Source organism: Mobula hypostoma, chromosome X1 (assembly GCF_963921235.1).
Source record: "Mobula hypostoma chromosome X1, sMobHyp1.1, whole genome shotgun sequence".
NCBI classification, from domain to species: Eukaryota; Metazoa; Chordata; class Chondrichthyes; order Myliobatiformes; family Myliobatidae; genus Mobula; species Mobula hypostoma.
The window spans coordinates 36,793,844-36,929,750 of record NC_086128.1 but is presented as its reverse complement, the minus strand read 5'-3'; the positions used below and the strand labels follow the sequence as shown (position 1 = coordinate 36,929,750).

Here is a 135,907-nt window from a genome sequence, read left to right as displayed (position 1 = left end):
TATGTTCTCCCCATAACCATGTGGATTTCCTCTGGGTGCTACGGTTTCCTCCCACAATTCAAAGATGTACCGGTTGGTGGGTTAATTGGTAATTGTAAATTGTCCCATGATTACGCTAAGGTTAAAACAGTGGATTGCTGGGTGACGTAGCCAGAAGGGCCTGTTCTGCGCTGCATCTCAATAAATAAGTGGCATTTTTTGAACAGGTCTGTACAGTGGTCTGTTGGAGCTTTGTACATCTGCAGTATATGCAGGGAGTAGGATGGTGGAATGATTTTGGAGACCCTAGCTAATGCCATTGGGGCAAGTGAGTTGGAAGGGGCCATCAAAATCCTGCACTGGTGGGTGTGGACGGTAGGAACTGCACCAGTAATAATGATATTGGAGGGCAGTCTTGTTGGGGGGAGGGAGGAGGCCGCAAGAGTGCAAAAATAAGTGTAGAACAAATGTAGAGGAGAGTTTGTTCTTTAAGTTGGATACTCACTTGATAAGCAACTTGTGTATGTATTGTATACTATAAGGAAATTGAACATAAACTAAAGTAAATCTCCATTTGTGCACTCAGATCTAAAAAATTAATACAGAGCACTTAGTGTAATTCAATCATGTTAATTTTCCACATCAAATAACATAAGACAATTTTTAATAAAATAAAATGTTTTCAAATTAATTGCATGTCTCAAATGTGCAATGGTGAGTTCATATCATCACTATACTAGCAAAATGCAATATAAGCTATGAACGTACATATTCCGAATGGTTTGTAAAAATATGTTGTAATATTATTTGAGAAAACTCCAAGATACTCTCTTCTGATACACCGCTAATTGAGGCAAGTTGCTGTACAACCTTAAAAACAAAAACACAAATTGGGATATTTGAAACAATTCATTGCTTTTACTGTTGCAATTACAGTAATTACTGCAAGATATGAGACTAAAGAACAAAATTCACTGATTTCTAGCATAATAGTATTTTTATATTTGTATTGTTTACTACCTTGCACCACGGTGAATAGTTCAGCATAAATGCACTTGTTCCAATAACCCCAACGGCTAAAAGCATGCAATCTTCCTTTACCGATAAAAATTTTGCTCTATGATGAAGTTGAAATGTTATTTGTCATTTGCATATGATAAATTTTGAAACAACTAAAACATAAAACTCAAAAAAAAAGAAAATTAGAGGTGCACTTAACATAAAATGATTGGCTGTTTGCACTTTAAATTAGTTAGCTGGACTTCCTTGGAGAAAGACTCATTCCTCACAATTGAGGATGGCTTGCTTCTACTCCAGCATTTAAGGAGTGCAAGATGATAGCTTAATGTGAAGAGGTCTTTGCACACTAGTTACTGTGTGTCATAAAAGAATAAGGTCTTGGTCCAATGACAAGAAAGCTTAAGATGATTGGACACTGTTAACCTACACCCACACAACTCTGATCATGTACTCAGGTGGACACAAACATGCATGCTTTCTCCCACATCCTCTTCCTTCGCTTTCTTCCTAACTTTTAACCCCAATCCACTTCCCTCTACAGTATCTCCTTTCCCTCGGATGCCCCATCCTTTTATCCCCCTTCCATGATCCCTCCATTTTGGCACTTTCACACTTTATCATTCCCCTTCCATCTGTCACTGTAACCCACCACCACCCCTCCCTAGCCCTGCCTTCCAAACTATTCTTGCCCAGTCAGTCTCTTACTTCAATCGCTAGCTGCTTGCTGCTGGTTGAGGCTGTCCCCAACTGCTGCTGTTTCCCAGACTGCAAATTCTCCACCTGGCTCCTGTTTCACCTTGCGTTTGTGATCTTTCATTTTATCTTGCACTTGTTTCCCTTGCTGAGTATTTATTAACTCTGAAATAAGTCGTGGATAAAGTACAGGATTCAATGATGATCTGAAAGCCTCCTTGAAGAAATCCCCACCCACTCTTGCAAATCTCTGTTCAAATTAGAGAATGAGCTTTCAGGATGATTACTGCAAACTTTGAGGCAGTGCATCAGAAGCATAAAGAAAAGTCCTGTGTGATGGTGGAGCAACAGGTCACCTCACAGATCACTAATCTGTGACTGCACAGATTGTCTTTGAAAGAACTTGGAGCTTCCCCCAATGGCCACAAACCTGTAGTAGTAGTCATCTTCCCCAATCCCAAGGGATCTAATGAAAAGAGAGTAAACGTATCTTCTTGCATTGGTTGGGAGGTGGTTGTGAGGAATAAGTGATCTGAGCTATGAGCAAATTGGCATAGGGTTAATAAGATCTCAAAGATTGGTGTGAGAGACACACATAAAAGTTGCTGGTGAATGCAGCAGGCCAGGCAGCACTTATAGGAAGAGGTATAGTCGACGTTTCATGCCGAGACCCTTGATGAAGGGTCTTGGCCTGAAACATCGACTACCTCTTCCTATAGATGCTGCCTGGCCTGCTGCGTTCCCCAGCAACTTTTATGTGTGTTGCTTGAAATTCCAGCATCTGCAGATTTCCTCGTGTTTGGTGTGAGAGAAGTGGTTTTGAGTTTGCGGGACACTGGCACCAGTATTAGGGGAGGAGGGAGATGTTCCGATGGGATGGGCACACCTGAACTATGTTGGGACCAGGATTCTGGCAAATCACTAACTAGGGATATGGATAGGGCTTCAAAATAGTAGGAGGATGCTATGGAAAATCTATGGATAAAGTAAAAGGGAAGGAGAGTCTAGAAAATGTTACAGGAGTCTCCAGAATAAAGCATTAGACAAAGTTTAGAAAGGGATAAGAATTTAACTTCAGGTAATATGGAGATAAAATTGAGAAGGGTAGTGAATAGAGGACTGAAGTTGCTATTTGAATACATGAGGTAACTGGGCTTATAACACAGTTAGAAATTGGCTGGTATGATGTTGTGGGCATCACTAGAACCATGGTTGAAACATCTTCCAAGGATACACATTCTATCGAAAATAGAGGCAGGTGCACAGAGGGGGTGGGGTGCCTCTTGGCAAAAAATGAAATCAAATCCTTAGAAGTGTTACAGGATCAGAAAAGGTAGAATCTTTGTGGGTAGAGTTAAGAAACTGCAAGGGTAAAAAGACCCTTGGGGGGAGTTATAATGGGGAGGGGGGAAGGATTTCAATATACAGGTTGATTGGGGAAAATCAAGTCAGTTTTAGATCCCAAGAGCGGGAATTTGTGGAATGCCTAGGAGATGGCATTTTAGAGCAGCTTATTGTCAAGACCACTATGGAAAAGGCAATTCTGGATGTCGTGGCCAGTGCGATCATGTTTGCTGGGGCAGCAGGCTGAGGGTAGCAGACACCAACAGAATCAACAAACTCATTTGTAAGGCCAGTGATGTCGTGGGAATGGAACTGGACTCTGACGATGGTGTCCAAAAAGAAGATGCTGTCCAAGTTGCATGCCATCTTGGACAATGTCTCCCATCCACTACATAACGTACTGGGTGGGCACAGGAGTACATTCAGCCAGAGGCTCATTCCACCAAAATACAACACAGAGCGTCATAGGAAGTCATTCCTGCCTGTGGCCATCAAACTTTACAACTCCTCCCTTGGAGGGTCAGACACCCTGAGCCAATAGACTGGTCCTGGACTTATTTCCCAGCATAATTTACATATTACTATTTAACTATTTATGGTTTTATTACTATTTAATTATTTATGGTGCAACTGTAACGAAAACCAATTTTCCCTGGGATCAATAAAGTATGACTATGACTATGTGGTGTTGTGCAATTAACCAGATTTGATTAGGGAGCTTAAAGTAAAGGAACCCTTAGGAGGTAGTAATCATAATATTATCCAATTTGTCCTGCAGGTTAAGAAGAAGATAAAGTCAGATGTATCAGTATCACAGTTGTGTAAAGATAACTACAGAGGCATGAGAGAGGAGCTGGCCAAAGCTGACCGGAAGGCAATACTAGCAGGGAATCACAGAGGAGTAGCAATGGCTGGAGTTTCTAGGAGTAATTTGGAAGATGCAGCATTCGTTCGTCCTAAAAAAGATCAGGCAAGTTAAGTCAAAGACATAGAAGCAAAAGAAACGGCATACAATAAAGCAAAAATTAGTGGGGAAGCTAGAGAGTTAGGAGCATTTTAAAAACCTACAGAAGACAATTGAAAAAGCAAAAAGAGATGAAAATACGAAGGTAAGCTGACCAATAATATGTCTTTCATTTTCAGATTTGTGACAATAAAGACTTCCTTCACGGAAATACTCTCAAATGGCAACGGAGACATTTCTTTTATACCAAGCAATTATTGGACTGAATTATGCTCCATACAGCCTAACCTCTGTGGTTTTGCTTCAGATGCACCTACAACTTGCAAATCCATTGATCAACTGGTAGTTGGGGATTCTGTGGCTGTCTTGGAATGGCACTGAAGGCTACAAGCAATGACTCATAAAATGTTATTTATTAAGCAAAATTAGCGACCACATCTAAATAAATGGGATTCTGTTATTTATACCACTTGGCTCCGTGTGTTGGTGCTCTGTTGCTGAATTTTAATGTGAGTTTAATAGATGAGTGGGAAAACAAAAGCAGTAGCATCTAATATTCAGCTGATCTCTAATTTCCATATTTCTAATCACAAGCCTGGAAGTTGGTGACCAGTTGTCCCAAAAGGAGATTGCTGCTGGCCAGGGCTAAGTATGTTTATGCTCATTAAAATAATACCAGTATTTATCTTCCTACCCAACAGGGGGGAGAAAAGCAAAATTTCTCAAAAAAATATATAAAAGCAACAAAATAACATTTAAGTGAACACTGTGTATTAGATTTGCAATATACAGCCTTTTTGAATAAATGATTATCATAGTCAACTGAGGGGTTTGTTTGCATCGTCTAGAATACCTTGCTTATGAATTTTTAAAAATACAAATGTAACCAATTTTAAGCAAAATTACTGACTAATGTACAAAGAAAAGTACTTGCCTCTGGAGTTCAGTGGGCATGGAATTTTGAATAATATTTTTTAATAAACTTTCATAGATAGTGTTTCTCCTTAGATAAACATATGTCAGCACCTTCAGAGAGATACTGTGCAGACGTTTAACTGGAACAGATGGATTATTATACCCTAAAAAGGTAATGTTAAATTATGCTCAAACCAATTAAGTAATTGTAAAGAATAGTCTAAAATAGTTTTAAGTTATTTGTGCTGACTTTTCACAATCAAGTAATGGCACACAAAATCAATTCTACTATAAAGTAACATTTCTGTAACACTTGGTCATTTAAACATAATTAACAAAACTTTATATTATTGAAAACAATGCTGATTTGATTTTGTTACTGCCCAAGTGAAAAAGATTGTTTCAAATTGATTTACCTTTTATATTATGTGAATGTATGAGTCTTAGTGTAGCAGAGGTTTTTTATTTCAGTTGGCATTATGGTAAAGGATTGGATGTTGGAGTATATTGAATAAGGTGAAAGGAAAACTTGGTTGCAAACCAAGAAGTCATTTCAGTTGACAACTTATGGTATAGAAAGCACAAATTAAAAATGAAACTGAGAAAAAACTCAAGAGAAACTCAAACATATATATATATTAAGGGCAAAGAGATATTAAAAGGTTTGTTGAAGATAAAAATAGGTAAATGTTAAAGATGGCTATGATCAAAATTGATTTTTTGTTAGAAAAAGAGACAACACAGTAGCTATTATTAATTGTGGAATACTGGATATAATAGAAGGAGGAGAAAACAATGAACACATCTAAGGCAGGGTAGGGAACAGTGGAGGTTCTAGCCAAAAATCAGTGAAACGTTGACAATAGAAATATAGAAGAAATTTTGAGAAAGAATGCTGCTTAAGCAGTATTATCAGTCTAGATTATATGCATCTTAAATTACCTTTTTAAGGAGGTAGTGTGGAGGATCGTCAAGGGATATGCTATCCACAAATTTTAGCAATGCATATGACAAGGTTCCGTATGCAGACTGATCAGAAAAAGAAACTTAGGGAATCAAGACTGAAAAAAATCATTTAAAATTAGCTCAATGATAGTGATCAGGGAGGTGTTTGCAGAGGGAGCCCACTGGGCATTGCATAGCACATATCAATTACTTATATGACACATAACAATTATGAACAAATGGGAGAAAATTGTGAATGTAAAAATTGCCAGGCTAGTTAAAAAGCTGTAAACTGCAGGGAAATGGGATATTTGGGAAAGTGACAAATGGAATCCATAGAAACGCGAGTAGTGCACTTGCACAGAGTGAACAAGTCAAGAGATTACATAATAAGTAGTAGGATTTTGATAAAAGCAGAGCTTGTCTCCAGATTCTTAAGGGTGGGAGTAAAAGTGGGTAAAGAAACATTGATTAAGTATACTGTACAATGACAGGGAAGCCTTGAGAAAAAACTGTAAAAGGAAAAGGGAAATCTATACCTGTCCTTAAATTAAAATCTTACATTGCTATGGCACCTTTTGCTCAGGAAATTCTAAAGAGCTCTGCAGCCTAATGAGTGCATTTTGAAATATATCCTATGTGGTAGCATTAAAAATGAGGCAACTAATACGGGCTCAGAAAATTCCACAAACAACACTGTGACCATGACCTGATCATCTAATTTTATGTTATTGTTTGAGTGATGATCACTGGACCAAAGGAATAATTTCTCTTCTCTAAATTTGCATTCTTAATCAATTCCTTCCCAGAGATTAAACATTTGATTAAAATACACCTTATATTTAATAAATATTAATTACAATTTTTGGACTCACCCATGATTACTATTAGTAGTTCAGTGTGTGTGAAAGGGGAAGGAACATTGACTTGAAAATTCAGAGTTTTGAGAACAAGGAGCTCTGAATCCAGGAGATCTTCACTTTTGTATAAGTAGCCATGAGAACGAAGGAATTTAAGGGCCATGGTATTATTAACACTCTGAAAGAAGAGGTAAGTTTAAAAAAAAAATCACATTTTGTATTCTGGTAAAACATCAAGACAGAACTTGTATTGAATATCCTGATGACATTATACAGGTATGTTCTAAAAATATTACTTGGTAATAGAATGAAATCTTGCTTGCTATTTGAACACAAGACATGATTCGTAGCACAAAATGTTCTTGGATTGTAGTCTGCGCCAGTATCCAGTCAGAGTTTTCTGTATCATTGTTTGAATCTGAGCACGTAGATGAATACAGTTTATCAATGTATTGAATCATAAACCTGCAAAATAAAGCAAATATCAAATGTTGTTATAGTTGGTGTTGTCATATTTTTTCAAATCTTATAAATTCTTAAGAAGTCATTATGAAATTTTCTCAAGTTGTGCGAACTCTTAACTTTTCAATTTTTCTTTTCTTTTCCCTCTCTGCTGGACTTCGGGACGAAAGGTCTCGAGTTCAAATCCAGCCAGCTCCCCTGCACGCTTTCCATCCATGCTGGGTTACGAGCTGGTGATCTCTTTGGAGACTCACCCGACAGAAGGCAATGGTAAACCACCGCAGTAACTTGCCTCATACGCAGTTCCCCACTACGTCAGAGAGGCATAGAGGGAAATCGTCCACTAACCGGAGGAACTCCGGATGTAACGTACCTTTCCTTTTTTACATTATCATTAATGCGTACTCGCAGAAACTCCTTTATTATCCATGATGCCTTGGTGTACTTTAAACACATTTTTAAGAGTCTGCCATTGAAGTCTGATATCAGGCTTTATTTCCTCTCAGTTGCTCCTCCTCTATTGCTATTCAAAATAATCCTGTTTTATTTAGTTTAGCTTAATTTAGTTCATAACTTATAGGTTGTTCATACTCTAGTGGATATTACTTTCCCCTAAGATGAACTCTTATCCAGGTGGATATTATTTCCTTACAAATTGCATCATACTTCTACTAAATTTACTCTTTTCTTTTAAAAAAATTACTGCTACTGGATGCAAACAATCTAATATAACTCTTGTTTTTATAGTGAAGTAATGAAACAATGAATTTAAAACTTCATAAATGATTCAGGTTTCATGGTGACTTTAAAATGAATGCAAAACATTTTGCAAAGTTATCATATCTCACCCAAGGGTACAGGAGCTGAAATGCCAGTTTTATTTTTAAAGGGCTGAGTTACTGAGTGTTCAATGGTTATGACATTGGGGCCCATATAAAATTTCCAGTTCAAACTCTATTCCACAGCTGTGAAACCTGGATCATTTTCAAGAATCATTTGATAAACCAGTAACTTTTGCTGGTGCTACTTCCAAAAGAATGATGATTGAAAGTGGATGGAACATCACATGACTGCCAACTTCTTTTCTAATGCCAATGTCACCAAAGTAATGATCATCCAACATAAGCTGTGGTAGACAGGACATCATCAAGTCTGACATAGACATCAGAAATTAGACTTGATTAGTTCAGGACTAACGTACAAACATCATCTTGTGAGACAGGACATATCACACTTTGGAGACAAATTAACAATGGAAAAGGTAAAAAAAAAAGACCAGTCTGATCCTCCTACTGGCTATCGTCTATGAAATACCAGGAAGCTGATGGTACAGGGCAGGACTTTTCAGCAATAACGTATAGCTCAAATGTCGAAATTACTCAACAGAGGATCATCGCTGAAAATGGTGTTTTTATCCAAGAACATTTTCTTCACTGTCATTTGGATTGGGTGTTTATTCATAATATTGGACTTTTAGCTACCCCTTTTGTTTCCATTACTCCACTAAGAACTTGTGAATTATGGTGTTCTGTGGGCAATTCATATGAGCTTCAGTTTGACGCACCTCAACTGCTTTAATTTTTTTTTCATTTTTATTAAGTATAGGAAGGATATGATTAAGCTATAGAGGGTGTAGAACAGATTCATAAGGATGTTGCCTGCAGTGAAGGAGTTATGTTTAAAGGAAGATTTGATAGACTGAGACTGTGTTCCCTGGAGCAAAGAAGGCTGAAGGGTGACCTTATAGAAGTGTATAAAATTATGAGGGGCATGAATAGATTAGTGTCAAAGGCTTTTTCCAAGAGTAAGGGGCAGATTTTAAGGTGCGAGGGGAACGAATTCAAACTAAAAGGGATCTGAAGGGCACACAGAGAGTGGTGGGTATATGGAACAAATTGCCAGAGGTGGTAGAAGCAGTTACAAATACAATGTTTAAAACATCCTTGGGACTAATTTGGGGACAGAAGATGGTAAAGGATATAGTCCAAACGTAGACAATGGGATTAGTTTTGATTCGTATCTAAGTAAGTGTGGGCTAGTTGGTCCAAAGGGTCTGTGTCCGTGCTGCATAACTATTCAAAGTTTAGTAACATTATTATCAAAGTACATCTATGTCACCATATACAGCCTTGAGATTCATTTTCTTGTGAGCATACTCAGTAAATCTAAGAACACAACAGAATCAATGAAAGACCGCACCCAAGAGGACAAACACCCAATGTGCAAAAGACAATAAACTGCAAATACAAAATAATAAATAAGCAATAAATTTGAGAATATGAGATGAAGTGTCCTTGAAAGTGAGTCCATAGATTGTGGGAACAGTTCAGTGATGGCATGAGTGAAGTTATCCCCTCTGGTTCAAGAGCCTAATGGTTGAGGGGTAATAACTTCCTGAACCTGGTGGTATGGGTTCTGAGGCTTCCGTACCTTCTTCCTGATGGCAGCAGCAAGAAGAGAGCATGGCCTGGGTTGTGGGGACCTGCAACAGCGCTCTGTGTAGATGTACTCAACGATGGGAAGAGTTTTACCTGTGATGGACTGAACCATATCCACTACTTTTAGGATTTTCTGTTCAAGGGCAATGGTATTTCCATACCAGGTCATGATGCAACCAGTCAATATACTCTCCACCACATATCTACAGAAGTTTGTCAAAGTTTTAGACATCATATAAAATCTTTGCAAACTTCTAAGGAAGTAGAGGCGCTGCCTTGCTTTCTTTGTGGTAAGCCCAAGGCAGATCCAGAACACCGAGGAAATTGTTGCTGACCCTTTCCACCTCTGATCCCCCGATAAGGACCAACTGTTTCCTCTTCATGAAGTCAGTAATCAGCTCTTTGGCCTTGCTGACATTCAGTGAGAGGTTGTTGTCGTGGCACCACTCAACCAGATTTTCAATCTCCCTCCTTTTTACTGATTCATTACCACCTTTGATGTCAGTAAACTTGAATATGGTATTGGAACTGTGCTTAGACTCAACAGTCGTATGTATAAAAGTGAGTAGAGCAGGGAGCTACGCGCACATTGTTGTGATATACCTGGGCTGATGGAGATTGTGGAGGAGAAGTTGTTGCCAATCCGAACTGACTAGGGTCTGTAAGTGAGAGAGTCAAGGATCCAAAGGGGGTACTGAGGCCAAGGACTTGGAGATTATAGGTTAGTTTAGAGGGGATGATGGTACTGAATGTCAATAAAGAGCATCCTGATATATGCGTCTTTGCTGACCTGATGTTCCAGGTTTGAGTGAAGAGCCAATGAAATGGCATCTGCTGTGGACCTGCTGCTCCAGTAGGCAAATTGAAGCAGAACCTGGTCATCATTTGAAAAGTAAGAGTGGAATGAATTTATTTTAATAATTGTTTTCTACATTATAATTCAAGGTGGGGTCTGAAATAGTATTTTTCAACACCATGCAGCATATTCCTCAGTCGTCAAACTTAAAATGTCACCAAGAATTCACTAGCTAATAGCAATGCTCATTACCTATCTAGTAGTTCCACTGCTTGGTATCTGATTAGCTGATGAAGCCCCAATCGATCACAGAGAAGGAAAATAAATTCTATGATGAGAGAGATAGAGAGAAGGAGAGAAGTTACTTGTGAGTGAAAAGTACACAGAGCTGCTTCTGAACTCGATAGGCAGACGCCTGGCCTCACCTATTAATCGTAACTTTTTGAAAGATCCCGCGTGCTGGGACGGTTTCAACAGGTTATTTTCATTCTTTTTTGTCACATCCACCAGAAACTCCTCCAGCATATCTCTTGCGATGAACGCCAGTGCAGGGGGCGGTTGGGAACAGCCCTGACTCTGGCCCGCCTTCACGACCACCGCCTTCTTCATCTTCCTTCAACTCCGAACCGAGGCCCAAAACCGTGTGTGGTCTGCTCGCGTCAACACACGCGCCTAACGTTCTTGATCAACCGAGAGGTGTGAGAAAAATTCAAACTGGCAAAATTCCTACATGGTCTACCCGACTCCGGGAAGGCGCGAAGCAAATGGCGACACACTCCTCACACGCTGGCAGTCACGTGGCACCAGACCACGCAAGTGGACGGCGCAGACGGAGTGTCGGCAGTTCCCGCTTGTTTCGCGCCCAGTGTCATCGGCATCAAAGGCCAAAGTGAAACTCAAGAGGTCTACTCAAGCCATCATTTTAACTTAGAATGAATGTGGAAGGGCAGGTAACTTGTCAGGATCTCCCAGAGCACTTCGTAGCTGATGAAGTGTTTCCAGAGCGTACTTTCACGTATTTTACAAAGACTCTATTTAGATTAAGGAAAGCAGAAGGAACGCTTGGAACAAAGGGCAGATTGCTGGAAGTAACTCATCGGTAGTTCATCAGAGGAGTCTCCACTTCTGGTCATTTTCAACTGATCATCAATGATCTTCATGTCAGAAGGGAGAATGTTTGATGATCAATTCCATTCACGACGTTTTGAGAACTGAAGCAGTCCCTGCCTGCATGCAGCAACGTTCAGAAATAGGGAAGTAATATTCACAGATCCCCTTCCAAAATTATATCATGTTATTTATTCACTCCCATTCCCTATTAATCTGGACAACTCGGCCTTGCTCATTACCAATAATGCTGCTATCCTGTTTAACACAGTGGAGATGACTGACAACATTCAGGCAGCAGTTTTGCTCCCTAACACTAATTCATTGTTAAAAACTCATAGGTTAGCTGTCAGGCCTGCTCCCGCTGATATGTCCCTGCCTACACATGCAGGCACCTTCCAGTCTCCTCCCAGGTAATAGGATTCACCTGCCACCTGTTCCAGACCTGCAGCCTATTTAACCCCAGTTCTCATCCACAGTCTTTGTGTCATGGTGTACTCACGAAGACAGAAACAAGAGGTTTGACATCGGAACACCAACAGAGTCTCGGAGGAGTGACTGAGCAACACCTCAAGCCATTTCATTCTCTCTGACACAATGACCCCCCCCCCAAGAGTAATCATGGAAAGCGAGAAACATGCTAGCTACTATTAATTTAACAAGATTAAACTGAAAACACAAGGGCTTATCAACTCTAGTTAAGATATTGAATAGTAAACACAGATGCTCAAAAACCCTAGAACCTCACTCTATGGCAAGATGCAGGGCTCATGACAGTACCTCCCCCTATAAGTCTGGCACGTGACAGCCCAGGGAGCTCTCAAGCCGGATCTGAAAAACACAAGGCAGATCTGGAGCTCGAGGCAGCGCTGGAAAAATCTGGAACAATTCTGATGGTCCCATGGCAGGTCTGAAAAAACACAAGGCTTGGGGGCAGTGCTGGAAAATCTAGAACAGATCATATAGCTCAGAAACATTGCACTTGACTCAGAAACAGCGCATGACTGGAAAAGATTGCATATAACTTGGAAACATTGCATACAACTCAGAAACTTAGCTTATAGCTTGGAAACATAGCATTTGACTCAGAAGCATAGCATATAGCTCTGAAAAAGAAGGCATAACATGGGAGATCTTATAAACCTTGTTGACCCAGAGAACCTTGGAAAAATTCTTGAACATAGACCAGAGAAGCCAAGAACCTCCACTGGGTCCGTAGGGTGATGGGGAAGGGGGTCACTCTGTCATGGTGCGCTCTTGAAAGTCTGGACTCAGGTTCAGAGAACAGCAGGACCCCCAAGAAGAGACAGAAACAAGGTTTGACATTGGAATACCAACAGGGCCTCAGAGGAGTGACTGAGCGACACCACAAGACAATTCATTCTCTCTGACACAGTGACCGTGACCGTGAATGTGACCCCTCCCCCAAGGCCCTGAATGAGAGTCCTCTTTAAATAATCATAGAATGCAGGAAATGTGCCAGCAGCAATTAACTTGACAAGATTGAACCAAAAACACAAGGGCTTATCAACTCTAGTTAAGATATTGATTAGTAAATACAGGTACTCAAAAACCCTAGAACCTCAATGCTCCATGGCAAGCCGCAGGGCTCATGACACCTGATTCACTCATTAAACCAACTGGTCTTGACCAGTTTCTTTCAGTCTCCCTGCCTAAAGTTCACCTTGTTGTCTGTTGTACAGTATTTAGTTTCTGTTCTCTATTGTTTTGTGGCTCCCTGTGGCTTGTTATTTTGTGGTCTATTATTAAAGTTGTCATGGAGTCAAAGAAAAGTACAGCACAGAAACAGGCCATTCAGCCCATCTAGTCTTTGGTGAGCCATTTAAACTGCCTACTCCCATTGACCTGCACTGGGACCATAGCTCTCCATAACCCTTACCATCCACGTACCTATCCAAACTTATCTTGAATGTTGAAATCAAGCTTGCATGTACTTGCACTGTCAACGCGTTCCACACTCTTGTGACTCTCTGAGTGGAAAAGTTGTCCCTCATATTCCCCTTAAACTTCTCACCTTTTACCCTTAACCTTGACTTCTAGTTGTAGCTCCACCCAAGTTCAGTGGAAAAAACCTGCTTGCATTTACCCTATCTATACCCTCATAATTTTGTATATCACTATCAAATCTCCTCTCAATCTTCTACGTTCCAAGGAATAAAGTCCTATCTTATTCAATCTCTCCATATAACTCAGGTCCTCCCGACACCGCAACATACTTGAAAAATTTTGTATTCTTTCAACCTTATTTACATCTTTCCTGTAGGTAGGTGACTAAAACTGCACGCAGTACTCCAAAGTAGGTTTCACCAATGTCTTGTACATCTTCAACATAACATCACATCTCCTGTACTCCATACTTTGATTTATGGAGGCCAATGTGCCAAAAGCTTCCTTTATAAACCTATCAACCTGCGACACCACTTTCAATGAATTATGGACCTGTATTCCCAGATCCCTTTGCTCTACCACACTCCTCAGTGTGTTAATATTCAATGTGTAAGACCTACCCTGGTTGATTCTAGGGAAATGCAACACCTCACACTTGTCTGCATTAAATTCCATCCGCCATTTTTCAGCCCATTTTTCTAGCTGGTCCAGATCCCCTTGCAAGCCATGATAGTCTTTCTTGCTGTCTGCTACATGTCAAATCTTGGTGTCATTTGCAAATTTTCTGATCCAGTTAACCACATTATCATCCAGACCACTGATATAGATGACAAACAACAACAGACCCAGCACCAATCCCTGTGGCAATCCATTAGTCACAGGCCTCCAGTCAGAGAGGCAACCATTTCTGGCTTCACCAAAAAACCAATATCTAATTCAATTTACAACCTCATGTTGAATACTGAGCGACTGAACCTTCTTGACCGACCACCCCCCCGCCTCCCATACAGGACCTTGTCAAAGATCTTGTTGAAATCCATGTAGACAACATCTGATACCTTACTTTCATCAACTTTCCTGGTAACTTTCTCAAAAAACTCTATAAGATTGGTTAGACACGGCCTACCACGCACAAAGCCATGCTGACTATCCTTAATCAGTCCATGTCTATCCAAATACTTATATATCCGGTCCCTTAGAATGCCTTCCAATAACTTTCCCACAACTGATGTCAGACTCATCAGCCTATAATTTCCTGGAACAACATTGGCATCAATCCTCTGGCATCTCACCTGTCGCTAAGGATAATTTAAATATCTCTCTATACCCATGACTGTGTGGCTAGGCACAGCTCAAATGCCATCTATAAATTTGCTGATGATATATCCATTGTTGACAGAATCTCAGATAGAGATGAGAGGGCATACAGGAGTGAGATGTACCAGCTGGTTGAGTGGTGTCGCATCAACAACCCTGCACTCAACGTCAGTAAGACCAAAGAACTAATGGTGGGCTTCAGGGAGGGTAAGATGAGGGAACACACACTAGACACCAGACTTCATAGAGGGATCAGAAGTGGAGAGAGTAAGCAAACTCAGGTTCCTGGGTGTTAATGTCTCTGACGATCCAACCTGATCCTAACATATCGATGCAGCTATAAAGAAGACAAGACAGCAGCTATACTTCATTAGGAGTTTGAGGAAATTTGTTATGTCAACTAAAACACCAGCACCTTTGTCATTTTAATTTAAGATTCAATTGTTATTGATACAATGTTATTTCAGTTTCAGTGTTGATTTATTTTTAAGTATATACTGTACACTTTTCCTGCCTTAATACCATTAAGATTTTAGTAGAGAACCTGGGGTTTTATGTTGAAAGTGTTGTCAATTATAGCACATGATAAAACACACCAGACAATGGCTTTGCCTGATAACCAGTATTCTTTATTAATCACAATTAGTTTAAACAACTGAAATAATCAATTTGTAGTTTCAAACAAAACTCATTAATGTTTTAGTTACACAACTCCTGGGTTAGTTTCACAACTTTCAAAGCATAGTACTTGTACTTATATAGTGTATTACTCGCTCCAGATGAACCTGGCCATGATTCAGTCTGAGCAGTTTATTTTGGTTAGAGATACAGCATGGTAACAGGCCCTTCTGGCCCAATGAGCCCGCAATGCCCCATTACACACGTGACTAGTTAACTTACTTAACCATATGTCTTTAGAATATGGGAGGAAACCTGAGCACCCAGAGGAAACCCACACAGTCATGGAGAGAACATACAAATTTCTTGCAGACAGCGGCAGAACTGAACCCGGGTCACTGGCGTTCTAATTTTGCTATGCTGCAGTGTCACCTTGATTCTTCTTTGAGTGCCTGACTTGGGGTCTTCTACACTGGATATTAACAAGATTTGGCAATCTCGATCATCCTGTGAGGCACCTATGTATATCTTATATGCATATCTTCTGGACATTGCCTTGATTTACAGCCAATTGCATATCTGTGAGTCCATCACTTTCCTTATATCTCATATTCCTACTGCCTTCCATAATCACCTTAGCAACCTGATCTTCAATAACCTTGTACAATTAACCAGTCTGTCTGTGGTACACAGTATCCTAATATATTTATGCACATCAGAATACCCATATCAGTTTTCCTCAGTGTCCAGGTTTAGTGGGGATGTTCTCAGGGGCAATCTCAACTGAAAAGCTGTCTCAGCTGTACTCCTGCACTGACACTAACCAGATGTCCAAATACCAGTGTGATCCCACTGCACAAAGATCCATTTTGTACTGACCAAGCCTATTTGTTTCCACTTCTTCAACTTAACTATTTCTCTTCCTCTTGACTGCTCTGCAAAAATAATGAGAAATGCTGTTTTGATTTCTGAAATTTTACTTAATTAAACATATTATTGGAATTGAAAAATATTTGTATTTGAAAAATGTTGCTCAATAGCTGGAAAATCAGACTCCCTTGAGTTTAGAAGAATGAGAGATTATTTCATTGAAGTATACAAAGTTCCATGGGGCTTGACACAGAAATAATGACTCTCTTGGCTAAGTTTAAGAATAAGGGGTAGACAATTTAGAACAGAGTTGAGGAAAAACTTTTTCACACAGAGGGTTGTGATTCTGTGGAATGCTCTGCCCCAGAAGGCAGTAGAGGCCAATTCTCCGGATTCTTTCAAGAAAGAGTTCGATGGAGCTCTTAAAGATAGCGGAGTGAAGGGATATGGGGAGAAGGCAGGAACAGGGTACTGATTGTGGATGATCAGCCATGATCACAGTGAATGGTGGTGCTGGCTCGAAGGGCTGAATGGCCTACTCCCGCACCTATTGTCTATTGTTATTCACAATCAGGGTCCTCAGTCTCAAGATAAGATATCAGCCATTCAGGAGAGTGTTAGAAAGAATTTCTTCCCAAGGAGATGTGAATCTTTGGAATTTACTACCCAAGAGGGCCATAGAGTCTCTTACTAAGTCTATTCAAAACAAGGATTAATAATTCATTTGTTATGAAGTGAACCTCCTTTTTTACAGTCCTGTAGTGCCACCCAGTGCTCAGAAATGGAAGCTTGCTCAACAGCTTTAAAAAAACTTATTTTTGCAGCATCCTTGATGACTTCAGGATTTCCTAAAGCACTTTATGTTAGTGAAGTACTTTTGCCAAAGTGACTGTTGTAGCTGCTATGTTTTGTAACTCGAAAATGTAAAACTAATCAAAAGAAAAACATGGAGCCAGGGATAAAAGTGTCTATTTCATTCTTACTTAAGTGAGGCACGCACTTATGATGTGGTGTGGTGGTGTAATGACGTATGCCATTCACATACAGTACTTTTACATAAAACCTGGCATGAAATATGAAACAACAAAGAATTCTTAATCAAACAATATATTTACAATATTAGTCAAAAGGTATTGAAATATTAAATACACAACTTCCTTCCCTGCTTAGCTATAAACTCCAACTCAATATAGAATGCATCTCAACTTATATACACACACATATTTTATATATATATATATAAAATACAACTACTATATAGACATCCACAGCATAGTAAATTTTTAATTCTCCCATTCAGGCCTAAAGATTTAATCGCCGTGGAGGATTTCTTACTCTTATGGGATAATGTCTTCCCTGACAAGGGGCCAGTGAGACTTGTGGCTGTGAAACAATCTCAGGCTCTGGGGCCTCCTCTGTGGTGGTTGTAGGAGTTGACTTTGGGACTGCAGGATGTGGTTCTTTAAGCTCTGTCACCTTTCTTCACTAACAATTGACTCTGCTCTCCTCTACTGAACAATGTATCGTCTCCAGATGACATCAGACGCAATTTCCACAGGGCCAGTTCTGTCCTTAATCTTTCTGAGTATCCACATTTGATCATCTCTGTAGACCCTCACCAGGACTGCTTGTCCAGGAGTGAAACATTGAACCTCCTTGTTTGAGGAGACTTCAATTTGTCTCAGCTGCTTGTCCTGCATACTCCTTCTGAGACTGAATTTGAAGAGATCCAAGTGTGAGCACAAGGGACGACCCAGGAACAGCTTAGCTGGTGAATTGTTGGAACAGCATAGACTCATTCTTCTTGGCTACTGGGACCACTGGCATTGCCTATGGGCTCCACTCAACCTTGGGAAGGATTCCTTCAGCCTCCATGCAATCTAGCTCACTGGCTACATTATTACAGATAATATAAGGAACCAGACGGGCTTTGTAAAACTTGATCTACAACTACAATCAAGTTGTTGTTGTCTCAGCCAATCACATTCCCACAATGCTGACCCCCCCCTGTTTTTACCACATACAAGCCCAATGTGGCTTATTGGTTGTTACATTTCACTGTTCTGAATGTCATTCTCCAGTAAAAAAGATCTTATTTGGATATCTGTAGGTTTCAGTTTAGTATCTTTGAAATGCTGTTCAAACTCATTTTGTGGACTGACTGAAACAGCCGAGCTAGTGTCCAATTCCATTTTCATTAATTTGCTGTTCACTTCTGGTGTAAGCCATATTGCTTGTTTCCTGATAGTTTTCACATTGTAAATCCTATGTCAATTTCATCATTATCAGATTTTTCCATCAACAGCATGCAGATTAGTGCTCTTTTTGAAACTGCAGCTTGACTTTTTTTAAATCTTTTTCTCTTCTACCTGCATTTCATTTATTTTTGTCTGCCCAGCCTGCTCTTTGTATGTATCCTACTTTGCTGTATTTTCTGCATATTGCCTTTAAACCTGCAGTGATCTGGTGTATGTATGCCCCTGCCACAATGGTGACACAATTTTTCAGCCAGGCAGGTTTCTGTTTAGGCATTGCAATTTTGTTCATGCTCACTTTTATTCCTGATGGCAACTCAATCTCGTCTCTAGCTGCTGTTTCCATTGCTACAGTGATTTCAACTGCTGTTTTACATCTGAGTTGTACTTCAGTTCATCATCATCATCAGGAGCTGTGCCCAGTTTGAGCTTTGACTGCCATGGCCCACACACTCCTGTTTCGGGTCAAGTGGATCAATTCATTGGTATTCATTTCCAGTTCTCTGGCTGCTGTCTCCATCATCATTTGTCTTTGTCTTCCTCTTTCTTTCTTCCCTTCAGTCTTTCCCATAATTACCGTGCATTCTAACTCCTCTTTCCTAATCACATGTCCAATGAAGTTACGTTTCCTTTTCATGATCTCATACATTATTTCTCTTTTTGTGTTTGCTCTGTTCATGACATCCTCGTTAGATATTCGTTTCGTCCATGATATTCTTTGCATCCTCCTCAAAAATCACATCTCTGCTGCTACAATTCATTTCCTCATGTTACTAGATATTGTCCAACATTCTGAGCCATATAACATAACTGGATAAACATAACATTTCAGTACTCTGAGGCGGGTTGTCATGCCTAGTTTAGTATTGGTCAGTGTACTCTTCATTCTTGTAAAGGTGTCTTTTGCCATCCCTATTCTTCTTTTGATGTCCAAGTCGCACCTGCCATCTGATGTCACCCAGCTTCCTAAGTAGCAAAAGTTCTGTACTTGTTTTATGTCTTCCCTGTTTATTCTCAGCCTGCAGATAGGATTCTCCTTCTTTTTGGATATCACCATACATTCTGTCTTTTTGCAATTGATAGATAGACCCATTTTTGCACTTTCTTCAACAATTATATCAATTAAGTTTTGTAGTTCTTCCTCCATACTTGCAATTAACACAGTGTCATCCGCATATCTGAAATTATTGATGTTTTCACCGCCAACTTTGATTCCCAAGATGTCTCTTATTTTTTGTAATACTGTTTCACTGTACACATTAAATAAATCAGGGGGGAAAACACACCCTTATCTAATGCCTCTCTTGATTTTCGTAAACTGACTCACTTCTCCATCTATTCTTACAGCGGCAGTTTGTTCCCAGTAGAGATTTCTGATTAGGCAGAGGTGTTTCGAATCTAGATCTAGAGTTTTCTGTAATATTTCAAATAACTTATTGTGCTTCACTTTATCAAATGCTTTTTTGTAGTCGATAAAACAAACAAATCTTTTTGCACTTGAATAGCTCGTTCTGATAGTATCCTCAACATCAATATTGCGTTTCTTGTACCTTTGTCTTTCACAAAACCACATTGTTCTTTGCCTATTTCAGCTTGTATCTTACTTTCAGCTCCTGTCATCAAAATTCTTAGAAGTATCTTGGTGATATGACTCATTAAACTTATGGTCCTATGTAATTCACATTCTATTGCTCCAGCTTTCTTAGGAAGAGTGATAAATACTGAATTTTTCATCTCTTCTGGTATTATTCCAGTCTCATAAATGTCATTGATTAAATCTGTAAGGTTTTCAATTCCATAATCTTCAAGGGCAATAATTTGTTCTGTTACTAATTCATCAGGACCTGCTGCCTTTCCTTTCTTCATCTTATTTATTGCATTACGAACTTCAGATTTTAAAATACTCGGACCTTCAATGTTTTTCTTAATTTCCGGTTTTTCGCCTCGATCGTCTTCAAACAATTCCTGAATATACTCAGTCCGCCTGTTCATAATCTCATCTTTTTCCATGATAATGGTACCGTCCTTTGCTTTCAAACATCCACCTGAAGAACAGAGGAGCTTTTTACCAGTGATATTCTTGATTTGTTGATGTAACCTTTTTTGGATCAGTAATAGGGATTCTTTCTATTTGCTCACATTCCTGGTTTAACCACTCTTCTTTGGCTTTTTGACATAAGCTTTTAACTTTTTTTAATCTAAGGATTTATATTCTATAGGATCTGTTTTCTTCCGTCTCCTTTCTTCCATTAGATTTTTGGTTTCATCTGTCATCCATTTATTCTTTGTGCTTTCTTTCTTTTTGAAGAATCACAGACTTTGCTGATTCTACCAAGGCATCCTTTAGAGAGTTAAATTTCATTTCTACATGATTGCTATCATCTTCAACAGATTCTATTTCTAGACTTTGAAATCTATTCCTTACTTCAATTGTAAATTTTTGTCTTAAGTTTTCTTCTTTAATTAATTGTAAGTAATCAAGGGATTGTTCAGGTTTTTGCTTCTTTAGTTTTTTCAGTTTTACTTTTACATGACATACTATTGGGTTATGGTCACAATTACAGTCTGCACCTGGATATGTTTTGCATTGAGTCACTGAGTTTCTAAATCTTTGGTCTATAGTAATAAAGTCAATTTGATTTCTAGTGTTATCACCTGGACTTTTCCAGGTCCACTAGCATTCAGTTAGGAACTGTTTTTGACTGCTTTCTTGCAAGATTCTACAAACTGAATGATCTCTCAGTGCATCATTAAGCTCATCTCTGATCTGAGAATCACATAAGCCGAAATGGACTCTCCTTTCTTTTGATTCTGCTTATGAAACCCAGAGCATTCTGCAATGGTTTAGGTTCTAAAAGTTCCTGCATTACTTTCATGATATCAGCAAAGCTCATCTGGCTGTGTTGGTTGGTGCAGTTAAACTTCTAAGCAAACTGTATGCTCTTCCACCAATGGCACTCAGCAAAACTGGCACTCGTTTCTTATCAGCTATTCCATTTGCCTTAAAATACTGCTCAATTCATTCAGTATACATCATCCAGTTATCTGTTGTGCAACCGAACACATCTGTCTTTTCAATGTAGCCACCCATTTCTGTTTTTTTAAAACTTAGACCCATGAACTATGTCCATTTTTTTGCCTTTTTAATAAACTGTACCATCTTGCTGCGCTTCCAAAAAAATTGTGGCTTTTTATTTAACTTGTCTGTCTCTCTATCCCCCTTGTAATGTAAAAAAATGTGCTGTGCTTCAACAGGTAGATGGTCATCTCAGGTTCATTTTAAAACTTACTTGTTACTTCTGTAACGCTTTGTAACTCCAAACCATAAAACTAATTGAAAGAAAAACACAGATAAGCGTGTCTACTTTATTCCTACCTTAGTGAGGTGCGCACTTATGAAGTGGCGGCATAATGACCTATGCCATTCACATACTTCTACATATAAACTGTAATGAATTATGTAACAACAAAGAATGCTTAAACAAACAATATATTTACGATATTACTGAAATTCTAAATACACAACAGTGGTAAAGGACACAATTAATACATCAGAAATGTCCCAGCCCTTTGCAGAACCTAACGAGCAATCTAGATTTTGGCGCAAGTTTCTGATGCAGTTTCAACCCAAAGTGTGGACAATTCCTTTCCTCCCACAGATGCTGCTCGAACCGCTGAGTTCCTGTAGTTTGTTGCTTCAGATTGCAGGATTTGCATTCTTTTGTGTCTCCTCTAACCAAAAGGAGAATGTCTCAAAAGTAGCTAGAGAAGCAGCGTTTATTTTTGCAATATATTTATGACCTTTCTATACTATTGATATTTGACATTTGTATTAATTAAACAGCATAAATCTAAAGTAAAGGAGAAAATTGTTGTAAATATTCAGCGCATCAGACAGTTTTAAGTGGAAAGTAAAAGTTATTATCTCACATCAGTAACCGTTGATTAACCAGAAACGCTAATCCTATTTCCCTCCACACAGTTAAAATTTTCTTTCATTATGTTCTATTCCACAGTTACCGAAAGCTGGGAGTGTAATGCTTTGGATTTTGTGTTCACTTCACACCTAAAACGGAATACACGCTGTTCTTTCTTTAGACATTGCGAAAAATGTGGACCGGGAAGAAATCGCGTTGCTGTTTTGACGTCCGCTCTTCAACTTTCCGTACTTGACCTTCCGCATACGCATTTCGTTGGTGATTTAGAAACATGGCGGAAGGAAATTCACCGGGTGACGCGAAATTTGCTAAGCGTATCGACCCGAAGAAAGATAACTTGACTCAAGAACAACTAGAGTTTATGCGAAAAGTAGAGCTGGCTCAATGGCAGAAAAATCTTCAGAAGCGGCGCGGAAGGAATGTGATCACGGGCTTAGCTATTGGAGCCATCGTCTTGGGCATCTGTATCCTTATAATTTGTTTGATTATGTGTCGCATTAGCAAGAATGTAGTTAGCCTGGGTTTCACACAGTTGTTGTTGCCTAACACCTTTGTATGAAAGACTAAATCAAATTGTGCGGTTTGTCATAAGAATGAGAAAGTGAAATTAAAGCACGTGTCCGTGAGCTGGTTTTTTGCGTAAAGGTCATTCGGCCACCGAGCCACTTCCATTGTACACTGAGGTTAGCCCATGACTACAAAGTGCCGATGATCTTAGGTTTAAACTCATAACTTTATACCTTTTCACAAGTTAACGATGAATTCAATCGTTTCAGATAATCAGTTATTTCCACTCTTGCAACTCCCTTCTCCAGTATTCAATTTTCGGTTGTCTCTTCTCTCAGGGTATTTAAAATCCTCCAATTTACATCGCTTTCCTTTTCTTTACAGCTATTCTGGGTTTACTTTGTTGATCGCCTTTCAGCTGGCATCACCACCTCTTGTGTCATTCAAACTCACCAGAATTAGTGTTTTCTCTGTCTTTGCAATTTAAAGCTGATACAAGGTTGAAACATGTTTTAAAGATGTTTGTAAAGAGAAAGATGTCTTATAAATATCAAAAGGATGTGAGGGAGTTCAGGGAAGGAATTAGAGTTTAGAGTCTCTGGCTGTTACATGAACATTAATTGTGTAGATGTTGCCTAACCTGCTGAGTATTTCCAGTATTGTTTGATTGATAACTATTTTGGTGTTTTTAACTAGGAATAAGTATTAGCTAGGGCACTGATGATAATGCCTGTGCTACTTTCCAAAGTAGTGCTGAGAGATATTTTAGGCCCATCTGAGTGGGAAATATCCAAAGAGACCAACACTAACCATGCAGTTCCACTTGAACCCACAATATTCTCATTACAGGATGAGAGTGTGACCCATTGAGCCACAGCTGTGATTAGTTTGCTAGGAACATAACAAGTGATGTAGGTAGGGTGCATAGGTTAGGGAACAAGAAGAAATGACTAAAATGGTGAAGCATATAGGAAAAGGTATAACAGGAATTGATTAAAAAATTGCTTTGTAGACGAGCTTAAAATGAGTTTTATGCATTTAAAACTGATGAGCTGGAGGCACAAATTTCTTTGGAGCAGAATGAACATAATGGGCTTTGTAATTAAATACACTTAATTACAAAACATTTAGGAGCAATTTTCATTATTAATGGAAGATAACTTTACCAGCCTGTAGTTAGGTAGATAATAGGGCTCATTTTGTTGCTGCACTTGCTGGCAGAGATAATAACAGACAATGTCAGGATTATAGTGTGACAGTTGTACAGCTCAGAAATGGGCCCTTCTGCCCACCAACCATGGAAATGCAAACTTCTTTACCCTTGTACACCAATCCCATATGCCCACATTAGGTCATATCTCCTATGCTGTGCCTTTTCAAGTGCCTGTTAAAACGTGGTAATTGTGTCCTGGCATAATTTACATATTACTATTTAATTATTTATGGTGCAACTGTAACGAAAACCACTTGCCCCTGGGATCAATAAAGTATGACTTTGACTATCTGATTCCACCTCTGCCACTGGTAGGTAGTAAATCCCAGATGTCAACTATTCTCTATGTAATAAAATCTTTCCCCTCAAATTCTGTGAAACCACGGGGAAAATTTCTGAATATTTACCCTCTCTATGCCGCTTAAGATTTCTTGTACAGAAATTATTCCCAAATAATGAATGGTTTCCATTTTGGTTATCAGTCAGAAAATACAGAAAAATAGTAATGAATGCCATCAATTAAGAACAATTACTAGAAGTGGAGAGAGAGGAGGGGGATCTGCTTCTGTTCATAAAAACAAATGTATGTATGTATGTTGGACTTCTGAATTTAATATTGTTATGGAAGCTGTTTCATCTGTATGAGTGTTGATATCAGCTGTTTGAAACTCTTGGCCTCTGCTGAGGTCACTTGACTAGCCTATTCCCATCTTTCCCCATAATCAAAATGAGAATCTCTGTATCTTTTGTACAATGTGGTAACCAGAACTGCACACAACACTCTGAATGTAGTCTAACCGGTTTTTTGTTAAGTTGCAACACAATATGCCAATCTTTAATATTCCATGCCCCGATCTATAAAGACAAGTGTATGTTGTTAGAATTGTGCTGTTTTCCAAATTGTTTATTTTAATGATTGTTTATATATTTCAGTTTTGTTTATTTAAAAAAGATGAAACACAGAAAACTTGAACATTTTGTGAGTTTCCACCATTGTCTAGGATAAGGGACAGGGTCTTTGTTCCTGGTAGATATTTTTACACAAATCAATAGGAATGTGTGTTTCAGAATTTGTGTTGAAGGCGGGATATTGTTGTTGAAAACTTGCTTGACAAAGGGAATAAAGTAAAGTCTATTTAAATTGTACAGGAAATTGGTTGCAGTAAAGTAGGAGAGCCAGTATAAATAAAGACAGAGTTAATGGTGCAACAGAACAAAAGGAATATTGGGGTGGTGTTCGGGGATTCGTGAATTGTTGAGTGTGGGTCTTCAGGCTCCTGTACCTCCTCCCTGTGGAAAGGTGAAGTATTTAAGGGGAACTTGAGGAGGAACTTCTTGACTCAGAGGGTGCTGCAAGTGTGGAACAAACTATTTGGGTTCCCAACCTGTTTTAAGTCATGGACCAACGCCATTAAGCAAGGGGCCCATGGACCCCAAGTTGGGAACCCCTGTGCTAGTGCCAGTGGAAGTGGTGGGTGTAGGTTTGATTGCAACATTTAAGAGAAGTTTAGATAAGGACATGGGTAGGGTTGGCATGGAGAGCTATGATCCAGGTGCAGGTCGATGGTACTATGCCAAGTAACAGTTTAGCATTGACTAGATGGGCCGAAGGGCCTGTTTCTGTGCTGTAGTACTCTGACTGAGCATGATTAGGAAATTAATAATAGAATGGACAGCAGCATGGTGCTTAATGAAACTTTGTTCATCAGAAGCTTGTTTTAGGACTGTTCACATCTGGACATAATTTCATAATAAGCAAAACAAGGGAAAATCTTAACTGAAACAAACTGTATATCATCAAGGTTCATATTTAGATTAAGTAGTCTTTAAATTTTAATGAACAAAAATGTAAATTGGTTTGTTTTGAGAAAGATAAGCAAATTTAGACAGTAAATAGTAAAGCCATGTGATAATGGGGTTAGTTATACAATTCTTCAATATTGAGAAGTCATATTAATAAATAAATAAGTTCTGTCGTTTAAAAGATTCATAGAAAGAGTGCAGATTTAATTAGCTCTATACCAGTAATGTGAAGTTGCTTCAATGATTTATTTCTTTTGTATACATTACAGGCCGGTTTTGTAATTACATAATTTTTTAATTTTTCTATCTCTTGTTAGCCAATGAAATAGATTTTTTATACCACTAATTAATTTTTGAATGCATCATACATAGGATTTTTTAGCCACAGATTTGGATTGTGAACATACCTTCAGATGTATCTACAGTATATTTCCTTAATCTCTCTAGATGGATACACTTTTTATTCTGTATCTCAGGAACGATTTTTGGATGACTTGGAAGAAGAGGCAAAAGGCGTTCGAGCAAGAAATGCTTCCAGGACTTCAGCAAACTGAAACAATTAGTTTATGGAATGCGTGTACAGTTTTTCCTCTGGATTTGTGGAAGACCAAACTGAGCAAATACACATCTAGCAAGGAATTTAAAATATTAAATACGCCGATCATGATGCACATTTTTCAAAATGCATTGTTTGGCTGTTTTTGACCTTGATCTGGGAATAATATTTTGTCAGTGCAGCTGAAAGATCCACTTGTCTATAATAATGTGGTGAAAATGTGGTAAAGTGGAATGTAAACATTTGTGATATCAATAAACTGGGAACATTGATTATAAATTACTCTTTGCCAAACTGTACCCAAGATTTTACAAGTTCTTTGTATGTTCTATGTTTCTTTGTATTTTAAGGTCCCATGAATTAGAATCAGAATCAAATTTAATATCACCAACATATGTCATAAACTTTGTTAACTTCACAGCAGCAGTACAATGAAATACATGATAAATAAGTATAGAGAAAAAAACAGAGTTACATGTAGTGTATATATATCTGATAAATAGTTGAGTTAAAATAAGTTGTGCAAAATAACAGAAATAAAAAAAGTAGTGAGGTAGTGTCCATGGTTTCAATCTCCATTTAGGAATCAGATGGCAGAGGGGAAGTAGTTGTTTCCATCTTGCTGAGTTTGTGCCTTTAGGCTTCTGTACCTCCTTCTCAGTGGTAACAATTCCTTAATGTTTAAAATAAATATTCACATAGTAAAATCAATCTTCATTGAAATTGTGAAACCAAACTACGTAGGGATATATTGCAAGCAGTCTGTGATAAATACGTTTGTATCTTTCAAATATCGTACAGATATTGAAATAGAGGAAGAAGAAACTTCAAAAATAGTAATGATTAATAATCTTCATATTTAGTGATTTAAGCAAAATTTAATCATTCCATTTCATTTTAATTGAAGTTTAAGAAGTTAAAGTTTTTAGCTTTAGGTTAAAGGAAGCTATAGTTATATTCAGATCTTTTTCATGAAAGCTCATTGACCTGAAGTGATCAGTTTGTTTCAGTTGCCACAGATTGTTCCACACCCATTGCCTTTTTTAAATTAAAAAAAAACAAAATATAGACCCAATTTTGGGTTCTATATCTGTTTCCAGTTTATCAGAAGTGAAGATATTAATATATTTGAGGTGGAAATAAAAGTGTGATCTCATATCAGAAAAGGATGGAACAGTATTTTTTTCAACTTAAAGAGTTAAAGATTTCCCTCGTAAGGGTGCTAAGCAGGCTCAGGTGAAAGGCATAGTTAAAAATAGCATCAGGAGGAACTGCTGTATGCAGTTTTAATTATTGCATGTTATGGCCTTTAAAATAAGGTAACTGGAACACCTATACACACTTAAGAACTGGCTGCTGATTGGATATTTATGTTTGTGAATTACTGCTCTGAAAAATACTATTCTTTCATTTGCATATTATAAAATATGTAACACTTAAAATTGCATAGTTATATTTGTTGCTAAAGATTGCCTGTGCCTTTTAAATACAAACTTATAAATGGATTAATAAATATTTGAGATGAGTTTTTTTTTAGGTATTAATACATAATAATAAAACAGAATGCTGGAAAATGTGTAGCAAGTTAGACATCACCTTAGGAGAGGGAAATAGATTTTAATAATTCAAGTCAATTAGATTGCATTGGAACTAGCCAAAAATACATTTTAAAATGTAGAGAAAAGGGAAAGGGTGAAAAGAGGAGACAATTGAGAATCTAAGTTGGTTGGCAAGGAATGCCATGATGGGCAAATAAATCTTGGTGAGAATTAGGACATGGACATCAGAAATCTGTATAACTCTCAACCTCTAGCCAGCTCAGAAACAGGCCCTTCAGCCTATCTAATCAGTGTCAAATAGTTATTCTGCCTGTTCCCATCAACTTGCAGCTGGACCTTAGCTCTCTATCCCTCTTATCCATGTATTAATCCAACATTCTCTTGAATTTCACAATCAAACCCGCATTCACCATATCAGCATGAGAGTGAAATTATGCTATTCCTTTTTATATTTTGATGCAAAATAGTCATAAAGAGCTTTTGGCACATGGCCTTCATAAATCAGAGCATTGAATACAGGAATTGGGATGTTATATTGAACTGCATAAGATATAGGTGAGGCTAAAGTTAGAGTATTGTGTGCAGTTCTGTACATGTACCTACAAGAAAGATAAGCTTGAACGAGCACAAAGAATGTTGCTGGGAATTGAGGACCCGAGTTCTAGACAATGGTTGAATAAGTTAGGACTTTATCCCTAGACTACAGGCAATGAGGAGAGATTTTATAGAGGTATACAGTGGAATGCAGAAGATTGGGCACCCCTGGTCAAAATTTCTGTTACTGTGAATAGCTAAGCGAGTAAAAGATGACCTGATTTCCAAAAGGCATCAAGTTAAAGATGACACATTTCTTTAATATTTTAAGCAAGATTACTTTTTTATTTCAATCTTTTATAGTTTCAAAATTAACAAACAAGGAAAAGTGCCCAAAGCAAAAGTTTGGGCACCCTGCATGGTCAGTACTTAGTAACACCCTGTTTGACAAGTATCACAGCTTGTAAACGTTTTCTATAGCCAGCTAGGAGTCTTTCAATTCTTGTTTGGGGGATTTTTGCCCATTCTTCCTTGCAAAAGGCTTCTAGTTCTGTGAGATTCTTGGGCCATCTTGCATGCACTGCTCCTTTGAGGTCTATGCACAGATTCTCAATGATGTTTAGGTCGGGGGACTGTGAGGGCCATGGCAAAACCTTCAGCTTGCGCCTCTTGAGGTAGTCCATTGTGGATTTTGAGGTGTGTTCAGGATCATTATCCTGTTGTAGAAGCCATCTTCTTTTCAGCGTCAGCTTTTTCACAGACGGTGTGATGTTTGCTTCCAGAATTTGCTGGTATTTAATTGAATTCATTCTTCCCTCTACCAGTGAAACGTTCCCCGTGCCACTGGCTGCAACACAAGCCCAAAGCATGATCGATCCACCCCCTTGCTTAACAGTTGGAGAGGTGTTCTTTTCATGAAATTCTGCACCCTTTTTTCCCCAAACATACCTTTGCTCATTGCGGCCAAAAAGTTCTGTTTTAACTTAATCAGTCCACAGGACTTGTTTCCAAAATTCATCAGGCTTGTTCGGATGTTCCTCTGCAAACTTCTGACGCTGAATTTTGGCCACAATGAGCAAAAGGGTTTAAGCTAATTTATATTTTAACTCATACACTCATGATATTGTTAATCTAATGATACAATGATATTGTTGAACTAATTATCAATTTAGAAAAATATAACATTATTAGCCTTGACTGGAACTTTTTTTTTAAATTTGAGAAGAACTTTTGTGGAAATTTGAAACCAAATGTAAGATAAAGCACCTTAAAGAAATGGAAGAAAAATAATCCTTTGATTTCATCATTTAATATTGGGACTTCTGGGATTAGGGAGATTTCCTTTCAACTGTTGTAGCAGTAACATACGTGTATTTATAAAGAGTTTTGCAATTTTGCTACGTTCTATGGAGGAGGGAAGTTCCTGATGCACAAACCTATCTCCACTACGCAGTTCAGTTTCATCCTCCACCACTCTGTGGTGCGAATCTGCAATGTTCGTATCTCATACAAGTATTATTTAGGAGAACTAGCTATACCAGGCTGCTGTTTTAGAGGAAGCCAAACGTCATGTTTAAATGCTTTTTGGAAATCAACAGTGTAATGAATTCTTATTATTTTACATCACCAGTCCAAGTTTGCAAGGAGTTTTGAGCCATTCTTGTATTCCAAATGCCACAAATGTTCTGATTTAAAGATTTTGGTATAAAAACATGTTAACATTTCCAATTTGTATGACCTTCCTAATTTAGAGATGTTAACATGAGTTTGATCTAAATAAAGCCATACACTCAGTGGCTACTTTATTAGGTACACCTATACACCTGCTTGTAAATGCAAATATCTAATCATGTGGCAGCAACTCAATGCATAAGAGCATGCAGGCATGGTCAAGAGGTTCATTTTATTGCTCAGATCAAACATCAGAATGGGGAAGAAATGTCATCGAAGTGACTTTGACCGTGGAACGATTGTTGGTATCAGACTGGGTGGGTTGAGTATCTCAGAAACTGCTGATCTCCCAGGCATTTCACGCACAACAATTAGTATCTATAGTTTACACAGAATGGTGTGAAAAATAAAAACATCCAGTACTGACAGTTCAATGGGCAAAAATGCCTTGTTAATGAGAGAGTTCAGAGGAGAATGGCTCAGACTGGTCCAGCTGACAGCAAGGCGACTAACTCAAATAACCACATGTTACAACAGTGGTGTGCAGAAGAGCATCTCTGAATGCACAACATGTCGAACCTTGAAGTGGATGGGTTATAGCAGCAGAAGACCACGAACATACACTCAGTGGTCACTTTATTAGGTGCAGGAGGCACCACTGAGGTGGACCAGGTGAGGTGGACACTGAGTGTAGTTTGACTTCAATGCTCTATGGATTCCAATTTCAATGTTATGCAGGTTTGTGAAAATGATTTTATAATCCAAAATACATCACAACACAATTTATATGAAGTTTTATTTCCATCATGACGTGTGAAATAATTTATCTAGCATCTATGTATATCTATGGATATACATAGTTAATGATTTAAATCATAAAAAAAATGTAAGATCAACTTTGAGATAACAAATAAATGTCAACAAATACAGAATCTCTATTCCATGCAGATGCACATTTATACCAAAATCAACTCAAACAGTGCACCATATTTTACAAAATGAGAAATCTCACGTGAAATGACACCCTTGTGTTTCAAATAGGCAAATATAAAGTTTATTGGAAAGAAAAGGAATAATAAATGCATCTAAATCTTCCATTTGGGAAAGTTACTTGTATAGTTTATTTTAAAATAAGAGATCTAATTATCAATATAATATTGGTATAATTTACTGCATAACATTTACATTTTCTATATACATATATACAGAGAAACAAAATCAATAAATTCAGTCCTTACAGTTCGTGACAATGGAAAAACATACTTTAATACAAAAATATAAACATGATTTATAATGGCTGCTTAATATCAAGCATTCTTATTGTCTTGTAATTGCCGGAGTTATCAAATTTCCTCTAAAATTAAGGCAAAACTTATTATCTAGTCTATGTTAGGGCATATTTTGGATTTATGGTATATAGCAAATACTAATCTTTACAGTAGCCAATCTCCAGATCTGAACATTGATTGTAGATTGAATTTAAACTCCAGCTCTGAACAAAGATCTTCCTGGAGCAGCATTTTGGGGGTTGATTGCAAACAAAGAATCACTCCATTTGATCGCAGAAGCCTGTATATGCATGAATGTGGCCCAGAGTCGGTGGGAATTAACATTCACCTGGGGTGTCTGGAGTGTGGTTGTGAAGACGAAGGTGTTTAAACATGATATATAATTCAAAGGAACCAATGTAAATACATTGGAACTGTAAAATTGTCCTGCTGTTAACTTTTATCTTTAGCATATAAAACTGAATTGGGTCAGGCAGGCCTCTTCTCCCAAGAGTGTCTCAAATGCTGCATAAAGGCTTCTATATCCACTAGCTTCAGTGTCTCTCCACTGACATTGTGCACACTCACAATATTTGGGGGCTCATCCGGAATATAAACCCATTGTGTGAGCAGTGACCGCAGCAGTCTAAGTGGGTGAGTATATTTTTTAAAAAAGATTAGAACTCACACTTAGATCTGTTCAGGTCAGTGACTGTGGGATTATGAAGTATCACGAACATGGTAGGGACCTCATCTAGTAGCTATAAAAGTAGTGCGGGGGGTGGGTGGGTGTGCGTGTGGAAATGTGCATATGTGCAAATGCCTAGAGACTAGGCATTTCTGTGTTAATTTGGTGAGACAGGGGCACCAGTTGTGAAGGGTGGTTACTGACTGTTTGGGACACCAATGGGTTCATGTATACTCATTCAGGGACCAGTATAGTAGCAGATGTGTTTGTGTGGTTTAAGAAAAAGCCTGTAACCTTGATGTAAGAGTTTTAAATGCGAAGGGAATACAACAGGCATTATGAGTTCAGATGTACAGAAGTGGCGGACTGCAAAGTATATACTCTGTGGTTTTAAGTATGTATTGTTTAATTTTTATCCATCATTTATATTTTGTGTAGTGTGGGAATTATGGAGTGTGGTGATATTTGAGGGAGAGGTTATACCCAGATATATCTGTCAGAATGGATCTTTTTGGGTTTAAGCAACATCAAGTCAGGGACCCTGATGACCCGAAGCAGCTCTTGACCATTCACAAGCCCTTCACCCTCGGGGAAAAGCAGAGTATTTTGTCAGGGTTGCCCTCATTTAGGGTCCCCTGCTAAAATACAGGATTCTGGGGCATGCTCGAGAAAATGGTTAAAATTCACCAGATGTACCCTAAAGATATACACGTGTTGGTAAAAGTGAAGTGCCTGAGGAATATATGGGGACAGTATGGCTCAGGGAGTGCAGGATGGTACGTGGGCAACTACTGGGAATGTTGACAATGAAGAGAGATCATTCCGTTTGATCACAGAAGCCTGCATATGCACGAACGCAGCGCAGAATTGGTGGGAAGTAACGTTCATTTGGGTTGTTTGGAGTGTGGGTGTGAAGACAAAGGTGTTTAAACATTATATGTAATTCAAAGGATGCATTCTAGATACATTAGAATTGTAAAATTGTCCTGCTGTTATCTTTGATATTTAGCATATAAAAATGTCATGTAATATTGGGTCAGGCAGGCCTCTTCTTCGAAGAGTGTCTCAAATGCTGAATAAAGGCTTCTATATCCACTAGCTTTAGTGTCTCTCCACTGACATTGTTCACACTCACAACAGTCTATTATATTTGCTTTTAAATCTGATTTAATCAGATATCCTTTGAGATATTACCAGAAATGGTATATTTTAATGAAAAAAATTCTGTAGCAAGGATTATTTTATGATTAAACATTGTTGAAATACTGTTATACGAGATAAAGTAATTTGACTTAAACAATGCTGAGTCCTTAGTGTTTCTAAAATCATATTAGTGCTTAGAAGCTAAAATGTCATAAGCAATCTATTTTAAGATCTGTTCTGACAATGGAAAAGGATTTCTGACTGGGGTCATCGTGTTCTTTTCTAAACAACTGTTTCAGGTTCCTATGTTATATATAAATCAAAAGGCCTTTTATATAAGAAAGCTGACTGTTAACTACTTGCATCATATAACAGTCCATGTCCAAATTAATAATAGCTGAAACTGTACTCAAATCTACTGACAAATGGTGTTTTGTACAGTTTAAAACACTTAAAAGTACTATAGTGCCAGATATTTGTTGTAGTCAGAACCAGAATGATTTTATTGACCCTTTTCCTTTAAATTTATTGTGCAAAGCCTTAGCTTCTAAAGACTCTAACAACCTATCAGCTATGAGAAGCCATTAGGAAAAGTAACCCCCACCAATGCTGGACTGTGTTTGCCATTGATCTTGTACACTGCAGATGCCAGTTAAGGAATTCCTTCTGCCAAAGCCTGCAGGGATCCAATATGAACATAAGGTTATAATTGGAAAAACGTTATTGTATATATAGCATGATATTTTCAACAACTGCACTTCGACCACCGTAATAACACTAAACAGCTATGAAAGGGAAAATATTACATTTACTTCCAAAGTAATATAAAATATGGCCAAACCAAAAACTATTTAACTAGAATTAAGAGAGCATTACCAAACCCCTAGAATCTTGTTTTTTATATAAGGATCGCTCATAAATGCCATTTAGTATATAATGTATCAGATCATGACAGCAATCATCTCCCACTCTTATCAGCGGCCATCAAAAAACTGTCATCTTGGCATAGGTTTGCTACCCCTGCTATACGATTTGTTGCCCAAGTCTATTTCCTTTGAATGAATTCATAATCTACTTTTTGGACTAAGGTTTCAATCACTCTTCCTGTAAACTTTGCCTAGTATTCAATACTTCATAGTTTTGAAATGTACTTTATCTGCTTTAAAAAAGGTAGCATTTTGCAAATATGACCTTCTGAATCTGCATCAATCACGTGATCTTACAGATATACTTCATATTACCCCTATAAGATCACTGATCATTTTTAAGCTTTCTAAATAAAGTTACATGCAATTGTGTTTCCAGTAAAATTTATGACAATATTACCTTTCAGTGTAAACTATAGAGTCATCGAACAATATAGCACAGAAACAGGCCTTTTGGCCCATCTAGTTCGTTCTGAACTATTAATCTGCCTACTCCTATTGACCTGCATCCAGACCATAGCCCTCCATGTCTCTCCCATCCATGTATCTATCCAAATTTCTCTTAAATGTTGAAATCGAACCCACATCCATCACGTTCTCTGGCAGCTCATTCCACACTCTCACCACCTTGAGTGAAGAAGTTTCCCCTTAAACATTTCACCTTTCACCCTTATCCATAACCTCTAGTTCTAGAGGAAAGGTAAAATTCTAGTGTCAAAATGTCACTGTTCACTGTTAGGGAGCTTGTTACACATACCTGGTTGTTGTAAAGGTTCAAGTCTTTGTAGGCTGTTACGACGGGATTGGTTGAAATTGCCCTTAGACAAACGCCTCTGTCTTCCATTCAGGATTGCAGCTGGTGATACTATTCCAGCAGGGGGCACCTTACCCATCTTTTCGTACAGCTGCTCAATCTCCTTCTTCTGCATTGCCTGCAATCTCTGAACCTCTGCCAAGTGCCTGTTGGATTAATGCAAGTACTTCAGCCACTGAGACTAAAAGAAAAAATACTGCAAACGCAGGAAATCTGAAATGAGAACTATAACATTCTAGAAATATCCAGGAGTTCAGGAAGCATTTGATATCCATAGAGATTTTAAAAACTTAATATTGAAGTAAATAAAATAATGTAAAAATGAAAAGTTAACTAAAGGACTAACATACATAAATAATTTAAACACTAAAATAAAAGCAAACAAACCTGGCTTTACATGCAAACCTTAAAGGTAAAGTATAAATTCGGTTCATCTAGTCCAACAAAATCATACATCACTAGACAAACTCTAGCTATAATTTTAAAAAAACAGAAAGGGCTGGAAATACTCATCAGGACAGGCAACATCTGCAGACAGAAAACAGGAACTCTGTTCCTCTTTTCACATGTTTCCAGACTTGTTGAGTACTTCAAGTATTTTCTGCATTTATTTCTGCTTTGCAACATCTGTACATTTTTTTGATTTTCAAATTCAAAGCATAACCTCCAAGCTTACTTTTCTCTCAGAGTTTGCAACTCTTCAAATATTTCATCGTCATCAGTTTCAGAATCATCGCTGCTGACGTAGATTGAAGTTCGTGGATGCTGAATCCGTCCAGGCACTGAGACTGAATAGTTGTGCACATCTGATAACATGGAATCGCTGTTTTGTTTCTCATCTCCTGAACTGGCCACTACTTTGTTACTTTCTGGAGCATGACTGTCTGCAGCAGCAACAGAATTGACAAAGGAAGGTTTCATCAAATGGATGGGTGAAACTGGGTTGCTGCTATTGCTATCTTGATGGGTTCCTAATGTAGCATCCAACTTTGAGTCCTTGGACATCATCATTGAATGCAAAGTGGTACAGTTGCCTGGAACCAATTGATCTTTTACTTTAGGATCACCTTCTTTTGTTAGTTGAGAATCCTTTTTATTTAGATCCTGAGTTTTCAAAAACTCAAAGTCTCCCACTGGAAAGGGCTGATATGATATAGATTGTTCAAAACTTTTAAACTCTGTAGATATTAAAAAAAATACTTGTTAAAGCCATCCAGAATCAAATATTTCTTACAATTGCACAAACATGACATAATTTTCTAAGCAATTTATTCCCCCAACCTTCCTTGATCACATCAAATTATAAAATCAGTAAATTCCAAGCACAACATTCATAGACAATTGGAATGTGATAAAGAGACATGCACTAAAATAAATTCAGTTGTTATATATTCTTAATTATTAATTTCTTCTTTATGAGTTGCATTTTATTTTTAAACAAGGCAGTTTAAATACGAAGCTAACTACATTTCTGTTCATATCATGTTCTCATTTTAAAGAAATATTTTACTTAGAAAGATGGTAAAACTGATCTTTTAGGAATATGGATCTGTAGAGCAGAACTACAACTATCTCTCATACATTGCAGCCCACTTTCTAACTTGTTCAGCTCCTGCCAGTACAAGCTGCCTCCTCCATAGTCTGGAATTAAATTGATATCCTTCCTCCTGCTCTTCTAGCTCCCTCAACAAAGCACATAACCACCGACAAATTGGGTCTTAAACTTTTTTTTCAGCAAAGTGAATCACCCTTCATCTTGCTACTCACCTCATCAAAGAATTATCACTGCACAGAAAGAGGTTATGGGGATAGGGCAGGAACTGGATACTGATTGTGGATGATCAGCCATGATCACAGTGAATGGTGGTGCTGGCTTGAAGGGCCGAATGGCCTACTCCTGCACCTATTGTCTATTGTCTATTATCAGTGGGCCCAGTGAGTCCTTGTCCACTCCTCATACAGTATCCCAGTCAGTACCATTCATTTGCTCTTGATCAGGACCTCCAAATTAATTACCTCTACTGCCTTTTGAGCATCTTGTTTCCACCATCTCATTGTTAGAATTAACAAGTTTCAAGTCACAGTTATTCTGTATTCATGTGTAAATATATTCTTCTATCCATGGCAAAATCTTTCTAGGAACTAAAATAAAAACAGAAAATGCTAGAAGCATCCAGCGGGTCTTTGATCTGAATTGTTAAATCTGTGCCTCCTTCCACAAATGTTGCCTCTCTTGCTGAGTGTTTCCAGCATTTTCTGTTTCTATTTCAGATTTCTAAAATCTGCTTCTTATTAATTTTCATGAAATTCAAAACTTGTCAGAGTCACTAAATTCATAAGTTACTTAATTTTTTTCACACCATCTTAAGAATTAACGTAATAATTGCTGTTGAAAAGGATTCCGGTAGAATATGGGTCTCCTCAGCCTGAGTCACAACCCTCATAAAAAGGGGCATTAATTGATCCTTAAATTCTCTATAGAATTCAGGGGGAAAACCATCATCTCCCGGCGATTTATTAGCTTGTAATAAGCCTAGGGCTCTTTCAATTTCATCCCTAGAAAAAGGGGCATTCAATTCTTCCTGATCTTGTTGACTTAATTTGGGAAGCTGTAAATTAGACAAGAAATCATCAATTTTCAGTGAGTCACCCACTGATTCTGATTTATATGGCTCCGAATAGAACTGCTTAGCGGTAACATGGAAATCCGATTCCCTTGTACATATTGATCGTTGGAATAAAGAAATGCAAAGTTATATACCCCTTGAGAAAATTACTTATACCCTTAGGAATGGATACACTATGTTCATTGAGATTTCGCAACCATATTTGAATTACTTAAATGCCCAGATTGTTTAATTTATTTATTTTAATTTTGTAAAATTAATATGTCCCTTATTATAAGCTAGTTTCTTTAATTTGTATTTTAAACTGACTCTGAGAGCTGGATGCTTACTCTACTTTTTCTTTTATTCTCTTTTCTTTTTTCTTCTCTCCTTTCTTTCCTCTGTCTTTTAAGTTTTTTTCCCTCCTTTTTTCTAATGAGGGGAGATGGTGTTGGGATAGGTGTTAAAAAAAATTATTTCACACCATTGTTTATTTCTAATCTCAGCTGTTAGATCACACGTTTGTTAAAGATTAATTGTAAGTAAAGCATTTTCACTCACCTAGACATCTGCAAAGAAAGTAAATTGTGAAGGATGAAGTTAATGGCTTCATCCCTGAAGTCAATCGGGATGGAGGTACACACACTCAGCAATTCAAGAACAGCTTCTTCCCCTCTGGACATTGAACCTATGAACACTACCTCACTAATTTGTTTTTTTTTTGGCACTACTTTAATAGACTCAAATTGAAAAAGCCCCATACAACACACTTCTATAGCGGTTTACAATTGTAGCGGTTACTTACCCTCACATATAGAAGGCAATGGTGACTTTCCTGACTGTGATGTTAAGGTTTCAGTCACAAATATTGTTGAGGTGTTTTTGTTACTTATATCCAACAGCTGTTAAATGTAAATCAATAATCAGATACATTTTTTTCATATTTTAACTCAATAATTAAGAGGTACATCAAATAACTCTTAAAGCCATCTATTTACTTTGAATGTCTAACAGAAAAAAGAGATAGTAAGAGTAACAGAGTCCTGCCAAAGGGTCTCGACCCGAAACATTGACTGTATTTCTTCCTATAGATGCTGCCTGGCCTGCTGCTTTCCACCAGCATTTTGTATGTGTTGCTTAAATTCCAGTGAATTAGTCTGGAGAATGAACTTTTCAAGTTATGATTTTCTTAAGTTCTGATGAAATGCTATGGAACAAGATGTTGGAGGGAATCAACCAGTCTGTTGGTATTTTGGTCAAGACCCTTCATCTGGACTAATTCCATCATCTGCAATCTCTTGTGTCTATAAAATGCTATGAAAATGCTTGTTACTTTCCCCAAAGATCTTCCCCACCCTGCTATTTCTGCTCTTATTTCAGATTTTCAGCAAATAGAAGTATTTGCTTTTGTGCTATGGAGAGTACTTAATTTTAATTGCACAGTTCAGAATTTTTAATAGAATTTTAAATTAAGTGTTCTTAACCTATAAGCCAACTTACCGAGAACTGTCTGTCCTTAAGATCTGTAGTTGAGTCTGTAACAGGTGTTTGAGACATAACGGGTGAATTTGATGCCCTGCCTTGGAAACCAGTGCTCCCATAATTTCCTGGGTTACCATTCTGCTGTGGTGAGAGTGGAGCTGCAAGGTTAAATGTAGGACTGAGATATGAATGCAATGGAGAATTTGCTGGTGAGACATAGTTCCTGTAAGAAGCTGGTATTGGAATTGTCATAGTCGTCTGGAAATTTGTAGGAGCAGTTATTTTCTGATGTGGGATATCCAGGTAAATTAGACTCAGGTCACCTTCATTACTTGAGGGCATGTGATTGAATTTGGAGGGTGACATTCCTGGCAAATAGCTGACATTTCCCAGAGCCTCACGAGACCTATTGCATTCAGATCCAAGTTGCTCGCTTAAACTTCTGATGCCATTATTTGGCTGAGGTTCGGCATTTGGTTCTGGAGACAAAAGGTGAGATGAGCAGGAGATGTCAACTGGGGAGATGAGAGGCGAGCTCGGGGAAGAGTTGTTGCTGCAGGGGGATATCAGTGGTGATTGTGAAGAATTGCTAGGTATGATTGAATGGGCCAGATGACTCACGCACATCAACGACAATACGTCAGCCAGAACAGACAAAGGCTGGGTAGTTGGTGGCTGCATTTCTTTGTAAACATTCTCTGTTGCTTTTGTTGGAAGCCCTCTTTGGGCTGTATGTTGCCCACTTCCCTGCTGATTCACTGTTGAGTTTAGGTGAACATTTGCAGTACATGCAGCAGCAAGGAGAGATGTCGTAGGCAAATTAGTGTCAGTTCCACTGGGTGCATTTTCAGAGGCTGGGACAGGGTCACGATTGGAGAGTGCCACTACGTTATACGTTTCAACTGCTGTACGGCCAGTTAAAATTGGTTGAGATGTTGCTCTGGCTTGGCAGGTCAAACTTGATGAAGCTGTTGGAAGATAAATTAATAGCAATTTAATCAATGCACAGAATCATATTTAAATGCTAAATTAAAGTACTTTCCTCTTCCTGCATTAAAAACACATTACTGACTACTGGGAAAAATCAATGGGATGGCTTCAAGCAAGAGTGATAACAACAATTAGACAAACATTAACAATAACTGTGGGGCATAATAATAATTATGAGGAATTAATAATATTGTGGGGTTAGCATAATGCAATTACAGCACCAGCGGCCCTGGTTCAATTCTGCCACTGTCTATAAGGGTCTGGCATTGAAATAATCATTCTCCCCATGACTGCTTGGGTTTTGTAGTGAAAATAGCATAGTGAAGACAGATTTATATACTGTACCTGGCATGACATTTACTCAAATATCGCATTAGTGCCCTTCATTCAATTTGAACAACAATAAAAAACATCAAGGTGGAAGCTACTTGTTACACAATCATCCCTGTTCTATTTGTGTTGTTTGCATTAACAACCAGCACACCTGAAACTATGCTGGGGGCAGCCCACAAGTGCACTATCCCACAATGAAGTATTTGATCTTAAGCCCACTCAGTGTAATAGGCTTCTTGGGATTTAAATGACACACAAAGGTGGCTGGGAATGTGAAGAATATTAAAGGGTCAGTTGCAGTGAAACAGTCACTCTCGGCCTCTGAAGGTTGTACATTTAAGTCTGTCTCAGAGAACTGAACAAAAAACTATGATGGAGTTTCCAGTCCGAGGGAGCAGTGGACTGCTGGAAATGCTCTATTTTGGATGAGACACTCAGTGAGACAGTATCTGATCCTGAAGATGAGTATGTTTTGAGGAAGAGCAGAAGATTTATCCCTGGCTATCTGGTCAATCTTTGTCCCTTACTGAAAATTAATGAAACAGATTATCTGATCATTATCACATTGTGTACATTAAGGTCCTACCAACATGACTGCCACATTTCCTACAATGCAAGAGTGACTATTCTTCAAAAATACTTTACTGGCCACAAGAATTTTAGGATATCAGAATCAGGTTTATTATCACCAGCATGTGATGTGAAATTTGTTAACAGCAGCAGCAGTTCAATGCAATACATAATCTAGCAGAGAGAGAAAAAATAATAAACATAATAATAAATAAATCAATTATGTATATTGAATTATGTATATTACGTACATAATTTCAGATATGCAGATGACACTGTGTTAATTGCAAGTGCGGAGGAAGAACTACAAAACTTAATTGATATAATTGTTGAAGAAAGTGCAAAAATGGGTCTATCTATCAATTGCAAATAGACAGAATGTATGGTGATATCCAAAAAGAAGGAGAAACCTATCTGCAGGCTGAGAATAAACAGGGAAGACATAAAACAAGTAAAGAACTTTTGCTACTTAGGAAGCTGGGTGACATCAGATGGCAGGTGCGACTTGGACATCAAAAGAAGAATAGAGATGGCAAAAGACACCTTCACGAGAATGAAGAGTATACTGACCAATACTAAACTAGGCATGACAATCCGCCTCAGAATACTGAAAAGTTACGTTTATCCAGTTATGCTATATGACTCAGAATGTTGGACAATATCTAGTAACATGAGGAAACCAATTGTAGCAGCAGAGATGTGGTTTTTGAGGAGGATGCAAAGAATATCATGGATGAAACGAACATCTGATGAGGATGTCATGAACAGAGCAAGCACAAAAAGAGAAATAATGTATGAGATCATGAAAAGGCAACGTAACTTCATTGGACATGTGATTAGGAAAGAGGAGTTAGAATGCACAGTAACTATGGGAAAGATTGAAGGGAAGAAAGCAAGAGGAAGGCAAAGACAAATGATGATGGAGACAGCAGCCAGAGAACTGGAAATGAATACCAATGAATTGATCCACTTGACCCGAAACAGGAGTGTGTGGGCCATGGCAGTCAAAGCTCAAACTGGGCACAGCACCTGATGATGATGATGATGATGATTTTGAATAGATATAAAAAATGTGCAAAGACAGAAATACTGTATATTAATAAAAAAAATGAGGTAGTGTCCAAAGATTCAATGTCCATTTAGGAATCTTTTGCCTGCTACTACCATTTGATCTGAGTTAATTAAGGTGGTCCCCTTCTGATTCTTGTGTAATTGGTTTTGGTTGGCGGATTGATGATTTTCTTTTATGGAAGCTTGTATGGCGTATAGCTCTGGGGTTGTGCTCCCAAAGGGTTTTTTTTTGGTTAGTAGGGTTTTTTTTTGTTGTTGTTTTAGTTAGTAGGGGTTCTTTTTTCCTTCTTTTTTTGAAAAAAATAATAGTTTTAACATTTTGTCTTTTCTTATTATTATTGGTATACTGTTTAGCTCGGTTAATCAGTTATTTGACAGTTTAACTCATTGTATATATTGATAAGTTGATTTGACCACTCTAATGTATTTTTGTTGATTTTCAATAATAATTAATAAAAAGATTTAAAAAGCAAGAAAGATAATGAGGGTAGTAATCTACAACTTCAGAGTGATATTGATGAGTTGGGAAAATGGGCAGATTTATTGTCGAAATTAATTCCAAAGTGGCGTATTTTGGATGGACTAATAAGGCTAGGAGGTGCACAATGAAGACAGGATCCTACAAAGTACTGGTACAGAGCAATATTAATCGACATGTCTAACAATGCCCGAAGATGTTAGAACAGATAGATGAGATGATTAAGAAGACTTATCTGATATTTGCTTTCATTAACTGAGGTGCATGATATGAGAGGTTATGGTATATCTATGTAAATCTTTCCTTAGCCTACAAACGAAGCACCATGAGCAATTCTGGTTACTCAGCTAAAGGAAGGATGTGGGGCTGAGGAGGGGGAGAAAGGATCAGCCACGAGTGAACGGCTGAGAAGACTCGATGGGTCAAACAGCCTAATTTCTGCTCCTATGTCTTATGGCCTTATGGACTGCACAGGAGAGGACGCAGAGGAGACTTTCCCAGATAGAGTGTTTCAGCTATGAGGAGAGATGGAATAGACTGGGAATCCCTCAAAAGGGGATCACTGATTGAGGCGCACAAAATTATGAGAGACAGAGATAGATATTGAGAAATTCTTTCTGTTAACAGAGATATCTATAACTAGAGAGCACAGGTTAGGCAAAGCAGGGGAGATTTAGAGGGGATTTGAGGAAGAATTTTTTTATCCGGAGGGAAGTTGAAATTTGACAAATACTGCCCAAGTGTGCATCAGCTGTAAATATTCTCATGATATTTCAAAGAGCAAAGAGCATTGGAAATACCTCTTACCACCCTGTCTCCTGTAAAAAATGCTATTTCCTTTTCCCTTTTCCTTCATCTCCATCGCATCTGTCCCCAGGACGAGGCTTTCCTTTCCAGGACATCAGAGACGTCCTCCTTCTTCAAAGAATGGAGTTCCCTTCCTCCGCCATTGATGCTACCCTCACTTGCAACTCCTCCATTTCCCAGACAATCTGTGCTCATCCCATCTTCCTTTCACCTGAACAGGGATAGAGTTCCTTGTATCCTCACCTACCACCCCATGAGCCTCCGCATCCAACACAATGCTGCACCTTTCACCATCTTCAACGGGATTCTATCTTCAAACACATCCTTAATTCCTTCCTACTACTTCCCGCTTTTTGCAGGGATCCATGATTCTCTCGTCCATTTATCCCTCCCCACAAATCTGCCTCACCTACATTCAGAGCCTCAAATAGTCCTTCCAGGTGAGGCAACACTTCACCTATGAATCTGTTGGGTCGTCTATTGTACCTAGTGCTCCCAGTGCTGCCTCCTCCACATTGGAGAGACCCAACGTAAATTGGTGGACTACTTTGTCATGCATCTTTGCTCCATCTGCCAAAAATGGACTTTCTAAGTGGCCAAACATTTTAATTCCAATTTTCATTCCCATTCTGACATGTTGGTCTATGGCCTCCTCTTGGCCATGCCGAGATGACCCTCAGGGTGGAGGAGCAACAATATATATTCCACTTAGGTAGTGTCCAACCTGATGGCATGAACATTGATTTCTCCTTCCAGTAATTTTTTCCCTTTATTTCTTCTTTTCCTCTCACTCTTCCGTTCCCCACTCTGGCCCCTGACCTCTTCTCCTCACCTACCTATCACCTCCCCCTGGTCCCCCTCCTTCTTCCCCTTCTCCCATAGTCCACTCTTCTCTCCTATCAGATTCCTTCTTCTCCTGCCCTTTACCTTTCCCACCCAACTGACTTCACCTATCACCTTCTAGCTCTCCTCCTTCCTCTCTTCCACCTTTTTATTCTGGTGTCTTCCCCTTTCCTTCCCAGTCCCAATGAAGGGTCTTGGCCTAAAACCTCAACTGTTTATTCATTTCCATAGATGCTGCCTGACCTGCTGAGTTCTTCCAGCATTTTGTGTGTGTCGCTTTGGAAATACAAGTTGTAAAAGACTTTGACCACATGCTGGAAGATAGAATTAGCATAGATATGAAATTGATGGCTGTAATGGAAGGGCCTGGTTTTATGGATGTAAAACTTGAAATTGACCTCTGTTCCAAAAAGAAAAAAATACACCTTACAAATGACCTAGTACTAGTATTATACCCGATACTAGTTATTGTAAAGCTATCATACCTATAGGTGGGAATAAGATAAAAGAATCAGTTCACGCGGAAGCTTACTTTCAGGAACATGGCTGACCAAAAATTTTCTTCTTGGAGACTCGACCACGTGACTGTATGAGGTACCCTCTCCTAGCAGGGAATAAACAGGATGTACATGAATTCATTAACGTAAAAAAGGCACCAAGGTACGCTGTCATAGTTATCTGACTAATGTCATTGGTCTGTTTTAAGCAAATATTGATCTGTACTTCATACTTAATTTAGGTCCAAGTAAGCAATTATATGTATACAAAAAAGAATACAGCCTCATCATGCTCTATAATAATGGAGACTAAAGAGTCAATAATTATTATTGAATTAGGTAGGATAAATTTAAACCATACTCGTGTTTCCTTTCTTTCAGTCTGTGAATCTATTTCCTTTACTATTGATTCTTTCATTGTTCCAATTAACTAAATGTGCTCTTTTGCTTCTCCTGTTGAAAGACTACAGATCTAAATTGATTTTACCTGAAATTTGTCGTTAGCTGATAAATTCACAATAATGGTTACACTCAATATTCCATTTCCAAAATCTGTTTCACTGAATTCAATGGAATCAAACTTCAATCATAGCATGCACTACCAAGATGTATTATCAACCAAGACGGCATTTCTCTACTTTCTCTCCACAGTCGCTGTCTCACTTGCTGTGAGTTTTGAGCATTATCTGTTTATGTTTATCTGGTAATAGTGCTAAGGTTTTAAAAAATAAGTTAACACTACTGAATGTATTGACTATGAATGTAAAAACTTCGCATGGCTTTGCATGGTTTCTTCGTCTGTATTTATTTATTAGGTATAAAGATTATTTTTGAAATAAAGAACAAAAAAATCTCTTTTACCTGGAGCTCTTCAGCATTGCATGTGGTCAGTATAATTTCAATGTAGTTAGATGTTAAACGTAACCACATTTTATAGACAAGTCTCAGGGAATTTCTACAGCACAATACAGGCCCTTGAGCCCACAAAGCTGTGCCGAACATGTCCTTACCTTAAAAATTACCTAGGGTTACCAATAGCCCTCTGTTTTTCTGAGCTCCAGGATAGGTTCCAGGAGTCTCTTAAACGACCCTATTGTATCTGCCTCCACCACCGTCGCCGGCAACCCCTTCCACACACTCACCACTCTCTGCATAAAAAACTTACCCCTGACATCTCCTCTGTACCTACTCCCCAGCACCTTAAAACTATGCCCTCTCACGCAAGCCATTTCAGCCCTGGGAAAAAGCCTCTGACTATCCACACGATCAATGCCTCTCATCAACTTGTGCACCTCTATCAGGTCACCTCTCATCTTCCGTCACTCCAAGGAGAAAAGGACAAGTTCACTCAACCTATTCTCATAAGGCATGCTCCCCAATCCAGGCAACATTCTTGTAAATCTCCTCTGTTTTCTATGGTTTCCACATCCTTCCTGTAGTGAGGCGACCAGAACTGAGCACAGTACTCCAAGTGGGGTCTGACCAGGATCCTATAATAGCTGCAACATTACCTCTCAGCTCCTAAACTCAATCCCACGATTGATGAAGGCCAATGCATAGTATGCTTTCTTAACCACAGAGACAACCTACGCAGCAGCTTTGAGTGTTCAATGGACTCGGACCCCTAGATCCCTCTGATCCTCCACATTGCCAAGAGTCTTATCATTAATGCTATATTCTGCCATCATATTTGACCTTACACTTACCTGGGTTGAACTCCATCTGCCACTTCTCAGCCCAGTTTTGCATCCTATCTATGTTCCACTGTAACCTCTGACAGCCCTCCACACTATCCACAATATCCCCAACCTTTGTGTCATCAGCAAATTTATTAACCTATCCCTCCACTTCCTCATCAAGGTCATTTATAAAAATCACAAAGAGTAGGGGTCCCAGAACAGATCCCTGAGGCTTACCACTGATCACCAACCTCCATTCAGAATATGACCTGTCTACCACTCTTTGCCTTCTGTGGGTAAGCCAGTTCTGGATCCACAAAGCAATGTACTCTTGGATCCCATGTCTCCTTACTTTCTCAATAAGCCTTGCATGGGGTACCTTCTCAAATGCCTTGCTGAAATCCATATACACTAATCTACTACTTTACCTTCATCAATGTGTTTAGTCACATCCTCAAAAAATTCAATCAGGTTTACGACCTGCCTTTGACAAAGCCATGCATATTATTCCTAATCATATTATGCCTCTCCAAATGTTCATAAATCCTGCCTCTCAGGATCTTCTCCATCAACTTACCAACCACTGAAGTAAGACTCACTGGTCTATAATTTCCTGGGCTATCTCTACTCCCTTTCTTGAATAAGGGAACAACATCCGCAACCCTCCAATCCTTCTGAACCTCTTCCATCTCCATTGATGATGCAAAGATCATCGCCAGAGGCACAGCAGTCTCCTCCCTCGCTTCCTACAGTAGCCTGGGTTACATCTCATCCGGTTCCGTTGACTATCCAACTTGATGCTTTCCAAAAGCTCCAGCACATCCTCCTTCTTAATATCTACGTGCGCAAGCTTTTCAGTTCGCTGTAAATCATCCCTACAATCGCCAAGATCCTAAGATCCTTTTCCGTAGTGAATACTGAAGTAGAGTATTCATTAAGTACCTCTGCTATCCCCTCTGGTTCCATACACACTTTTCCACTGTCACACTTGATTGGTCCTATTCTCTCACGTCTTAACTTTTGCTCTTCACATACTTGTAGAATGCCTTGGGGTTTTCCTTAATCCTGCTCACCAAGGCCTTCTCATGGCCCCTTCTGGCTCTCCTAATTTCATTCTTAAACTCATTCCTGCTAGCCTTATAATCTTCTAGATCTCTATCATTACCTAGTTTTTTGAACCTTTTGTAAGCTCTTTCTTTCTTCTTGACTAGAGTTACAACAGCCTTTGTACACCATGGTTCCTGCACTCTACCATCCTTTCCCTGTCTCACTGGAATGAACCTATGAGAAACTCCATGCAAATATCCCCTGAACATTTGTCACGTTTCTTCCGTACATTTCCCTGAGAACACCTGTTCCGAATTTATGCTTCCAAGTTCCTGCCTGATAGCCTCATCTTTCCCCTTAATCCAATAAAACTCTTTCCTAACTTGTCTGTTCCTATCCCTCTCCAATGCTATGGTAAAGTTGATAGAATTGTGATCACTATCTCCAAAATGCTCTCCCACTGAGAGATCTGACACCTGGCCAGGTTCATTTCCCAATACCAGATCAAGTACAGCTTCTCCTCTTGTAGGCTTAGCTACATATTGAGTCAAGAAACCTTCCTTAACTCACCTAACAAACCCACTGCATCTAACCCCTTGCTCTAGGGAGATGCCAATCGATATTTGGGAAATTAAAATCTCCCACCACAACAACCCTGTTATTATTGCACCTTTCCAGAATCTGTCTCCCTATCTGCTCCTCGATATCCCTGTTACTATTGGGTGGTCTATAAGAAACACCCAGTAGAGTTATTGACCCCTTTCTGTTCCTAACCTCCACCCACAGAGACTCCGTAGACAACCCCTCCATGACTTCCTCCTTTTCTGCAGCCATGACACTATCTCTGATCAACAGTGCCACGCCCCCACCTCTTTTGCCTCCCTCCCTGTCCTTTCTGAAACATCTAAAGCCTGGCACTTGAAGTAACCATTCCTGCCCCTGAGCCATCCAAGTCTCTGTAATGGCCACAACATCAGTGCTCCAAGTACTGATCCACGCTCTAAACTCATCCGCTTTGTTCATAATACTCCTCGCATTAAAATAGACACATCCCAAACCATCGGTCTGAGCGCGTCCCTTCTCTATCACCTGCCTATCCTCCCTCTCGCACCGTCTCCAAGCTTTATCTATTTGTGAGCCAACTGCCTCTTCCTCCATCTCTTCAGTTTGCTTGAACCCCCAGCAAACCTAGTCTGAACTCTCCCCAGTAGCCTTAGCAAACCTCCTCGCCAGGATATTGGTCCCCCTGGGATTCAAGTGCAACCCATCCTTTTTGTACAGGTCACACCTGCCCCAAAAGAGGTCCCAATGATCCAGAAATCTGAATCCCTGCCCCCTGCTCCAATCCCTCAGCCACACATTTATCCTCCACCTCATTCTATTCCTGTACTTACTGTCGTGTGGCACAGGCAGTAATCCCGAGATTACTACCTTTGTGGTCCTGTTTCTCAACTGCCTTCCTAACTCCCTGTAGTCTGTTTTCAGGACCTCCTCCCTTTTCCTACCCATGTCGTTGGTACCAAAATGTACCACGACCTCTGGCTGTTCTCCCTCCCACTGCAGGATATCACGGATGCAATCAGAAACATCCCGGACCCTGGCACCTGGGAGGCAAACCACCATCCGAGTTTCACAGAATCACCTGTCTGACCCCCTAACTATAGAGTCCCCTGTTACTGCTGTCTTCCTCTTCCTTTCCCTACCCTTCTGAGCCACAGGGCCAGACTCTGTGCCAGAGGCGTGACCACTGTTGCTTCCCCCAGGTAGGCCATCCCCCCCAACAGTACTCAAGTAGGAATACTTATTGTTAAGGGGGACAGCCACTGGGGTACTCTCTAGCACCTGCTTCTTACCCTTCCCTCTCCTGACTGTTACCCACTTCTCTGTCTCCTGAGGCCCCGGTGTGACCACCTGCCTGTAACTCCTCTCTATCACCTCCTCACTCTCCCTGACCAGGCGAAGGTCATCGAGCTGCATCTCCAGTTCCCTAACGTGATCCCTAAGGAGCTGCAGCTTGACGCACCTGGTGCAGATGTGGCCGTCCGGGAGGCTGGGAGTCTCCCAGACTTCCCACATCTGACACCGAGCACAGAAATCCGGCCTCACACATATACTTTCTGTCTGTATTTTACACAGATAACCTACCTGGCCTTGACCTGTTATTGCCAAAGCCTTCCTACTCTGTCTCCCGCTCTGTAAGGCTGTGTTCTCACTGGCTTGCACGCGCTTGCGCAGTCATGCCTTGATCAAACCGCTGAAGAAGCATATTGGTTGTATTCAACTTAAACTTAGCTCTTAGACCACAAAATCTAAAACAGAATGGTGAATACATAGATGGATAGATAGGTAGATAGACAGACAGATACTTTATATATCCCAAAGGAAATTACAGTGTCACAATTACAAGCTCACAGATATACAAATATTAGAAGAGAAGTAAGAAAGAATAAAAAATAAGTTACCATCTAACAGAAGGGTGTCATCATTTCCCCAGCTATAGGTTGACTCATTATAGAGCCTAATGGTCGAAGGTAAGAATGACCTCATATAACGCTCTTTGGAGTAATGCAGTTGTCTTAGTCTATTACTAAAAGTGCTCCTCTGTTCAGCCAAGGTGGCACGCAGAGGGTGACAAACATTGTCCAGGGTTTTCCGTAGAGTCCTTTGTTCTACCACAGCCTCCAGTGTGTCCAGTTTGACTCCTATGACCGAGCCAGCCTTTCTAATCAGTTTCGTGAGCCTATTGGCATCACCAATGCAGGAACACTTAGAAGCAAAACCGTTGTTGATTGCAAAATGCTTTAGGTTTCATAAGCACAATCTAAAGGAAGGGGAGTTCATTTCAGCTTACGTGACTGAAAGAAACTGCCCAGCATTGTCAGTTCAGTGATGGGCTTAATGATGCACTGAGAGACTGTTTAGTTTGTGGACTCTTACAAGAAAGCATTCAAAAACAACTCCTAATTGAAGCACAACTGACAGTTAAGAGAGCAGTTGAAATTATTGTATCAATGGAAACAGCAGCCAGAGACGCAATTGAGTCGCAGTCAGGAATGAAAGTGAGTATGAACAAAATTGCAACATCTAATCAGCTTAGTGAGCCTGTTGGCATCACCAGTGTTGATACCATTGCCCCAGCATACCACCGCATAGAAAATTGTACTGGCAACAACAGACTGATAGAACATGTGAAGGAGAGGCCTGCATACTCCAAAGGACCTCAGTCTCCTCAGGAAGTAGAGGTGACTCTGGCCCTTCTTGTACACAGCCTCTGTGTTGGTGCTCCACTCAAGTCTGTCATCCAGGTGCACCCCCAGGTACTTGTAGGTCCTCACCACATCCACGTCCTCACGGTCAATAGTACAGGGAGCAGTGCAGGCTTAGTCTTCCTAAAGTCCATCACCATCTCATTTGTCTCACTGATGTTGAGCTGTTGATGATTCAGCTTGCACCAATAGACAAAGTCCTCCACCTGGCTCCGTATTCATCCTCCATCCTCCCTTTATACATCCAACTACTGCTGAGTCATCAGAGATTTTCTGCAGATGACATGACTCAGTGTTGTATCTAAAGTCTGAGGTACACAGGATAAACTGGAAGGGAGCCAATACAGTCCCCTGTGGGGCCCCAGTGCTGTTATAGCAATGTCTGACACACAGCTCTGAAGCCACACATACTGTGGTCTGCCAGTCAGGAAGTCCATTATCCAGGATACAATGGAAGTACCAACCTGCATTGAATGGAGCTTCTCCCCCAGCAATGAGGGCTGTAAGGTATTGAAGGCACTTGAGAGATCAAAAACCATATTCCCACAGTGCTACCCTGCTTATCCAAATGGGAGTAGGCTCTGCTCTGCAGGTAGATGACAGCATCGTCGACTCCAATGTAGGCAAACTGCAGGGAATCAAGGGCTGATCTGACCAGGGGTCAGAGGTGAGCCAGGACAAATCTCTCTAAGGTTTTCATGATGTGTGAGGTCAGGGCCACTGGAAGGTAGTCATTCAAGACTTTTGATAGCCCCTTCTTGTGTACTGAGAGACAGTACACAAGACTGTTTTCCACACAGTCGTGACCCTTTCCAGGCTGAGATTGAAAATGCATTGAAGAACTCCACACAGCTGCTCAGCATACTCCTTCAGGACCCTGGGGTTCACACCATCCAGTCCCAATGCTCTGCCATGTCTGAATTTCCCCAGAGCCCTTCTCACCTGCTCAGTAGTGAAGGTGAGTCCATGATGACTGGGCAGTTGGTGGTACGTGGGGCTGGGGGAGGTGAGGATCGGGATGACAGCAGTTGGTATGTGGGGGTGTGGATGGTAGCTGCAGGGCAAGGAGGGGATGTAGACAGTGGTAGCCTGTGTTGTTCATCCATGTGTTGAACTGGAGTGGGGAGGGAGGATGGGAGGGATTGGTGCTGAGGGAGCATTGGGTGCCTCAGCACATAGACTGGTGTGCTGAGGGGAGTGTGAACAGGAGGGCGATTGTCAAACCTATTGAAGTATTGGTTTAGCTCATTCATGGCTGTGTTCCGAGCCTCTACAGCCAGGCTAATTGACACCATCCCCCCACCGCCGATATCCTGATCAAAGGCTTTCTCTTTGTGGTTGAGAAGAGCCTTTAGATTACTGGTGACCCATGGCTTGTTGTTAGGGAAGCAGCAAACAGTCCTTGATGATTTTACAGTGTCCACACAGAGTTGACGTAGCCAGTGATGCTATCAGTAAATCTGTTAATAACCTCCCCGTATGGTTCACAAAGCACATTCCAGTCAGTAGTATTGAGAACTACAAAAATTATTATTATATGTTAGCAACCAGAGGATGCAGATTTCAGGCAAATAGCAAAACTTCCGTTGGAGAACTGGCATGAATCATTTTTTAATTCCTTTGACCAGTAATGATCTCGAATGTAGGGACTAAGTAGAGAAAATGGTAACTTTTGGTATAGAATTGATTTTCTACATGAACAGGAGGAACCTGTGAGGCTTGGGGAAAGAGCCGAAAGTTGGGGGAAATTTAAAGAGTCGACATTGTTACGCTGGGTGAACACCTGCCTTCTGTAATTCTATATCACACTTAGATTAATTATTAATGGACAGTTCACCATAGCAGGCATCACATCTTCTGCGTCAAGAAAATTGCAACCCCCTTCGCACTTCCTCTGTATTTTTACCTCAGCGTGTAAATCATGACTAAACTGACAGAATAATGCTCTAATGACTGCAAAATTCTTCTGTGGAATAGGCTTGTATATTGTTGACCTAGTTCTTGTTGGATATCAAATAGAAAATGCTAGAAATACTCAACAAACGAGGCAGCATTTATTAAAGAGAAACAGGTCTAATGTTTTAGATAACTAATCTTTCATTAAAGCTGTTAGAAGTCCAAAACACGCTAGAAAAGCATACATTTCAAAGGAAAAATGATATAAAGACTAAATCTGTGATGTAGAAAACAATGTACAATATATTTTACCTATTCCAGTTGAAGACAATGATGAAGGGTATGGTGAGTGGTTTGACTTCTCCACATCCTGTGAAACAAGAGATTCATAGTATTTTCACAACACAAGTTTAAAAAGTAGTAGCTGCTATTCATTTGCTCAGTCTACAGGAAATCTGTTCAAATAGCAGAATCTAGGCATAGCAATTTCAGTGAAAAATCTACCTTCGAACCGTTCAGAAGCACATTAGCATCGCAATATTTGCTATTGATTAGTGCTTTGTTGCAAAGGCAAACAATCTTAATTACACAAAGTCAGAAATGGCTTTTAATGGTAATAGTTGTCACAGCTAATATTCCTGTGTTATTTCATTTTAAACCAATAAGTACGCTTATATTGTAACAAATGCACCAATATTGATGCATCATCATTGGTAACAATGATTACCAGCTCAGTAATTTAAGTACTCAGTATTAAACTATCAATCAAAAAATTAGCAAAAATGAACTACATTAGTAAAATAAAGGGGAACATGGTAACAATAATCAGAATCAGGTTTATTATCACTTACATACAGTACACCATGAAATTTGTTGTTTTGTGGCAGCAGTTTCTGCAATAATTTTTTTAAAAATACTATGCGTTACAAGAAATCTATAAAAAAATAAATAAGTAGTGCCAAAACAAAGCAAAATAGTGTGTTAGTGTTCACGATCATTCAGAAATCTAATAGCAGAGGGGAAGAAGCTGTTCCTAAGAACATTGAATACGGTTCTGCAGGCTCCTGTACCATGTTCCCACATTCACATGTTAATAAACTTCAGATATTGTTGTCACTATAAAAGATTTGACAACTAAAAGCCGCCTGGCACTTGGAGAGGCAGTTGTTCCAATGGTTTAATATCTCATTAGAAACATAATACATCTTAGCCACAGTGACCCTTACTTGTGAATGATGGGAACTTGGAGTACTTGGCTGTTTAGTTGTATTTTTATTGTGAGTGTCCTTCTTCAGCATGGCCACTGCCTTGTGTATGATTTCTTGCAGCTTGCTGACAAAACTGTCCTGCTCTGATTGTAGGATGAACTCTCTACTGACCTGAGCAATTTGAGCACAAACAGTCCATGGTAAGCAAATTGGTTTTACAGATTAGACAAAATGTAGAATGACTTTACTAAGCTATTACATATTTCCAATGCAATCAAGTCCTTTGATAATTTAATTGACAGATACCGTGGTTTAAGGGATAATATAATGCTTCAAAAATGTAGCTTGCCTTTATCATAAGAGAATAATATTTTTGCAGTGCATTTAAAATATTAATTCACAATTCAGCAAATCAATTTAGTTGCACAAATGTGGATCTTCTACTTATGTAATAGCTCAGAGCATATTAAATATAGAACACAGAACAGTACAGCGCAGGAACAGGCCCTTTGGCCCACAATGTTGTGTCGAACCAAATAAACTAGTAATCAAATGGCCAGCTAAACTGATCCTTTATGCGCACCCAATGTCCATGTCCCTCAATTTTCCTTACATTCATGTGCCTATCTAAACATTTCTTAAATGCCCCTGGTGCTTCTCCCTCTACCACTATTCCAGAAAGCGCACTGCAGGCACCCACTACTCTCTGTGTAAAAAACTTGTCTCTCATATCTCCTTTAAAATTATCCCCTCTCACCTTAAATGCATGCCCTTTGGTATTAGATATTTCAACCTACGGAAAATGATACTGTCTGCTCTATCTATGCCTCTCATAATCTTATAAACCTCTATCAGATCTCCCCTCAGCCTCTGTCGCTCCAGAGAAAACAATCCAAGTTTGTCTAACCTCTCATTATAGCTCTCATTCTCCCAATATCTCCCAGTCTCTGGACTGCTTAATCACAACTACAATGCTGTGAAGAAAGACAATGTAGATGTTCAGTACAGCAAAGCAGAGAACTGAAAATATTGCCTCCAGATACCTATTGCCTCTTAGTGTTCAAAAGAGAAAGGAGGCTCAAGAGTGGACTGAACACATGTTCTCTTAGTTACAAAAGGTTGTATCCAAGACCAGTGGATCATTTATTCCAAATGGAATCAGCATTGACTCTCGCATGACATTTTTCACTTTTAGTGGTCCTCCAAAGTGATCTTGGCAGAATTCTGAGTAACAGCAGTAGAAGCAGCACTGAACATTGTTTACTTGATCTTTTAGTTAAACTGCAATGAATAACACAAGGGGAAGGTAAAAATCAAATAGAAATAAACTAACAAACAGGTTTCTGTGGTAGAGGATTGGATTGGACAGGTCTAATTCCATACCCCTTGGCATAACATAGCATTATAGCATAACTGGCCGAATGACCTCCTGTGCTAAATTCTTGTATAATTCCACAATGAGTAAGAGTTATACAGGGACAATATCTGGATAAACTACAGAGATATTTTCAGTACTATATTATTTCAGGGAAGGCAGAGGGAAAGTCTTAAAGCTGAAAATTAGAATCTAAGACAAAAAAAATGCCAGAAGCATTCAGAAGGCCTTATGGAGAAACAAAATAGTCAATGTTTCAGGTCAGTGACCCTTGTTAACTTCAAGATGGGTTGCTGATTTTCTGTTAGACATTTACCCTACTGCTGAAGGCTGAACTCACCCCTACCAAAGAGGATCAAGCTAGTGATTTACGCACCATAACTGCAGCAATGTCTTCTGGGCAGTCGCCTTCTGGGTCAAACTTGAAGGTCACCATTTTGCTGTTGTGGGTTTGAAGCTGGCATTCTACAACTCGATCTCCTTTGTCTGAAACCTGCAGTGGGAATGGAAGGTGTGACAATGAGCATTGTTTAACTTATAGTCAGTGTGATCTGTGCCAATTGTGGAAATTTCCTCATGGAAGAACGTTCCACACTCTACCACAGAAGCTTAAAACAAAAAAAAATAAAGATAGAGATGGAGAAAAAAGGGCCGATTTTAAGTGTCGGAGTAAATGCAACTTCCGGCCGCCATTTGTCACTGATGGTGCCATTAGGCTTGAGTTTTACAAAGGCTGGAGCATCAGCTTCAGTTGATCAGATAATGTCTAAGGGTGGAACGGAACTTCAATCCTGTTTTAGTTTTGGAGATGGCAAGGAAACAAAAGTTCCTGCAATGATTCAGTCAACAATTTGGACAAAATGGGAACAATTCCAGTAGGAGCTGTAAACAGGTTATTTTGTCAGTATCAATGTGTCGCTCAAATTTGCAGTTGAGTCCCAAGTCTGGCTAAGGACTTCACTTTGCATCTTATAAGTGGCCTCCAGCCTAAAACACTGGGAAACCCGGATGATCCATTTACCCATGTAGAACACATGTATGAATGGGCCAATTCCACTTTTAGATTTTAACCACCACATCACAGGATAGAAATAAACTGCTTCCACTCTCAATCTCTACTGGCAGTATGTTTGGAGGCTGTGCACATCCAAGGAAAAAGTTCAAAGACTCATTCCAAATAAATTCCACGAGCTTTATTTGAATTATTATGGGGAGCTTCTGTTATTGGCTGCATTCAGCCGAACTCCAGGAGCCATTGGATAAGTTGAGTCACGAGCAGTGGGGAAATACTTCTGGCTCCAGATGAAGATATTTCTGAAATTAAAGAAGTACCTTTAGGTAAGCCTGGAGATCACTTTAGAATTCTGACATCTGCCCTAGTTGCTCCCTACTTGGTTTATCAAATGGATTCTTGAAAAGGGCTGACTCTTGATTGTGCTTTGCACCTGCTCAGATATTTAACCCCATACTTTTGACTACAGGATCAATACCTAAGCACACTGAATGAATATAGGTGTTCCCAGTGGTAAATTATATGGTGTTATATCCCCCCAAAAGCACAAGAACAACTACAGGATTGCAAAACTCCTCTATTTAGAAGGAAATCAGGATGAATTGAGAATTACAGACCAGTCATCAGCCCAATATCGATGTTGGTTCAATCTGTTGAAGCAATAATCCAATTCAAAATTAATTAAGAATTTGGAAAACATGAGCTAAAAGATTAGTCACCATTAAAGGCGAATCATCTGCAGCTTAACTGAGTTCTTTAAGGAAACTATGAGGAAGGGCAGATTCACTGATGTGGTATAAACATTCAAAAGGCTTTTTGAAAGATTTTTTGATAAAGATTATATGCAACAGACGTAAAAACAAAAAAAAATGCTGTACAGTAGGTCAGGCAACATCTGTGAAATGGGAAACAGTTAACAATTCAGGTCAAAGACCTTTTATCAGCAAGATAGTCAGAAAAAAAAATACAATAGAATTTTATGAAAAACTGTACATAAAAAAGACTGACAAACAACCAATGTGCAAAAGAAGACAATCTGTGCAAATAAAAATAATATTGAGAACATGAGTTGTAAAAGGTCCTTGAAAATGAGTCTGTGGGTCATAGTATCAGTTCAGAGTAGTGGTGATTAAAGTTATCCACACAGATTCAGGAACCTGATGGTTGGAGAGTAATAACTGTTCCTGAACCTGTGGTGTGGGACCTAAGGCTTCTGTACGTCCTTCCCGATAGTAGTGGCGAGAAGAGAGCACGGCTTGTATGGTGGGGGCTGTTGATGATGGATGCTGCTTTCTTGTAAATGTACTCTGTGGTGGGGAGGGTTTTGCCTGTGCTGGACTGGGCTGTATCCACCTCTTTCTGTAGCCTTTTCTGTTCCTGGATATTGACGTTTCCATATCAGGTTGTGATGCAATCAGTCAGGATAATCTCCACAGTGTACCAAAGAAGCACCTTTCCATATCTACTACTTTTTCTTTTGTTGGTATTTGCATCTGTACTGTGACAACCTAGAAAAATACATTAGCTAAATCTAAAACACAATGCACAGATGAACAATTAGTGCCAAATTACATGGACACTCAGTGTTATATAGTTACACTGTACCCTTCCCTTAAAGTATCCAGAGACTGTGTAGTAGGAATTCATCGATTCTGTCCCATGATTCTTAACTGTTAGTTAAAATATGTTTGTGGACATAGACATTTTACCACTTTCAGAGTAATGGTGTAGGAAAGTAGAAGTTGGAGGAAAAAGATTGTCAGCATTTGTGTTTCTAGTTAATAATGGCATGAAACCAGACTAAATAGGAGGCTGCTTACATTAAGAATCCGTAGCCTGGATCTGCCACGCTTTCGCAGGAGTTTACTCGCTATACGTTTCACGGGTAGTTTCACTGAACCTTCACCTGCAGACAGGCCTTCATAGCCATCGCTCATTCCAGAAGCAGCATCCGAGGCGTAGCTGCGTAACCAAAACACAGTGGCATTGGTCTTAACGTCAATTATTGAGCTCCATCCCTAACAACTTGTTTAATCTTTTGGTTGCACTTAGTTGTAAGACGCCAGCCCCCTAGGCCTGAGTCAACGTAATAGTAGTTGTAAGAAAATTTGTCATAGTGCTTAGTTTCTGAGAATTATGGCCAACAACTTGTAAAAATAATAATGAGTCAGACATTAATGTAAGATTAACATTAATAACTTCATTATGAGCAAGTGGTAAATTTCATTAGAGGGAAGGGTATTTTCATTCAATGACTAAATTTGCACAAAGTTTTTAAAATCTAGATTGGACATGGCACTCAGATACATTGTGCATTGTCCCAAGTAATTACCTGAGCAGGACACAGAGGGCTGACTGAGCTGACCTTTGCCCTGTACCCAGGAGGCTTAAGGCAAGGAGCACAAAGTCCTATCACCCTGAGGCTCTGTGGGCTGCTAAAGCCCTACCCTTGGATGACACCAACAGCCTTTGACTGGGGGCAGGGATGGAGAGGACTTTTGTTTCCTGTCAAAACCTACCCTTCATGTTCCATGGCATTTAAAAACTACTAAGATTGCTGTAAGTAATTAGAGATTAAGCAAACAAATATGCACTTAACACACTGAGAAATAACACTAAAATAAATGAAACCCAGATGGTATGTTGCCTCCCAGGTGCCAGGATTAAGGATGTCTTGGATCGGGTTCTCAGCATCCTAAAGGGTGAGGGTGAGCAGCCAGAAGTTGTGGTACATATAGGTACCAATGACATAGGTAGGAAAAGGGAGGAGGTCCTGAAGAGAGAATGTAGGGATTTAGGCAGAAAGCTGAAAAGCAGGACCTCCAGGGTAGTAATTTCTGGATTGCTGCCTGTGCCACGTGCTAGCAAGAGTAAGAATAAGATGACTTGGCAGATGAAAGGACAGGATTTCAGATTTCTGGATCATTGGGATCTCTTCTGGGGAAGGTATGATCTGTACAAAAAGGATGGTTTACAGCTGAACCCAAGGGTGGGGTGGCAATATCCTGTGGGCAAGTTTGCTATAGCTGTTAAGGGAGGGTTTAAGCTAAGCTGGCAGGAGATGGGAACTGGATTGATAGGGCAGTCAGTATACAAGTAGATGCAGTGTGTAAGGAAGGACAGGCGGATGATAGGGCAAAATTGCAGTCAGTGGAATGATTTGCAGTGTAACATGGGGGTGAAATCAAAAAGGATGATGAATACACGGTTGAACGTGTTATATATGAATGCATGCAGTATATGGAATAAGGTAGATGATCACATAATGCAGTTAGAGATTGGCAGGTGGTGGGCATCACTCAGTTTCGGCTGAAAGAAGATCATAGTTGTGAGTTTAACGTCCAAGGATACACATTGTATCAAAAGGACAGACAGGTTGGCAGAGGTGGTAGAGTGACTGTTGGTAAAAAATGAAATCAAATCCTTAGAAAGAGGTGACATAGGATTGGAAGATGTAGAATCCTTGTGGGTGGAGTTAAGAAACTGCAAGGGTAAAAAAATTCTGATGGGAGCTATATACAGACCACTGAACAGTAGCCATGATGTGGGATACAAATTAACATGGGAGATTGAAAAGGCATATAAAAAGGGCAATGTTATGATAGTGATTGGGGATTTTCAATATGCAGGTAGAGTGGGAAAATCAGGTTGGTGCTGGATCCCAAGACACGGAATTTGTAGAATGCCTACGAGATGGCTTTTTCGAGCAGCTCGTGATTGAGCCCACTAGCAGAAAGGCAATTCTGGATTGGGCGTTGTGTAATGAACTGGAATTGATTAGGGAACTTGAAGTAAAGAAACCCTTAAGAGGCAGTGATCATAATATTAAACAATTCACCCTGCAGTTTGAGAAGGAGAAGCTGAAGTCAGATGTATCACTATAACAGTGGAATAAAGGGAATTAACAGAGGCATGAGAGAGCAGCTGGCCAAAGTTGATTGGAAAGGGTCACTAGCAGGGGTAATGGAAGAGCAGTAATGGCTGGAGTTTCTGGGAGCAATTTGGAAGGTGCAGGAAAGATACACCCCAAAGATGAAGAAGTATTCTAAAAGGGAGAATGAGGCAACCATGTCTGACAAGGAGAGTCAAAGACAGCATAAAAGCAAAAGAGGGCATATAATATAGCAAAAAATAGTGGGAAGTTAGAGGATTGGGAAGCTTTTAAAAACAACACAAGGCAACTAAAAAGCCATAAGGAGAGAAAAGATGAAATATGAAGGTAAACTAGCTAATAATATAAATGAGGATACCAAATGTTTTTTCAGATAAATAAAGAACAAAAGAGAGACGAGAGTGGATATTGGACTGCTGGAAAATGACGCTAGAGAGGGAGTAATGGGGGACAAAGAAATGGCAGATGAACTTAATAAGCATTTTTGTCAGTCTTCACTGTGGAAGACACTAGCAGTATGCTAGAAATTTGAGTCGGGGGCAGAAATGCTATTACTAAGGAGAAGGTACTTGGGAAGCTGAAAGGTCTGAAGATAGATAAGTCACCTGGACAAGGTGGACTACAGACCAGGGTTTGTTAAGAGGAGCTGAAGAAATTGTGGCAGCATTAATGATGATCTTTCAAGAATCACTATATTTTGGAATGGTTCCAGAGGACTGGAAAATTGCAAATGTCACTCCATTTTTTAAGAAGGGAGGGAGGCAGCAGAAGGGAAATTATAGGCCAGTTAGCCTGACCTCAGTGGATGTTGAAGTCCATTATTAAGGATGGGGTTTCAGGGTACTTGGATGCACATAATAAAATAGAGCAAAATGAGCATGGTTCCTTAATGGGAAATCTTGCCTGAAAAATCTGTTGAAATTCTTTGAGACATTAACTGGCAGGCTAGACAAAGGAGAGTCAGTGGATGTTGTTTATTTGGAGTTTCAGAAGGCCTTTGACAAGGTGCCGCACATGAGGCTGCTTAACAAAATAAGAGCCTATGATATCACAGGAAAGATACTAGCATGAATAGTGGCTGGTTAGCAGGAGGCAAAGAGTGGGAATAAAGGGGGTCTTTTCTGGCTGGTTGCCAGTGACTAGTGGTGTTCCACAGGGGCTGGTGTTGGGACTGCTTATTTCCACGTTATGTGTCAATGATTTGGATGACAGAAGTCTACTTAGGACAAAGATGAGGAGGAATTTCTTTAGCCAGAGGGTAGCAAGTCTGTGGAATTCACTGCCACAGATAGCTGTGGAGGTCAAGTCATTGAGTACATTTAAAGTGGAGTTTGATAGGTTCTTGATTAGTCAGGGCACCAAAGATTACGAGGAGAAGGCAGGAGAATGGGATTGATGGGGAATATAGATCAGCAAGGATTAAATGGCAGAACAGACTCAATGGGTCGAATGGTCTAATTCTGCTCTTATGTCTTGCAGACACAACAAACAACAAAATGTACATTCTACTCTCTTACCCCTAGCGCTGAGAATTTCCATTCAAACAAATGAAGTCGCTGTTCGTACACTGGCTGGACTGGGGAAGGACAGGATTCCTCAGGGAAGTTCTGAGGAACTCCAGCACCATTGTCCTCTGTTGCTGGTCGCCACGTGGAATTCAGTAACAGACCAGCCAATAATGACAAGGCAAACCAGCAGCTCAATTCTGCCAATGCTTATACATTGGTATCTCTCTTAGCACTACCTTGTGCTGATTTACTCTAGTGCTGTTAATCCTCTAGTGTGAATACTCTAGTATGTTCTCTCCTGTAATTTAAAAACAACATTGGCTTGGGATGTGTGCTGCTGAGCTGGGAGCCTGGACTTCGTACAAGCAATGACTTGCCCATGGCTCAGTGCATAGAGGCTGCCTGATGACATGTTCTATGGGCAGCAACCACTATTAAGCTTGTTGCCATTGAGAAATCTCTAGGAACGTGGAGTACTCTGCCATGCGGGTGGGGGGTATTCACTGAAGGAGAAGCAGCAGCAGAAGACAGGAACAGCAAAGGTTCTTGTCAGGACCCCAGCACAGCACAGTCAGTGATGCACCTTTTAGTGCTGGTTCCATTCTCGCTCCTGGGGACATATCATGAGCACTATGTGAGGCTCCAATGTAATTGTTTTAAGCAAGTTCTTGATTTGCAGATATTGGACAAACCAACACCTGCAGGTTACTCAATGGTCATGGGTGGTTATTTCAGAGATCCTTGGTCCTTGAGAGCAATTATCAGAAATGGAATGAATTGCCTTGAACGCTTGTTGGTATTCCATCACAACAGCCCTGTACTCTCACTATAAACTTGAGGAATCAATTTATATTGAATGCCTAACATGTGATACATGGTAAAACTAAGGTATAACATGAAATGTTTTATGAATCAACTCACAGGCAAATCATAAAACGCTTATATCTCAACATAGCTCATACAGTATATAGTTATTGAATCCCAACTAAGCATGGATTAGGCCCAAGTAGGAGCAAGTCTTTAGCTTTTTCTCTTATTTTAATTATTTAATGTAGAACAGTATATTTTTGGCAAAAAATTACATTGTTTTCAATTTTTCATAAGCTTTTTGTGAAAGCTAAAATGATCTTTCTTGTAACTCTAGAAAGCATAAACCTTTGCACATTAGTTGTTGACAAATTTTGATAATGAATTCTTTACGTCAGAGCAATCATTTCCATGTGCCGCCATAAAAAATATCAACCATTAGTTTAAATGTTCTTCTCTTTCTGATGTGGATTTTTCTCTTCCTTTCAAGAAAAACATGTTATGGTTTAGACATAATTTGTTTAAGAGGAAAACTAAGAACTGTTGAATTAAATTAGACTTGGAGAGAAAAACAACTGTAGACTTACATGCCACCAACAAAATGGTCCATTACTTCTTAATTTATTTGTCTAAACTTGTTAAAGAGTTGGACTCAAATGGACAAATCTTTGAAAGTGGATTGTCACATGATTTTAGGTTTAAAAATATCAAGTCATGGATTACTGGAATAGTCATTTTGATTTACCTGTCTCCTGGTGAAATTAGCCCACTGTGAATTGATGAATGTTGTTTCGAGGGAAAGGTCACTGCAATGCTCTGAAATAAAAAGACATAGAGCAAAATAAGAATAATACGATATTCATTTACATAAACTACTAACCAAATTAAAACATCTCTGTGATCGAAATAACTAAAAGTTCAGGTAGTAATCTTGTAGAGTGAAGTATACTGTACAATTGCCCTAACTTTCATTGCAATAAAACTGGGTGAGCTTACAAGGGAATGATTACCTCCCCCTCATCTCAGTATTTTACTGCCTAGGTGGCAAGGATAGAGGGTTACTCAATAGATACTGAAGGTTTTCTTCAATATTACTGTTTAGTTTGTAAAATACTTAAATTCATCCTATAAGATCAATACTTTCCAAAATTATGGAAGGTACACTTTACTACTCAGTATCCCATTGCTTGAGGGGTTCTAACTTAAACAATGAAATGCTGTGCATTTTCAAACAGGATCATTCCAGTTTAGATGTGTAATTTCAATTTGAGGATGCTTACAGTGAGCACTGTACTGAACAATGCATATTTTTGCCTTGTACGGTATATGTTCAAAGTCTTTGATAATATCTATCACTGTACACTTCTAAGTTATCCTCAAATGACTTCCCACTGACACAATGTTCATAGCTCTTTAGACCTATGCTGTGATAATTGTTTAAAACTTTGGGTCTTTGTTCATTAACAAAGGCTCCTTAAAGTTCTGTCCTCTCTCCAATCCTTAGGTAGCCCCTTCAAGTCATCTAGTTCTACCATTGTATATTCATTAATTGTCTCCAAATCATAGCCTCTGTCTTTGGAACTTTCATAGTCTGGTTGTTTCATCTTTTAGATGCAAGACCATAAGACACGGGAGCAGAATTAGGCCATTCAGCCCATCGGGTCTGCTCTGCCATTCTGTCATGGCTGATTCCAGATCTCAATCAACCCCATACACCTGCCTTCTTGCCATATTTTTTGATGCTCTCACTGATCAGGAAACAATCACCTTCTGCTTTAAATATACACACGGACTTAGCCTCCGCTGCAGTCTGTGGCAGAGCATTCCACAGATTCACTACTCTCTGGCTAAAAAAATTCCTCCTTACTTCTGTTCTAAAAGACTGCCCCTCAGTTTTGAAACTATGCCCTCTAGTTCTGGATACCCCCACCATAGGAAACATCCTCTCTACATCCACCCTATCTAGTCCTTTCAACATTCGGTAGGTTTCAATGAGATCCTCCCCATTCTTTTAAATTCCAGTGAGTACAGGCCCAAAGCTGCCAAATGTTCCTCATATGTTAACTCCTTCATTCCCAGAATCATCCTTGTGAACGTCCTCTGGCCTCTCTCCAATGACAACACATCCTTTCTGAGATATGGGGCCCAAAACTGTTGACAAGTATGGCCTGACTAGTGTCTTATAAAGGCTGAGCATTATCTCCTTGCTTTTATATTCTATTTTCCTTGAAATAAATACTAACATTGTATTTGCCTTCTTTATCAGACTCAACCTGTAAATTAACCTTCTGGGAGTCTTGCGCGAGGACTCCTAATTCCCTCTGCACCTCTGATGTTTGAAACTTCTCCTCATTTAGATAATAGTTCGCACAATTGTTCATTTTACCAAAATGCATTATCATACATTTCCCAACACTGTATTCCATCTGCCACTTTTTTGCCCATTCTTCCAATTTGTCCAAGTCCTTCTGCAATCTCGTTGCTTCCTCAGCACTACCTACCTCTTCACCTATCTTCATATCATCCACAAACTTTGCCACAAAGCCATCAATTCCATTATCTAAATCATTGACAAACAATGTGAAAAGCAGCGGTCCCAATACTGACCCCTGAGAAACACCACTAGTCACCAGCAGCCAACCAGAAAAGACCCCATTTATTCCCACTAGCTGCCTCCTGCCTGTCAGCCGAATTATTCCTCTATCCATGCCAGTATCTTTCCTGTAATGACATAGGATTTTATCTTGTTAAGCAGCCTCATTTGTGGCACCTTATCAAATGCCTTCTGAAAATCCAAGTAAATATTATCCACTGCCACACACATAAAAGTTGCTGGGGGAACGCAGCAGGCCAGGCAGCATGTCTAGGAAGAGGTACAATCGACGTTTCGGGATGTCGACTGTACCTCTTCCTAGAGATGCTGCCTGGCCTGCTGCGTTCCCCCAGCAACTTTTATGTGTGTTGCTTGAATTTCCAGCATCTGCAGATTTCCTCATGTTTGCATTATCTACTGCCTCTCTTTTTGTCCACCCTGCTTGTTACTTCCTCGAAGAACTCTAACATATTTGTCAGGCATGATTTCCCTTTACAGAAACCACGCTGACTTTGACTTATTTTGTCACTTGCCTCCAAGTACCTCAAAACCTCATCCTTTAATAATAAACTCAACACTTTCCCAACCACTGAGGTTAGGCTAACTGGCCTATAATTTCCTTTTTTTTTCTTTCAGTTTTTCTGTGTTCCCCTGTACTTCAATCAATTGTTTTATATTTACCCCAAAAGCATAAAACCTGTACAGCTCCTTATTTTCATTAGCTTCCTTCATTTGACTTTTAGGCTTTGGAAGTAATTGAAAACTTGAAATTATCCAAAGTATTTCAGGACTTTATTATAGACAATGCTTTTGGAATTATGTCAAGCAGTAACACATGACTGTAATAAGGACTGTCCAATTTAGTAAGCTGCACAGTATATTAACTTATTTCCAACAGGAAACCAAGTGGTAAGATTGAACAATTGCATTATAAATGAAAATTAAGAGGTGCAAAATGAAAAACACAATTGATGTCTCTGTTCATTTGCTTGGAGAAGATTCTCCAATATTTCTCAAAACTATCTGACTTTTGGAATGAGACTTTCAATATTACCAAGTCGTCCAGAACACAACTGCAAATATTGATAACAAAATGCCCTTAAACAAAGTTATTCTTAAATAAAGAGTTCACTTTCATAAAACTTGATGTTGTCTGAACAAGTTGAGGAGTTTGCATCTGCTTGAAATTTACTTACAGCAGGAAATTGGAGACCAGTTCCAGAGTTTGGGGCTAACTGGCCAGCCATGTGCAAGTTGTCACAGGAATCCAAGAATCCAGAAGAACTCAAATAACCATCAGTCTCACAATCAGCTGATAAAAAACACGGAGAAAACAATGAATATAATTTGTTTGAAAATGGTCTTGTTAATATATTCTTCCTGTTACATTTTAATCAGGAACACAATTAACAATCCATTGACATTCAGGTGAATGTCACGACTTGCCTATAAAAATACTGCCAAGTTTATTGACCAATAACATAAATGATTTTTTTTGCATTATTTTCTCCCATTGTATACATATTTTTAAAATCATGAATAAAGTGTATTTTTGAAACAAAACATGTTTAATTTTCATGACATCACAACCTAATGCAACCATTGGCTATAGATAGGGTAAATGCAAGCAGACTTTTTCCTCTGAAGTTGGGTGAGACTAGAAGTAGCGGTCATGGATTAGGGGTGAAAGGTGAAATATTTAAGGGGATCATGAGGGGTAAGTTCTTCAATTTCAATATTTAAGAGAAAATTGGATAAGTACTTTATACTTTATTGTTGCTAAACAGTTGATACTAGAGCGTACAATCATCACAGCGATATTTGATTCTGCGCTTTGCGCTCCCTGTAGTACAAATCGATAGTAAATATTAAAAATTTAAATTATAAATCATAAATAGAAAATATAAAAGGGAAAGTAAAGTAGTGCAAAAAAACCGAGAGGCACGTCCGGATATTTGAAGGGCACGTCCGGATATTTGAAGGGGATGGAAGGGGCGTGGAGGACTATGGTCCGGGACCAGGTCAATGGAACTAAATAGAATAATAATTCAGCATGGACTAGATGGGCTGAAGGGCCCATTTCTGTGCTGTGGTATTTTATGACTTCTTGGACTCAAAAGACATGAATTTCAATGGGAGTGCAATTCATCTTTAGACATTGGCACTAAAGGGGTACAGAATCTTCATTACACTCCTCTCCCAAGATTGGAGCTAAGTCTGGAAGTAGAGTGCGACTGGTGGCTAACATTGTAGGATGCATTAAGCTCCAGCGATCAAAGATGAACGTAAGTAGGCACGTAATTATTTTGAAAGTAGATGTGCAATGGAATGCAGGTACAGTGACCAAGGTATCTACAAAACTATTTATAATCATATTTCCTGCAATGCAATCAATTTGGATGCAGCCATGTTTGCTTTGAATCCTGTGATCTATACTGATGGCCAGATAGGTACCAGAAACCTTAATGTGAGGAATTTGCCGTCAGCCTACATCTTTTAAGTTTTAGAGGTTCAAACTCTAGTTGGGAGTTTTAAAAATAGATTTATTTTTCTTAAGTTTTCTTCTATTTTACAACTGAGTAGAAGGTGAAAAATATCCACAAATAACCTGATCTCTTTATTAATAACTTTGTTTATGATTTTCCTAGCAAACCTACTATTCCATGAAATAAATCCATATACATCTTTGTGGTTTGGAAATAGTTTCAAATGCCATTGGAGATTTTCCACACAATGGCCCTTTGTTTTCCCCCAGGGTCAAATGGGAGAGGACCAAGAATTAAACAGTTTTGTATCCTTTAATAAAGGCAGGGATCGTGTTAGAATTAAGGACTACTAAAATGTCAGGGGGTATATAAAGTGAAATTAATCCTAGTTACATCATACAATATGATAGGAATGAGAGAGGTTAGAGGGATGATTGTCAATGAAACAGAGTATCAGCTGTGTCACATTATGGTCAGTCGGCAGATACAATACTATATGTTCAGTGCTGTGGAAATTATGAGCCACATTCCACCCCCTCTCCGTATCTTCTCTAAACTGTTTTCAGCAAGTCCATTTCAATTCAGTATGTCTAGCTTATTATTTAAATAAGATTACTTCACTAACATATTTCAAGGAAATTGGGATTTGAAACTAAGTGATTTATCTTTAGTCTTACATGTAGCTGAAGAATAATTTGTGTTCCTATATCGAAAAGTCTGATGCTGATCAGCCTCTGGCTCCTCAGGCTCTGGCGGAAAGGGAGAATTCAGGAGTGTTTCAATGGGACGTGTGGTGGCTAGAGACTGTGGTGGCTGAGCAACTCCAGCTGCACTTTCTGTTCCTTCTTGAGGCAAATTCAGTTCTTCCAAGAGCTCACAAATCTTTTTCTTTTTCTCCTGCTCTTTTTTTCTCAGCTCCTCCTGTATGCGTTGGTTTCGCTCGCGCTTTCTCTTGACCTCAGTCACGCGGTCTCTGATGGCCTTTGCAACTAATTTGTAGTCAGCCTCACAGACAAAACCCAAGGTCACCTAATGAAGAGACACATTACATATTCAGCAGTGGGTGAACATTATTTAGTAGGAGAAAGTAATATCACATTTACAGTTTTTGATCCTCTCTAACCCACCACGAAGTAGAAACTCATCTGTGGTTGCATATATTTAACATGCATTGTAGAAGAATATGGGTGTTGTAATCTATCTCCAAACTTTAGTTCCACTGAATTCTATGAGTTCAACTTGAAGCTATATTTTGGGTTTAGCACATTAGTCTGAAACTGGGATGAGAACTAAGATTAAAAATGAGCTTTATTTGTCACAAGTACATTAAAATATCGAAACATACCGTGAAATGCGTTGTGTGCATCTACATCCAACACAATGTAAGAACGTACTGGGAGCAGCCTGCAGGTGTCAGCATGCCCACAACTTACTAAACCGTACATCTTTTGGAATGTCGGAGGAAACAGAAACACCCAGGGGAAACTCACACGGTCACTTGGAGAATGTACAAACTCCTCATAGACAGCTGTGGGAATTGAACCTCAACCTTTCAATAGGTACCTCAACTATATGTATGTAAGTGTGTCACTTCCAAGATCTTTTCCAAATTACAAAACTATCTGTTCCTCATCATCACTGTCAAAATCCTGTAATCTCTGCTCAATGTAATGGGATTATCTTCACCTCACAGCCTACGAGTGCATCAAGAAACTCCACCAGCACTTTCTCAAGGGCAACCAAGGTGAGTGGGAATGTCAACACTGCAAGTGCTGCCCATATCTAGAATGAAATAAGAAATAAATCCAACCCTGGTTGATCTCAAACTGATTTTCCTTTATCTATCTTTTGTTGAAACCCAAATCAATTGATCTTAGCTTCGAGAATTTCAATTGATCTGACATCCACACCCTTCTGAGTCTTAGAGCTCTAAATCTCTGGTAACATTTGCAGAGAAAGAAAATACTTCTTAATTTTATTCCCAAGTAGTCTTGCTTGACATTTTAAGTCACGCCTTTTTGTTGAATTCACCCATCAGAGGAAATTTGTATCTGCTAGAGTTACAGAGATAGTAATTGGTTTAAGGAAGGCATTTAAAAAATACTTTACAGTTTAAAATATAAATAAAAACAGAGGGAATGATGGGAAGAGTTTCAATGCAGCGATTGCAGTGGTCTGAAATATTAATCAAGGGAATTGGACATCAGGTTGAAGGATTTCTCCAGATGGACTTTTTGCCATTATCCTTATATCTGTTTCCTCTCTACGAATTCTCAACTGAAAGAAGTGACTCCTTTTGGGGAGCGGATTAACAAACACGGATGGCCAGGTTCAGCTAGAATTTTGTGTGACCTTTCATAGTGAAAACTTATCTGCTATTTCTTTCTCAGATCTAAAACTTATTGAAGCCAACTTCAGCAAAGTCACAGACCATAGCTAATTAAGCATAGATTGTGGACTGAACCTGAGATCTTTCTAATCAATATGGTAAAATAGAGAAAATTGCTTAACTGGCAAGACTTTATTATGTGAATAAAAAGTAGAAGCAAAACATGATTTTAATTTTACTGACAAATACCAATCACTGAGAACTGACAAGGGTAAAAAAATATTTTTCTGACAGTCTATTGAGCTATAATAATAATAAAAAACAGGGTTTTAAAGCCAGGTTTTCAAATTTGCTGCGGAACATGCTCCAGCGAACTCTTGATGGAACATCAAGTTGGATGTGTTAGTGCAGGGAAGATGCATAAATGAGAGGCAAGATAATCTTGTGCAAGAGATCTTCAGGAAAAAATGATCCCAGAACAAAATAATGGAGTATCTATTGGATTCTGGTGTTTAAATCCAAGGTTCTTTTAGAAGTCAGAACCAAGGTGAAAAATTGTTGCTTCACGATCATTTTATTAAGAGTTGATTGAACTAAGGGAAGTTGAACAGAACAGTGACAGGGGTCTCACTACTTGAAGAAGAGAGAAACTGAAGATAGTGTCTACCATAAAACAAGTACTTTTATACCCAGAGATAAGAAAATTTGATAGGTAACAATAATGCAATGAGAAAATACTTATTTAATACTATAGTAAAAATTGCCAATGATAAAATACTGACATATAATTAATTGTTAAACTACAAAGAAAATGACAATTAAAATTCAACAGTCAGATCCAACATACCCAAACCTATCTGCAGTGACAATAGCTTCCATAACTTTTCCACAAATTAAATCTGCTGAACATTGTGGGCATGCTAATTTGGCACTGGAATGGGTGGCAACACTTGCCGGCTGCCCCAGCAACCCTTGGGTGTGTTGGTTGTTACGCGAACAATGCATTTCACTGTATGTTCCGATGTACATGTGATGAACAAAATTGAATCGTGAATCCTGAATCTATTTTCATGGTGGATTCAGGATAAAACAACATAAAAGAGAAAGAGTGGATGGTTAAAAAGCAGAAAAGGAAAAAGTCTGAATAAACAAGTCATTTTCGAGTTTGGTGGTAGTAACTAGTGGTGAACCACAGGGTTCAGTGCTGGGATACAAGTTGTTCACAATCTAAACCAACACACTGGATAAGCAGACCAAATGTAACATATTGAAGCTTGTTGATAATACAAAGGTGGGTTGCAGTGTGAATTGTGTGGAGGATACTGTATATTCGTAAATTAGCAAGTAAGTGAGTGAGATAGAACTGATGGAATATAATGTGATAAAATATGCTATATTCATTTCACTGGAGAGAAAAAAAATCAAAGTATTTTTAAATGATGAAAGTTTGAAAGGTGTTAGCTTCAAAGGCATTTGGGTATCCTTGTTGGCCAATCACTGAAAATTAACATGTCAGCACAGCAAGAAGTTAAGAAAGCAAACGTTTCATTGGCTTTTACTGCAAGAGAATTTGAGTGCAGGAGTAAAGACTTAATGCAATTATGGAAGTGATCCCACAACAGGAGTATTTTGTGCAGGTCCATAAGACATAGGAACAGAATGCGATCATTCGGCCCATCAAGTCTGCTCCACCATTCTATCATGGCTGATTTATTACCCTCTTACCACATTCTCCTGCCTTCTGCCTGTAACCTTTGACTCCTTGACTAATCAAGAACCTATTAACCTCTGCTTTAAATATAACAAAATGACTTGACCTCTCCAGCCATCTGTGCTAATGAATTCCACAGATTCACCATCCTCCAGCTAAAGAAATTCCTATTCATCGCAGTTCTAAATGGACACCTCTCTATTCTGAGACTGTCTATTCTAGACTCCCCACTCAAAGAAACATCCTCTCCATGTCCACTCTGTCTAGGCCTTTCAATATTCAATAGGTTTCAATGCAATCCATTATTTCATTCCCAGAATCATTCTCATAAATGTCCTCTGGACCTTCTCCAGTGTCAGCATATCTTTCCTTACATAAGGGGCCCAAAACTGCTCACAATACTTGCAAGTGTGCTCTGACCAATGCCTTATAAAGCCTCAGCATTATATCCTTGCTTTTACATTCCAGTCCTCTCAAAATGAATGTTAACATTGTATTTGCCTTCCTTACCATTGAGTCAACCTGCAAGTTAACCTTTAGGGAATCCTGCACAAGGACTCCAAAGTCCCTTTGAACCTCTGATTTTTGAATTTTCTCCCCATTTAGAAAATAGTCTATGCTTTTATTCCTTCCACCAAGTGCATGACTGTACACTTCCCTACACAATTTTCCATCTGCCACTTCTTTGCCCATTCTCCCAATCTGTCTAAGTCATTCTGCAGACTCCCTGCTTCCTCAACGCTACCTGCCCCTCGACCCATCTCCATATGGTCTGTAAACTTGGCCACAAAGCCATCATTCCATCGTCCAAATCACTGTATACCAGTAAAAGGGGTGGCCCTAACACTGACACCTTCAGCATACCATTAGTCACTGGCAGCCAACCGGAATAGGCCCTTTGCCTCCTGCCAGTCAGCCAATCTTCTATCTATGCTATTATCTTTCCTGTACACCATGGGGATGGGTTATTTATCTTGTTAAGCAGCTTCATATGCAGCACCTTGTCAAGAGTCTTCCAAAAAGATTCTTCAAGCACGATTTCCCCTTAAGGAACCCATGCTGACTTTGGCCTATTTTATCGTGTGCCTCCAAGTACCCTGAAACCTCGTCCTTAATAATAGATCCAAAATCTTCTCAACAATCTCTTCAACAACCTCTTTCTGAACCCTGTGGTGTAGTCCACCTTGTCCAGGTGACTTATCTACCTTCAGACCTTTCCGCTTCCCAAGCACCTTCTCCTTAATAAGAACAACTGAGCACTTTTCTGCCGTGTCAGATTCTCTCAAATTTCTGGCATACTGCTCGGTCTTCCACAGTGAAGACTGACGCAAAATACTTAAATTCGTCTGCCATTTCTTTCTCCCCCATTACTACCTCTCCACTGTCATTTTCCAGCTGTCCGATATCCATTCTTGCCTCTTTTTACTGTTTATATCTGAAAAACATTTGGTTTCCTTTTTTATATTATAGGCTAGCTTACCTTGGTTTTTAAAAACTTCCCAATTCTCTAATTTCCCAGTAGTTTTTGTTATATTATGTGTTATGCTTTGTAACTGCAAAACATTAAACTAATTCAAGGGGAGACACGGGAGTCCGAAATGCAGGTCTAACTTGTATTTACTTTTGCTTTTATGCTGTCTTTGACTTTCCTTGTCATCCTCACTTAGGAATACTTCGATCGGTCTTGTCCCCTTACCCAAGGAAGATTAAAGATGTCACGAGCCTTGTGGCCCATCAGGCCAGTGCTTATGCCGTTTTCCGTGGCATGAAGCGACTGAGAGTACGAGACTCCCCCGCCCCCAGGATAGGACGCCAGTCTATCGCAAGGTTAACCTCCAGCATTTTTGCTGGTACCCATTCTCAGCTGGGTAGACTGGGTGGTTAAGTGCCTTGCTCAAGGACACACACGCTGCCCTGGCCGAGGCTCGAACCCACAACCTTCAGATCGTTAGTCCAACGCCCTAACCACTTGGTCACGTGCCACATTACCCAAGGAAGGATTTACTTCAATACAGGGAGTGTAACTAGGATTCGACAAACAGAATCACAGAGTAGTTACTGTATTAAAGGAAGTCATTTTTGGCCACTGGATCAGTACTAGTTCTTTGTAAGAGCGATCTAACTAGATTTACAAATTCTTCTCTTTCAGATATTTATTCAGACTCCCTCTACTTCCAATACTACCGAACAATGCCTTCCAGACTTTAAATACTTGCACTGTATGAACAATTTTCCTCATATCACTTTTTGTTCTTGAGGCAATCACTCTCATTCTATGTTTCCCAGATCTTAAACCTTCTGACAAATGGAAACAGTTCTATACTCATTATGATTTTAATTACTTGTATCAGATGTCTTTGCAACTTCCTCTGGTTCATGGAAAACAATGTACGCAGTCTATCCACATAGCCAACGTCCATTAGTCCTGCCATGATCGAAGTAACTTTCTGATGTACTCTCTCGAGAGCCTTTGGAATTTTTCAGGTAGCATTGAGAACTGGACCACAATACCCAGAAAGTGGCCAAATCAGTGTTTTATAGAAGTTAGTCACCAGATTGATTACGGAAACAACAGGAATTCTGCAGATGCTGGAAATTCAAGCAACACACATAAAAGTTGCTGGTGAATGCAGCAGGCCAGGCAGCATCTCTAGGAAGAGGTGCAGTCGGCGTTTCAGGCCGAGACCCTTCGTCAGGTCCTGACGAAGGGTCTCAGATTGATTACGGGGATGTTTGTGGCTAGAGATAGGCTAGAATTTAGAAGGATTGGAAATAATCTTACCGAAAGATATAAATTTCTTACTGGACTTCACAGAACAGCAACAGGAATGAAGTATACCAGACTCGGGGGCCAGAATCTCAAAATAAGAGGTTAGCCATTCACTACAGAGAAAAAAATCTTTCACCCAGGGATTTTGAAATGGAGAAATGAAGCTCAATCACTGAGAATGACTGAATATACACTCAGTATCTAAGACAACAATTGATTTATTTTTGAGTATTTATGGAAATGGTGTTGACAAAGGAAAGTGATGCTGAGATAAAAGATAAGCAGTGATTGCACTGACTGATTCAGCAGCACAACAGGGATGAAAATCCTGCTTCTGCTTCTTCTCATGCTCTTAGTTATTCAAGGTTATTTTTAACAATTACAATATAAAGAATATTTGCCTGATTTACTTTTAGATCCCATCGTAGCACATTCAGATTGCCACATTGCTGTATGTGGGATCCAGCTACCTGTGGCACATTGAATTATACTATAGTTATATATACTCAATGGCTACTTTACACCTGTACACCTGCTTGTTAATGCAAATATCTAATCAGTCGATCATGTGGCAGCAACTCAGTATAAAAGCATGCAGACATGGTCAAGATGTTCAGTTGTTGTTCAGACCAAATGCAAGAATGGGGAAGAAATGTGAACGAAGTGACTTTGACTGTGGAATAATCGTTGGTGTCAGATGGGGTGGTTCGAATATCTCAGAAACTGCGGATCCTCCGAGATTTTCATGCACAACAGTCTCTAGAGTTCACAGAGACTGGTGTGAAAAACAAAAAAAAAACATCCAGTGAGTGGCAATTCTGTGGGCAAAAACACCCTTTTAAGGAGAGATGTCAGAGGAGAATGGCCAGACTGGATCAAGCTGACAGGAAGGTGACAGTAGCTCCAATAACCATGCATTACAACAGTGGTATGCAGAAGAGCATCTCTGAACACACATCACATCCAACCTTGAAATGGATTGGCTTCAGTAGCAGAAGACCACGAACAAACAGTCAGTGGCTACTTTATTAGTTACAGGACATACCTAATGAAGTGGCCACTGAGTATACATTGGTCGCTTTAAGCAGTTTAAACCAACAGAATCTACTGTGTTATCAGTTCTAAGCAATAACACTATACAGAAGTAAGTAGCAGTAATTTTACCATTTCTTGGGCCACCTCTTCTGAAACATCCTTATAAAGTTCAAAGTAGAACTCTATGGCTTTATTGTCTTTGTATTTGCCATGGAGTTTCTTTGATTCATCCATACGGAGCCAGAGCTTTAGGGCAGATTTCGCTCCATCATCTTCTTCAGCAAGTTCCACATGGACACCAGTGTCCTCTTGGAAGAATGAATGGTCAAGAAGGTCCTGAATGGTGTACCTGCTCGAAAATGGAATAGGCCGCTAGGATTAAGCTAATTCCTGGATTTTGTAATTAATATTCCCTAAAGATGTTGAACTTTGAAAGTCATTTGGATTCTCAAAGTTTTGCATAAACACAGTTGCTACTTCTTGAGTAAATGCACGGTGGCAAATATTTCCAAGCATCTTCAGATTACATTGGGCAACTAATAAAAACAAATACTGGAGAAATATAACTCAGCTCTTCAAAGGTAAACTGATACCTGGCACCTTTATAGAACAAGATTTCAACATGGATTCAAGTTTTATATACATTTTTTAGATGGCCTAAATGGTTTTGGGAAGATATAATTCAAATAAATATTGCAATCCCGACTTTTTAACTTGCACATTTGATCATTTGATCCTATAGGAGGGGAGTCTAGGACCAGAGGGCACAGCCTCAGAATACAAGGACATCCCTTTAGAACACAGATGAGGAGGAATTTCTTTAACCAGAGGTTGGTGAATCTGTAGAATTCACTGCCACAGACTGTTGTGGAGGCTATGTCATTGGGTATATTTAAAGGGGAGGTTGATAAGAGTCTTGATTAGAAAGGGTGTCAAAGGTTACCGGAAGCAAGCAAGTGAATGGTTTTGAGAGGGATAATAAATCAGCCATGGCAGAATGTTGGAGCAGACTCGATGTTCCGAATAGCCTATTTCTGCTCTTATGTCTTATAATCTTATGGAGAGAGTGAGAATATGGCATCGAGACGAGGATCAACTGTGATTATACTGCTTGGTCAACAGCTGAATGGGTTAACCAACAGCTATTTTTTATATTAAGCACCACTAAACTACCTGTACAATGTCACAACCTTGTCTCTTTAGATTCATGATTAGATATCTTTCAAGGTTTATGCCATTATGATTTTCTAACTGTAATTACACTCTTTGCTCAAGTGATCTTTGGACAATTAAAGGAGGCTTTTCATCTGCAAGTGATCTCAATAAAGTGGTGCACAAAAAAGCCTGGAGATGAAAGATTCTTTATCCGTCTTTCAGTGATAACAGGAAGAGGCAGATAAAATGTATTGGACCAGGAACAGGGGTGCAGATGTGGGGACGGATTAGATTTCACGCTGCAAAATGGTCAAGTTCTTTGTGCTTTGCTCTTCTTTAGGCATTGAATTGCTACCTCAACCACCAATGTGACTGCAGGAAGGTCATGCTCGTTATCAGGCAGAGGCACTCCACCCACCATGTTAATGCAAGCAGATATATAGCTGTCCAAGGTCCTTGAGTTAAACTGGACTTTCCACTTTACATTAAGGGGCCTAACACTTGTTACTTCCACCTATGACAAATTACGCTAGGGTAAAACAGTTTAAAAGATATCTAAAATGCCCTTTCAGAGGGCACAAATGTTGGGACTATTCTCACCTGAATGCAGGACAAGCAGGAGCTGGAGCCAATCCCAATCCCAATTTTAAACAACTTGTTCCTCTACATTCACTATCACCATTTGTAAGCTGCTCTCCCTTGTGTGCTGTGGCCCTATGTTTGAACAACCCCACAACCCTCTACTGCAACTCAAGGGTAGCCTCTGTTTTCTCTCATGAACCACCAGTATCTATGTTGCCTCCGCTGTCTCTCCATTCTCTGAGCACTGACTTTCCTCCTGATTGCTTTACCTTCCCTCAAACCTCATTTACCTTCCCTTTCCTCATTCCTGCTCATCCTATCCCACAGCTCCTCCTGATTTGGTCAACATATTACTCTTTGGGTCATCACATCAGCGTGGTCTTCACGGTCAAATGATGCCTATTGGATGCTCACAGCTCAGTCAGGGCAAAGCCAAAGGCCCATTGTTGCTTTGTGCCACAGGCCTATCCCTTCCGATATGGGTCCATCTCTGCACACAAGATTCTGGCTGCTTTTGAATGAAAACTTCCCGTTCACATTTCTGGAAACAGTTATCATCTCAAAGCCTGTAACTTCCCTTCAGGAATATAAATCAACGGAGTGATTAAACATTACATACTTATTCACAATCAGGAAGGCATAAAATTGTAACAAAACAAGCATGCATTTAACTGTATATGCTAATATATCATGATGTATATCAGCTTGTTTAAAGAGAAGCGACACACTATAATATAACGGGCCGTTTAGAAACATTATTAAAGTTGAAACATTATTAAGGTCTGACATTCTGTTTGACTTTCAAAGGTTTTTTATACATAGAATATACAGAATTAGAAAGTATACATTTCTGATACAGAAACTGAAACTTCAGCATACATTTCAATCTTTTTATTTAAAAGATGAGAAATTCCCCATGCAGTATTTGGCCACATGGATGATTCATATGTCATAAATGGACACTATTTATCAGATAACCTTCTGCCATTAGACAAATAATCACCAGATTCTTACCTCTCATCTTTGTTTTGGCGGATACATCCTTCAATAATCTCTTTGAGTTCTGGGACTTTTACCTTGTTAAAACTGGCTGGCTTAACACCCTACAGAAAAACAACGTAAAAGTTCAGGGCAACCAAATAGATGAAAGTGTTGAATTTGATAATGATTAACTGGATAGCCTGATTTAATTATTCTAAGTAGAGGAACTAAGAAACTTTACATGTATGTTATATCCTGACATTATAACTTTGTATTTGTGACTAGAAGGCTGTAGTTATTCCTGCGCTATTACTCCACTGTGATCACTTACTGATGCAAATGGCTTGGCCTCAATCGATGAAGCAGATTCTGACCTACTTGGTCCACTGCTGGAAAATTATTGTCCAGATTATTCTCTGTGTAGGTTCCTTCATTCATTTTGCAGTGCTAGTTATTGCTCTTACCCCACCAAGCTTTGATGGCAAGATGAATAATCATCTCCTAAGTCACCCACCCTGATATTATCCCACTCCACCCCACCCCATCATTTATGCAAACACACCCAATACTTACCTTTACCACAAATCCCTCCATCTTGATCACTCCCCCCCCAAACGTGGATCTGCTCTCTATAAACCTGTGCCAAAAATCTCCCTCTCCCCTCAATCTGTCACCCCCCCAATTCTTTTCACATCATTCTGCACTCTCCAAATATTTCACCTCCAACATTCTTCCTTTTCTTACATTCCTCTCTCCCCCATGCCCAACCCGCAACTCTTACTCCAGTTTCCTGTCACTGTAGAGAACGGGCCATTGTGAAGTGGTAAGGCCTATTGTGATGTCATGGCTTCATGAAATAGAATGCTAGAGCCCCTGGGGCTCACATCAAACTGCTGGGATACCCAACAGAGTGCCTCTTTCATGTGCACTTTAACATGCAGAAGCAGTTTTAGGCCCAAGTATTAATTACACACAAGTTTTTTTTTCCTCCATGCATTTATGTTATATATAATTTAGCACGTTATTAGCTAAATAGACACCAATCTGATAAAGATGCCAGGGAAGAACCTACAACAGGAGTTGATTTAAAGACCTCGCAACCACCAAGAGTTGCATTAAGCTACTGGCAAAAGTTGAAAAGTGTTGCACTCATATCAATGAATATGTTCAACGTTCTTCAAAATGTCAGGTGTAAACTGGGGGTAAGTCCTTGCGCAGTCTCAGTTTAAGCAGTGAAATGGAAATGAGCTAATTGTATAACCTCCAAAATTTTCCAACAAAGTAATCAAATCAAGGTGGATTGTGAAAGTGAATTGCAGTCTTACTGTTTATTGCACATCAACGCAGTTTATTCCTGTATGAGCTCGTAAGATGGCTTGTAAGAAAATTAAATCAGTCTTAACTGCGCTTTCTTTGTGTAACTCAGGCCATATAATGCAAATACAACTGTTACTGAGGTCAAATACATAATCAGATTGGCATCCACACAGTTCAGCATTGTTAACTAAGGTTACTCTGATGTTGCTTGTTTACCAAGACTCGTGAAACATCCCTAAACAACAGCACATTAAGACACTGGAGCAAAATGTCGCTATTGCAATAATCTAAAAAAAGTGTTCAGGTTCACAGGACCGCTTCTTCCTTTAAAGTGCATACAGTGCTGTTGAAACAACACAGCCTGCTTGCTTCAAATAGAGTTTGAAAACAAAAGTGTTTACAGATGCTGGGATCTGGAACGAAAAAAAAGAACACAGGAACAATTCAGTGGGTCAAGCAGCATCTATAGAGGCAAAAATTGCAAGTCAATGCTTTAGGTCAGGGACCCTACGACAGGATCTCCATAGATGTTGCAAGATACACTAAGTTTTTCCAACATTTTGATTTTTGTGGTCTAATTCTGCTCCTATGTCTAATAGGCTTATGGTCTAAATTTTGAAGCCTTTATTTGCAATACGATCTTAACTTCGTAAAATTTATCCTCGGGTGACTTCCTCAACTGGGAACTGCTTTACCAGTTTTACTTACTAAAATTATTCTATTTCCAGATCTTTTGGTGTCTCACCATTGTCCTTTTCCAACAGCATTGGCTCACAATATTCTAAATGTGGTCTGAACAATGATTTATAAATAAATTTTCAGTATTAAATCCTTGCTTTTATATTCTAGTCCTCTCAAAATGAATATTAACATTGCACTTGTATTCCATTCTACTGACTAATCCTGCAAATTAACCTTAAGGGATTCCTGCACCAGGACTTATCCCTGTATTATTTTTGGCAGACCATTGTATCTTGATCCTCCACTCCCTACCATAATCTTAAAATTAAGCTCAAATGGTTGAATAAATTTGGACAGTGATAGAAGTTACTTGGGCTACAAAATGGAAATGGAAAAGGCAAAAGAAGAGTTTCATTGTCAGATGAATGGGTATCACTGGATCCCGAATTAGATCTAAGCATGAATGCTGTAATTTAGAGACAAGGCCTGTTCATAGACAAATATGGCTGCTTTAGGCTGAGCACATTATACGGTTATATTATGCAGGAACACATCCTTATGTGATTAATGACAACTGGGATTGGTGGAGAGCAGTCTGTGACCCTCTTTTCCCACAATTATACATATCCCTGAGCTCAAGAAAATGAGACATGTAGCTTTTTGCACAGCTATGTTATCTTTTCTGTAGGTCTGAATTCATTAGAATACAAAGAAACTTTGGAGGAGCTTGGTATTGGTTGGTTCTGACAAATTCCTGGCATCTATATAGTTTCTGTTATTACCTGGAGCACTTGTGATGTTCCCACTTTCTTCATCCAACCAACCCATTCTACAGCTCTGGTTTTACTGGGGTGGGGCACAGGCTCAATCTTTGGGAACTGCAGAGCTTAAGGCCTGGCTGATTTTACCCCCTTAGCATCATCTGTGTGCAGCAGCTCTAACATCTGCCCAACGTCACTGCTGGAGCAGATGAGTAAAAAATGGGTGCTGTGTTGGTTTCAGGATATCACTGAGGATCCACGTGTACCAATCCCAGTGGGTTATGGCTGGTCAATAAGTCAGGTATGTAGCGTGTTTACTGGGTGCTGCAGATGTTATGTTGTGTCTGATCTGTGTGCACTATGTGTGCAAGTTGCCTCATTCTCATGATAGCAGTGACCCTTACAGTTAATCCCTGCTGATATGACAGACAGGACATCAATCAGCAACTGGTGTACAGAACTTCAGCTAACACACTGACTTATCCTCAAGTGTCCAGCAGGAGAATGAACAACTTAATACCCTAATTAAAAGGGTTGCCAATTACCTTTATGTTAGCTGTTGACTGATTCCACTGGGTTTACAACAACCACACAGGGCTTGTTGTCCTCCAGTGTCCCTTAAAGTTATTGAGGTTTACAAGGGAGTGGGTGGGTATTCATGACTGAAGGTTATTGTCTTGACTGCAAGGCTTCCATGTAAATGAATTACTCTCGTTTATAAATGGGCTGTTATCCACTTTTATAGCAAGATCTGCATTTAGCACCCATCCCTAAATTGCCCTTGGAGAGCAAATTGCTGAACAACTTTGTGGGATATTTAAGGGCAATCACACTGCTCTGGGTCTGAAGTCACCTGCACATTTCCTAAAAAAAGATAGTTTAAGAAAACAACAATAGCTACAAAAAGCTTAATGAACTTAAAAATTAACCATTTCTCTATTCACAGCTGCTGTCTTGTGAAGTGTTCCACATTTTCTGCCTTTGTTGCACTAATTTCTTACCTTTTTTATTTCCTTTCATTTAGTAAACTGAATTTCAATTGTCTAGCCTTCTAGAATGTGGTGCGGAATGTAAACACTATGGCACCATTCCCCTCTACTGTAATACCGGTGTCAGCAGTACCAACTGCCCACTCACCGACAGTCCCATTCCCCCCTGTGGGTGTCCATCCGTCTGTTGGACAAAGTGGGAAAACTAAAACCATCGCAAAATGGTCATTGCAAGCCAAAGTTAAAAATCAAATGATCCAGATGCTGAAATCTGCACCTAACCAAGTTGAACATAATTTGACAACCATGGCCACAATCCACTTGTGTATTACATGTGCTTATTGCCCTGAAGTATCATTTACAGTCCTGACTCTTGGACATTCTTTACTTTTAATGTATACTTGCATCTAGTTTCCCATATACATTGAGAGGAACAGCTCTAGAAACTTTCACTGTTGAATATACAATCAGTTTCAGATTGATTCACAATGACTTTCTGCCTAGACTCCCATTTCTATCTCAGCTCTGCACAGCTGAACAGTAATACCTGAGGCGTCAATCTTGTAGAAAAATCTTCTGTGGCAGGCATTTCCAAAGCTTATTGAAAGTATCGTTGCACAAGATCTACCAGCTCTCCTTCTCACAGTAAATCTGTTGACTCTTTCATGCAGGGCAGGGTCTTCTTAATGTGAGGCGAATTCCATGATTCTCACGAAGTACTTAATGTGTGGATCCTTGAAATTTGATATGAAGACAATGAACTAATGAATCCACCATATTTGCTTTTTAAAAGTCTTAGACCTTTGAGACTAAGATAGGAATTCCAGACTTCAGCAAATGACTAAGAGTCTGAGCAAAGAACTAGTGTAGGACCTATATCACTTTTATCATAACTATGTTCTATTCTTATATTTACCTTTGATATTGGAGGCCTTATGGCCCATTGAGCAACACCAGCTCTCAATTATCGATTCCCCCCACTAACTACCCTCTAACTTATGCTCTCTCATCAACACCCTCCCCCACCCCCCAGTTTGCTTGTCACCTGGCTAAATCAGGAGCAATTTACAGTAGGTTATTAACCCACTAACCCACATCTACAGGATGAACGAAAGAAGTATCCAGAAGAAACTCATGTAGTCAAAGGGAGAACATGCAACACCGATCGCACTCAAAGCCAGGATCACACTGAACACTTACAGTTGCACCACAGCACTGCCCCTTTCCTATTACCCTGGAAACCATTTATGACATGATCTGACTAACTGCCTCCTTAACTTTCCACAAGATGTATCATCTGCTGCACTGGCCCCAGGTTAAGTTCATCCAGCCTGTTCTTTCAATCACAGTCCCAACAATTATCCAAACTCTGTTAAATAAACGCCTTTCCTGTTCCTGAGAACTTCAAAGAGAACAATTTGCTTTGGTTTATAGAATGTTTAAATGCATAAATAATAGAGAAACATTCGGCTTTAAGGCATTAAGGTTTTAGCCATAGGCATGTTTCCATTACGCTAACATTTTCACTCTTGCACAATGCAGTGAGGCAGTCTGAAAATGTTTTCGACTTTCAGTGGGCAATGAAACATAACTGATTGTTCAGTCTTACTTCCACCCAGGGAAATTAACAATTTTATTTTGTAAAGGTGCCCTTGTTTCCCTTGAAAACTCATTACATGCTCTAACATTCTGCTTTGAACAAACCCTTGATCATTACTGGGTCGGTGATTCTAGACGAGTTCAGTGACAGGGTGTAGGTGAGGATGGGACAATCTATGGTGGTGAAGGGTCAATTAGAAAATTGGTTCCACATTGAAAGGAAAAAAATCCTATTGAGAACAAATTAAAACCAGAAGATGGAAACTGACTCAAAATATGGCTCCAGGCTTCATGTTTCCAAGAGCAATGAATCTGGTTTCCTGGTCAAGGCCTTGGTTTATAATTCTGCCCATGGGTAACCCAGGTAAGGAGTGGACAGGAGAATGGGGGAGGGGTGGATCCCAACCAGTTTCTCCTACTTGGGTTCCAAAGTCTGAAGACAGGTCAAGGCTGGAATGTTGTGTTGGAGGGGAGGAGAAGATGGCAGTGCGACGCAGTGCACGCGCCCACTCCGAAATGATATTGTATTTGTTAAGTAGGGGCCATGCACAATCCTGATTTGATGGAGACAGATGTGAGAAGCACGGTGGAACACCTGGAGAAACTTCTGAAATGCCTGCTTCGCTGCTGCTGCTACTGTGCAATCGAGAATCTCCGGAGGGGAAGGCCCCAAATCCTTGGCTTTGCCTACTGCCTGTTGCCGGGGTCGGGGTCGAAGTGCTCGGCAGAGATGGCGCTCGGTGTCGGAGGGCTGGTCGGAGGCTCGAAGTTTTTGGACGGACTCAAGGGTCGGCTGTGGTCGGGTGCTTCCAGGATGCTGCATTGGCAAGTTTGCGGCACTGGAGGTTCATGGCAGGGAGAGTTTTCTTCCTTCTATCGTCTGCGTGAGATGATGGGACTTTCGAGAGACTTTGAGACTTTTTTTTACCGTGCCCATGGTCTGTTCTTTATCAAATTACGGTATTGTTTTGCACTGTTGTAACAATATGTTATAATTATGTGGCTTTTGTCAGTTTTTCAGTCTTGATTTGTCTTGTGTTTCTGTGATATCACACTGGAGGAACATTGTATCATTTCTTAATGCATGCATTACTAAATGACAATAAAAGAGTCCTCATAATTTAATCTAATCTAATCTAAAGGCATACACCTAGAGGTTCCTAGCACTCCTTGACACTGGACGCAGTCTCAGCTCCTATATTTATCTCTTTATTTTAACTGATGTTGAGGCTTTATAAAGCATCAGTCAGACCACATTTGGAGAATCTTAGCAGTTTTGAGCCCCATATCTAAGAAAGGATGTGCTGGCATTGAAGAAGGTCAAAAGGAGGCTTATGAGAATGATCTTAGGATTGAAAGAGTTAATGTATGAGGAGCATTTTGATAGCTCTGGGCCCGTACTCACTAGAGTTTAGAAGAATAAGGGGCATCTCATTGAAACCTATTGAATATTGAAGGGTTTAGATAGGGTGCTTCGATAGAGGGCTTCAGTGTTTCTACCATTCATTCTATGGGGTTCTTGTTTCACGGATGTCCATGAAGAGTAAGAATTTCAGGTTGTATACTGTATACATTCTCTGATATTAAAATGAACCTTTGAACTTTTGAGTGTTCATGAACAGAATGTTTTCAATAGTGGGAGAATCTAGGACTAGATGGCAGTGCCTCAAAATAGACTAGAACAGAGATGAGGAGGAATTTCATTAGCTAGAGGTTGGTGAATCTGTGGAATTCATTGCCAAAAGTGGCTGTGGAGGCCAAGCCACTGGTATTTTTAAAGCAAAGGTTGGTAAGTTCTTGATTAGTAATTGTGTCAAAGGTTACAGGAAAAAGGCAGGAGAATGGGGATGAGAGAAAAAATAAATCAGCTATGATCAAATGGCGGAGCAGGCTCGATGGGCCAAATGGCCTAATTCTACTCCCATGTCTTATGGCCTCATGGCCAATGCTATATGACACTATATTTGTGATCTGACTCTGTTACTAGTCCCAGGAAATTCTTGTTTAAGCAGCTATTCTGACTGGGTTGAGGCTTCCAACAGATGAGTAATATCAAAGAACAGCAGCACACTCCTTCATACCCTAAGCGCCGTAACACCACTATTTCAATTCACGCTCTTGGAGGTAAAAGCTTAAGATCATGATGCAGAGCCTTTTACAAATTTAGCTATACGATCTTAACCAGGATCCATGCTGGATGATATCTCAGTGGTGGAGTACTATTGAGCCTGCTAGTTTTACTGTTGAGTCAACAGGAGTCACAGTTTCATGGTGATCAATTAGCAAACTGTTCAACATCATAAACTTGCATAATCCTTGATTATGGATGTCCAGTCCTTATATACTTCCATCCCCCATCAGGAAGGTCTCAAAGCTCTACGCTTCTTTTTGGATTCCAGACCTAATCAGTTCCCCTCTACCACTACTCTGCTCCGTCTAGCGGAATTAGTCCTTACTCTTAATAATTTCTCCTTTCGCTCCTCCCACTTCCTCCAAACTAAAGGTGTAGCCACGGGCACTCATATGGGTCCCAGCTATGCCTGCCTTTTTGTTGGCTTTGTGGAACTATCTATGTTCCGTGCCTATTCTGGTATCTGTCCCCGACTTTTCCTTCGCTACATCGACGACTGCATTGGCGCTGCTTCCTGCACGCATGCTGAGCTCGTTGACTTTATTAACTTTGCCTCCAACTTTCACCCTGCCCTCAAGTTTACCTGGTCCATTTCCGACACCTCCCTCCCCTTTCTAGATCTTTCTGTCTCTGTCTCTGGAGACAGCTTATCCACTGATGTCTACTATAAGCCTACTGACTCTCACAGCTATCTGGACTATTCCTCTTCTCACCCTGTCTCTTGCAAAAACGCCATCCCCTTCTCGCAATTCCTCCGTCTCCGCCGCATCTGCTCTCAGGATGAGGCTTTTCATTCTAGGACGAGGGAGATGTCTTCCTTTTTTAAAGAAAGGGGCTTCCCTTCCTCCACTATCAACTCTGCTCTTAAACGCACCTCCCCCATTTCACATACATCTGCTCTCACTCCATCCTCCCGCCACCCCACTAGGAATAGGGTTCCCCTGGTCCTCACCTACCACCCCACCAGCCTCCAGGTCCAACATATTATTCTCCGTAACTTCCGCCACCTCCAACGGGATCCCACCACTAAGCACATCTTTCCCTCCCCCCCTCTCTCTGCATTCCGCAGGGATCGCTCCCTACGCAACTCCCTTGTCCATTCGTCCCCCCCATCCCTCCCCACTGATCTCTCTCCTGGCACTTATCCGTGTAAGCGGAACAAGTGCTACACATGCCCTTACACTTCCTCCCTTACCACCATTCAGGGCCCCAAACAGTCCTTCCAGGTGAGGCAACACTTCACCCGTGAGTCGACTGGGGTAATATACTGCGTCCGGTGCTCCCGATGTGGCCTTTTATATATTGGCGAGACCCGACGCAGACTGGGAGACCGCTTTGCTGAACATCTACGCTCTGTCCGCCAGAGAAAGCAGGATCTCCCAGTGGCCACACATTTTAATTCCACGTCCCATTCCCATTCTGAAGTGTCTATCCACGGCCTCCTCTGCTGTAAAGATGAAGCCACACTCAGGTTGGAGGAACAACACCTTATATTCCGTCTGGGTAGCCTCCAACCTGATGGTATGAACATCGACTTCTCTAACTTCCGCTGAGGCCCCACCTCCCCTTCGTACCCCATCTGTTACTTATTTTTATGCACACATTCTTTCTCTCACTCTCCTTTTTCTCCCTCTGTCCCTCTGAATATGCCTCTTGCCCATCCTCTGGGTCCCCCCCCCTTGTCTTTCTTCCCGGACCTCCTGTCCCATGATTCTCTCGTACCCCCTTTTGCCTATCACCTGTCCAGCTCTTGGCTCCATTCCTCCCCCTCCTGTCTTCTCCTATCATTTTGGATCTCCCCCTCCCCCTCCAACTTTCAAATCCCTTACTCACTCTTCCTTCAGTTAGTCCTGACGAAGGGTCTTGGCCTGAAACGTCGACTGCACCTCTTCCTACAGATGCTGCCTGGCCTGCTGCATTCACCAGCAACTTTGATGTGTGTTGCTAATCCTTGTTTGTCTTTGCTTTGCTTGAGTTGTGTTTAACTGACTCCAAATTGAGCAATGCATACCATCAACAGGTTCCTGCCAAAGCTGGACTCCTGCCAAGGCAGTGTGGACAGGGCCAACGAACTTATCCTGTTCTTTAACAGATTTGACATTGTGGCCCCTGCCCATCCCCCACATGAGCCATCTGTTGTCGGCCCCCAACCAACACATATTCCACTCTCCCCTCCTACCCCTCCTCACAGCCCCCCACCCTGCTCTCATGACTATACCCCTTCCCCACACGAAACCACCACGGTGGGCTTCACAGCTGAACAGGTGAGAAGACAGCTGAAGCGTCTCAACCCAAGCAAGGTGTGCAGGCCCGGATGGTTTCAGTACCAGGGTGCTCAAAGCCTGTGCCCCTCAGCTATGTGGAGTACTTCGACATGTATTAAACCTGAGCCTGAGGCTCCGGAGGGTTCCTGTATTGTGGAAGACATCCTGCCTTGTCCCTGTGCCGAAGACGCCGCGCCCCAGCGGCCTCAATGACTACAGACCGGTGGCATTGACCTCCCACATCATGAAGACCCTGGAGAGACTTGTCCTGGAACTGCTCCGGCCTATGGTCAGGCCACACTTAGATCCCCTCCAGTTCGCCTACCAGCCCCGACTAGGAGTTGGGGATGCCATCGTCTACCTGCAGAACCGTGTCTACGCCCTCCTGGACAAGCCAGCAAGCACTGTGAGGGTCATGTTTTTTGACTTCTCCAGTGCGTTCAAACACCATCCGCCCTGCTCTGCTGGGGGAGAAGCTGACAGCGATGCAGGTGGATGCTTTCCTGGTGTCATGGATTATTGATTACCTGACTGGCAGACAACAGTACGTGTGCTTGCAACACTGTGTGTCTGACCGAGTGATCAGCAGCACTGGGGCTCCACAGGGGACTGTCTTGTCTCCCTTTCTCTTCACCATTTACACCTCGGACTTCAACTACTGCACAGAGTCTTGTCATCTTCAGAAGTTTTCTGATGACTCTGCCATAGTTGGATGCATCAGCAAGGGAGATGAGGCTGAGTACAGGGCTACGGTAGGAAACTTTGTCACATTGTGTGTGCAGAATTATCTGCAGCTTAATGTGAAAACGACTAAGGAGCTGGTGGTAGACCTGAGGAGAGCTAAGGTACCGGTGACCCCTGTTTCCATCCAGGGGGTCAGTGTGGACATGGTGGAGGATTACAAATACCTGGGGATACGAATTGACAATAAACTGGACTGGTCAAAGAACACTGAAGCTGTCTACAAGGGTCAGAGCCGTCTCTATTTCCTGAGGAGATTGAGGTCCTTTAACATCTGCCGGACGATGCTGAGGATGTTCTACGAGTCTGTGGTGGCCACTATATAATGTACTGGGTGGGCACAGGAGTACATTCAGCCAGAGACTCATTCCACCGAGATGCAGCACAGAGCGTCATAGGAAGTCATTCCTGCCTGTGGCCATCAAACTTTACAACTCCCCCCTTGGAGGGTCAGACACCCTGAGCCGATAGGCTGGTCCTGGACTTATTTCCTGGCACAATTTACATATCTACATATTACTATTTAACTATTTATGGTTTTATTACTATTTATTATTATGGTGCAACTGTAACAAAAACCAATTTCCCCCAGGATCAATAAAGTATGACTATGACTATGATGAGACAACAAGCTGTTCTCAGTCATACAATGTATTCTTAATATTGTGTGGGCTTATACAGTAACCTATAGTCTTTGTTTCTATTGCAATCACTTCTGGAAAGCTTACACCAACTGAATTGAAGACCTTCATATCAACTGAGATGTCGACTTTCATTTGAAGACTTTGGTAATTTATCATATCTCCATGCAGTACTCTGGGAGTGATGCATGTTACATATGTGTCTTGGGGATGTAATATTATTAATACTTCAGAATCAGATTTATTGTCACTGACAGAAGTTGTGAAATTTGGGATTTTGTCGCAGCAGTACAGTGCAGGCATAACATATTACTATATACCTCATAGCATATAACATATACCTCATCAACACTGGAGAACTCCCATCCACTGCTACCTAACTCATAGTTCCCTTACCCCTCACTGCTTGCTTCTACCTCCTACCCAAGATCCACAAACCAGATTGTCTGGGTAGGCCTATTGCCTCTGTCTGCTTCTGCCCCACTGAACTTGTGTCTGCATATCTCGACTCCATTTTATTCCCCTTGGTTCAGTCCCTTCCCACCTACATCCCTGAAACTTCTCATATCCTTGATCCCCTCAGTAACCTGGCCGTGACCCCCTCATTTTCACCATGGATGTTCAGTCCCTATACACTTCTATCCCCTATCAAGAAGGCCTCAAAGCTCGCTGTTTCTTTGTTGACAAAAGAACCAACCAGTTCCCCTCCACTACCACCCTCTTCCATCTGGCTGAACTGGTCCTCACCCTCAACAATTTCTCCTTCGGCTCCTCCCACTTTCTCCAAATTCCGGGGGTAGCCTGGGCATCCACGTGGGCGCCAGCTATGCCCGCCTCTTCATTAGCTATGTAGAACAGTCCATGTTCAAGGCTTTCCCCGGTAATGCTCCTCAACTCTTCCTTGACTACATTGACAACTGCATCGGTGCTGCTTAATGCACCCATGCTGAGCTTGTCAATTTAATCAACTTTCCCTCTAACTTCCACCCTGTCTTTAAATTCACGGGTCCATCCCTGACAGCTCCCTCTCCTTTCCCGATCTCTCTGTCTCCATCTCTGAAGACAAACTGTTCACCAACATCTTTTATAAATCTACCAATTTCCACGGTTATATTGATTATACCTCTACCTGTCCCACCTCCTGTAAAAATGCTCTTCCCTTTCCTCAGTTTCTTTACCTCCGCCGCATCTGTTCCCAGGACATGGCTTCCCATTCCAGAACATTAGAGATGTCCTCTTTCTTCAAAAAATGGGGTTTCCCTCCCTCCACTATTGATGCTGCCCCTCACCTGTACTCCTCCATTTCTTGAACATCCACACTCACCTCATCTTCCCACCACCTTAACAGCGATGGAGTTCCTCTTGTCCTTACCTACCACCCCATGAGCCTCCGTATCTATCACATCATCCTCCACAATCTCCACCATCTCCAAAGGGATCGTACCACCAAATATATCTTTATCTGCATCCCCCTTTCCAATTTCCACAGGGATCGCTCCCCCGTGATTCTCTTGTCCGTTTGTCCCTTCCCACTAATATCTCTTGCAGCACTTATTCTTGAAAGCGGCCAAAGTGCTAAACCTACCTATATACCTCAGGGCTCCAGGCAAAGCAACACTTCAGCTGTGAATCTGCTGGGGTTGTCTGTTGTGTCTGGTGCTCCTGATGTGGCCTCCTCTACATTAGTGAGAACTGTTGTAAATTGGAGGACCACTTCGTCGAGCACCTCCGCTCCATCCGCCAGAAGCGGAACTTCCCCGTGGCCAAACATTTCAATTCTGATTCCAATTCCCGTCCCGGTTCGGTCCATGGCCTCTTTTTGTGCCAAGATGAGGCCATCCTCAGGGTGGAGGAGCAACACCTTATATTCTGTCTGGGTAACCTCCAACCTGATGACATGAATATTGATTTCTCCTTCCAGTAAAAAAATTCCCCCCCTTCTTCCATTCCCCACTCTAACCTTTTACTTCTCACCTGCCTGTTACTTCCCCTGGGTCCTCTCCTCCTTCCTTTTCTCCCATGATTGTAACAGATTTAACAACAAAATACAACAATTTTCTGAATGATTTGGCTAACTTTTATCTGTCAATCAACAGGAACAAAAAAAAATGTAGGTTAGCTAGCTTATGTAATTACTGTGAGCCATTTTGAGATGTCCTAAATAACATTAGTAACGCTCAGTTTCTCCCCCATTTATTTCGGAAAAGCTAATAAATGTCTTGACATTAAAGAAAAAATCAGTTGCAACAACTTATGTTTATATCAGTTTAGCAGAGCAGATGTCTCAAATGATCACCAAACTAAATCTAAAACAAATATTAGGCCAATTGATAAGAATTTGGTTAAAGAAATAGTTTAAAAATTATGTTGTAAAGGAAGAGAAAGAGATCGGAAGAGACAACGTTTAGGGAGGGAATTACAGTGTTTAGGAAATGGTAGCTGAAAGCACAATGGGAGAAATGCAGGAATCAGGAGTGATTAGGATAGGAATACCAGAATTGGAGAAATGCAGTTGGAGGAGATTACTGGGATAGAGAGACAATGCAGGTCAACAGCAGTAGATGAATGGGTAAGATAAATTTAACTTTATTTGTCACGTGTACATCGAAACACACAGTGAAATGCATCGTTTACATCAATGATCAACACAGTCCGAGATGTGCTGAGCGCAGCCCGCAAGTGTCACCATACTTCCGACACCAACGTAGCATGCCCACAATTTACTAACCCTGACCCGTACATTTTTGGAATATGGTGGTCACAAGGAGAATGTGCAAACTCCTTAGAAGCAGTGGCGGGAATTCAATCCCGATCTTGAACCTGGATCTCACAGCTGGTGCTGTAAAGCATTACGCTAACCGCTACGTTCGTGTGCCGCGCTCCGTGGAGCCTGCTGTGTAGTGGGGAAAGCTAGCAGGGTATGAGTGACCATAAAATTGTTGTGTGTGAGATGAAGGACTTCAATCAAGAATGGATTGCAGCAATTAACGCAAGGTAACGAAGGTCCTGATGTGGGTTTTGACAGCAGGTGAAGTGAAGCTAGAGGCGTAGCTGTGCGAGTTTGCTGAGGTGGAAATCCTAGAACGTGTAAATGGCAACTTTGATTCACAAATTAGTTCTTCAGTTCTCAAAATAGGAAACTAAAGTTAGTCCTAATGAAGGGCCTTGGCCCGACACGTCGATTGTACCTCTTCTTATAGATGCTGCCTGGCCTGCTGCATTCACCAGCATCTTATGTGTGTTGCTTAAGTTTCTACTTACACTTGTTACTTTGCGATATATCTGGGCTGCATTATGGCACTCTGAGTATGGGTATTCTGAGGTGGCCATTTCCAATAAGCACATGCCAAATGCATAAACATCAACCGCTTCATCGTATTTTTCCTCGTACATCTCAGGGGCCATAAATTCTGGAGTACCTAAAACAAGGAAGGTTGTGTTAAGCTATTAAATGCTGTCATATTTCATGTGAAGGATTTTGATTAAACACAATCACAATGGTCAGCAACTCTGGTGCCAAAATTGGCTGTTAATTTTCATTAGAGAAATGCTCACTTGTATCAATAAATACCCTCAGAGGCACCTGCTCGTTAATGCTAAATCTAATGAGACAATTGTGTGGTAGCAACTCAATGCACAGGAGCATACAGACATGGTCACGTGGTTCAGTCGTTGTTCATACCAAATATCAGAATGGGGAAGAAATGTGATCTAAGTGACTATGATTGTGCAATGATAATTGGTGCCAAATGGGGTCTCTCAGAAACTGCTGATCTCCTGGGATTTTCATGCACAACAGTCTCTGGAGTTTATAGACAATGGTGTGGAAAACAAAACAAAAAACCATGCAGTGAGTGGCAGTTCTGTGGGTGAAACTGCCTTGTTAATGAGGGAGGGCAGAGGAGAATGACCAGGCTGACAGGAAGGCAACAGTAACTCAATTAACCACGTGTTAAACTAGTGGTGTGTAGAAGAGTATCTCTGAATGCACAACATGTCAAACCTTGAGGTGGATGGGCTACAGCAGCAGAAGACCACAAACATACACTCAGTGGCCACTTTATTAGTTCAGGAGACACCTAATAAAGTGGCCACTGGGTATATATTAATGTTATATATTCTGAATTAAGGTGAAAGAAGGGAACATATTTGTACTGGCTTGTCTCTTACTCCTGCTCTTTGTCTATTATTTCTCATTTCTAGTTTGATTTGTTAATTCATACTTTCTGTTTAGTGGATGCTGTCACTGATTTATTTTAATGACTACCTCTTTGCCTTCTCTTTGCTTTCACTTTTGCTGTTTTGCATTTGCTGTTCTCAGTCAATCGGGCTAATGAACATGTCTGTGTTATACATCCACTGGACATTCCCTGCTGTTAGTTCTAAAAATACTTTGTCAAAGAGACAATGTTTGCCCTCTCCTTTGAAACAGATTAAGCTAGTATGCAACTGTACACATTTGTTGACCTCTTCTGAGTGTTGCGTTAAATAACCTTGAATATTTGGCTTGAGTGCGGACTATCTGCATTTGAATGCTGTTTTGTCTTCACATCAAATCCGTCCTAGCCTTTGATCAATGAAATATAAGATTATGTGTTAATTCTAAGTGGCTTAATTCACTTTTAGACTATGGGAAAGACCAGGTGCAAAGTATGGGCTCATTATCTTCTGCCCCTGCAGCATGATATTCTGTGTAACTTTACTATTGACACAAAATATTTTGTGTAGGTAGTCCATGCTACTGAAGCATAAATTGGGTGTGACTTATTTAAAAATGGGTGCACCTATCCATTCACTCTGGATTCATGCCAATTTTGTGCAAAGAGGATTTTTTTTCCAGTTCAGTGCTAGGTGAGTGTAGATCACAGGCTGGCACCTAAATGAAACACTATAGCTACTTAGACAGAAGTGGAACTTTATCGTGGTTGCAATGCTAAATCCATTTCTCGACCCATTAACAGCGATGTCGCTGGATCCACGTGTTTGAGGAAGCGGATTTGTAAGGTCCTTATCTGATTGTTGCTAAGTTTATTTGTACTTTTTTCCCACAATTGTTCCAATTTTGGTTGTCTTGAAACTCTATGGCAATTGTTAGGAATAGTTAACCTCTCCATCACTGATATAATCTGTATAATGAGCTTCCCCTGAACTGGCAGAAGAGGGATAGTCTTAAATCAGGCAGAACTAGGTTGGGTTCATCCCAATGGCAGATGAATGATCCTCAGTATGAACCAGGGTAATGACTTGGAAGAAGTGGAAGGGCCTGTGGGAAAATCATCATCGTGGGTATTTTTAAAAATATATACTTTATTCATATATTTTATTCATAAAATGTGCAATTATGCAGTACAGGAAATTCACCTAACATTCATTGTGCCAAGCACATCATTACTACTAATACTATGTAAATGTGGCTTTAACTTCTCTTCTGAAACATTCCATCAGCAGTGAGTTAGTCAAAGGTCAATATGTTACTTAAGGAGGGTCTAATTGAGGTGGGCTTACAGTCGCCATAGCGTGTGGAAGACTGTTTGGTGACTCAACCTTAAGTAACTGTGAGGTAGACTTCCAGTGATCCAAAGCCTTAGAAGAGCCAGCTGCACTGTCTTGCCCATGGTCCACTGTGTACTAGTACAACAGATGCTTGGACAAAAGTCACAAAAAATGCCTGATTTGTCTTTATAAATGATTTTAAATTGAAATTTAATCATATATCCCACCAAGACATGGCATGATACAGTCTAATATCTGGATAATGTTTTACCACTTCAAGCAACACACATCAAAGTTGCTGGTGAACGCAGCAGGCCAGGCAGCATCTCTAGGAAGAGGTACAGTCGACGTTTCAGGCCGAGACCCTTCGTCAGGACTAACTGAAGGAAGAGTGAGTAAGAGATTTGAAAGTGGGAGGGGGAGTGGGAGATCCGAAATGATAGGAGAAGACAGGAGGGGGAGGGATGGAGCCAAAAGCTGGACAGCTTGCCCATCCTTTCTCCCTAGGCCTCCTGTCCCATGATCCTCTCATATCCCTTTTGCCAATCACCTGTCCAGGTCTTGGCTCCATCCCTCCCCCTCCTGTCTTCTCCTATCATTTCTGATCTCCCCCTCCCCCTCCCACTTTCAAATCCCTTACTATCTCTTCCTTCAGTTAGTCCTGACGAAGGGTCTCGGCCTGAAACGTCGACTGTACCTCTTCCTAGAGATGCTGCCTGGCCTGCTGCGTTCACCAGCAACTTTGATGTGTGTTGCTTGAATTTCCAGCATCTGCAGTATTCCTGTTGTTTGCGTTTTACCACTTCAACTCATTTCGATGATGCCATGTTAATCTAATAAATAAAGATATACAAGATCTTAAAGTGTTTACCTATTACGCTTTTTGCAAATGAGGCACTTTTCAGTGTTGCAAGACCAAGGTCACCAATTTTTACGGAGCCTGTTGGTCCTGTGATGAAGATGTTATCGCATTTCAGATCCCGGTGGATAATGGGAGGTGATCGTGTATGGAGAAACTGAAGGCCCTTCAGGATCTGTCTGCTCCACCTCTGCAGAACCTTATTTTTCATTGCTTTGAAACGCTTTAGGTACCTGAAATGGAAAGAAAATTATTCCAGCTAACCTTCATATTGTTAACATTATCAGCTTGCTCAGTATTATACATTACACAGCAAATAAAGTCTTTCATCATGTAGAACAGTCACACAAGTTTACCAGGTGTAGGAAAATAATGCTTCATAAAGATCAAAAAATAAAGACAATAAAGAGTTCTCTGATTGTTATTTTTCTTCCATTTGTGATGAAAATATTTGTCAGGAATTTGGCTCTGTGTTTTAGCTATAACTGAAATGGTTCTTTATGTGATAATATAAAGCAACCAGAATATATTGGACTATAATTTTTGGGTTACTGCATTTTACTAATATTTTATATGTTTACTGCTATTTTATATGTGCTGTATATGCCTTGTGTTGTCGGTACTGTGTGTGCACCCTGGCCCCAGAGTCACGCTGTTCCGTTTGGCTGTATTCATGAGTATTCATGTATGGTTGAATGACAATTAAACTTGATCTTTGAACTAGAGTGAAATGGTACCCTAAATTTTATTCCCTATTAATTTATTTTGAGGAGAATAGATCTGCAGGACAGAGAGGAGAGATGGGTCGGGGGGGGGGGGGGTGGTGCCGGAGTTGCTGGACAGGATTTTCAGATGCTGAGTAGACTTTGGAGTAGGGTTTGACAGGATGGATGGGGGTGTGGGGAGTGTTACCTAATCCTGCTCTTACTTGTGTACTTCTGGATACAAAATGGATAGGTTTGCTTTATAGTGTGGCACAATGATGGAGGAGAGAGACTCATTTCTTGCGGCAAGTTGTGAAAATCACCCAGCTGGTGCACCAAAATTGGCCTGGAAGCTCCTATAATTTGGGATAAGGTTTATCTGCAAATTTATTTGCAACTTGCACAAAACCATGTTTGTCTATAATGTCACTTTGGTTGAATCCCCAATCTGCTAAAGAACCCGTAAGATGAATGGGGATAACAGTAGAAAGTGGAAGTGTGACTCTAAAGAAGGAAACAAATTATGTAATTTTGACCTCATCTTTAGAGGACATAAACTTTTGCTGTGTGAATCTTCCTGCCTCTAGTGCATGTATTCCTTCCTGTTTGTGATCCGAGCTATCACACTGCCTCGGAAGCAAAACCTTTCAGAGAACTCTGAATTGCAAACGGAAAATGCCAGGAACATTGGCCCTATTTCCCTCTGCCTGGGCTGCTGAGTGTTTGCAGCATTTGCTGCCTTTATTTTGGACTTTCAGCATCTGCAGCTCTTCTGATTTTCATGCTCTGAAGTGTGATTGGGAGCGACTTACGTTTTGAGTGTCCCTGATGTCATGAGCTCAGTCACCAGCACAATACATTTGTGGCCTTTCACAGAAGACTTGAAGGAATCGTAGAAACGCACAATGTTGGGGTGTTGCAATCCCTTCAGCATCTCCACCTCCTCACTGAACCTCTGCCTCTCTGCCTTTGATAACTTCCGAGTCTAAAGTCAAATGAACATGTGAATAAGAAAAGCATAATAATGCATGTCTAAACTCCACAACAAATGAAAAGGTAGTGCAAAGATTGTCACTTTGACCACTACTTTATTGGAATTAATGTTTCCAGTGAAATACTGCAGTGAGAATTTGGTAGGTACACATTGGATTTCTGTTATTGATCACTGTTGCAGTATCAACTTTTCTTAGAGACATGGAATTTATATTTAAAAGAGTAGAATAATAGGAGCAATGAGTGGAAATGCAGAGAGCAGTTTGCAATGAGTCGTCACACTTCGGTGCCATCTTGCAGGAAGCATCCCACTCGGATGCATCTTATGGCTTGATATGAGAAACGCTTTGTACATGACTGCAAGAAACTGCAGTGGTGGACAAAGCTCAGCACATCAAGGAAACCAGCCTCCACTCGGTGGACTCTGTCTATACTTCTCGCTGCCTCAGTGAAGAAACCAGTATAATCAGGGACCCCACCCATTCCGGACATTCTTTCTTTTCCCCACCCATCAGACAGAAGATACAAAAGTCTGAAAGATACATACCACTGAGCTCAAGGAGAACATCTACCCTGCAGAATGGTTCTGGAGTACAATAAGGTGGACTGTTGACCTCACAATCAACTTCATTGTGATCTTGCACATTATTGTCTAGCCTCACGGCACTTTCTCTGTAGCTGTTACATTTTATCCTGCCTAGTACTACCTCAATGTACTGTGTAATGATTTGATCTGTATGAACAGTATGCAAGACAAGCTTTTCAATGTACCCAGTAGATGTGACAATAATAAACCAATTCCAATTCCTCATAAGCGTTTCTAATGTTTTCTTCCTTTTCTCAGTGACAATAAAAACATCCCTTACAATCACTTCAACTATTCTCCCAACAATGGAAATCAGTCTGAAAGACTGTTGTTACCGCACTCTGTTTTTGAAACAAGGAATCATGTGAACTGGATTTCAAGTCAGAGGAACTATCCACATCCTGAATGAACACTGAAGATATTGGCTAATCTTAGATGAGATTAGATCAGCTTTATTTGTCACATGTGCATCAAAACGTACAGTGAAAGGGTGGCATTTTGCATTCATGACCAACACAGTTCGACAATGTACAGGGGGCAGTCTGCGTGCCGCCATGCTTCCAGCGCCAGCAGAACATACTCACAACTTACTACCCGTAAGCCACACATCTTTGGAATGTGGGAGGAAACCGGAACACCCTGAGGAAACCCACATGGCCATGGGGAAAACGTACAAATCCCTTACAGTCAGAGGTGAGAATTGAACCCCAAAGTTATAATCACTGCGCTGAAAAGTGTTATGCTAACTACCACACTATGGTTCACCCTAGTTTAATACAAATCTTATCTTTTTAAATCTTGAGTGCACAGTATCCATACATCGAGCTGCTTAATGCATTCACTGTTACATTACCTATTTTAACATCAATTATGTTGTTCAATTCCAGACAATCCTACAACAGCTATTCATCTGTGACGTAAAATCAGTTTGAATTGCTCTGCAGTATTATCTAGTGGCCCTGTACAATTCTTAATATGCTTGTGACAGAGCAGAAAAAGACTTGCCTACCTCTATCTTTCTACAGAGAAATCGTCACTAACTTTATGGCCTTTATGTCTCTTAATGTTCTGTGTCCTCAAGTGAGGAAGGTAGTTTAAACATGCCTTGTGCTTTTTGTTTCCACTGTAGGGTCACACTTGTGAACTCTGACACACCACACATGACAAAGATTATTTATTAAAAATAGAGACATGTGGAAATAATATAGAGGGAAAAAACAGCTGGTTTGACTTTCAGCATTTCCTGTCACACAGTGGAATTGTAGTGATCTTGTCGAGAGTTTTCTCTCTGGTTAGTTCTGCCTTCCTCCATTCTGCAAATACTCTTCTGAAGCCGGCTCCACAGAGAGAAATACTCTCACTGGTTAATCCTGGAACATTAGTACTGGGGGATGGGTGGGTGGAGGGGAGTGTATCTGAATGAAACAGATTGCTGGCTCAATTCAATATGCATATCAAGTCTTTCACTCATGGGGCTAAAACTAAAGACGCAGAGGCATTCTTGTCATTCAACTGCCCTGATACGTGAATTCCAGAGTCAGAATATACTGTAAATTCATTCTGTAAACCTACAGATTGCAATAAATACAATGCAGTGAAAAGCTGACTACCTGAAAACAAGCCACTGACTGGAATTCCAGCATGTCACCGGAGTCCAGCAAGGTATGCGGAAAGTAAAACACTGCAGTATTAAATCCTTAGTTTGTTTCAGTTTGAACACAGAGATGTAGTGGCAAGTTCCTTGGCAGCAGTTCTAATTTGTAATCCCTTGGTAGTCATTCCACTCAATATCTAGACAGTATCTATCTTTGAAAGTATGTCGATGCTTGGGATGTGGATGATGTTGGCATAACACTTCCCCAGTGCCCTGATGATGGATCTCAGACCAAAATGCCGATTATTCTCCTCCATAGATGCCACCTGATTACCAGGTTCCTCCAGCATTTTGTGTGCGTTGCTCAAGACTTCCCCAGCAGTGATTGTTTTTGAGGGGGGTTAAGAGTTGACCACATTGGTGGGCCTGGAGTCACATTCACACCAGGAAGGAAATCAATCTTTTCTTTTGATAAGATACTGGTGAAGCCATTTTTTTTAACCAATCTGTAATTTCACCATTAACTTCTTAACTCCAGACTGATTTAATTAAATGACCTCTCTCCTCAGATAGGCTTACTTCTGTGTTACTGCATTGACTGCACCATCTTCTACTCTGCTCTGGTCCCACTTCCTGGGTCAAGGCAATGTTCAAACTGGGATTAGCTCCTCACAGCACCTCTGCAATGAACAAGTCTGTGACAAGGAGGAATTCAGTGTGGCACAGACATCACATTTTCTGCAATAGGTTGAAGGTCATAATGTGGGTGCTGGAGCTCGAAGTAATCTGAGGAACGGGAGGACTTGTGTGAGTGCATTATACAGACGATGAACACCTTCTTTCACTGGTTCTGGGTGTATGTAATCACATGCCAGAATAAACCTAAAGGAGGCAACAATTGGTAACTTCTGTGCCCCAGGTGTATAACCCCTTGGTGGGTTTTGGAGAGGGAGCTGATCAAAAATTAAAGAGAGTTTGTCAGGTTTTAGTAATTCTAAGTTAACATAGAAAGTTCAAACAAAAGTTTAAATAAATAAAAATATACTCAAGTCTGCTAGCTGCCCTGACTGTAGAAATGCTGCTCCCTAAAACAGCCCCGACTCTTTCAGATGAGTAGCTTATGACGACAGTAGGTGTTCATGTGTGGCGAGGGGTGCTCATTTTACTGAGTGTGAACAGAGGGTGCTCATTTTACTGAGTGTTAACAAATGGGGCTCTTCGTTCTGTATGGCTGGAATTCATGGTCCTGTAGAAATGTCCAGAAAGAAATATAATGAGGTGTGAAAGAGTTGGACAGTATAAAATCAGACTCCGTCCAAACCGTACAATGGAGGGGAACACCAGAAAGTGAATGATTCAGAAAGGGGCCATAAATGCAGAAGTGGTGTAACAGTAGGCATAGTAACTATTTAGAAAAGGAAAGAATTCACAATGTACTAAATTGCTTTACTGCCAAGTTTATTTTTCAAGTGTAGTCACTGGTGCAATCTAGGAAAATTGGTAGTCAGTTTGCAAGCCCCCAAAAACAGCAACGTATTACTGAGTACAGAATATTTTTGGCATTCTCCACAGAAGCCACAGGAGATAAGAAGCCTTTTTGTTTACTAAATTGTACCATGTGATCCACCCAAAGTTCCTCATTTTAATCTGTCATCAGAAGAATAAGAGCAAGGATGTAATGCTGAGCCTTTATAAAGCATTGGTCAGACCGTACTTGGAGTATTGTGAACAGTACTGGGCCCCTTATCTAAGAAAAGATTGGCTGGCATTGGAGAGAGCCCAGAGGCGGTTCATGAGAATAATCCCAGGAACAAAAGGGTTAGCATACGAGTTGCGTTTGATTGCTCTGGGCCTGCATTCATTGGAGTTTAGAAGAATGGGGGGTGGGGAGGGGGGAAGAATCTCATTGTAACCTATCGAATATTGAAAGGCCTAGATATAAGTGGATGTGAAGAGGAAGTTTCCTACAGTGGGCAAGTCTAGGACCAGAGGGCACAGTGTCAGAATTGAGGGTTATCTATTTAGAACAGAAACGAGAAAGAATTTCTTTAGCCAGAGGTTGATAGGTTCTTGATTAGTTAGGGCATTAAAGGTTATGGGAAGAAGCCAGGAGAATAGGGTTGAGAGGGATATTAAATCAGCCATAATGCAGTGGTGGAACAGACTCAATGGACTGAATGGCCAAATTCTGCTCCTATGCTTTATGATCTTATGGATAGCTATTGGAACAGTGCAACCCTTATTCAGTTCTGGAACCTCAGCCACAACCCAAACTCAACCAAGATCTCTGTGCTTCATGTTTGGGAGGATCACTAAAACCAGAATCTTCTCATTCAGAGGCTAAAGTGCCACCAACTGTACCGAAGGTTCATTGTGGACTTGTGCACATATCCTAGCATCTTAACCAAGGATTCCCTGATGTGACTGCTTCCTCAAGCAGGGGTTCAGTGGTCTACTGATACTTCTGTCCTTAGCCTCCTTCCCATCTGCCAGGGCATTGGTCAGTAATACTTCTATGGAAAAATCGTGTAGTCTCCAGCAAGCAACAAAACACGCCAGAGAGGCTGGCTTAACTGTACAAAATGACTCCCCAGATTTGTAAATGTGCCAGATACCTTCAGAATCCCAGTGGCCTGCTCAATGACGAAACCTGGCAACACTATAATCTTACTGCATGTTTGCTCTGTTCGAGTCTCTCAGATCTATTCAGACCAGGAAAGCATACCATATGTAACTGTATTAAAACAATTCAAAATTCAATAAAACTTTTCTTTTACAATTAACTATTGCAGTGCAAGTTAAAAACTGCACGATGGGGAAGCAAGTTCTCTCAGAAAGCTCCAACACTGTTTGCAACATTATCGATAGAATATACATGGCATATTGTCTCCTTACTGAGCCAAAGGGCAAGTGTCTTTAAGCAAAACTATGAAAGTAGTTAAAACTTTAATAAAACACATTCCATTGACAAATGTAGCTATGGGACAGAGTAATACAAGCTCAGAAGTTAATCTGTGGCTTGCTGGATTGTTAAAATACCAAAGTTTTTCATGACTTGTTAAATCAAGTTAATTATCATTCAATTAATTCATGTCCTCATCAATTTCAAGGATTTGCCTTTCACCATGCTTGAATAGAAATGTGAAGCTTCGCACTGTTAAATAACTTACTGGACTGCATCCTAAAACTGGATGGAGTAAGTGCTGACCTAAAAGCAACTGGGGGTCCAGACACTAATCACAGCCCAAGTTCCCTACCAGTGTCAGTGTGAGCTTACAATCTTTTGGTTGGGTTGCAATCATTTCACCCAAATTGTCATCAATTTGTCCAGCTAATTTCAGTGAAAAGTGTCCTGCATTGATTTCACACAATGCAATATATTATAAATTGAAATGGGATTTTCTTATGTTGATATTAGTTCAAACTACTATCAATTCAGATGAATCATTGCTTTCAAAACGTGAATTGAAGCACGTGAGGAAGCCAAAGGAAATGAAAATGTAGGTGGTTAGATTTGAAGGCTGGGGTGGATCAGCCATGATCATATTGAATCGTGGGGCCAGGTAGCCTAATCCTGTTCCTGTCTCCCTGTGGAGGAGCAGTAGTCCTTTGGCCACATGTCCACAGATACCTGGAAAGTAACAGGACAGATAGGACCAACAAAGGGCTTAATAAGAGGACACACAGGATATTTGTCTTTATTGGCCAGAGCAAAATATACAGTAGAACCGGGAAATCATTCTGAAACAGTATACGACACCAGATAGGTCACGGTTTGAGGATGACAAGATATATTAGCAGTAGAAAGGATGTGGACAATGCCAGGATTGAAGAAAGCTAGTTAAGAAAACAGATTGGCCGCAATAAGGTTACACCCTTTGGAACAAAGGAAGCAGAGGGGAAATTAAATCAGCTTTATAAAATCATGAGTGGACAGGAAGGACCTATTACCCTTGTCAGTTTGGTCAAGAACAAGGCGCCATAGTTTTAAGTAACTGGATCAGAGGAAGAATTGTTCAAAGAGTGGTGGGAATCTAGAACTTACAGCCTGAAGCAGAAACTCTAAATGCATTTACATAGTAACTGGACGAGGAGTGGGAATAGTCAAAATAGTTCTTTATTTGTCCAAAGCAGACAAAACCGATTGCTGATCCTGGTATCTGGAGCCTTAAGCAATGCGTTGCAGGAAGTCAGTGGACAAGCAACATCTGTGGGAAGAAAGGAATTGTTGATGCCTCTTGATGCAGAATTTCAACCTGAAACACTACGAACTTCTTTCCTCCCACAGATGCTGCATGAACTGCTGAGTTCTTCCATGAGATTGACTTTTGCTCTCCATTTGCCTCAGGGGCATGATGGCCTTCTTCTCTGCATGCACTTGCGAGATTCTTTGATTCCATGATCACTGTAATTTTATATGAAGCAATATTCTCATTATTCTACATGACTTCTGGCATGTTGAAAGTCCTACATTCGATTACATCTGCAAATGATGAATTGGAGTGTCAGTCCTAGTAGTTAAAATTTTATGAAGTTCTCAGATTATTACTAGAAAATAAATCACACACAGTTTGCGTCACAAACAAGTTACAGAAGTACCTCTCCTATTTCTGTGTGTTCCTTGGCTGCTGATTCTAAACTATCAGCAAAAACACACACACACACACACACACACACATATTGTCTACGGATTACAAATTCCCTGCATTTTAACAGAGATTATTCTTCCACAGGACTTCATTGTCTACAAGTTGCTTAGTTGATTGTGAAAGGCAGAAGAAAATCAAGTCTTTCTTTCAATGGTTATAAATCACACTCTTACATGAAGGGGTTATAGTGATGCATTCAATTTTTTTGTACCTCACGTTTCATACACAACTTCCAACACAATAAAAAATTCACAATGAAAACATGCCCTTGATACCTCACTACAAAAAGGGTGAAACATCCTTCCTTGCTCAGTACTAGCAAATGCACAATACAGTCATTGCTTCATATTGCCCTCTGCTTCTGAAGTTGATTCTCTTTACCTCAAAATAAATTACATTTCAGAAGAGAAGCACAGGATACAGTTGCTATGATACTGTACCCAAGTGCATGTGACAGAGGATAGACTTCCACAAACAAGAAAAAATCTGCAGATGCTGGAAATCCAAAGCAACGCACACAGAACGCGGGAGGAACTCAGCAGGCCAGGCAGCATTGATGGAAAAGAGTTAACAGACAATGTTTTGGGCCAAGTCCTTTTCATCAGGACTGAAAAGGAAAGATTTCCACATATCACTGGGGTGCATCTATCCCAGGTGGACTAAAATTGTCATGTGTTGGTTATGGATTGAATAGGGGTATTGGTAGGATTATTGTGGGCATTTCCTTTTTTCTTCTTTCTCTCACCCACCACCTACATTTTCAAGTCTCACTCCTGAACTTTTGCTTATGTTGGTATGTTCTCCAACTTTGACAATGGGGCACGGCATTGTCAAAGATACCGTCTTTTTGACAAGACATCAGCCTCGTTGTTGGACCCACCTGCACACTTTTCTTTAAAAAGCTCAAATAATACAGGAAAGTAGTTTTATCCAGCTGGGGTAGATCACCCTAGTGATCTCTGTCAGGTAAAATGGTACTTAATGGGAAATTGCCCCTAATATTTTCAGGCACAATTCACCTCAATCATATCTTCCCAGCAATGGTCGTGCATCCAATGGTGCCACCAGGCATACAGTGATTATTTTCTCCATTGCCACATTATAAGCATGCTATGTTGGTACTGTAATGTGCAGTCACTCTTGCAGACTGCCTCGAGCACATCCATAGGTTGTGCTGGTTATTAATGCAAATGACACATTTCACTGTATGTTTTGATGCTCATGTGATAAATAAATGAATAAATTAAATAAATGAAATGCCAGAAAGAGAACCGATGCCCACTCAGAGATGCACATTGCACAGGGTTCAGAAATGATCTGGCAGCTAGAAAGTTTATATTGTCACATCGATTGTACACAGCAAAAGTTTTCAATAGCCAGCATTATGAGAAATGAATCAATGCTGCTCTCTTCACTCAAGCCAGTATATGTGCATTTCAGTTCTGAGCTGCACACTATGATCACTGGTTCCTTGATTAGCCTTCACATTGCCCCACATTTTGTAAAACCCAATTTCTAGCCAAAAAAACTTGATCCACTAATACAAATGGAGTATGTTTGTTGCATTAGGTTGGGTAGGTTTACAAAAAGCATATTAAGCCATAACTTCTGCTAAGAGAATTTCAAAACTGGTCCCAAAAGACTACTTTTATGCATACCTTAAAATACTTTGATTTTAATATATCATCTATTTCTTACATTATTTCATGATAATTTCACTTCAACTTCCTCAAATGGGGTATATATTCTAACTCTTTCTTTGGTGATCTGTAAAGTATTTTAAAACTAATTCTATATTTTCTTTCCTGGTTTGCCATCTGTCAGAATTCTTGAATGTACAAGCAGCTTTATAGTGCCCTAAGCTCTGGTTCCATTAAATCCCACTGAACTGATGCCTAACAGGGGCAGGTACTGTAAAAGAGGATGCTCACTCCATGGAAAACTTTTTGCACAGCTCTCCGAGGTCAGCAGTGGTGACTTAGATAATACATTTATTTTGAACTTTGAACTTTGGGAGAGGACACTGACATTAAGAGTATCTGCAACCTTTAATGAAATTCCACCAGTAAAGCTCACCTTCCCCTCCCTTCTCCTTTCATCAGTGCAAAATGACCATTCCCTAGTTCATACCTCCACCATCTCACCCACCACTACATTTTCACAGCATTTTCCCAATCGACTCTAAGCAATGCAACTCCCTGTCCCTTTCTCTCTTCACTTCTCACCATCCAGGGACCCAAATAGTTCTCCAAGTTGAAACGGCGATTTGTCCAAATTTGCAGATTGCATTTGGTGGTCATCTCCGCACTGGAGAAACCAAACATTGGGTTTGGAACCATTTTGCAGAACACCTCCAATCAGCCTGCAAGGGACCCTCAACTTCCCACTTTAACTATCTATCCCACTCTCACTCTGACCCCTCCTTTAGTCTCATACACCATCCCAACAAGGACCAATGCAAACCTCAGGAAAAATAACTAATCTTTCATCTAGGCTGGTTTCTCCCCTCAGGCTCAATACTGAATTCAACAATTTCTGATAATCATCTTTTCCTGTTCATGTCAGAACCAGCAGTTTTGATGTTAGAACAGCCACTTGTAATGCAAATTAGTTTGTTTCTCTCCACAGATATTAACTAATCTGCTGACAATTTAATTTGCTTTTGTTTCCGATTTCCAGGAACTGCCGTATTCTGCACCTCCCAGTTCGAGCGTTACTCTTCCCCCAATGTACTGCCCTTATTCATCTCCCTTCAACACTATGCTAATCACCACTTCACAGACAATTCCTTTTTAATCGCCATGACAATTGAAAACCCGTGTGGTTTCCTCCCAGCTTTCTAGTTCCAATGAAAGATCACTGACTTGAAACATTAATTTGGTACAATGGACTCCTTCCCCTCCTCCCACCTTCTTCCCTCTTCCGTTCCAGTCCTGATGAAGGGTCTCAGCCTGAAAGGTCAACTGTTTATTCCTCTCCTTAAATGCTGCCTGACCTGCTGAGTTTCTCTAGCACGAGGGGTCCCAAACTTTTTTATGCCATGGATCCTTACCATTAACTGGTGGCTCCGTGGACCCCAGGTTGGGAACCCCTGCTCTAGCACTTTGTGTGTTTTACTCATTAATTTGGTTTGTCTTTCCATAGATGTTGCACAGACCTGCTGAGCATCACCAGCACTTTTACTTCTTTTGATTGCTGCCCTCAGTTTACTTTCCCTGGATTTACAGGATATTGCAGAGACTGAGATCTCTGCTCCAAGTAGACCACGAGCTTAGTCTTAGATTTCAGGTCTTGATTTTCAAACATTGTTTTCCTTGATGGTCAAAGGCTGAGCTAGTACACTGAAGGAGATGGTGACTTTGCAGAGAAGAGATCCTTGAGAGAAGAAAAGTGGTCTACATTTTCCAGAGTCTGGTTATGGATTTTTGAGGGGACAGTGTTGTACAGTGGGGTAGTTTGCAGAAATGTACATATAGAAGTATTGTCTGCTTGCTGCAGCTTGATGCATGAAGTTGAGTGTCAGTAGTTCTGGAATGGAGATGATGTAGAATAAATCTGCTCAAGCAGGAAGCATTTTGCAGCACCATAGTGAGTAATAATGAGAAAAGAATTGGGGCAATGATGCAGCCTTGCATGACAACAGTTTGCACTGAAATCAGGCCTGCTGTGGATTTCTTGATTAAAACTACAGCTTTCATGCCATCAAGTAGCAGACCATAAGATGGAGATGTGCCATATATGGATAGAATATACCATTATTTATGCACAGAGCAAGAATGACAATGGAGTTGTATGACTAAACACTTTTACTAAGTCACATTAGCCATTGTATACGCTGGGCTACCTACAGTGTGAGAGCGACAAACTGGGCCTGCCAAGATGAAAAAGTGTGCACCCAAAAGCTCACGCAAAATGAGAGGGCCTTCTGCGCGTACGAGGCCCAATTGATTCACTGCACTATCAATCTGCCATATTCTTCCAAAAGATCTGATATGGTTCATATATGCTGAATCAGGAGGGCAAATGATCAACCACTGGGGGAAAGCAGTTGGGGAGGACTTTTCCGAAACAGGTGTTGGGATGTTCCCCATGTACCTACTGGAGCTGGATTCACAAAGATATCACAACTATCAGAACTTCAAATATTCCTGGAAGGTCCTCCTCTCATTGTTTTACAAGCTGGTCATTTCTTGCAAACTATGTCTGACTCGGAGGGATGATGTCAATACTCAAATGTTCAAGCTCTGGGCTACATTCAGGTCTGGTGTTAGGCTTCTTCCTTGCAATCCAGATCCCAAATTTTACATTGAGGATAGGAAGCTGGCTCTGCACTTCTTGTTTTGATGTGAAATGGCTATTGCACCAACTATATTAAGAATACAACAGAGTGGGATCTTGGCCTTATGAGAGATACCACTCTGCTGCAAGGATATTAACAATAACTCAGTTGCAAATCAGCCCTGAAACAGGCCACATTTTGAAAATCAAAGACCCATACCATTGTTCCATCCCATCTTTTTGCAAGAAGTACAGAAGCTTTATGTAGCAGACCATTAGATAAAGGAACAGCTACTTCCCTTCAGCCTTCAGGGGTTTCCAACCTGGAGTCCACGAACCCCTTGCTTAAGGGTATTGGTCTATAGCATAAATAAAGATTGGGAACCCCTGAATCATTCAGTTCCTGAACCGACAAGCAAGCCCAAATCATTACAGCTCAGTAACACTATTATCATTTTACACTGAAAAGGACTTCTTTTGGTTCTGATTGTATTCTTTCCTGAAAATGTTGTGTATAACTTAGGTTTGTCTTGTGAATGCTGCTTACATGATGCTATGTGTTTGTGACACTGCTGCAAGTGAGTTTTTCATTGCACCCGTACACATATGAACTTGTGCATATGACATTAAATCCCATTTAACTCAAAGGTCCACCAGCAACCAAGTTCTACTTTACACAGGATTTTTTTCCAGTGGCAGGAAATGCATGCAGGTGCTTTTCTGCACATATGTGCACACAAATCTCCCCATCACTGGTGAACCTGACTATCAATATAACTAAATAGCTAGTAACCAGCATTTACAGTTTAAAAAAAATTTCAATTGCATATAACCTGGCTCTTTAATAACTACACCAGAACTTTTGCTCTAAAGCATAAATTTCATGCAAAACAGTCTCATACAAAATGTAAATGATGCATTCATTTGGGCTGGGACTCAATTTTGGGACATCACTGGAAGCTTTATTCCACAGCTAATCTGCACCAAATCTAAGTGCTTCTGGCACACACACACTGCCGACGCAATTGGAAAAATAATTAATCCCTCAACACTGACATTCATCACCTTGAAGAAGGTGAAAGGCTCTTTCAAACTAGGAAGAACGAGGGAAAAGTACAGCAGTACTTTTTGTCCCCGATCCTTCCCTTTCCATTTACGTAATATTTTATAAAGTATTACTTAAGATGCAAATTCTTTTTCATATGAACCACTTCAAGACAGTAAACATCAAGCATGAAAGAGATGGGAGGTATTTAATATGCACATGTCATACTAAACTTAGAATGGCATTTATCTTATTAACAATATCTTTCCTATGCAGACATATTTTACTAACACTTATAAACTTTGCTATTTTTGATTAATATTTCAGCTGTTTGATGGTTGGCATATTTAGTGTAATTCCAGACTTATATCTTCCAGGTGAAATCTTGTCAAACTTTAAAATGCAGCAACTCTCTGCAAGCTTTACTAAGGGGCAGAAAGACAGTAACTCCTCTTCAAACGCTTAAGGGACACCATAAGTACAGAACAATAAGTCAGTACCCAAACTGGACCTTTACGAGAAAATTTCATGGAAAATATTATAAAATCTCTGCTTATAAGAGACCCTGAGGCAATTTTAATTTGCTAGCTTGGCAGGATGCCTAGGTGGAACACAGATTTTAATGGAGAGTAAAATTAGGATGGTTACCAAACCAACTCTACACCACCTCCTGTGGGTTTCCCTGAATTTGGTTTAAACTATCTGTCATTTTCCTTAGTGCAGTTTGCATTCTAGTGTTCAACTTTTCCAGGCTATCTTAACAGTTGGATATCCAGGTTGGAGATATCAATGCTATGAATGGAAAAGTTTTCATCCCCAGATTACACACAGCATGATTAAACACAGAATAAAAAAAGTTCTCACTCAGTTCTCCAGCGTGACTTTCCACTTCATATCCTTCCAGACCTTATACCTTTGTTACAAATCATTGCTGACAAAGGTCACTTTGTGCAAATGAATGTCCATCAGCAACTATATGTCATTCCATGGAAGAATTTTTCAAGTGACAAGGAAAAATGGAAATTTCCACAAAATGAGGATGCAGAAATGCAAGGTGTTCTACTGATCTGCTAGAATTCATACTCCTCTGTGGTTGGAATTTAACTTTAATTGCAAAATTTGAAAACAATAAAAAGGACTTGTATTTGTCTAGCACCCTTCAGGTATCTTAAACAGAATGGAAAGATCTAGAAATAAGTTCAGCAAACCAAATACAGTGGGTTCTGGTTAATTGAGCCATCGGTTAAACAGGGCAGCTGCATATTTGGGACAAATAACAAAGACAAATTGAGAAAGTAGCCAGGATTCTTTTGTTTATTTGGGAAACTGTGCTATTTAATTGTTCAGGAGACTGTTGCCATCACTTGCATGTTTGTGTTCAAAAAGCAGTGATTTTTGTCACTGATTGTTGGTGAGTAATAAACAGTAAGACAATTCAGAACTGTTTTGTTCACTGCAGTTTCAAGTATTCAAGCATGGAGCTACCAGAAATGGCCAGGAGAGAAAATGAAATGATTTTACTACTTCAACAAGGTAGAACCTATGAAGAACTTGAAGGTATTAACAATCATCTTGAATGTTGCAATTAAGACAAAGATTTGGTGGATGTAAACATTGAAAACACTGTTTGAAGGCAGTACACTAGGCGTCTGCGCTGATTTTGTTCATTTACAGTCCATCAAAGGAACATGTCAGTATACACAGAATGAATTCCTCTGTCAATAACTTTTAGGAACTAATATACAGTTTTATAGTACTGTAGTAGTTTTGGTATTTTTTAATTTGCTCTGTATTTCATTTAAAAACAGAAATGGTCACTCTGTCTTTTATATACCTTTTTAACTATTTACATGACACTTTGGCTAATTGGGGCAGCCACTTAATTGGTCCAAAATATACTTGTCCTGATGTGTTCCAATTAACAGGAATCCACTGTATCCCAATTGACATATGGCTGAATCAACTACATTCAACCTGATCAAGGAACTACATCTGGCAATGCACCAGTACACAGAAGTTATGAAACAAAACAATATACCCAGTAGCTAAATCCTACCTTAAACAGGCACTGTACTAAGCTGTCTTATTATGATTAATAAGACTTATAAGGCTTGGTTTGCCGCCAAACACTAACAAATCCCTACAGTTGAAAATATCCTGACTGGTTGCAGTACAGAGTATATTCTGGTGCAGCGATTCAAATGCAAAGGAATGTAAGAAGCTGCAGAGAACAATGGACTCTGCCCAATTCATCCCAGGCACATCCTACCCCACCACTGGTAATGTCTACAGGAGGAAACATCGATTTAAGATCCTCACCACCCATTGCAATTACTATCGTACAGGAGCTGTCAAAGCCTGAAGTCCCACACTACCAGGTTCAAGAACAACGACTTAGCTTCCTTACTTTTCTTGAGTCAATCAGCAAAACCCTAATCACTGGTTTAGCAACACTATGATCACTAATCACTTTGCACTAAAGTGGACAGTTTTTTTGTTCTAATTATGTTCTTTATGTATTGTTTATATTTAGTTTATGTTTTTTTTATGAATGCTGCTTATACTTGTGAAAATGATGACAAATGCAACTTGCATTTGATTCAACATGTATCTCCGTCAGTAGGAATACCTAGCTTGCTCAAACTGGTTACTGAGCCTGGAATAAATGAAACGATGGGAGCAACCGCATGATTTTAACACTTGGGTGCAAGTTACAAAAGAACACCTTATGGGGGAGGGGGTGAGAATTTTTGTTTTAGCAGGAAAGCCAATGTAATTGTCTCTTTAATTCGCCCTTTAAAAACTGCACACCTGCTTATTAGCATTCCACTAAAGGAAAGTTAAATCTTTGAAAGAAGCTATGGAAACCATTGAAGTGGGCATATGAGGTGAAAAGAAGCTGCTTTGAGTAAAAGTGAGATATAGGATACCAGGAGAAAAGTGACTTAAGTGTTCAGTATCAATAGAAGAGGATGTTGGGGCTCGAAATACAACAGTCACTCGTGAGAAATTTAAGTACTTTCCTGCTTTTAATATTTTGCTGGCTCAGCAGATTTACTTCAGAGAGGACTTGTGAAATGCATTCCCAGCTTCAAGTCCCTGTTCTACAGACAGTTGCCAAATGTTGAACAGAGTACCAGATGTGTGTCCAGATTGGGACTAGTAGCACTGAATGAAGAGGATGCATCAGCCAGGACTTCTGTGCAACAGAAAAGGGTAATATTGTCACCTTGTCGGGGTGGAGAGGCTTGAGAGTTTCTGAGATCCCCGGAGTAATGCCGTCTGGTGCTTGGCTCCTTGTAGGGTCACCTACAGCAGTAATGTCAAGGGCGAAGGTTCCAGACAAAGAGCAATCCAACCAAGATCTTAACAGTGCAGCTGGCAGAAGAAGATGACACATCACAACAGCAGTGAAGGGAAAGGATGGTTACAGCAGGGCAGGGTCCCCAGTCATCTTGCATGCCACGTCACTGGACCCTGACCCCAATCTGCCAAGGACCACGTGGTGGCTGCCATGCATTAGCTTCCTCACATTAAAAAATGACATCCTTTTGGAGAACATCACATTCAACTTGAGTGATCGCATTACTACTACTACTAGTATGGGCTGTGGTAGGATGTCCATCTCAAGATGCAGAGCATCAAAAGACAATTAAATTAAGAATGTTGGAAATACCCAACAGGTCAGGCAGCAACTATGCAGTAAGGAACAAGGTTAAAGCAAAGGTTATTGACTTAAAACACCATGTTCCTCTCCTGCAGATGTGCAGAGTATTTTCAGCATTTTATCTTTTTATTTCTGATTTTCAGCATCTGCAGTAGTTTGATTTTGAATTTCTAACAGGCAACATTGCAGTCAACAACATAGAACCCTATTCAGCTCACATGGAATTAAACCCGAGATTTTCAGAGATGATGTGAGAAGATAGAATGGATCAGGGTTATTTTCAAACAGAGTCCATACTTTTCTAAGAGCATGAAGTATACCTCTGAAGAGTTACTCATTATTACTTTGCAATTACCCATTCTTTCATCTGCCTTTTTGATTGCCATTGCTATTTATTTCAATGATATTTAGATATAAAAATCAACACCATTGTTAATTTCACAAACGAGGTATCACAACAATTTATTAACAAAGAAAGTTTAGTGTTTATAACTTGTAAATACTTTAGTAGATGATGCATGCATTCAGCATAGACGTTTACCTTTTCAAGTTTCCGTAGCCTGCTGCTGTCACTAAGTCAAAAGTCAATGATCGATGAACTACTGTGGACACTTTGATATTTCCGTGTTAAGGGGATTTCAAAGTAAAAGCAGAAATAAATGTTGATGATTATGGGGAGACTCTAAATCCAACCTTAAATAACCTTTGGATCCAATATCTTTAGAGGAGTAATCTAGTCCTATCAACTGACAGAGCTAGAGAAAATTACTTACGGATGAAGTACTTACTTTGTTTTGGAACTCTTCCAACCTGATTAGGCTGTTTGTCACAGGTTAACCATAAGTAATAAAAGAAGGAAGTATGAAGAGCATAAAGGAGGTGAGTTTTTAATGTAGTATATCTTCACAGAAAATATCATTGTTGTAATATAGTCATCGACTAATAGCGGCAGTAAAATACATTGCTAGCAGGATCAAATGGGCTGCAAATGTTCTGCTTAAACACATTGAAGAATCATTAATTAAGCGTGCATTTTGCTACAATAAGTTGGACAGGTACATGGATTGGAAAGGTTTAGAAAGTTATGGGTCAAATGCTGGCAACTGGGAATAGCTTGGATGGGCAGAAGGTCCTGTTTCCATGCTGTATAATTCTATGACCATGACTCTAAACTTGCCATCTCAAAGTTCAAAGTAAATTTATTATCAAAGTACATAGATGTCACCATATACAACCCTGAGATTTGTTTTCTTAAGGGCAATCACAGTAAATTCAAGAAACGCAATAAAATTAATGAAAGACTGCATTAAACAGGACGGACAAACAATCAATGTGCAAAGGACAACAGACTGTGCAAATACGAAAGAAAGAAATAAAGAAATAATAATAATAAATAAATAAACAAACAATAAATATCAAGAGCATGAGATGAAGAGTCCTTGAAAGTGAGTCCATAGGTTGTGGGAACTGTTCCGTGATGGAGCAAGTGAAGTTGAGTGAAGTTATCCCCTCTGGTTCAAGAGTCTGATGGTTGAGCAGTGTTAACTGTTCCTGAACCTGACGGTATGAGTCCTGAGGCTCCTGTACCTTCTTCCTGATGGCAGCAGTGAGAAGACAGCATGACCTGGGTGGTGGGGGTCCATGATGATGGATGCTGCTTTTCTACCACAGCACTCCATGGATACAGGCTTAATGGTGGCGAGGGCTTTACCCATGCAGACAGCAAGGACGAAACAATCAAAAAGAGAGTTTTGGAAGGTGAGATGATTGTGTAAAAGTAATATCTCTATTTTAAACAGATGCTCACACAGGTCCTCCCCAGGTTACAAATCTCTGATAGATACAAAAGAACCTTTTTGAGAGACTGGTGGGGTGGACTTCTTGGTTGCTGTGGGACTGCAGGCATCATCTGCCAATTGGGAATTGGGTAGTTCTGCATGCTTCCTCTCACCAACTGCCCATGAGTCACAAAATTCAGGGGCTGGATGAAAGCAATCAGAGCTGGAAGTGCTGAGCTGACTCTCTCACTTGTTCACACGAGGAATTCTGCAGGTGCTGGAAATTCAAGCAACACACATCAAAATAGCTGGTGAACGCAGCAGGCCAGGCAGCATCTCTAGGAAGAGGTACAGTCGACGTTTCGGGCCGAGACCCTTCGTCAGGACTAAAGGGTCTCGGCCCGAAACGTCGACTGTATCTCTCTCACTTGCTCACTGGGTCAGGGTGACTGGCTGATAGGCACTCTTCCTATACCTACATGTTCTCCTATCACAGCTGTTTCTGTTCATTTCTGACTTAGAAACAGTTTGAGTTATCAATAGTTCTCAGGAACTGAACCCTGTCATAGCCTGGGAACATCCTGTATTTGCATATTTCAATAAATGATCTCAAGAATGTCACTTCACAAGGATGGGTAGTGTAAATAATTCAGATCTCCATCTGATATACACATTACAGCTAAGAAACAGCAAATTGCATATATTATAATGCTTCAAGGTAGACCTTCACTTCACAAATGCAGATCCACTAAATAAACAAGTGATTTATTTCATAACACCAAGGAATTTCCCCCCTTTGGAGTTAATATCAGCACTAATGTGAATCTGTATTGAAAAGCTAGAGTATGTAACTAGCTCACAGTTGAACCTTCTGGCTGCTTTCAAAACTTTGAACAGAATATTAAATATTTGTTGCTCAGGAGAGGGGTTATGCTCCTGCTTGGAAACTCGTGTACCAAAGAGGTCAATCTTGAACATTTTGTAATTGTACATTTTGATAAAAATTGTCTGCATGAATATAGCTCCAACAACATTCAGGAAGTCTGACATCATTTGTATAAGAAAATAAAAGAAAAACCTGGAGAATAGAAATCTGAAATAAAGGCAGAAAATGCTAGAAATATTCATCAGGTAAGGCAGCATCTATGGAAAGAGAAATAGAGTTAACATTTTAGGTGAGTCCTGATGAAGGGTCTTGGCCCAAAGCGTTGACTGTTTATTCCTTTCCATAGATGCTACCTGACCTGCTGAGTTCCTCCAGCATTTTGTGTGTTACAGTTTAGATCCTTTGTCAGAACAATTAACCCTGTTCTGCTTTCCAGAGATGCTGCCTGACCTGCTGAGTTTCCGACAATTTATGTTTATATTATCACACAATAAAGCAGCCCAGTGAATGGGCGCCTCACTTACACAATCAACTTTCACTCCTTCCACCACCAAGGCAGTCCATGCAGCATTTGCACTGTCTGTGAAATGCACTGGAGCAATTCGCACACTTCCTAAACCAAACATCTCCATTGTTTTGAAGGGAAAGGCAGCAGATACATGGCTTCACTGCCACCCGTGGGTTCCCCTCTTTTTCACACTTTACCCTGATTTGGAAATCTTTATTTTCATTAATTTAAGCTCTACTCCAAAGCACCATGGTAGCACCTCATCAAAATGACTGCAGGAGTTTGAGAAGCTGGAGTTTAAGGATATCAGGGCTGCGCAATGAATGCTAATATTGTCCTTGGTTACCAACAATCCATTACTAGACGAAACACATAGCTGGAACATACAAATCTCAACTTGAAAATGATTTCCATTTTCTGACCCATCATTAGCTTTTATTTACATGCAAAAGCCATTAAAAAGGGTAAGTAATTACTGTGACTGAAAATAGGCAGGGCAGAAAAACATTTTGAATGCTCACTTAATAGAATAGATGCTGCATCATTCTTCACAAAAACCCCTGAATTGCTTTACACTCAATCACATAAGAGAGCCAAAATTCAATTTGCATTCTCATTGTAAACCAAAGAAACCTTGCCACCCTGCCCATAAAAATGAGATCATTAGGCAGTGAACTGGTGGAATCATTCGCTTGTGAAGTTGTTTTCAGGGCAGGAGGGGCAAGTCCAAATCACCAAATAAAAACCATGTGATCATTTTATTGATTTCATACAGTACATTTAATTGTCCTTTGTTTACTTCTGTAGAGCTCTGTACCTAACAGCATTCACTGACCTAGAAATTAACACAGGAACACAAACAGGAACAAGAAGCTACAAGAGCTGAGCTTGTTGCACCACTCAGGAAGACCACGGCTGACCTCATGATTGGTCTTAATGCATTTTCATGGATGGATGGGAGGGATCATTGCCAATGCTAAGGGCCCTGAGCATGCAGTGCTCCTGACAAATATCCCCGATGGCTGGAAGAGAGACTCCGATGATCCTCTCAGCAGTAATCACAATCTTTTGTAGGGTCGCGGTCAAATGTCTTGCAATTCCCAGACTGCTGGTCAGGACACTCTCACTGGTGCTCCTATAAAAATTGCTTAGAATGGCAGAGGTGGGAGCAGGAGCCTCAATCTCCTCAAGAAATGGAGACGCTGCTGTGCTTTATTGATGAAAGAGGTGGTAACCTTATAGTTCAAACATCTTTTTACCTTGGGTTTGAATACATTTAGCAATTCAGCATCCATAATTTTTTTGGGTATGGAAATTTTACAATACTTTCGACCAGGGATTTCCAAACTGGGGTCCATGGACCCCCTTGCTTAATGATATTGGTCCATGGCATAAAAATGGTTGGGAACCCCTGCTCTGGATGCAATGCTTTCTCATGTCACTCTTGAACAGGCAATCCTTCAATGTTATATGTTCAGCTGGCAAATAGGAAATATGAACTAGGTGTTTGCAAGAACATCACGTGTTACACTTGGTTATTCCAAAACTGCTACAAAAAGTGGAATAATTAGAAAACATTGCAATAGCAAGTTCACTGATTGACAGAAAGGTCCAAACAATGTCTCTTGCACTGGGCAGCAGATTTTAAAAATGTACATACAGTAGTTTTTCTGTGAGCTGCCCACAAAACTACAGGATGAAGAAGCCAGAGGTCTATAAGTTAGTCCTCATTAACAGAACAGAGGTAGAGAGGGTTAGTCTGTTAACATATCAGAGATGCAACACAGAGCGTCATAGGAAGTCATTCCTGCCTGTGGCCATCAAACTTTACAACTCCTCCCTTGGAGGGTCAGACACCCTGAGCCAATAGGCTGGTCCTGGACTTATTTCCTGACATAATTTACATATTACTATTTAATTATTTACGGTGCAACTGTAACGAAAACCAATTTCCCTCGGGATCAATAAAGTATGACTATGACTATGACTATGACTATCTATCCTGGGACCTGCACATAAGTGTTAATATCACAAAGAATGCCTGGCAATACCTCTACTTTCTTAGAAGTTTGTGTAGATTTAGCACATCACCAAAAACTTTGACAAAATTCTCCTTGTACCTCAGCAACTGTTAGGGAAATGTTTCAACATTTTACACTCTTTTGAGTGCTCTATTACACATTAACAGAGAGAGAAAAGTAATTCCGTAGATCAGAAGTATTAGTGAAGTATGCTTATGTCATCAACAGTGAATTATTTACATGTGATTTCACAATCTAATCAGGCCATTACAGTAATTAAGTTGTTAGAAGGAGACCTTAGTACCAATATATAAATGTACACTATCCTCCTTAAAGCTTTGCACTCTAGGTTGAAAGTAAATCAAATGACCTTGGGGACATGCGTTCAACTTATTGGCGTTTAACAACAAGTAACTAACTGGTTTCAATGTGCTTTTTCTTGTAGATTTAAAACAAAAATTGGCCTGTTGGAGAACAGAATGCACTATGCATGTTATTAAAAACATATTGGGGACACAATCACAATACCTAGATAGAAGATCTTCTCAGGCAAGGAGAGAGCAAAAAAATTGCAACCTGATTAGTTAATTAACTAACAGACTACTTGTCTCACTAAGTAATTTAACATCACGATATATGAAGCAATTAAATGAGCCAGTTATTTATGAGAATCTGGTTATTTTTAAAAGTTATAAAAATTGAACTCATGTTGTCTTTACCTCATCAGAAAAAAAATATAAAATGCCAAATTAAATTAAGTTAAATAACACAGCAAGTTTCTGTACTGAAGTACAATTTAAATGATTGATACTGAATAATAAATAAAATGTAGACGTTTTCTCACAGACGTGCCCTCTATATATCAAATGCAGTGAATGACTGTCTGCATTGTAAAGTTATTTTACCTCAAATCCAAAGTGTGGTTGCTGAAATAAATAGTGAGTAATGAGATGTGCTTTTAATGGAAAAATAATCCATGTAGGAGTTCTAGTCAACAGCTTTAAAACAAACATTTATGATCTGCTTTTTGTTCTTTAAATAAATGGATTGCTTTGCATTCAGAAATTGGAGTACATTGTGAAGTCCTGCTGTCCTTAGTGATAAAATATATATGTATTTTTTAATACTGCTACAGTTTTAAGACCATACTAAGGCCAAAATAGAGTATTTTATTAGGTACAAATCAAACAGCGTAAAATATATCTACTGTATTGGCTGAACACATTTTTAGGTATGGAGATTTTTTTAAAGAACATATTTACACTCAGTGGCCACTTTACGAGGTAAACCTGTACACTTGCTCGTTAATGCAAATATCTAATCAGCCAATCATGTGACAACAACTCAATGCAGAAAAACATGCAGACATGGTCAAGAGGTTCAGTTGTTGTCCAGACCAACACCAGAATGGGGAAGATATGTGATCTAAGTGACTTTGACCGTGGAATGATTGATGGTACCAGAAGGAGGGGTTTGAGTATCTCAGAAACTGCTGATCTCCCGGAATTTCATGCACAACAGTCTCTAGAGTTTACAGAGAATGGTGCGATAAACAGAAAAAAACCCAATACGTGGAAGTTCTGTGGGTGAAAATGCATTGTTAATAATAGAGATTAGAGGAGAATGGCCAGACTGACTCCAGAAGACAGGAAGGAGACAGTAACTGGAATAACAACGTGTTACAATAGTGGCGTGCTGCAGAGCATCTCTGAATGCACAACGTGTCGAACCTTGAAATGGATGGGCTAAAGCAGCAGAAGACCACTAGCATAGGCTCAGTGGCCACTTTATTAGGTACAAGAGATACTTAATAAAGTGGCCACTGAGCGTATAAACAAGACTGGTATTACACAGACCAAGAATGTGCTAATTGGACTACAAATTGCTTCGATTACATTGTTAGCCATGTCGTTGTTACCTTTTTAATCTTAAATCCCAGCAAGCACTGGTTCAGTCATTTAAATAATTCTTTCATGGAGAAAACTACCTTCTTATTTAGCAGAATCAAAATAATCTATGTTTTGTATCTATTCCTAAAATGATAGGAACCAGCCTCAACTTTAAAATGACGAGATTATCTCCAACAACAGTTGTTTGCTGAGCAAGTGAGCACGTCCCCTTTGAGTACATCTGTTGATTTTGCCCTAAAGGTGATTGATATATGTAATGCATTCTCAAACTGTTGAACACAAGAGGTTCTGCCAATGCTGAAAATCGACAGCAACACACACAAGATGCTGGAGGAACTGGCAGATCGGGCAGCATCTATGGAGAGGATTAAAGAGATGATGTTTCAGGCTGAGACTATCCATCAGGACAGCTCAAACAGAAGTACGAAGAGAAAATGGAGAGCTCTGTTCACTCACTGAATGGAATAAGATACACTGTTACCTATTGTTTATTGAATGCACACAAAATCATTTTTAATAATAAAACAATGCATGCTTAATTTGTTACTAATGATGATTATCATTTGCCAACGACACTTCAAATTGTTGCTTTATGTAAATAAATTTCATTCCCAAACTCTGTCAAGAATACCTCCCACAGCCTATCACATAAATTATTAAAGTTATTGGTTTAGTTCAGACTTTCAAAATTATTTTTATAACTTGGCCACATGGATATATTTTCCAGGGCACCATGTGCTGTCTGGTTGGAAGCTGGCCAAGGAAAAACAAGACACAGCTAACCGGAGTATGAAACAAACAAGCACAGAAGTGATGATTACAACTACGAGACACTCCGTTCCATGCTCCATTTAAATAATAACTAAGTCCAACGATGGAATGACAAAATAAGGCTTTCTCTATCCACCCTTTCACTGCTATCACATCACTCCTACCAACTAAATAACTTTGCACAGAAATGCATTCCCAGCCAGTAGAGTTAAACACACTACTTGACAGCACTGGTGTCCATAGAAATGAACTTCAATTATGCCATATATAATGCTGTTGCAGTTTAATATTGCACTTAGTGTCAGCAACTGGAGATGAATGCCCTTCCATCCTCAAATCCACATCTGCCACTAGTAACCCTTAAAAGTGCAATGCTATCATTACAAATTTGCAACAGCAACAGATTCACTTGCAAATGGCTTAGAGTCATGCTCTCATCTAGCATAGAAATAGGCCATTCAACCCACCATATCCATGCTAACTAGTGGGTACCCATACATATTAATTCCATCTTCCAGCACTTGGCCTGTAACCTTCTTTGCTGAGGTAATTCAAATGTGTGTCTAGATATTTCTTAACAGTCTCAGCAATTCTGTTCCACTACTCTCTCAGTCTGTGAGAGTAGGAGTGATGTACTCATCACTCTCTGGGTGAAATGTGCTCGCTCAGTTCTACTCTAAATCTCTTACCCCTTACCCTAAATTGATGTCCTCATGTTTTACCTATCTCTGAGATTAGGGAATCGTTTCCTACAGTCTACCCCATCTGTATCCCTCATAATGTTACATACCTCAATCATCTCCCTTCTTAACCTTCTCCACTCCAAGAGAACAGACCTAGCTTCTCTTGTCTCTCCTCAAAACTGAAATGGTCCATTCCAGGCAATATCCTGGTGAACTCCTTCTGCATCCTTTCCAGAGCTATTATACATTTCTTATTGTGGTGGCCAGCACTTCAACTGATGTCTGACTGATGTTTGATAAGTTGGAGCACAACCTCCCTGCTCTGGTATTCAATGCCCTGATTAATGAAAGCCTGTATTGCTTTCTTAACCACATTACCTACCTATGCTGCCACCTTCAAGGATTTCCAAGGATTTGTACCTAAAGGTCTCTCTGTTCCTCAAATCTCTAGAATTCCACCACTCAAGGTGTATATCCTAGCCTCATTAGGATGCGTCACCTCACATTTTTCCAAAATTAAATATCATCTGCCCATTTCACCAACACATTGATATCATCCACAGCCCATGACTACTCTCTGCACTATCCAGTACTTTGATCTGACACTGTGTAATTTCATTGCTATGTCAAGCCTTTAAGTTTAAGTCTCTTGGATAACCGAGCACCTCCCTATCTTGCTGGTACTTGTATATAGCAGTCTCTGTCAGTTTGTCATTGCAGTGGAAACAAAACCAAATTATATGCAAACATCACACTTTTGAATGTGAAGGTGGAGAGGTAGCGGGTGGTCAGAATTTTGGCAGGAATTTGCGGAAGAATAATTACATCCAGATATCATGATAGGGGAATAACAGTTTAAGTTGCTATCACCAGTCCACAGGATTAGACAAAATAGGCCATTTGGCCCACCCACATCACACTGGCATTTTTGCCCTGCTTGAGAGCCCTCTCACTTTTTCTTAAACTAAATCTTCCAGTGTAACTCTCTATTCTCTTCCTTTTAAATTGCCTCAATCACACTTGTAGGAGCAAATTCTGTATGTTCTATACGGTTAGGATGAAGAGATTTCTTTTGAATTACCTACTGGATTCTTGCATCGATTGCTTTCAGTTCTGCTTTTCCAGGCAAGTGAAAAGATTCTCTCTACACCCATATAATCTAAACCTTCCTATTTTTAGACACCAAGAGAAAGGAGCCTCAGTGGAACGTGAACAAGATAGTGTTATGCCCTCCATTGACAAAATAAGAGATTGGTATAACTTAATCATTAGGTACTAGCTTTGGTCACCAAGGGCCCTCTTGTCTTGGAGTCGGAAGGCTAGTAGGTTCAAGCTCCACTCCAGTGCTCTGTAATGAAGTACTGAGAGAATATTGCATGGTTGGAGGTGTCATTTCTAGATAAATCAATAGCTCATATCCTGCTGGATGGAAACAAAACATAAAATTACTTGGAAGACAACACTTATATTTCAACCAGCTATTGGTTACCCGATTATTACTGCCGTTTGTGGCGGATGGCTGTGCACAGACACACTGGACTCTTTTCTACATCAAAACTGTGGCTTCACTTGGTGTCTCGGCCTGAAACGTCGACTGCGCCTCTTCCTATAGATGCTGCTTGGCCTGCTGCGTTCACCAGCAACTTTGATGTGTGTTGCTTCATTTGTAACATCATTAGCTGCTTTGGGATCTCTTAAAATGGTAAAAGTTCTTCTTTTCAGTAGTGTGATAATGAAGCATTTCTGCAGTAACACCATGATTAATATTTCAGTGTAACTTGAATTAAATGTTAGCATACTAAACTGTTTATTGACTACTGTCAAGAGGCTGCTGTGCAGAACTGCTTCCCAGGGTGACAGAATTGCACAGATAGTCGACCTGCTATTTGACAGCTCCAGCAACTTGGATCTAATCCTCTCCTGAGTGCTGTTTGTGCGGAGTTTGCACAGTCTCACTGAGATTGTGTGCATTTCCTTTGGATTCTACAACTTACAGACTCACTCTCAAGGACCCCTTACAACTCACGTTCTCAGGATTATCTTCACTTGCACAGTTTGCCTTGTTTTGCAAGTTGTTTGTCAATCTTTGTTAATGTATAGTTTTTTGTAAAATTCTATTGCATTTATTCATGCAAATGCCTGCAATAAAATGAATCTCAGGGTTATATATGCTAACATGTAGTACTTTGATAATAAATCTACTTTAAAACTTTGGATTATCTACCTTCCTTCCACAGCTCAAAGATCTACAGGCTGGTGGGTTAAATAGCCACCATAAATTGCCCTATGTGTAGGTTTTTCGATTTTGTGTTTTTATATTCTGTCTTTTCGCTCGTTCTTTCTTTTTGCCGTTTGCATGATTTGACTTTTTTGCGCGGGGTTAATTTTTTTTGCAGTTTGCGCGATTTGCCTTTTGCACATGGGGGTGTTGATTTTTTTTGTTGCTGTTTGCATGATTTGTTTCTTTGCACGCGCGGGGGTGGTGGGTTGATGTGTTTCTTTGAACCGGTTCCATGGATTTCTTTGTTTTGTGACTGTCTGGAGAACAGCAATCGCAGGGCTGTTTACTGCATACCTACTTCAATAATAAATGTACTTTGAATTTTGGATGATAGAATCTGGAGAAACTGAATGCAATACAGGGAGAACGGAGTGGGATTAAATTAGGATTTGTGTAGATGAGTACTTGATGGTGGGTATGAACACTTTTCCAATTTCCCTTCTATGTGATCTTTTCATAGCTTCAAATGCTCTCTATAGCCATGCATTATAATGCATCTATGAAAATCATCCCACTGAAATCAATGAAACGATTTTTAAAGGCAGAAAACAACACACATGTAAATAAGTGAGGCAAAGTTATTTTTGAAATAGAGGTGCTTTGACGTGACTGTACAGCAAGCTTAGTGCTACCGTAGGGATGAATTTCTCATGCAAGTCTTTTGGATTAAAGAGTAGACCAGCTCTCTCTCTCTCTCTCTCTCGAATATCTCCTAGCAATATTGTGAGCATAGCAAGAGATATGCCCTGGCTGATATTTATCTCTCTGTAGGAGCAGGTGGTGCGAATATGCGTCGTCCCTTACAACTATGACCAATCTAGACTAGTTTGTAAAGCGCTTTAGGGATGTTAAAAGTTTCATATTTATGCAGGTTTTTACTTCTTCTCACCTGCAACTCACACCACGCCACCTCTACGGTTGTCTCTGTATCCAAGCCCTTGTAGACCGTCTTGAAGGAACCCCTTCCGAGCTCAATGTTGAACTTCAAGAATCTGCCATCGGGAGACGTGTCGACCGCCTTCATCTCCACCTCATTCTCCTCCGGTTCCATCTTACTCTCCTCAGGAACTGCTTCCTTGTGCGGAGTGCGGGGGGTTCCATCCTCCGTGTCCGAGCTGTTGGCTGCCACGGCTTTGGTCTGCGGCGGGGCACTGGCGCTGCTTTGGCTCGCATCGTCTGTTGCCGGTCCGCCGAGAATCGGGGCAGGAGGAGGAAGAGGAGGAGAAGGAGAAGGAGGTGGGGGAAGCGGCCGCGGCAGCGGTTCACCATCGTGCGGGTAGAGGTGAGCCCAAGACGGGCGGCGGAGCAGCAACCCGTCGGCGCCCAGCTCGATCTCGATGGAGCTTTTCCTCTGGGCTCGGTGCGGGATTCTCCTGATTTCCTTGGCCGAAAATCTCCGCCGGCGGCTGTGCATCTTGTTTAGGAGTGAGGAGTGCTCCAAGTCCAGCGCCGAAGCCATGACCCCAAAGCCGGCTAGGTCTACCTCTGCCTGAGACATCGTTCTGGACATTGAGCTGTTGTTCAATACCTCAAACTCCGATTGAAATGTGTCTCCGGCGCAGTGAGGGTTGTTGAGTGACTCGAGAAGTCAGCTCCTCCTCTCTTCTCCGACACAACACCTCCTTGTTTTCAAAGAGATGCGATGTTAAAGCAAAACATTATTTGTAGCCCCCTTTTGCCTCCCCAATTCTCTATTCACTGGGACTAACCCCCAGTTGTTGCACTGGATGCAATTAAACTCTTTCTCCCAGACTGTTAGACTTTTTCCTTCTTCAATCCTCTTGCTCGCCGGTAAAGTTTCTCAGACTGAGTCTGTATTGGTGTCGATCAGCCCGCCGCTGCCCGAACGTCGCCGGCTCACTTCGGACATTGGCTCGCAGATTGGAGGTATTATAGGTTGGTCCTTCTAATGCCGCCTCCTCACTCACCCGTCCCGAGATCGACGAGGTCTTTTTTTCCTAATCAACGTTAAACCGCCTTATTTCGCTGCTGCTATCAGAAGTGTAAGTGCTGGGCTGAGCGTAAGCGTCCCTTTAATGCTGACGTTTGCACCTGTGGTATTATCGCGTCGAGCAAGTTCTGAGTGGATAGTGTTCCTTATCGGGTAGAACATTCCCTCCACTAACGTCACGTCCCCACACGCTGAGGTGACTTCTCATGAGAAGTAAAGTCACTGGAACCTCGAAGATATCTGCACGGCGAGGTGGGGTTGATAATGTCTTCAAGCCCTTTCCCCGTGGGTTTACGTGAAGCTTGGAGCGCTCTGTAGACGTATTCTCTGGAAGGCAATCTTCACTTTGCGTGACACCATTATCAAAAAATACGAAACAAAAAAAAAACTCAGCCGCCCAGGCAGTATCTGTGGAAAGAGAAACGGAAATCCTTTTCTGTTTAAGATTTCCAGCACCAGCAGCTATTTATTTCATTTTCAGAATTTTGTTTGGTTCCTCCTTATATCTAGGAACTGAGGACAAGAACAATGTGAAGGCAAGTTGCAACTACCTTCAACTAGCTGGACATGTCTGAGTTTATTTTATTTGCAAGAAGGTATTTGCCCATTTAGTTTTGATGAAAATGCAATGTGGATCCTGTTCAATATTAATGCTTGGCTGACTCTTTTAGGATGAGTTTTGGGCAACAAACCACAAAATGTCAAACAAGTTGAGACCCTGAAAGTAAATCTAACGAAAATGAAAACTACAGATAATATTCAGCAGGCCAGATAAGACCAGATGATATCAGAGTGGATATCCTGATTGTAATTAGAGATAATCTTTTGGTGTTCCCACAACTCCACTTAACGTTTGTGGCCAATTAGTTCCCAGTGATCTGGAGGCCTCACTATGGTGACTGTCCCAAAATGTGCAGCATATATTCCTTGAGCAGTTCCTAAGTCTCTGGTCCCTGAAGCTTGCTCAGCTCCCACCAATACCATCCCCACCCCCAATGACAGACAACTCCATTCGAATAGAACTGTGGCAGTTATGCCAGTCAAAACTGAGAGACCAAGTACAACATTCCATACTTCCACAAGGCAAAGTACATGAGTGAACATGTGAGGAGCACAGTGCTGGTAGTTCAGAAGTTTCCTTCTTATGGGAAATACATCATTAGGAAGGAAAGTGTGCAAAGAAAATTTAATGAGAAGTTGTCAGGACTGGAGCGTTTTGGGGAGAATTTGGATAGGTTAGGAGCAAAGGAAACTGAGGGCAACCTTATACAGGCACATGCCATCATGAGAAGTAGAGATAGGGTGACTGCACATAGTCTATTTTCTAGGGAAAGGAGTTCAAAAAAGTGAAAGGGGAAAGATTTAAAAGGGACTTGAGGGGCAACTACTTCGAGCAGAGGGTATGTATATGGAACAAGAGGAAGTGGTTGTAGCAGGTACAAATACAACGTTTAAAAAACATTTCAACAGGTACATGGACAGGAAAACTTTTGAGGGACATGAGACTAACGTGAGCAAGTGGGTCTAGACTGGCTGAGCATCTTGGTCAGCAAAGATGAGTTGGGCTTTAGGGCCTGTTTCCATGCTTGGCCTCCTGACCAACAAACCAAATGTGTGGCTAACCATAGAGCATTGGACTCTGATGTTCTAGAGCACTTGTATTTGTTAATTGTTGTCTTAACTAGAGTCATTAAGCCCTTGTGCTTTCTATTTAATCTTTTCAAGTTTATTTTGACTGGCAGGGATTTTCTGCATTTTGTGATTATTTAAAGTGGATTCCCAATTAGAGCTTATAGTGTGGTCCCTGTTTTGAGAATAATTTGTCTCGTGGTTGAGCCACTGATGCTCTGTCAGAATTCCTATGTATAAGCTCATGTTTCTGTCTGTACATGGGAGTCTATTGTTCCTCTGCACCTGGGTTCAGTTGTTGCCAGCACTCACCATGACACCACAATTAGTAAGGATAGGCAACAACAACTCCGCCACAATTATCCTCAACATCGGTGTCCACAAGGCTGCAGCCTCAGCCCCTTACTTCACTCCCTAAGCACAAATGACTGCGTGACAAGTTCTGCTCTAGCTCCGTCTGCAGGTTTGAAGATGACACCACTAAAGCGGGCCATATTTTACGAGCAAGATAAGGAGCCTCGTCATGGTGATGTGACAACAACGTTTCTGTCAATGTCAGCAAAAGAACTGGTGATTGACTTCAGGGAGGGGGGCACACACTCTCTTGAAACAAACAGTCCTTAGGCTGAGAGGGTTGAGAGCTTCGAGTTCTTAGGAGTCTTGGTCCAACCACATTGATGCCATGACCAAGAAAGTTCAGCACTGCATCTACTTCCTAACTTGACTGTAAAACTTTGGCATATCCCCTTTTATCCTCACCAATTTTTATTGACATACCTCAGAAAGCATCTATCAGGATGAATCATGGCTTGGTACTGCAACTGCTTTGCCAATGGCTGCAAGAAACTGGAGAATTGTGGGCACAGCTCACAACATCACAGAAACCAGCTTCCCGGCATGGACTCTGTCTCACTTCTCACTGCCTCGGTAAAACAGCGAACATAATCAAAGACCCTTCCCACCCTGCACTTCTTTACTTCTTCCCCAATCCCAACCAGGTAGAAGATACAAAAGCTGAAAGCAATTTACCAATTCCTCCTCAATTTTTCAAGAGAAGATCTGTTTCCTAGAACACAGAACTGTGTAACGCAGCATGTGCTCTCCGGCTCATGATTTTGTGCCGATATAAACATATTTAACGATCAATCTAACCCAACCCTTCTACACAGCCCATAACCCTCCATTTTTTAAAGTATCCATGTGCCTATCTAAGAGGCTTTTAAATGTCCCTCTTGTATCAACCTTTACCACAATTCCTGGCAGTGTGTTCCAGGCACCCACTACTCTTTGTGTAAAATATCTACCTCTGACATCTCCCCTAAACTTTCCTACACTTACCTTAAACAGATATCTTCTGGTAGTCACCATTGCTGCCCTGGGAACATAGGAGCTCCTCTGTGAGAAAGGCCAAAATCTTGAGACTAATTGAGGCCAGCATAGATCAGCCATGAATGGTGGGGCAGACTCAAAGGGTCCTATTCCTATTCCTGTGTTTTGTTTGTTTTCTTGTCTTTCATCAGCTGTAAAGCACACCTAGCATTATCAATGTTATTTTCAGTCTTCCAACAATGGCAATATTCTTCTTTTGTATGAACTGAAATAAATTCAATCACTTCATACTGGCCCTAATTATACTTAAGAAGTCAACACATACAAAACAACAATAAAAAAAAATCAAGGTGGTGTATTTAAATGGCACCACAACATATTCCACAATAAGCTTCAACCTCCATGTGGGGAGTGGACCTTTTGATATTATGGGATGGTTTAATGTATGGGCATACAGCTCCTCTCCTGCAACACCATCAAGCATCATTAGCACATTGCCCCTTCAACAAAATAGGTCAAACCAAGGTGCATCAAAAACAGCAAATTAATTTGGAAGCAGTGATACTATTGTCTCAAGTAGACAGACAGAGTAGATAATTATAGTTAATAAAATGACTCACTGGCATTTTTTTTTTGATTGGTGGTCAGTGTTTGGGATAGCAGCACACTCACTGACCCTTTACAAATAACGTATCTCATGCGAACAACAGTATTCCAAACATGACCCATTGCCCTAGCTTTGGAAGGAAACATCAAAAGTTATACCCTTATTTAGGTTTGAACCATATTTTTCAAGTTCAAAAACTAGAGTGATGATGTCCAAGCCAATCTGTGAAAAGCTTTCTATTGTTCATAGAAGAGGTACCTCACTGAGTGGGCCAGTGTCCAAAATTGTTTCAATACATTTTAAAGAAGAAATTTTCTTAATAGCAGCAATCGGCTGAATGTTAATATCATAAGTAAGATGTTGGAAGTAAAAATGGAAAATGTTGAAAGTACTCTTCAGTGTGGTTAGTAAGATGAAAAGCAATGAACACCAAGGACTCAGTGGTTTGCAGAGTTTTGAACGATGTGGTTATAGAGACGTGCATTACAAAATACTTTAGGTACATGCAGGGTAGCAAATGTGACCCCACTACTTAGCAAAGCAGTGAGAGGGAAAACAGGGAACTATAGACCCGTTAGCCTATCATTAGTTGGTGAGATTCAAATGAGTACCTATCACCTATAACAGAACAAAGGATTCAATAGTGCTGTTTATATTTGACTATTTAATTAGCTTTATTTGAGGATGTGACTGATAGAACAGATATGGGAAATCAGTGGATATGGTGCATATCAGTAGGCTTTTTAATAATGTAGTGGGTAGTGGTTCCATATGTCACTACTACAGGGCGTGACGACCCTGCCTTACACGAGTCCCGGGCTCAGCTGGCTCCGGCTGACAGTACCCGGTATGGGCCCCTATCCAGGGTTACGGATCCCACTGCCTTGTGGGTATCTTCGGGAGAAGAGAAGGCTAAGGAGTAAACCCTACACAAATTCGGAGTGGAGCCCCTAAGGCAGTTGGATGACGTATCACGTCACCTCCCGGCAGCTCCTGCAGCCAAATGTATGGCTTCACATTCCTTTGGACCACATCCGCGAGGCCGAGAGGGAGATCTTGATGTCTGGGCAGCCCAGGATCTCCATATTCATCACCCAGGTCTGCACCCCAAGGGGCGCATCCATTGTCTACTTAGATAGATGGAGCCATTATTATTATTTTAATAATGTCAGCACAGGAGGTTGGTCAATAAGATTTGATCACATGGGGATGATATAGTCTAAGAATTGTTTAACAGCTAGAAAGTAGAAAGAGTGGCTATAAACATGTCCTTTTCATGTAGGCAAGTACAACAAGGGAAGTATCACAGGACTGGTGCTCAGTTCTCAGCTACTCACAATCTATGTCGTTGATTTGGCCTAGGGGACCAAGTGTCATACTTCGGGATGGCACAGTAGCATAGCGGTTAGTGCAACACTTTACAGTGCCAGCTGGAGTACTGGGGTTCAATTCCTGGTGCTGGCTGTAAGGAGTTTGCATGTTCTCCCCATGACTGTGTGGCTTTACCCTGGCTGCTTCGATTTCCTCCCGCTTTCCAAAGATGTACAGTTAGGGTTAGTGTGTTGTGGGCATGCTACGTTGGCACCAGAAGTGTGGCAACACTTACAGGCTGCCCAGCACAATCCTCACTGATTTGATTTGACGCAAACAATGCATTTCACTAAGTGTTTCAATATACATGTGACAATTAAAGCTAATCTTTAAAAGTTCTCTGAAGATACAAAACTCAGTTGAATTGTGAACAGGAAAGAAAATATGAAGTCTTCAAGGTAACAAAGGCAAGTTATTTGAGTGGGTGAGTACATTGCAGATTGAATATGTGAAAAAAAATCTAATGTAATCAAATTTGCACAGAGCAGAAAAGTAGATAGAGTTTTTTAAACGGTGACAGGAAATATTGATGTTGAAAGGATCTTTGAACACAGGCTATAGAAAGCTAACATGGAAGTGAAAGCAGGAAGGTAAAAATTATGTTGGATTTTATTGTAGGAGGATTTTGGTACAAGAGTAAAAATGTACTGCAATTATATAGAACCCTGGTGAGGTTATGCCAGGAATATAAAGTATAGATATTGTCTCAACTCAAAGTATATGCTTGCAATAGAGAGAGTGCAATGAAGACCCACAAGACTGGTTATGGGGATGGTGAGTTTCCATGTAAGGAGAGATTGAATAGACTGGGTGTAGTGTATTCAATATTTCAGTAGTATTTGAGTAATATTATAAATATATTGTTTGATTAACATTCTCTGTTTACATAATTCAGTTTAAAAAAAAGCACAGCATGTATTTCTTTGGAAGGGGAGAGAAATGGTTAAGTTAAAAAAGGCAGAAAATTGACGAAATTCACAGGTTCATAAACAGTGAGTACTGGGTGATAATAATAAATTTAAAAAAATGCAGAACTGGCTGGCTATACCTGAAAGATTAACATGTTTGATTGTGCAATGGATGATGCATACTGAACAAATTGAGCGGTATTTTAAAGTAAATGGAATAGCCGATAAGAAATGAGTGCCAGTGATGTTGAGTGTAATAGGTGGAAAAGCATACAGTTTGCTGAGAGGTTTAACTGCTCCAACCAAACCAGCCAAAATGAGCGTTGCTGATATTGTGAATGTAATAGATAGATAAATACTTTATATATTCCAAAGGAAATTACGGTGTCACAGTAGCATTACAAGTACACAGATATAAATATTAGAAGAGAAATAGTAAGAATAAAAAAGACGTTATCACAGTTTAACAGCGGGAGGGGTCATCATTTCCCCAGCTATAGGTTGACTCATTATAGAGCCTAATGGCCGAGGGTAAGAATGATCTTATATCGCGCTCTTTGGAGCTGTGCAATTGTCTTAGTCTATTACTAAAAGTGCTCCTCTGTTCAGCCAAGGTGGCATGCAGAGGATGAGAAACATTGTCCAGAATTTCCAGGATTTTCTGTAGGGTCCTTTGTTCTACCACAGCTTCCAGTGTGTCCAGTTTTACTCCTATAACCGAGCCAGCCTTTCTAATCAGTTTAGTGAGCCTCTTGGCATCACCAATGCAGGAACATTTAGAAGCAAAACTGTTGTTGATTGCAAAATGCTTTAGGTTTCATAAGCACAATCTAAAGGACGGGGAGTTCATTTCAGCTTACGTGGCTGAAATGAAGAAATTGACCAGCATTTTCAGTTCTGTGATGGGCTTAATGATTCACTGAGGGACCGTTTAGTTTGTGGACTTACAAGAAAGCATTCGAAAATGGCTCCTAACTGAAGCACAACTGACATTTAAAAGAGCAGTTGAAATCATTGTATCAACGAAAACAGCAGTCAGAGACGCAATTAAGTTGCAGTCAGGAAAGAAGTGACTGTGAAACCTGCCTGACCTAACGTATGTGTCAACGTTGTGGCAGGGGTTCACATACACCAGACCAATGCAGATTTAAAGGTGAAACCTGCAGAAAAAGCAACAAAGTAGGACACACACAAAAAACATGCCAGACAGACAAAACAAATGGACTGCACAGGGAAGAGAAAAACATTAAAAGGTCATGTTGCAGCTTCAAAAAAAGCACTAATCTGGATGTTGTTGATGAAAATTCTGATAATGATGAAAGTGACACAGGATTGTGTAGCCTTGAGACTTACTATATGAAAATTAACAAGAGACAAGCAATATGGCTTACACCAGAAGTGAACGGCAAATAAATTAAAATGGAATTGGACACTGGCTCGGCTGTTTCAGTCATTCCACAAAATGAGTTTGAATGACATTTCAAACAGACTGACTGAAGCCTGCAGATATCCAACTAAGATACTGGAGAAAAGTTAACTCCTGTGGGAATAATATTCATAACAGTGAAATACAACAATCAACAAGCCACTTTGGCTGGTATGTGGTAAAAGCAGGAGGGCAGGCATTGTGGGCTGTAATTGGCTGAGACAGCCACAATTTGATTGGAGATCCATCCACCTTGTGCATGCCACATCTGCTATGTGTCAACAGAGTCAACTGAAAGCTTATTAAGAAAGGTATTGGATGATGCCGCAGCGTTGTTCAAGGATGGCATTGGAAAACTCAAACATATCAAGTGTAAGGTAGTGTTAAATGAAAATGCCACACCTAAGTTTTATAAGGCCTGTCCAGTTCCTTTTATCTTCTGTGATAAAGTAGCAAGTGAGCTAAGTCACGTGGCTGCTGAAGGAATTCTTTCCAAAGTTGAGTGGAGCCCATGGGCAATGGCAGTGGTCCCAGTAGTCAAGAAGAATGGGTCTGTCAGGATCTGTGGTGACTTTAAGGTTACCATCAACCCAGTACTAAAAGTAGATCAGTACTCTCCTGCCCAGGATAGAAGATATCTTTGCAAACCTTTCCGGAGCAAAACATTTTGGCAAAGTGGACTTAGCTGAGACCTACCTACAGATGGTAATGGAAGAAGAGTCCAAAGTGTTCTCACCATAAATACTCACAAAGGGGTTTATTGCTATTAAGAGGCTTACTTTTGGAGTAGCATCTGCACCTGGACTCTGGCAGAAACATATGGACCAGGTGCTGCAAGGCTGCTCAGGCACTCAGTGTTACCTGGATGACGTCATTGTTACTGGTAAGGATGACAAGGAACATCTCTAAAATCTCAAGACAGTGTTAAAAAAATTAGAGGATTATGGGCTCAGAGCACAATGCAACAAGTGTGAATTCTTTAAACCAAGCATCACTTACTGTGGTCACGCCATTGATGCACGAGATTTTAAACAAGTGTGCTGAGAAAATTCAAGCAGTGGTGGATGCCTTAAGGGCAAAGGATGTGTTACAGTTGTGGTTCTTTTTAGAATTTGCCGATTACTATAACAAGTTACTGCCAAACATGACTACTGTATTCCACTCCTTAACTCAGTACTACAAATCAGGAAGAAATGGCAGTGGATAAAGCAGTGTGAGGTGGCTTTCCAAAAGATTAAAGAAATGGTGACATCAGACACTGTACTCACATCATCCAGTGAAGCTTGCTTGTATCACCTCACCTTAAGGTATAGGTGCAATCATGTTGCCTGTTATGAGTGATGGAAGTGAACAGTTGATGTTTCGGCCCGAGACCCTTCACCAATCCTGATGAAGGGTCTCAGGCCGAAACATCGACTGCTTACTCTTCCATAGATGCTACCTGGCCTGCTGAGTTCCTCCAGCATTTTGTGTGTGTTGCTAGGATTTCCAGCATCTGCAAATTTTCTCTTGTTAGAGAGGCCATGAGTTTGGTTTGGGGTGTAAAATCTTTCAATCAGTACTTGTATGGGAGAGAGTTTACATTCATTACTGATCATCAACCACTAGTGTCCATTTTCAATCCACGGAAGGGTGTTCCACTAACAGCAGCAGCAGAGATGGGCTCTGTTTCTGGGAGGACACAATTACAAGATCAAATTCAAGAGGACAACTAATCATGGAAATGCTGATGGAGTGCCCTGTTTACCCTTGGAAAAAGAAGTTCACAAAAGAGTTCAAAACAAATTTATGATCAAAGTACATATACTGTATGTCATCAGATGCAAACCTGAGATTCATTGTCTTGCGGGCATGCTCAATAAATCCAAAGAATAATAACCATAGTAGAATCAATGAAAGACCGCACCAACTTGGGCATTCAATCAGTGTGCAAAAGACAACAAACTGTGCAAATACATAAAGAAAGAACCAATAATAATAAATAAATAAGCAATCAATATTGAGAAAATGAGATGAAGAGTCCTTGAAAGTGACTCCATAGGTTGTGGGAGCATTTCAATGACAGGGCAAGTGAAGTTGAGTGTAGTTATTCCCTTTGGTTCAAGAACCTGTTGGCCAAGAGCAGCGCCTCTCCATCCCTGGGAATTGCCTGCATTGCCCTGGCAGAAGATTCATATGGATTTTGCCAGACCGTTCAGAGGCACGGATTTCTTGGTAGTAGTGGATGCAGCTACAATGTGGCCAGATGTATTCCCAATAGCCTTGTACACTGTTGATGTGTTGAGAAGCATCTTCTCAAGGACTGGTGTTTCAGAAACACTTAGTCAGTGACCATGGACCACAGTTTGTTGCAGAACAGTTTCAGTCATTCCTGAAAATGAATGCAATAAGATATATTACATCTACACCGTACCACCCAGCTACAAATGGTTTGGTGGAAAGGTTTGTCCAGTGTCTAAAGAATGCACTGTGAACAATGTCAGCAGAACACATGACACTGACACTAAATCAGAAGCTCACCAATTTCCTCCTTGCATATCACAATGAAGCACACTCCACAATCAACAACTCACCAGCTATGGTGTTCCTGGGTCAGCCCTTGCACACAAGCTTAGATCTGCTCAAACCCAATCTCAGAAGGAGTATGCAGGACAAACAGCTGAGACAAACTGAGTGCTCCTCAAACAAGGAAGTTCGATTATTTCATTCTGGACAAGCAGTCCTGGTGAGGGACTA

General features: G+C 40.3%; 3 protein-coding genes across 4 annotated transcripts; 1 reads left to right on the top strand and 2 right to left on the bottom strand.

The window, feature by feature from the left end:
• Nucleotides 1-677: 677 nt before the first annotated feature.
• cntd1 (cyclin N-terminal domain containing 1) lies at nucleotides 678-11,483 on the bottom strand. Its single transcript, XM_063037828.1, has 7 exons — nucleotides 10,842-11,483; nucleotides 10,669-10,744; nucleotides 7,017-7,185; nucleotides 6,736-6,898; nucleotides 4,935-5,079; nucleotides 1,000-1,096; nucleotides 678-849 (listed from the first exon to the last, which is right to left on the bottom strand). The coding sequence occupies exons 1-7, from the start codon at nucleotides 11,023-11,025 to the stop codon at nucleotides 736-738; spliced, it is 948 nt and encodes a 315-aa protein (XP_062893898.1). The 5' UTR covers nucleotides 11,026-11,483; the 3' UTR covers nucleotides 678-735.
• Nucleotides 11,484-22,672: 11,189 nt separating this feature from the next.
• LOC134340359 (cytochrome c oxidase assembly factor 3 homolog, mitochondrial) lies at nucleotides 22,673-27,142 on the top strand. The gene is made up of 2 exons (XM_063037520.1): nucleotides 22,673-22,893; nucleotides 26,400-27,142. The coding sequence occupies exons 1-2, from the start codon at nucleotides 22,701-22,703 to the stop codon at nucleotides 26,504-26,506; spliced, it is 300 nt and encodes a 99-aa protein (XP_062893590.1). The 5' UTR covers nucleotides 22,673-22,700; the 3' UTR covers nucleotides 26,507-27,142.
• Nucleotides 27,143-28,933: 1,791 nt separating this feature from the next.
• On the bottom strand, nucleotides 28,934-126,107 carry wnk4a (WNK lysine deficient protein kinase 4a). 2 transcript variants are annotated; one of them, XM_063037518.1, is made up of 19 exons: nucleotides 124,840-126,107; nucleotides 97,113-97,285; nucleotides 95,609-95,829; nucleotides 92,506-92,663; nucleotides 78,154-78,242; nucleotides 75,532-75,754; nucleotides 68,235-68,586; nucleotides 66,268-66,383; nucleotides 63,224-63,294; nucleotides 58,092-58,233; nucleotides 55,636-55,752; nucleotides 53,903-54,055; nucleotides 52,989-53,046; nucleotides 44,824-44,895; nucleotides 39,218-40,167; nucleotides 38,523-38,619; nucleotides 35,788-36,289; nucleotides 35,055-35,257; nucleotides 28,934-34,047 (listed from the first exon to the last, which is right to left on the bottom strand). In XM_063037518.1, exons 1-19 carry the CDS (start codon nucleotides 125,458-125,460, stop codon nucleotides 33,956-33,958), a joined length of 4,410 nt encoding a protein of 1,469 aa, XP_062893588.1. In that variant the 5' UTR covers nucleotides 125,461-126,107; the 3' UTR covers nucleotides 28,934-33,955. The 2 variants fall into 2 exon arrangements, with proteins under 2 accessions (XP_062893588.1, XP_062893589.1); XM_063037519.1 differs by having other exon boundaries at nucleotides 75,532-75,751.
• Nucleotides 126,108-135,907: the final 9,800 nt, after the last annotated feature.

Bases quoted from the DNA above. Each gene is read 5' to 3' on its own strand.
- wnk4a (XM_063037518.1), bottom strand. From the start codon at position 125,460: ATGTCCAGAACGATGTCTCAGGCAGAGGTAGACCTAGCCGGCTTTGGG. The intron at 97,286-124,839 runs GTGAGAAGAAGT...ATTTGACTTTAG, and splicing joins TGGCGTGGTGTGAGTTGCAG to ACTCGGAAGTTATCAAAGGC. The intron at 36,290-38,522 runs GTAAGTAACCGC...TAATATCTACAG, and splicing joins ATTGCCTTCTATATGTGAGG to AGTTTAAAAGTTTTGAACAA.
- cntd1 (XM_063037828.1), bottom strand. From the start codon at position 11,025: ATGAAGAAGGCGGTGGTCGTGAAGGCGGGCCAGAGTCAGGGCTGTTCC. The intron at 10,745-10,841 runs GTGAGGCCAGGC...CTCTCATCATAG, and splicing joins CAAAAAGTTACGATTAATAG to AATTTATTTTCCTTCTCTGT. The intron at 5,080-6,735 runs GTGAGTCCAAAA...TTACCTTTTTAG, and splicing joins ACTACTAATAGTAATCATGG to GGTATAATAATCCATCTGTT.
- LOC134340359 (XM_063037520.1), top strand. From the start codon at position 22,701: ATGGCGGAAGGAAATTCACCGGGTGACGCGAAATTTGCTAAGCGTATC. The intron at 22,894-26,399 runs GTATCCTTATAA...TAATCTCTCTAG, and splicing joins AGCCATCGTCTTGGGCATCT to ATGGATACACTTTTTATTCT.